Here is a 144179-nt window from a genome sequence, read left to right on the forward strand (position 1 = left end):
TCAATCCCTTATACTCTCTCCCACAGTCTTCTCTAGAATAGACTTGATCTCTCTATTTGAAATTTCAGCTTGGTCATTAGATTGTAGATGATAAGCTAATGCTACCTTGTGTTTCACCCTATATTTCTTCAATAGAACTTGAAATTGATTGTTGCAAAAATGAGTTCTTCCACTACTCACAATAGCTCTCGGGGCTCTAAATCATGAAAATTTATTTCTTTAAGAATTTCAACATGATTTGGGCATTATTTTTCATGCAAGCAGCAGCTTTCACCCACTTAGAAACATAATCAACAGCCACCAAGATATATTCATTGCTAAATGACTAAGGAAATGATCCCATGAAGTCTTTCCCCACACATCAAAGAGTTTTACCTCTATTATGTTGTTGAAAGGCATCTCATTCCTCCTAGAAATGTTACCAATTTTTTGACAGCGGTTACATTAGAGCACAAAAGCATAAGCATCCTTAAACAAGGTTGGCCAATAAAAACCACTTTAAAGGATCTTGTGTGCAGTCTTCTCTCCTTCAAAATGTCCTCCATACTCAAAAGAATGGCAACTATGAAGTATATCATGTTGCTCACACTCTAGCACACATCGCCTTATCAACTGATCACAATATTGCCAGAATAAATGAGGCTTATCCCACACATAATGCCTCACTTCATATAGGAATTTCTTCTTTTGATGGGGTTTGAGATCATGAAGAAGAGCATGGCACACCAAGTAATTTACAAAATCAACATACCAAGGTGCCTCATTGCACTTCACCATAAAAAGTTGCTCATCTAGAAATTCTTCATTGATTCCTCCGTTAGCTTCTTATTGAGCATTAGTATTCAACCGTGATAAATGATCTGCCACTTGATTTTCAGTTCCCTTCCGATCAACAATCTCTAAATTAAATTCTTGTAGCAATAACACCCAACGAATTAGACGAGCCTTTGAGTCCTTCTTACCAAAAAGATACTTTAAAACTGAATGATCCACATAAATAGTTACCTTAGTGCGCACAATATACACCCAAAATTTATCACATGCAAAACCACTGCAAGCAACTCCTTTTTTATAGTGGTATAATTGAGTTGAGCACCATCAAGCACTTGACTAGCATAGTAGATGGGATGCAGTACCTTATCTTTCCTTTGCCCAAGCACTGCACCAACTGCATAGTCACTTGCATTACACATGATGATAAAAGGTAAACTTCAACCTGGAGCTACAAGAATCGGTGCATAGATAAGCCTCTTTTTTAGCTCTTCAAAGGCTTTCAGGAATTTCTCATCAAACTTGAACTCAACTTCCTTCTCCAATAAATTACACGACAGCTTGGCTATTTTTGAGAAATACTTAATGAACCGACGATAGAATCCCGCATGTCTAAGAAAACTTCTAATTCCCTTGACATTTGATGGCAGAGGTAGTTGCTCAATCATTGATAACTCAGCTTTATCTACTTCAAGACCCTTCTTTGACACCCAGTGGTCAAGAACAATGCCTTCTTGCACTATAAAGTGGCATTTTTCCCAATTCAAGATCAAATTGGTCTCCTTACATCTTTGCAAGACCGCTTTCAAATTGTCCAAACACACATCAAATGAAGAACCAAAGACAGAAAAATCATCCATGAATACCTCAATGGTCCTCTCAATCATGTTAGAGAAAATGGACATCATACAATATTGAAATGTCGTTGGAGCGTTACACAAGCCAAAGAGCATGCACTTAAATGTAAAGGTCCCATATGGGCAAGTAAAGGTGGTCTTCTCTTGATCCTCCAGAGCAATGATAATTTGATTATAGCCAGGATATCCATCTAAGAACTAGAAGAATTCTTGACCAACTACCTTATCTAACATTTGATCAATGAAAGGTAGAGGAAAATGGTCTTTTCGCATGCTTGCAATCAATTTTCGATAATCCATGCACACCCTCCACCTTATTACAGTGCTCGCAGGGATCAATTTATTATGGATGTTAGCCACTATAGTCATTCCACCTTTTTTAGGGACACACTGGACTGGGCTCACCCAAGAACTATCAAAAATGGGATATGCGATCCCAGCAAAAAGCCACTTCAAGATTTCCTTTTTCACTACTTCTTTCATCACCGGATTTAATCATCTTTGATACTTTATCAAAGTCTTGTACTTATCATCCAAAAAAAATCTTATGCATACATAGAGATGGGCTTATACCTTTAATGTCGGCTATGGTCCATCCAATAGCCCTTTTGTACTCTCTTATAACTTTCAACAATTTTCCCTCTTGCAAATCAGTCAGGGTAGATGACACAATTACTGATAATGAATTCTCCTCCCCGAGATACACATACTTGAGATGTGGAGGAAATGGCTTCAATTCAAGTATTGAAGGCTCCTCAATGGAAGGTTTGAGTGGAGATGCCAAAGTAGTCGATACATGAAAAGGCTCTACTGGGCTAAACCGCTTGGGTAGAAAAGAATCCATGCCAAATATCCCCATGTACACTTTTTCCTCCATCTCTACAATGTTCTTCTGTCCCAATATTAGAGCTTCCAAAGGGTCTTCAACCAAGCAACCATTGAAGTCTTCATGTATAACCTCAGTAAGAATTCCCATGTAATAGCATTGAGGAGATTTATTCAGAAACTTCATTGCCTTGCTCACGTTAAACACCACTTGTTCTTTATTTAATCTCAATGTAATCTCATCCTTTTCAACATCAATGATGGTTCGGGAGGTAGCTAGGAATGATCTCCCCAAAATGATAGGAATTTCCTAATCAATATCACAATCTAGGACAATGAAGTCTGCTAGAAAGATAAACTGATCTACTTTCACTAACACATCTTCAATAATCCCTCTAGGATGAGAAATGCTTCGGTCAGCGAGAAAGAGTGTCTATGTTGTCGATCTTGCCTCTCCTAAGCCCAACTTGTTGAAAATGGCTAAGGGCATCAAATTTACACTTGCACCCAAGTCGCACAAGGCCTTCCTGTCAAAGTATTTCCTAATATTGCATGGGAACTAAAAACTACCATGATCTTTTAGCTTGGGTGGAAGCTTTCTTTGTATGATGGCACTGTAATCTTCAGTCAATGCTACAGTTTTAAATTCACTGAAATGCCTCTTCTTAGATAAGACATCTTTCAAGAACTTAGCATATTTAGGCATCTGTTAAATGGCTTCAGCAAAAGGAATATTAATATGAAGCTGCTTAAATATTGTTAGAAACTTCTTGAATTGAGCATCTTCCTCCTTGGCCTTGAATCTTTGAGGGAACGGAAGTGGGGGTGTTGTAGTAGGAGAGGCAATTGATTTTCTCTTCTTTTCTTCCTTCTTCAATTCAACCTCTACATGTTCTCTTTCTTCTTTATCATGAGGAGCTAAAACTCCTTCTTCCCCTTTTTTCTTCTCATCCCTTCTTCATTTCTTGTTGTCATCATCTTCACATAATATTTCTTCATCCACCTCCTCACTATCATCAAAATTAGGCCCACTGTGATGAGTCACTCTTGGGTCTATCACATTAGGTAGAGTCTTGCCACTTCTTAAGTGTGTAGCATTGCATTCTTCTTTACCTTCCCTTTTTGGATTAGGGATGGTGTCACTTGATAAGCCTCTCCTATTCAAGGCATTCAGTTGTGTAGCAACTTGGCCCATTTACACTTTAAGGCCCTTAATGGTTGTATCATGCAAAGCAAGGGTAGCTTTATTCTCAGCTCGATCCACCTCTTGATTCTTCAAAATCTGAGCCAACATTTGCCCCATCTTAGAATCACCTTCTCTTGGTTTTTATGGTGCATCAATACCAAGAGGAATAATCAGTCTAGGCCTAGAGGATGAGGTTGGATTTAAACTCTGTCCTTGACTCCATGAGATGTTTGGGTGATTTCTCCACCCTGGGTTGTAGGTCTGTGAGTATAGATTATGTTAAGGAGGTCTCCCTACATTATTCATGTAGCTTACTGTTTTAAGAGTATAGGGGCAATGATCCGACACATGTCCTTCACCACAATGTTCACAAGCTTGAGATGAAGCTTGTAATGTATTTACCCTGAAGAAGTCCCTCTTTTCATTTGAATCTCAAGACTATCAAAATCTCTAATTTATCACTTCTAACTGAAAAGTAAGCTCCTTAGAGGAGTTAGATTCTTGTGAACCTCCTTTAGCATGTCTTCTCTTATGGGATTGTTGCATGGTACTAGAAGTAATGTCTTCATATAAGTTGTACAACTCATTAACCTTTATCTTGCCAATGCCATCATCAAAAACATTATTCAACATAGTCACTGTTGCATCATCTAACCCATTCTGAAAAGCTTCCATGAGGACATACTTCTTTTGTTCATGATTAGGACAACTTCTTACCAACTCCTTGAATCATTCCTAAGCTTCATAGAAAAGTTTCCCTACTTGTTGTTCAAAATTGAGAAGCCCACCTCTCGTTGTTGCTCTTCTACCCCTTGGAATGAACCTTGCCTTAAACTTAGCTATCAAGTCATCCCATGTTTTAATGGAATGCTCAGGAAGAGAATTCAACTAAGCTCTTGCTTTTTTTTCAAAGATATTTGGGAATAACCACAATCTTAGTGCATCCTTAGAGACATCGTTTTGGTTAAAATTCTCACATACCTCCATGACTCTTGCGAGATGATCATTAAGGTCTTCATCAGTATTATCCCTAAACTGTCCATACATTAATATCATTTGGATCATGACTTGCTTAACCTCAAAGTTTCTAGCTTGAATTTTCAGTAACTGGATGCTAGAATGATAAGATTGTACTTCTCGATTAAGAAAGTCATCCAAAGTAAAGATGTCGTTCTCATCTTGATCAGCTCCCTCATATGTTTCCAAGAGGAGGAATGTCTTCTCCAAATTCAAGAGTGGCTTCCTCACTTGTTTCACCTTCTTCTTCAACCACTCCTTCAAAAACAACTTCAAGTTCACCAGGAAAGAGTCATTGCATGTGTCAAGAAGGTACCTAGAAGGTGAAACCAAAGGAACAAGTATCAAACTTATCAATAAAATTTAAAACTATAAAATCTAACTAAACTACCTATACCTATGAAAATGTTAAACAAAAAGCTCAAGCGTAACCTACTAACATAATAGAAAAAATTAACCAACGCAAAACAATTGCTGCTTTCCTTGGCAATAGCGCCAAGAACTCATTCGCCATCAAGCGTTCCACAAGCATACGGGTCATCACAAGTATAGAATATTCCAGAGTTATCATTCCCATGAGGACTTAGGCAAATGAGAGTTAAAATTCACTATTGAACTTTAAGATAGGTTGAGCAAAATTAAGAGTATTTTTGTGTGAAAGTAATGAAAATCTAATTAAAATAGTTTTAAAGCATTAAAAACTTGTTGAAACTTTAACTTTTAGAGGTGAGGAACTAGGATTATCTTTCCCCTTTATATTTCATAAAACATAAATTAATTCCTCTCTAATATATTTTTAATGAAAATAAGTATTAGTCTAAGATTCTAATTCACTTGAAGAAGCTTTCTCAAGTCAAAATCAAGTCTATTTGAAAACACTAAAAATTTTACAGTCTCTTGAAAATAATTAGTGAAAACAAATTTTAAGTACCAATCTTAATATGACTATAAAGAATTAATAAAATATCTCTATTTTACCAACAAAACCATCCATTTATCTTTATAAATTTCAAGTCCAATACTATTTTATCCAAGTTCTACATCTAAATTAGCTCTCTTAAGCACAACTCAAGTGAACAAAACAATATAAATGGATATCAAGCACTTAAAAGCATTAAGCATAGGATAAAATAAACATATATATATATATATATATCATTAACAATCAAAAGAGAGGAATATTCAAGAATTAATTCGTACAAAGGTTCAAAATAATCCTAGAATAAGAGAACTAGCTACTCATGTTCAGAAAAGAGCCATAAATGTTACAATATATAGCTTCCATATCAGAAATAAAGAGAGAAAAGGGAAGAGAAGAAGAAAAACTGAAGGAAATCCACTTAAATCTCTTTAAATCTTCAATCCTTGGTCAAATCTCCTTCAAGAACCCTAAACTCTAGCAGAGCAAGCCTCAAAGAATCTCTAAAAATCATGGTCTGGGGTCTAGAGGTGTGTTTATGGTTTTTCTACCCTAATTTTTCTGTTCTACAACTCAAAAGGCACAGCAAAATTTAGGTCACGTGCCGCAGCATATTGTCAGTGCACTGCAATGCATGTGCATCTTCAGGACTCCTCGTCTCTGTGCCATATACCGCAGCGCACTATGCATGTGACACAGCACAAACACAAAGCTTTTAATCTTCTGTTTTGGCTCCCATTTTTCTACTGTTATGTTTCCATATGCATCTTCAATCATCATTTGGCTCTATATCTTTGAAAATATCTAAAATAAACCACCTAAAATAGTAGATACAGCTATGAGATCTTTTAAAATTTAAAATCAAAGTAAGAATCTTTGTAAAATTCTCAATAAATTTTATTTTCTATGTCAATTTGGAATAACGTTCATTTTCCTATATTTAAACCCAAAATATTCACAATTGATCAAATTTAGCACATAAAGTCTAGGAAAATGCACTGAATTGACATTAATTTTAATAGGTTGTCAATCATCCTCCTCATATTAAGGTGCATACATGGGCTAACGTAGGATACTATTTTTTGAGAAATTTCTTCGTTCTTCCAAATTATCTAGCATGAGAAAAGATATCATTAGTATGGTACAAGGGTTTGATGAATCTTTTTATGAGTATTATGGTAGATTTCAAGGATTGCTAGCAATGTGTCCTCATCACCAAGTACCTAGCGAGCTTCTTGTGCAATATTTCTATAATAGAGATAAGGTCATGATAAATGCCACTTCACATGGTGCTTTGTTTGACTTATTATCTGAGAGCTTGGGATTTGATAAAGAAAATAGCTCGCTCAAAGTGTGTGCCTAATTTGGGATAAGAGAGTCTAGGGTAACTTTGACTCCTACTAGCCCTCTCATTATTAGCCCTTCTCAAGTTGATGAAATAGCCTATAAGGCTGGCAGAATGCTTGTTCCTATATTCAATGCTAATGTAGCTAATGTGTCAAATGTAAATGTGCCTCCCAATACTTGCAATGCCCTTGTACCCTTGTCTTACAACATTTACAATTCTTCCATACATGTAAAGGCTTGTTGCCTTATGCAAGACAATTATGCTTGTGATGTGAATGCTCTTTATAGGGGAAACCAATGCAATCAAGGAGGACAATATGGCAAACTTATAATCTAAATTGGAGGACTCATCCTAATCTCTCTTATAGGGATCCATATAGAGCTTTACAAGAGACAAATCAAGGAGGAAGGTATAACACTAACCAAGGTTGAAATACTCATTATGGTCAAGGTAGTAATTCTTCATACTATCAAGGCAAAAGTACTACTTCTAACTCTCCAAACTTGAATAGGCAACTTCTACCAATTGATGGTTCATCTTCTTCTTCATAATTGTCTACTAATTTTAAATTAGTTATTATTATTAATAAGATGAAGAATGATAAGAAAAATTTCAATGCACAATTTACACAACAACAAGAGTTTAATGGTCCTACCTCTATTAGGTTTAATAAATTGGATGAAGTGCTTGATGCTCTTTATACTAATTTTAAATTGGTTATTACTATTAATAAGATGAAGAATGATGAGAAAAATTTCAATGCACAATTTACACAACAACAAGAGTTTAATGCCACAACTTCTATTATAAGTTGAATGAAGTGTTTGATGCTCTTTATAAGCATGCTAGTTCTTCTACTAATCAAGTTGCTTCTTCTAATGCCCAATCCCCTTTACTCCCTAGATTTATTATGGTTAATCCAAAAGCCCCTATAAATGTAATTGAACGTAGAAGTGGTAAAAGGGTTGGTAATGATAAAGGTGATGTTGTTTTGTATGATGTTGTTGATGCTAGAAAATCTAAAAAATGATAAAAATGTGATAATTAATTATCCCTCTAGATCTAATATCAGTAAAGATGGTTGTGATGATAGTTATAATGATGTGGAGCAAGTCTATAAGGAACTAATGCCCAAACATGGCCAAGTTAGTGGAAGGTGCTAAAAAAATTCCAATACCACTATCCATGCTAAAAATCATTCAGCCAATGCTCAAAAAGGGGAAGAAAAGGCTTAAGAGGAGATACAAAGCATGGAGATAGTGAGGAAGTTTCCATTTCCTCAAGCCCAAGTGTCTCGGTCTTTAAATTCCAAGAATGTGCATGATAAGAAGGTAATAGATTTCTTCAAGTAAATGTGCCTTTGTTGGATGTTGTGAAAAAGTTCCCTAAATATGCTAAGTTCCTTAAAGATTGTTGTATTAATAAGAGGAAGTTTATTCTTAATGCTGGAGTTTAATTGCCTCATTCTATTAGTGCAATCATGAAGCCATAACTACCTGTTAAGTATGAAGACCCCAAATCCTTTACTATTCCTTGCATGATTGGTAACTTTAGATTTTTACATGTTCTTGTTTGATTTAAGTGCTACAATTAATGCCATGCCATATTCCATATATGCATCTCTTAAACTTGATTGCATGTATTCTACTAACATGATTTGCCAATTTGTGAATAGGACTTTTAGAAAGCCATATAGAATTGTGGAAGATTTGATTGTGAGTGTTAAGAATTTATTATTTCCTATAGACTTTTATGTGTTGGATATGAATGATAAGGGGTGTGGGGAAGATAACTTGATCTTGGGTAGAGGATTCATGTGCATTACTAGAACTATCATTGACATAGAAAATGGTTCCCTTGTTTTGAAATGTGATAATGAATTTGTGAGGTTTAATATTTATGATGCCACAAAACATCCATATGAGGATTACTCATTGCTTGATGTGAATACTATTGAATGTGTGATGGATGACATTGTTGATGAACATGATCTTGCCTTGACTAGTTCTTCTATTACACCATCTTTTGCATCATGTATTTCTTGTGACTTGTATGAATGGTTCATTTTATGATATTTGCAAAGAGATTGCTAGTTACTTGCTAGATGATAAATCTCCTTTGAATCTCTCTCTTGTTGATGACTTTCATTTGTCTAAATTGATTATTATGCTTGATCAAGAGATTTCTAGTTCATTTTATGATATTTCTGAAGAGATTGCTAGTGTCTTTTCTTGTTTTGTAAGTGGTAAGGGCGAGCTTACCTCTTCTTGGCTTGATATTCCAATGATTCCCAAGTTCAAGGAAGGTAGCTTTTTATAAAAACAATTAGAAGCCTTGTAAACTACTCAACAAAATAGAGATTTGTGCCAAATGAAGGAGATGACTGAAAGGTGCCTTGTGAGCTGTAACATCCTAAAAATTTTAAAACTCGGATTATTTTAAAAATAAAATAAAATATTTATAATTAAATTAAAATTTAGAATAATTTGATAAAGGCCTAGAGTTTAAATTTTACTAAGCAAAAGTTTGGTTTTATTTGATTTTTAACTATGGGAAAAATTACCAAAGTTGACCTGAGCTTTTATGCTATAATAAAAAATGTTTGGCCCTTTCTTGTAATTTTTCTCAAACTTTTAGATCAGCTTTTATAAGGGGAAAATAGATGCAGAAACACAGAGAAAGGAAAGGAAAGGAAACGCTTGAGAGGGAGAGAGGAAGAAGAGAAGAGAAAGGGAGGGAGTTAGGCTTGGATCTAGGAGTCTTTGCGACCGTTACGAGCTCAACTACACAATAGGTAAACTCCGTACTTTAATCCTCTTACCTTTCTCTTGATTTTCTTCAATTTATGGAAGAGGAAATTTTTTGATTTTGATTCCAAAGACTTTATTCTTATAAGCTTTTGTTTCTTTGGATCCTAGGGAGAATGTTTTGAGTTTCTATATAGTGATCTAATATTTTGAGTAGATAATTAGATGAAAAGAGGTGTTTTGAGCACAAATTAAATCTTCAGAGATTGGGTTTTACTCCTTAATGGTTTAAGCCTATTGATTTAGTTATAATTTTGCTATTTGAGCCCAATAAAATTTAAATTAAGGTTTGGTTTTCATTATAAGGGCTAATGGTGAAAGTTGGTGACACTAAGTGAAGGTTTTTAATTAATTAAAAATTATATAAATTGGAAATTAGCCTAGTGATGGCTAATAAATGGTTTTAGTGGTTAAGCGATACTATATGAATGGTTGGTTTAATATATGGACCATTGGGATGGACTATGGCTCATAGACCTAAGTTGTGTGGTATGAGTTATATTCTTCATTAATGCTATTTGTCATGATAAGTGATGTGGATTACTTATATGTTGTAGGGATTGTTGGTGGAATTTGTTTGGAAGTTAAGGAACAAGCCAAGTTCTATTTTGTACAAAAGAAACCCTTTTGGTACCAAAGGGTTGAGGTAACAAGGAAAATTTATATTTCTTATTATTCTATTTTAGCTATTTTTGAATAAATATTACTAGCTATCATGCATTATATGTTTTAAAAGATTAAATGTGCTTTATAAGGGGTTATGAGGTACTAATTTGATTATAGTGCAAATATGTTTTCTAATTATTTAACAATAATATTTTTATGGAAACGAGATTTGTTTACATGTATTTTAATCATAAGGAATAGAAGTTGCACTTAAGGAAGTGTAACTAAGTAAGGTACCTTAGATAGGTTAAGGAACCATTTAAGGGAGATTTATAAATGTTGTACTATCTTAGAGTGTTAAAGTGGTCAATACTCGGGAAAGGTAGACATGAATAAAAGGCATGATCTCAGTGGGAGTTCACCAATGAGAAGGTGTGTACTTTTGATATTCTATGGCACACTGCCAGTACTCAGTGTTGCCTTACGTATTATGGGCTCAGTGCACTAAAGTAGTTAGTGTATTGAGTGTTCGACACCTCTCAGTGGGGGAGGAAATCCGACATATGAAGTGTGAGGTTGAGTGCCTAGGCCAAGGTAGCCCTCACATGGAGAGTAAGTCAGGCTGGCTCTGGGAGGGAGTTAGCTTTGACTACTCAGGATTCACGTCGAAGGGGCATAGGCAGTTCGGTGGATTAGATCATGCCTTAAATTATGTTTTGTGCCTGTGGAGATACAAATAGGTATAAGGTTTACCTGCGAGTTAAAAAGTGCCAGGGGGCATTCTACTAGTCATAAAAGGTCATACTGGCCTAGGTCATGCATTCATGCATTTTAAATGGCTAAATTATACTATGTTGAATTTTATTATTCGTTTGTTCGATTATGGCTTACTTCGTAATAATCAATGTAGATTTCTCTGTTACTGAGACTGTGGTTGTCTCACCCCTTTCTTTTCAATATTCTAGGTCCAGGCGAAGGATCCAGTGGTAGACGGGGAAAGGAGCAAAGCTAGAGGTTTGCTTGTGATTTGTAAAGAACTGCAACCCCTTTCTTTTGAGCAAATATATTGTAATGTATTTAGGATTAGGGTGCCAGTAGGATATGATTATGTATGTGTGTGTGAATATGTGTGGATTGTGTGCTTGTGTATGAATTTTTGTCTGTTTGTAGACTTGTGGCTAGGAAACTTGGTTATAGTGTGTGATTTTGATAGATTTACTTAGTAGACCAAGTTTCTATTACAAGTAGATATTTATTTTGATATATATATATATATATATATGTGATTCTATAAGCAAATGCAAAGTGATTGCATTGCAAATGGTGTGCTATGGGCAAGCATACACCTTGGATAGAAAGAGTGGGTGCGTGGGCCCCATAAGGAGCTCTGAGCCAAGTGAAAATGTTTAGCATATTTTTACCCTTCTTTCATCTAACTTGCTTCCGTGTGCTATAGGTAGAACTTATAAATTTTTTTTAAAGGCTTTAAATGTTTAATTTGCAATTGTGTATTTGCTTAGTGATTTAAATGATTTGTTTCTTAAGTTGGTTTTAGGATTAATTCCTTGACCACACTTAATTTATTTGAATTGTGTGATTTTTGGATAACTCTCAGGGTAAGTGTTACATAAGCCAAGTAAAGCAAATTTTATGCATTACTGAGGAAATACCAGCAACTGTAAGTAGCATTAACTTCAGCCAAGAGGGAGAAAGTGAAGAAAAGAAAGCCAAAGTGAAGAGGTATAGAGATTCGGAGCTAAAAGAGCTCATTTCTTCCATTATTGAGCCACCCATTCTGGATTTAAAGCCTTTACCATGTAATTTAAAACATGTTTTCCTTCTTGAGAGTGAGAAATTACTTGTAATTATTTCTAACTCTCTTGCTACTGATGAGGAAGCTGCTTTGTTGTCTGTGCTAAGAAAGGACATTCAGGCTATTAGGTGGACTTTAGGAGATACATATGGGATGGATCCATTAGTGTGTACTCATATGATTTTGCTTGAGGAAGGTGCCAAACTTATTAAGAAGCCCCAAAGGAGGTTGAATCCTCTACTCCTAGAAGTGGTTAAAAAGGAAGTAATTAAGCTTTTGAGTGTAAGAATAATATACCCCATTAGTGATAGTAATGGGTCTCTCTCACTTAAGTTATGCCAAAGAAAGGGGTGTGACTATTGTGAAAAATGAGAGCGGTGAGTTAGTGCCAACTAAGGTGCAAAACTCTTAAAGGATATATGTTGATTATAGGAAGTTGAATAATGTCACTAAGAAAGACCACTTCCCTCTCCCTTTCATAGAAACGATTTCCCTGCTCATCTCTTAGATGAGCACGTGGTTGAACCATCCAAATTTTAATCTAGATGGTTTAGATTTAAAATATTATTTTATATTAATTTATTAAAATTAAAATTTAAAAAATTTAAAAAAAAATTGTAATAAATTTTTTATTTTTAATCTGATCTAGATTTAATTTAAAGGGTCTAACTTAATATTAAAATTTCTATAATTGAATATTTTAAATTTTTTAGATGTACTCTATACATTTCAGATATTATATTTGAACTTCTGGACTGTGTAAAGTTCATATGGATAATCAATATACATCAATTGTAAAAATTTTAATATTAAATTAGATCCTCTAAATTAAATCTAGATCAAATAAAAATAAAAAATTTATTACAATTATTTTATAATTTTTTATTTTAATAAATTAATATAAAATAATATTTTAAATCTGGACAGTCCAAATCTCATCTCTTGGATGAGCACGCATCTTGGATGAGCACTGCATGCTCATCTCGATGAGCAAGAAAACTGTTTCACCCTCAAGAGATAAGCAAGGAAACTGTTCCCTCCTTTCATTGTTCAAATGCTTGTGAGGCTTTCTTGCAAGTCTTACTACTACTTTCTAGATAGATTTAGTGGATACTTCTAGATTCCTATAGATCCTATAGACCAAGAAAAAACCACCTTTACTTGCCCTTTTGGGACCTTTTGCCTATAGGAGAATGCCATTTGAGTTATGCAATGCACCTGACACATTTTAGAGATGCATCATGAGTCTATTCTCTAATTTTATTGAAAAATGCATGTAAGTATTCATGGATGATTTTACTATATATGGTGACTCATTTGCTTCTTGCTTGACTGCTTTAGATAATGTTTTGAAAAGGTGCATAGAAAAGAAATTGGTTTTAAATTTTGAAAAATGCCACTTTATGGTAAATCAAGGGATTGTTTTAGGGTATCTTGTCTCTTCTAAAGGCATTGAGGTGGATAAGGCTAAGGTTGAGGTGATTTCTTTCCTTCCCTTTCTAACCTGCTTGAAAAAGTTGAGATCTTTTTTTTTACAGGAGGTTTATTAAGGGTTTTAGTCAAATTGTCTTAACTATGACTAAGTTACTTCAAAAAGATACACCATTTGTATTTGATGATAATTGCAAAAGGGCTTTTTGATACTTTGAAAAAATTACTTTACACACCTCTCATTTAAAATCCCCAAATTGGTCTCTTGATTTTAAATTATCTTATGATGCTTCTCACTATGCCGTGGGTGCTATGCTTGGTTAGAAAGATGGTAAACTTTCACATGTGATTGCATATGCATCTAAGATACTTGATAGCTCACAAATTAATTACACCACCACAAAAAAAGATTTGTTTGCTATCATCTTTGCATTAGATAAATTTTGATCTTACTTGATCTGTTCCATGGTGGTTGTGTATTATATTAATCATGCAATTTTGAGATACTTGATGAAGAAGGCCAAGTCTAAGCCTAAACTCATTAGATAGGTAATCTTAATGCAAGAGTTCAATATAGAGATTAAGGATAGGAGTGGTTCTACAAACCATGTGGCTGACCATTTGTTTAGATTGCCTAACCTTAAGGAAGCTATGGTAAACTCTAACCCTCACTCTCTTATGTGTGACTCTTTCCCTGATGAGACCTTATATGTTATTTCCACTCATGCTCTATGGTAGGCTCATCTTGAAAACTTCATTGAAAGTGGTGTACTACTGATGCAGAATTAGTTACTTACCCTCAAAATTAAACTAAAGCTAACCATAATGCAATATAAGACCAACCTTAAGTCATCTTCCAAGGAATGGTCTTAATCTACTATAAGGTTACCTAATGCAATAAATCACCCAAGTTGGAAATTTGATTGCCTATTTATCTAAACTAGTTACCTAATTAACAAAAGATCAAAATGCTAACTAAATTGAGTGGAATGAACTTTCCTTTTTCACAAGAGTGAAACCTTAGAGATTAGTTGTTTTGGATTCTCATGATTAGGCTAAGTTAAGCTTCCCTTTCCTCTTGAATAAAGCTGTAATGACTTAAGAAAATTATGCTAAACCAATTATCCTAATTAATTAACTTCCTTAGGTCTTAGATTAAAATTCCTAGTTCAATTAACCAATTGGTTAAAAATTAGTCAAGTAAATCACTCAAAATTCTTCCCCAAGAGCTATTGCCAAACCAAGGAATTAAACTATAAAATTATATCAAGCTACTCAACAACTCAAGCATTAACATCACAAAATTATGCAACATTAACAGATGTAATTCACTAATTGAAAAATATAATATCATGTTCTAAAGTCAAAGTGGCCAAAACACCATGGCTATCCAAAGAAAGAATTTAAATGAAACAATCCTCTCTTGTTACATTAACATCAAATTCAAATTAGAATTTACAAGCTAAAAAAATTTAAATTAGAATTTACAAGCTAAAATAATCAAACCCTAGAGTAAGGAATCTAACCATCTAATAAAAAAAGAAGATGATAGGAAACAAAAGAACTTAGCCAATTTGAAGCTCAAAACTCATCCTCCATCTTCATCTCTCTAGGATTCCACCAAAGAACTTAGGCAATCTTTATCACTTTCAAGAACCCTAGAACTTGCTTGTGAAGGCCGAATCTTATAGCTCTTGGATGAAAAAAATGTGCTTCAATCCTTATGAAAGTGAAACGGGTGGGATGAGATTGAGGAGAGAAGAAGAATAGTGAGAATTTTGTAGAGGTTCAATGGCTAAAAATGGGAGATATGATGCTGAAAAATGAAGAACAAAAGAGAGAAAATGAAGAACATTATGAACAAGAGAGAGAGAATGTGGAAGATGAAATGAATGAGGTGGATGATCTGAAGTAGGGGCTGTTTGGCATGACTCAAGTATTTCCCTTCAGCTGAATGCTCAATTAAAAACAAGAAAAGGAAATAAAAAGGAAATGGGGGCCTTGTCACACTTGCAAGGTGCAATTCTTCTATTGGTTTGTAGATTATTCCAATGTGTACCTAATTTTTCATGTGTCATCCACATTTTCTAGTCTAATTTAATCCCTCAAATTCAGCATAAATTATGTCCTAAATCATTAGCTTTGACCTCAAAGACTGTTGACTTCAATTTCCTAATTGATGCACAAGTTATATGCCACCTATGTCACATAAATAACATAATTCAATTAAATAACATGTAACATAATTAAATCTAATTAAAGTCCAAAATTAAATTCATAATTAGAAGGGAGAATTTATTAAAATAACCAAGTTTCAAGATGCACAAAATTATATGAAAATTTTCACAAAAAGACAAACCAAAAATTAGGTCAAACTAAGACACTTGAGAAAGTGTTAACTTTTTATTTAGTTATTATCAAACTAAAATAAATTTCAAAAAATAATTTGACCACTTATCAACTAGATATAAAATGTAATTTATCAATTTTTCTTGTACATTTCCTCAAAATTTTATTTTTTGGACTAAAATACCCCTAATGCATTAAACCTAGACATTTAGGAAAATTTTCAATTCTAATGCAATGTGTGCACTTTGAGATGATAAAAAATTAATAAAAGGGTCTTAATTGACAAATAAAATTGTGTAACAAATGTGTTTTATCAACTACCTCTTGATGAATCTATGTTTAAAATTGAAAAGCTGAAAAGGGAGGCAAAATATTACTTATGGGAACCTCCTTTTTTGTTTCGAATTTGTAGTGATGGCATTATTGGGATATGTGTAGATGATGTTGATTTTGATTTTATTCTTGACTTTTTCCATTCACATGCTTGTGCTGGATATGTTAGTGCCAATAGGACTGCTAGAAAAGTTTTAAATTGTGGATTGTATTAGCCTACTTTGTTCAAAAATTCATATGAGTTTTGTAAAAGATGTTTGAAATGCCAAAAGTTTTCCTATTGGGGAAAGAGACATGAGATGTCTCAAAACCCTATTATGTTTTATGAGATATTTGACGTGTAGAGCATTGATTTCATGGGACCATTTCCCTCTTCCTTTAATTATAACTATATATTGCTTTATGTGAATTATATGTCCAAAAGGATTGAGGCTGTGCCTACTAGAGTTTATGATGCTAAGGTTGTAATTAAGTTTCTCAAATCTAATATTTTTTATAGGTAGGGGGTTCCAAGATCATTAATTAGTGAACAAGGCGCCCACTTTTGTAACAAGCTTATGAGCAAGCTTTTGGCTAAGTATGGGATTAAGCATAAAGTGTCTATACCTTACTATGTCCAAACAAATGGTCAACTTGAGGTATCTAACGAAGAGATCAAATCTATTTTGTCCAAGGTTGACAATACCAATAGAAAGGATTGGAGTCTTCATTTGGATGATGCCTTATGGGCATATAGGACCACCTATAAAACCCCTATTGGGATGTCTCCCTTTAGGTTAGTTTGTGGAAAGGCGTGTCACTTGCTTGTTGAGGCAGAGCATAAAGCATATTGGGCTATAAAAAAGCTCATTTTTAATGAGGAAGCCACAGCTAAAGAAAGATTTTTTTTTTTAACTTTAAGAGCTAAAGGAACTAAGGCTAGACTCCTATTAAAAATCAAGGATTTATAAAGAGAAGAACAAGATCCTACATGATAAGATGACATTGAGGAAGGAGTTCAAAGAAGGTGACTTGGTTTTATTGTACCAAACAAGATACATACACAAACAAGTCAAGTTCCTTTCTAGATGGGAAGGCCTAATTGTGGGTATCAAAGTCTATCTATATGGTGTCCTACAGCTCTTACGTGAGCCTTTATTTAAAACTTTCTAAGTTAATGGGCACCTATACAAGCTCTATAAGAGGGGATCATAAGAAGATGTGGAGGGAAATCACTTCAAACCTTCATGATTAACTTTAAGGTTGTATCTCTAACTTACACTCTTTATTTACTTTGGCGGTTCACTTAGCACACTTGTTGAGCACTTTTTGGTATATGCTTACTGACACTTGTGTACACATATAGATCACTTGATTCTTGTTTGTGATATCTATTTTGAGGTTTGAGTGTGCGGGAGGTATGACCCTTTTCATTAGGTTTAGAATTAGGTTTGTTTTCTTTGTTTTTTTTTTCAACATAAAATGGTTTTTATTTTAGAATTAGGTGTTTGGTTTCGGTCTAGTGTTTCAAAAAAAATTTCTATTGTATTTTTCATGCATTCTTTTGTGAAAACATTATCTAAAGACATATATGTGTATACATTAAGGACAATGCATGATTTAAATGTTGGGGAGACAAAAGTATTTGATTTTTGCTTTTTGTATGTTTTAAAAAAATTTAGAAAATTATAAAAATTTGTTTTGTTTTGTCTACGGTTATTTGAGAAACTTGTTTTGGATTTTTAGAACTTAAACTCTCAAAATGATGTTGCCTTAGTTGTTTTACCTTTTTAAACAAGCTTTCTTTTATATTGTGTGCAATTGATTAGAAAGACCAAAAAACCTAGTTGGAAGGAGTCTAAACACTTTTGTGCAGTTTATCTTTAGCATTTGTGTCCTCTTGAACTTATTTTTCCTCTTAATCAAGGCTGCATCATTGCATTTTTTATAGGAAAAATGATAATGACGTTCATTTAAAATAGTCAAGAGACTTAAAAGGTCAACCCTAATGGATTGATCACCCTATTTGTTAGCCCTTTAAGCCTATTTTATTTATTTTATTCATTTCTTAAACACTATCTATTTTATACCATGGACTGCATGTATTGTTGTCAAACTATATTTCAACATTCTCATCTTTATTTGATTTAACTTAGTAGATATGACAAATTTTCCCATTTTTATTCTTCCATTGTTCCATTTCATTCAAGAACAAGTGCATTATCCTCCAATTTCTTGATACTCAAGATGACTAGAAAGTGTTAAAAAAATAAGAAGAAGAATATGAAAAAAAAGAATGAGAAAACCAAAAAGTGAAAAAAAAGAAAAGAAAAGAAAAAGTTTGAATAAAAGGATTAATACTTGGGTTACAAGCACATATTTTGTTCTTTGCTTTTCACATATATTCTACTTACATTTCCATCTATTTTTCACTTTATATCCACTTATGTGAAGTCCTAGAAAGATTTGAATGTTATTGCATATTTACATTGTGTCTAAGACTTAATTCCTTAAGCCAAATCCTAGCTTTCACATACAAATACAAGAGCATCCATTTCATAGCCCATTATATCCCATTGAAGTCCATTTGACTCTTGAAAATATTTGCATGTTAGTAGTGGAGAGGTAGATAGATTACAAGCTTATGGTAGGGCATTTTTGTTAAAGAATTTGAGTGAAATTGTGAATCTTAAATGCTTGAGTGCATACACTATCATTGTGAGGTTCTATTTATGAAATTGCATCTTTTTAATCATTTGCTTGTGGTTGATGAGATATTTTAACTAAGACAGCAACATCTCTTGTGTTTTTGTGAAAAATTTCCTTGACTTTTAACTTGATTACCTTTGACAAGTTGTTTTAGTTTACTTTGTTCTTGTTTTGGGATAATGAGAGAGTTTGTTTTTTTATTTTGAATTTTGCTCGAAGTGCAAAAAGGTAAGTGTAGGGGAATTGATGAGTTACATTTATTACACACTTTGTCTTGTTATTATTGACCAAAAATCATGTTATATTTTTTTTAAATTGCACACTTATTGCATTGATTGTGAAAAATCGACTAAGTATAGGATTTTGTGCATTAGGGGCATTTTGGTCATAAAATTAGACTTTTGAGAAAATTAGTCAAGATGCATTGTTAGTCCAAAAGAAAAATGTTCCAATTAGATTTCTCAAATTCATCTTATATTGAGAATAATTAATTTCACAAGTTGATTGTTTTGGAAAGTCAAAATTCCAGGTTGACTTGTTTTCTAGCACTTAGGCTAGGTCATTTTTGTGCATATGTGGGCTTACAATTTTTATGTTATTTGGCACATCTCAAAGCCTCTTTTATGATATCATAATTAGTTTTTATTATTTAATTACATTATGTCACATATTTAGGAATTAATTTTAATTGAAAATGCAATTTATTATCCATATGTTTGAACTTTGATCTTGTGTGTCACATTTGTTTGTATAAGGTTATACATCTTGGATTTGGCATATGAGGACCATTGGATTGAAATACTAGATGAGTCAAGAGGCAAAATGCTTGAGTTTTAGAGTGAAAGTACAAGCCTTGCACAGTCTTGCACCTTTTGTATCGCACTTTGATTCTATTCACTCTCTCTCTTAATTTCTCATTGTCTTTAACTTTATTTAATTCAATTTTCAAATCATGTTCATCTATATTTTCATCCATTTTATCCTAGTAAAAAATAAAATTACACTAGTTCATTTTTTTACTCATTTACTTAATACTAGAGTTGGACCCTTTTATCCTAAACTTGAGTCAAACTATCCTAATTTTATTTTCAGCATTCATTCCACCTCCATTCAACATTTTTCCAACCTCCACTCCCATTCTCTCTCAATTGTTCTTCATGTTCTTCATCTCCATCTCACATTCTCTCCTTCATAACTCATGATCCAACCATGAAAATCCTAATCCAACTCCACCATTCTTCTTCTCTCATCTCACATATCAAACCCTAGTATTTTGTTTATTGGTTTGGCTTCAAAATCCTCAAGGTATTCACGAGTATGGTTCAGTCATGATGGAAGAATTGTGCTCAAGTGGATTTCAAGGTGACTAAAGGCTAAATCTACAAGGAGTGCTAGGAGTGAAGGATACTAGAGGAGTTTTGAAGTGTCTTAAGGAAGGTGAAAGGTCATGGTTGATGTAATCTTTTTCTTAAAATTAGGAACATTGTTATATCTTGTTTTTATTGACCATAATTGGTATTTAACTTGTTAGTTTAGTGTTTTTTCCACTGTGTTTCATTTTGTATAGTTACTGAAAATTTTCTCTAATATATTGTAATTCATATAAATATATGTTTTATATGTGTTGAATGTGTCTTACATTAGCTATGTAGAAATATGTTTGCTTGGTGTTTGATAAATTATCTTGTGTGCAAAATTGTGCATTTGACATACCATAAGCCAATCTACACTTAAGGGAAACTAAGGGAGATTTTGATCACTTTACATCTAGCTAAGGAATTAATTAAGGACTTGTATAAAATTATGCAAGAACTTAGTTATTTGATTTGGTTAGGAAAGCACACTTATGCAAAATTGTGTAAGGGGTTTAATTTGGTTAAGAGAGTGAAAATTAACCTAAGCCTAATTAAAAAGAATAGACAAGGAATCTAGTATCCCATAACTCTTAGGACTTCACTTTAGATAGGGTTAAAATACTCCCATTTTCATTCCTCTAACAAATTATGAAGAAGGCATTTTAGATAGGCCCACACCCAAGTTATCTTGTACTATGTTGTTATAGATCCTGAAGAATGAAAAAGCATCATGATTCATGAGCAGCAGCTGATGTTTCTATACTTTTTGTGCTGTGGATCGATAATGACTGTATATGTTATAACTTTGATGCATGTAGGTGTTCATGTGTGAACAATAAATACTAGATATGCTAGAGATGCTGAGTCTCAATTGATAATAAAAGGGTCCCAAGCTTCCTTACCACAATTTACTCGAATGTAAAAGACACGTAAGACTTAGTAAAGCAAGCATTTTTTATTTTTATTGAAATGTGAAAGATTACAAGTCTAACTTGAAGGTAAAAACTAACTACTAAAACTAAAAAGCTATGAGTGCAGAACACGAGTCTTTATTGAGTGTTGACTGTCTTGCTTTTGTATTTTTGTATCCTATTTATTATGTCAGAGTGATGGTAGCTTCTCCCTTAAGACCTAAAATGTTCCATCGAAGAATCAGGGATCCCACAAGACTCATGGTATAGTCTTTACTCAGTGTTCTCCATTTTTGGCAATCAGCCCATCTCATCGAGATACTTACAATCTAATGTTTGCAACTTGCGAGATTTCAGCATGTTCATTCTATCGTGGCCTTCTATTGAGCTTGGGGCCAACCCTTTTGTTCAGATTAAGCCTGACTCTTCAATTACTTAGCTTAAATAGCTTTATGACTTATTGAGCAACATTTTATATTTTAGCCCAAACAATGCCCCCCACATACTAGTGGCTAATAATGTAAGCCACGTGGCACGTTTAAAAAAACTGAAAGTTGCTTTGTCTCTAAGCGCCCTTTGTTGATATAAACTTATTTCTTTTTCTGGTCACTTCTCTTACCTTTCTTGTTGTTTCTTGTCATTTAAGCTTTTGCATCCCTTACTCCAATCTCCCCCTTACTCACAAATGACTTCCTCTACTGTTGTTATTGCCTCTACTATTGCTCCATCTACCACTTCCACCAGAAGTCTGCCTAATTCCCTAGTCACCATATGGGATCCTGTCACTTCACTGTGAGGATTGACAATGGTACATATCTAATTGCTAAAACCTGTATCTCCCTTAGATTAAGTTTTCATTCTAATATTTCTCTATTTTCATTACAGGAGGATTCCTTATTCCATGATTCTGTCACCTTCTGGTAAGCTCTTCACTTTTTATTTAGCCTTTCTGTTTTATTAGGGATAAAAATACTAACTGTTCATTGTTTTTTCAGTACTTCTCCCTAGAGTTTCCAAATCTCCAACAAGAGTAATGTCGAGTATTTGACCATATCTCCTGACCTGTCCAAAGTGACTGCTCCCACCCAGCTAAATCCATGACTACTGACCTCAATCCTCAACCTAATTCTAGCCTAGACGACCTCGCCCTTTCCCGAGTTGTCTTGCCGAAAGCTTCAGAATTGGCCCCGGTCTCCTCGTACTTGGACCAACTAGGTGAAACGTTTGAAGTAAACCCACATGTAACAGTGGAAAGAGATGGGTCTCTATGACCTTATCTAGCTTTCTTTAGTTGATATCGACATTTCGGTCAACCTACTGATGGCCTCCTTTTGAGCTTCTAGGCATAAGGCTACAACACCTTTATTTTTGAGCTAAATCCTATGTCAATCACATTGTGGGACGTCTTAATGTACCTAAGGTTGCCAATCATATTGGGGAGGAGAACTTCTATGCTATCCTCAAGAAGCACGACTTCTACGTCAACCTTTTTCCCTACCTAGAGAGCAAAATTAAGGGTGCTGGCTCCTACACAAAAATCATGGAGCTATTCTTTGAGAAACCAGCTGATAAGCCCATTACCCCTATGGAACACTTAGTTTTTATCTGGATCCTGCTAAGCTAATAGATCTTGGCCTCAGGGGTAGGAAAGCTCATGCAACTCCACGTACAGATTACTCAGTCCTTTCTTTACAGCAATCAAGTGGCCTTAGGGATGATTTTTTTATGCCATCTGTATGAAAAAGCCCTTCAATAACTTCCATGGGCCCGTCTGGTCTCTGAAGCTGTGGATGACTACTTACTTCCCTCTACTTCGTCAAGAACCTTTCCCTGAGGATTCCCATGCCAACCACCCCTTCACTTGCTTATTAGGTAGTCATCTTTTAACCAAGTCGAAGAACTTTTTCAAGTTCTTCAGTCAACAGAGCTGGTCCTTACAAAGGACCCTGAAGGCCTTTAATATTTCAAACCACCACCTTCCCACCCTGTACAGACATTTGGTAGATTGGAAGAATAAGTCCACCTCGCTATTAAGGGATGAGGTCTTCCTCTCAACCATCACTCTCAAAAAGATGTAGCTGCCATACACTGGCTCCTCCTTCAAATCTCTAAAGGTTTATTTGGAGTCATATCATCTCCAACTGGTGACCGGCTAGTTTAGGTTGAGCCAATATATCTCTCAGGGGCTATCCCCTCAAATTAGCATGGAGCTACTAGACCGAGAAGCCATCGACCAAATAGTCATTCCATACACTACCCAAAAGCAGTGCAAGGTGAAACTTGTAGATAGGGATGCCTGCCTCCATTTTAACAAGTAGTGGCCCCAGCGTTTTAGACGTATAATAAAGAGCCATACCAGTAAATATTATTTTCTATATTCGCTCTTTTTAAACTTTTTGACGTAATTTGACCTATTTAGAGTCTTTTGTAGGCTGTCATTGGATGCAACTGCATGTGTTGATGAACTTCTTGAGGGAAAACATCAACACCCCTGCTGCTTTAGAGATCCAAACAGCCCTTTCATTGAGGATTGTCATTTAAGGGATTGAGAGGGATGACGCATCCTCTCATGTTTCAATCCTGAAGAAGCCTGAGGCTAAGAAGAGTCACCTTCAAGCCGCTCAGACAAAGGAGATGGACCTGATAAGAGGAAGCGAGCTCTGTCTCCTTCACCTGATTTTAAGAGGAGAAAGAAGATGAGACCTCCTCTTACTGATCAACCTTCCTTCATGCCTTCTCGGGTCGAACCCACTCCCTAGAAGGGAAAGTGTACTCATAAGCGCTAGCAGACCATGATTCTGTCTGCTAACTCTAACAACAGCAAGATAGGTTCCCTTCATTATGGAAGGGTAGAAGCTTAGATTCCAGGCCCTCAGGTAGTTACTTCCATTGCCACACCTGAGTCGATGTCAAATCCTTAAGCAATCATCTCTTCTTCTGCCATTCCTGTGACAACTCTGGATTCCTAAGGGGTCACCACTGCTGCAATTCTTGAGGCAATCCCTGAAGACCACATAGAGATTTCTTACGAGTTGTCCCGCGAGGTGGTGGAGAATATAAGAGATCCCATGGTTGCTGCTGAAGTATGCTTGCCATGTGATAGAACACATTTGTTACCTACTTTTATTTGTCAATTAGGACCCTTTTATTAATAATTTATCACCTTAAAGTGAACACATTATATTAGATTTGGAATTTTGCCTAAGTTTCTAGGTTCAATGCACTAAGGGCACTTTGGTCCAAAAGATGAACTTTTGAGAAAATGTACAAAAAAAAAATTGACAAAGTGAATTTTATGTCTAGTTGATGAGTGGTGAAATTAGATTTTTAAAATTCATTTTAGTTTAGGAATAATTAAATAAAAAAGTCAACACTTTCTTAAGTGTCTTAGTTTGACCTAGTTTTCGGTTTGCCTTTGTGTGAAAATTTTTATATAATTTTATGCAACCTAAAACTTGGTTAATTTAATAAATTCTCCCTTATAATTATGAATTTAATTCTGAACATTAATTAGATTTTATTATATCACATGCTATTTAATTGAATTATGTGATTTATGTGATATAGGTGGCATATGACTAATGCATCAATTGGGCAATTGAGGTCAACACTCCTTGAGGTCAAAGCTGATGCTTTGTACATGAATTAGGCTTTATTTGGGGATTAAATTAGCTTAAAAATGTGGATGACACGTGAAAAATTACACACATATTGGAATCATCTACCAACCAATAGGAGGTTACCACCTTACAAGTATGACAAGGCTCCCATTTCCATTTTAATTTTTTTTCCTTTTTTTAATTAAGCTTTAGCTGATGGGAAACACTTAGGAGCATGTCCATACACCTCATTTTTAGATCCAACACTCATCTCATTCATTTTCTACAATTTCTCTCTCTAGTTCATCTTGTTCTTTATTTTCTCCACCTTCTCTCTACTTTCTTCATTTTTCTAGCACCCATAACTCCACATTCAGCCATCAAACCTCCACAAAACCGCCACCATTCCATTCCTATTCCTTGGATGAACCTATCCCTACCACTTGCAAGGAGATTTAAAGCTTGATTCTACCATTTCCATGGAGCTCTACTTGGCTATGTCTAGTTCTTAGAGGAGTAAGATGGTTTTGATGTTTTCTAGCTAAATTCTCCATGGAATCTTAGGGAGGAGTTGATGGAAGAGGAGTTTTGAAGTCTTCATTTGGCTAAGTTCAATTATTTCTTCATCTTGTTTCAATTTCACTAGAACACTATGACCATGGTTAATTGTAGTTCAATTTGACTTTAGTTCCATAGTTGGTTGTAATTTTTAGTATTGAAACAAGATTGTTGACTTGAATTTCATTTCCTTTTGTTGTTGGAAAATTCTGGCACTTAGTGATTTTGCATTGTAATATGTGATTTCATCTGGTAAATGTCTTGTATTAACCTAGCATGTAATTGTGTGGTGAATACTTGATGAGTTGCTTGAGTTTTCATAGTTTTGAATTTAGGTACAGCTTTGGCTAGTGGCAATTGGAAATGAATTTTAACTAAACATTTGGTTAATTCTTAATCTAAGCTAGTGAGGTTACCTAAGGAGCTTGTAATAGCACTTAAGGAATTGAATTAGTGTGGCTAGGTTGCTTGAGATAGTTGTCTTAAGTAAATGCATTTTTCAGCCAAGGAAGAGAAGTTGAGTGAGCTGCCATAATTAATTAGAAGCTAGGATTCTTCCATAGCAACACCCTAAGGTTCCTATTTAAATTGAGAAGCCACTTCTTTCGAAATTAAGATTAGTTTTCTAGCTTAATTCACTAGATAATTAGGTTAGCAATTAGTTAATCAACTTCAAACTTTGGGTGATTTATGTTACTAGATAACTTTTAAATTAGACTTAAAATCATTCCTTAAGAGATGACCTAAGGTTGTCCCTATATTGCATTAGGGTTAGCTTTAGTTTAATTTTGAGGACAAGCAATAATTCCTATCACCACGGCCATGGATGGTGCTAGTGACCTAGAAGGTCTCGAGGCTTCTACTGATTAGGAGAGCATTTCCACTGTAGCCCTGGATGGTGACTCAAGGCTTAGGGCCTATGAAGTTTGAGAGACTATCACTATTGAAGCCCTAAAGGTGGTTCCCCCCATCAGCTCAGCAGCAGCTATCGAGACCAGGGGATCTAAAAGGCCCTTGATGGGGTCTCAAGCAACGACTATCACCAGTCTTACAACTACTGGCACTCACATCCTGGAGAACGTGATAGTCGATTTAGCCTCCACCTAAGGTGCCTTAGCTCAGGGCCAACCTTAGCCTACCACACCTATAGGCCGTGTGGAGAAGGCCTTGCAATTTGTTGCGTAGTTTGCTCATACTCCCTCGTTTACAGGTAGAGACAAAGCATTCACGGACTTGAGTCAGGTATCAACCTATTGTGCTCTTTTCTCTTGTCCATTTTCCTTTTATTATTGTTACTAACTTGCTTTTTTCTTTTTTTAGCTTTCTTCAATGGAAGTGGTCCCTACTGACACCTTCCTAGCCCATATTCATGTCCGTAAAATGGATGTGGTGTTTGATGCTTAGAAGGTCATTCAGTTTCAACTCAACCGCAATCTGCTCTTGATTCTTGAGTAGAACTACGAGGAGATGATTCAGGCTATTAAGGCTGTGGAGAAAGCAGTCCTTATGCCTGAGCTAGCATTCCTCCATGCCTAAGTCCCAGCATGCTACGACATCATCAACCGCTGCCGCACGGAGCCCTTACTCCTTTTAGACTACCTAATAAATAACTAGTCTATCAGGGATGAGTACCTCACTGCCAAGGCCCGAATGACTGCTACCAATGATCAGGTCCAGGAGATTGCTCCTCGTGTAGATCATCTCCATGCACTACAAGCTAAGGTGGCTAACTTGAGGCATTAGCTAATAGCTGTCGAAGAAGAGCTCGCACGGTTTGAAGAGGGTATTATAGAGTCCGAGCTGGAAGTGGCCAATAAGGCCTTAGACGATGCACAGGCCATCTTGGATAAGAAGCTTCATTCAATGCTAGAATTCGAGACGACCCTTAGTCAACATCAATCCCTATCTGCTAAGCTGGACGTAGCTTTAGCTACGTGGGAGGTCCTTCAGGCCTATTGTAAATAATGAACATATATAATTTTTTATTCTTTTATTATTTGATTTGTATTATTTGTCCCTTGTACTATAATTCTTTATAAATAAAGGACAATCTTTTTCCTTTTTATTATCTATTTTATTTCATCCTGGGCTATTCTAGGCCTCGAGTCTTTTACTTCTTCGTGTTCCAGATCCTGATAGTTTGTTATTATGATGGCCAATATTTCTTTAAGTATTTCCCATTTATAACCCCTTTGTGCGGAGTCCCATCAAGGCTCCATAACCAATGCGCATTTTCTTTAATACTTCACTAACTTTGAATGGTACTTTCTAATTAGGCGAAAATTTATCAAGCATTCAGTCTTTAGAACTAGGTGGCAACACAAGTTTCTATACGAGCTCGCCTGTATAAAATTGTTTCTTTTTTATTCTTTTGTTATATATTCTTGAAACCTCTTTCTTCTAAGCGATTATGTGATCCAACGCTTATAAACATATTTCATCCAACAGAATTAACTTATTCATCATAGCTTCATTATAATCCTCAGAAGATCTTTCCAAACTGTTCGCAACATGTAAAGAAGGGACTGCTATTTTCCTAGGTAATATGGCCTTGTGCTCGTATGTCAACACATACAAGCTCGTGCCCATGGCCTCTCTCTTTGATGTCTGATGCACCCATAAAGTCTCATGAAGTTGCACGTGCCATTCCCTAGGGTTTTCCTCGATTGTCTTTTTAGAATTCCAAGGATTATTTTATTAGAAGCTTTAACTTACCCATTTGCCTGAAGGTAATATGGTGAGGATGTTAACAATTTGTTAGAGTTTATCTCCACCATATTTATTGTGGGAAATGGTGAAAACAGATTGTCATCCACAACCAAGGACTCCTCCTTAGGGAACTTGCGAACTTCCTTATTGATTCAGTTTTAGATAACATTCTTGAAGCCCTAACAAGATTTAGTATTGTGACTCCATGAGTGATGGTATTTACAGTACTCATTCCCTCTCTGCTCCTCTTTTGAAGGAATTTTGTGATCAACGAGCAACGAGATGAAGTTCTTATTGATGGTATCAAAGGTGTACTGAACATCTCCTCTCTTTTGATGGTATCAAAGGTGTACTGTATTGCGTTCGCCCTTTTGGGAGTCTCCCCGGTCTTCTTTATCAGGATCGGGCACATGTAGTCACCTGCATTTTTTAATTTTGCCACTGCCACATCAAGGTTGCTGAAGTAGGTTCTTGCTGTAGTCTATGGGCGATGGTCCTTTTCTTTTAGCAACTCCTCGTATCCCTTGGCTTTGTCATATTTTGTCATATTAATAATTAAAAATAAAATAAAATATATGTATATCTTTTTAATAATAAATTATTTGATATATGTATATGCAATTGTATAACATATATTTAATTTTACATATGATAGCCGCATGTGCATTTTCAGTTTAACTAGCAAAGAAGGAAGGCTTGAGACTTAAAGGTGGGAGAGGTTAAAGGTTCAAATGTTGGCTTCGTCATATTTTGCAACAAATATGTGATGTCGCATGTGAGGTGGCTTGAGGAGGCACACACGTGGGGGGTGATGTGGCATGAAATGGTGGAGTAGCACATGAGGTGGCTCAAGAAGGTGCACACATGATATGTGACATGACATGAGATGGCGGGGTAATGTGGCATCATCTGTCGAACATGTGGCCTGTGACGTGGCACAAGATGGCAAGTGACATGGTATTATCTGTCGCATATATGACAAATGATGTAGCATCATGTAACGCACGGTGGTAGAGTGATATGGCATAAAATAAATTATTATTTCTTAAAAAAAAGTTTTGGTTTAGCGATGACTTTTGGACATTTAGCAGCAATACAAAAATCTATTTTTTTTTGTAGTGTAAGTAGTAATAAATGATCATTCCAACTCAACGTTCATCGATTAATTTGATTTTGCAACATTTAATAAGTTAGTGTTTACTTCTTGTACATTATATTGATCTACCTCAGCAGTGATTGTTGTACAATGTAATCTAATTGACCAACCTAGAATACTCACTGGTACAAGCTGAAAACCAACCTTTGAAATATATAGACCCCAACAAATGATCCCCACTCATATCATTGATTTGATGACAGGAAACAATATTTTCTAAAGATTTTGTTCAATTTTAAAAAGAATGTGAATTGCTTCTTCTTATTTATATATATATTTATTTATTTTCTCTTAGTCTTAATTAGATTGGTGTGTATATCGCACGAGACGTGAAAAAAAGATGAGTATTACTTATAATTTATAAATAAGGCAATTTATCATATATTTTATTAATATTAATAAATATTATTTACTGTATCTTCAACGAAGGCTTTATTTAACCCCAATCAATTGCAAAGAATAGATCAAAAAATTTAAGTATCTTCACCAAAGGCTTTATTTAACCTAATAATTTTAAAAAACAATTCTAATAAATAAGGCTTTGTTTAGATTTCTTTGATTAGCATACTTTTTAAAGAACATTTGTAAAACATACTTTTATGATCATTTGATTCTGGCCATACGAAGACGTTATTTTGCCAATAATAATATAAATATATAAATAATGCTTACATTTTTTTTTTTAAATTAGGAAACAATTAAATGGTGCCACTATCACTAAGTATTACGTAAGTGTTGTCCCATCTATATGACATGTGTGTTGGTAGCAGGATGGGATACAATAATAAAATTGATGCTCTGCTGACCTCTCTCACTCATTCCGGACGATAAAATTATCAATCCAAAACAAACCCTTGCCTCTTTTTTGGGTTGACTGCCCTTACTCATTTCGCTTCAATGCTTCCTCCTTTTGCTTCAACTTTCTTGCTAGACCTTCAAAATCAGTTTCAATTACCTATCTCCGACAACTCATGACCTTTCAAGTTGCCTCCATCCCTTTTAAAAATTCCCAACTCTCAGCAGCCAACATCCAACAAGTTCCATTTTTTCCCCTTAATCTCCCATACTCACCAGCCTTTCTAATGTTTTTTGATTCCTCTGCAACTCGCCATACGAGGATCTTATCTCCAGCGCTCCTTTAAAATTTAGTTTGAGCCACCCTCTACCAACACTCTCCAACTTTCAGCTCACGTGTTCTCTCTGATAGTGATACTGATGCACAGTTAGTGTGATAATGGAACTCCAAACAAGACACACCAATGTACCCCTCTAACTCTTGAAATATTTGGGAGGTCTATTTTGAGCCATCTCTAGAGAGTTTCTTTCAAATCAATTGATTGAGCTAACAAGTGTATTATATTTTATGTTGGTTTGTCATGATTGTTAGTTCTGAAAATATGCCGTCCCCTTTCTTTCTTTGTTTTTTTTTTAAATAAAGTATGCTGTTTGTTAAGCTCATATATATTTAAAAAAATTATTTTTTTAAAATATAATTCTTATAAATTAAAATATCATGTTGAACTCATAAAAAATAGGTGTGGGACCCATAATAAAAATATTTATCAATATAAGATTCATAATACAAAAATAATATAAGACCTAATATTTTTGGTAAGGGTAGCAACTCCACTTATCATTTGTTGCTTGTATTTTGTATATATATAAAAATAATTAATTGTATTATAAAATATAAATTTAAATAATGAATCATAAAATAGAATGTTTTATTGCAATGAAATTACAAACTTAATTTATATAAATTATAAAAAATGTGAGTATAATTTGATGAATAATTTTTATTATTTTAAATCTTAACTCACATGAAATAACAAATTTTGTATAAAATGCTTTTTAATTTTATTTTTTAAACATACAAGATAATAAATTATAAAATAAAATAAATTTATGTGGGATCAACAGTGGCTTATTTTTTAAAACAAATTGCACATTGAATGATTATGTGTGGCTTATAATAAAAATGATAGGTAAAAAACCTATCATGAGCTGATTATATTTTTTGTATGTATAAGATAATGTCATAATAATTGTTCAATTCCACTCCTAATAATATCAAAATTAACATGTATGGTGAAAAAATTAAAAGCATGTTATTTATAAATTTAAATTTAAATGCAATAATGCAAAAGTTTAAAAATTTATCTTATAAAATATAAGTTATTTCAAAATAAAAAATATAAAGTAAAATATATTTTTTATTTAAATTTTAATTTATGTGAGAATAACACATCATAGGATATATAACAAATTGTTTATTACACAGGAGTAATTTATATTTTTTATTATACAATTAATTATAATGATAAAATAGGAGTAACAAATTATAAAATAGTATACAAAAATAAAATAAATTATTGTGAATATTTTTTATATGCATGAGGTAACAAATTTATTATTAATATATACACCTATACCACAATTTAAAAATCTAATGAAACCATTGTAATCATATACTTTTAATTTAATCATATGAAGTTGATAAATTTATTTTTCATTGCATACCTCCTGATCATAAACTTTTCTTAATCATTTTTTTTATCTTTATAGACATATACATGATTAATAAATAGTAGAATAATATTTGTTATACTTGCTTAATTTAAAATCGTTATTCATATTTATTTTTACTTTTGAATATAATTATGATTTATAAATATTATTATGACATAAATTCTAGTGCGTGATTCATTATGATACATATTTTATTTATCTCATGATGCATTGACGAACAAATTCTTAAAAAAAAAAGCTAATTTTATTTTGCATGATATGCTTAGACATTTAGGTAGGGCATATACAAATCGAATAATATTTGTTGAAGAATAAATTTTCTTTTTCAATTAATTTTGACGTAGAATTTAACAAAAAATGTATTCTTTAACATAATTTCAGAGTTTTCCCTCACATCAATTGAAGGAAAAGCACAAATGTATCTGTTGCATTCTTAAATTCATTATGGGAGCAACATATTTTAAAATAAAAATAAATTATTATTTATATCTTTAATATATTTGAGTAAAATTTTTTTAAAATTGAATAAATTTTTATTAGCATAAAGTAACATATCATGAGTATACAAAAATAAATTATTTTAAAATTTTTATTTTTTATTTTATGCTTACCCTTCAAATGATAAAAGATTCTTATAGATATTCTTTTTAAAAAAAAAATCTCAAACAAGTTTTTACAATGCTTATAAACAAGTAAAAAAAATTTCCGTCCATTGCAGAAAAAGAGCATATGGAGGGTAAAAATATTCTAAGTATCTATTTTTAACTTGAGGGTAAAAATTGAGAGTATAAAAAAGATGCATGAGATGGGAAAATATTTGCCTTTCGGCCATCCATTTGTATTATTCATAGATGCATTTCTTTTTCTTTTCTATCCAGTAAAAAACTTTTTGGTTAATCAAGTATATGTTCTTTGCGTTTTTCTCTATGCACTTTCATTTGTGCTGTGTGTGAGTGTGACATTAATTTAAAATTGTTCACGAGCCACACTAGCGTTTTTTTATGTGCAAATGCTTCCCTCCCCATCATTTCTCTTTTATTCTTATTTATAGAAGTACATACAAGTTAACATGACTTTTTATAAGGAAAAATAAATCAATTGATACTATATTTTATTTAATATCTATTTAATAATGTTTGCATGTCAAACCGATTTGTTATTCAAGCTAGCATGATATGCAATTGTTTGGAATGGGTTTGGCCTAATCTATCTTTTTAAAAGAATAAAAAACCTTTTATATTAATTACAAAAATATAATTCATTCAAAATATATTTTATAAAAAATTCACGAATAAAAAATAAAATTTTTCAAAATTATATCTACTTAAAAATAATTTAAAAAATATTAAAATTTGTTTGCTCCTTATTTAACATCCATGCATTGCACGGGGTAACAAACTAGTGTTCATATGGTTTGTTGTTATTTTTTATAAGCAAAAAAATAATTTTTCAAAAGTGTTTATGATATCTTTTCCTAATTACTCTTCATTAAAAATGTTAATTCAATTATATCTTAATCCAAACTTTTTAATTTTAGACATAATTATTAGGATTAACTAATTTTTTAAACTGTGTAAATTGATTAAATTTTTTTATATATAAAAGTGAATGGGAATAAGTTGATTAATTTAAATTATAAAATATTTTATTTTATATTTATTATTTAAATTTGTATGTTATATATAATTAATTATCTTATTTATATACAAAATACAAGTAGCAAATGATAAATGTCCTAAATTTATCAAAAATAATAGATTTCATACATATTTTTTTTTTTTATGAGTCTCATATTTACAAGCATTTTTAATTATAGTTCCTGCAACTTTTTTTTTTAATTTTTATTATAAGTTCAGTATAAACTTTTATTATATGAAAATCAAATTAAAAAAGGGTTAATGAGCAAAATAGATCCTGAATTTTTAAGTGCTTTAGACTTTAAATTTTTAAAATGTGCAAAATAAACTTTAAATTTTTAAATTCATAGCAAATTAAACTTTATCATTATTTTTTTAACGTTGTTATTGTTCATCATTACTATTCATCATGGATCTCAATTAATTAGCGCCATAAACTTTAAACTATAATGCGAATAGCGTCTTAAACTTTGAACTTTGAAATTTTAAGCAAATTACCTTGCTATTTATATATAAAACATTGATTATTATGCAGATTAAATTAATCTCAATATGATTCGTCATGATGAATATATCATTATTATTTATTTAATAATGAAAACTTAATATTTCATTTAATTATAGACAAAGGGTACTATGATATCCTTGACATATGTTATAAATAGATCACAACCGAAAAATATTGAAAAAAATATATTCATGCTAAATTAGACATTTCGCCCCTTGAAAAATAAGAAGATATTCTTGTGTTTGTGGGGTGTATTTTCATTTTCATTTTCGTTGTTTTTCCCCAATTGAAATGCTTAGCTGAAGCGGCAAAAGCGAGCGAACAGAGTGTGTGACTCTTCCGTTCTGTGTTGCATTTCCGAAGTTGAAATTGCTTTGGAATACCAGTTTGTGTCCACAATTCTCAGAAGCAGTAACTATTTCATCCGGCTTTCGCTTTCCTCCATCATCTTCCGCTAAGGTCGAAGACCGAGACTCTGGTGAGTGCGGGCCTTCTCCGTCAATTCCTCCTAGCTTCAATCCGTATTTGCAAACTCTCTCCGATTTCACGCTTTGCGCCGAAAAAGCTTTAATTTCTCAAGGGCAATGCTTTCTGTTGAGTTTTAATGTAATATTTACATGTTCGAGTATTTCTGTTTCTTAACATTGCTCCGATTCTTTGTTTTTTTTTCCTTTGATGAAATCGTCATTATCTGAATAGGTACTGCTTTTTACACTTAAATTTCGGATTCGTAGTTTCTTCTTGGATTCTGGAAACTTCAATGCGTATGTTTTGATGTTGGCAGTAAACGTCATTGCAATCAGAATTAACAACTAAGAATGACGCAAACTCGTTGAATTTTCATTGTAACTGAAACAATGTTTATTATCGAGTTTACTTTTCGTGATTCTTTGATTTTTTGGTGTGAAGCTGCAGATTGTAATCTTCACGATGTTGCAATGGATGGGAGGTTCAAGGCGGAAAGTGACGACAGTGAGTTGGATTGTGGTTTTGGTTTTCATGTTAATTCACAGAAAATTTAATATGATGCGTTAGAATTGAAACTATCCGAATTGCTTTTTATTTTATAACACTAATGATATCCCATTGGACAATCCATTAAATGCTGGGGATAAAAAAACGCAGTCTACTTGCCTATGGCTATTTGTTTCTTGGAATGCCCCAAAATTTGGGAAGTCTTCTGAACCTTGATTTTCTGATAGCTTCCATCATGTCCTTGTGCTCTAGTCTGGTGAGATGTTATATCATGCTGCAGAAACTATGTGCTTAAAACTTAATCTCAAGTTAACAATACCATATTATTATCCCCTTCTTGTTTTTGGTGGATAAATTAGTGGCTTGTTAGTGGTCATGCATGGGCTGATTTACCAACATTTAATTTTCCATTCTAAACAGAGAGAAAGAGACGTTGCATAAGAATGCTAGTATGTCGTGTATTTTTGACATGCCATCAAAATATGCAAATCATTTGAACCAAGAAACTTGATACTGATTGGGATTTTGTTCTGATGTCCAAACATTTTATTTGGTGCATGATATCTCTTATGCTGAAACGGGAAATATTAGTCAAGGAAGTCTACGCAAAAAAGGTAAAAGAATAAATCTGCTGCTCTAAAATGATTTCCTCAAAGATGACCTCTATTGAATTTCTAGTTACTCCCTTGGGTTTGGTGAAATGAAACTGGGGAGAAGGTTTTGCTGAAATTTGGAGAATTAACACTGTAATTTAAGTATACTTCTTGTTTCATCTAGGCAAAAGCAATATTTTGAACAGAGGAAACGCCAACAACAAAATCTGCAGATCATGGGGTCAGAGAGCAGTTCTGATGTGTTAGGTATAAGTGGGCAGTACCTGAAGGAACATCGGTCTCTGGACATTCTCAATTTGCTAAACTTGTCCACAAATGCTCAGGAATGTTATTCTCCCTGTGTGAAAGGTAAGTGGCTGATATTCTTTCCGTATAACAGTCATGACTTATAGTGCTTCTCCCAAAAGGACCACTGACTCATTGTTGAAAACCTTACATTTAATTTGAACTAACTCTATTCTGCTCTGGTGGTCCCCAACAAAGAGAATAAGTTTTGAATTGTAAGTTTGAAGCAAACGAGATTACTTATATCAGTCAAGGTTTTCACTTCATCTATACTCTTCCCAAAGTTATATCCCCTAAAATAATACGCACTATTTGACTTTTGTTGTTTTTTTTTTTGATTATGTTTGAAGAATTGATACTTCTACTGTGCTCAAGTGCATGCTTGCTTTGTTAAATAGGTCATTATACTTGTTGAGAAAATAGGGAAAACAGAAGTTTGGGAGAAAGGTAAGGGACTGACAAAGATAAATGAATGAAAGGCTCAACTGTAGTCTGAACAGTATTGACCCCTTATCCTATGTTTGTACCGATATTATACACAACAACACTGATGCCCTTTACTTTTGTTGCACCACAAGCAAGTTTTTGAATTCTTAATACCTCTTGGAAATGCTCAAATCTAGTTCATATTTTGATAGTCTTCATAGAGGAAAGCTGTGCCAAACTGGTTGGGAAATTCCTTTATTAGCGCTTAGGAAGCCTTGCAAAACAATGTAATTATCATTACCTCTTGTTGCTTTTAGTTTGAAGGCTGTGTTCTTATAAGTTTGTTTTCTTTCTAATCTTTATTTACCGAGATTTAATCTTTTACTTCTTTTCTATTTTGCTTGTACAATTATAAGGGAATGCAGATGCAGAGGTCAATGTTTCTACAATGCCAAGCAATATCTTGAAAAATCAGCCAACAGTATTTACCAGCATGGATACTCATTTAGAATCTTCTAGAATTGAAGAAGCAAGTATGCTCTTTAATGGATACTCACATAATTTTTCATTTAAAGGTGATGTGTGATTGATATTTGTAATGTATGGCAAATGTAGTTGTCGGAGAACCACTGGGCTGCCAGATAGATGCATCTCAAGAGAAGTGAGCAAATGCATGATTTAAATTGATGTGAATTTTATTGTGCATAGTGCATATTACCTTATTACTCTTCACTGAGTATTATATATATGCTAAAGCAGTTAAATAGGCAGAATAGGTCATAAAGGTAGCTGCATTGTGGATATATATATATATATATATGACAAATTTGGTGAAAAAATACTTTTCATTATTTCACTCACACATTTTACAAGAGCTGGCTATGATATTTAGAAGAGTATATCAATAGAGAGTAATAAATGCTATCTTAACTTCTAACCACCAACTAATATCTAATCTATTAAAGAAATAAAATAAATTTACACAATTTAACTATATATTTTAACACTCCCCGTCAAGCTGGAGAGTGGATGTCATCCATTCCCAGCTTGCATGCTAACGTATGAAAATGTTCTTTTGTTAATCCCTTTGTGAGTATATTTGCCAATTGATCACTAGAGGGTATGTAGGGGGTACAGATTAGACCACTTTCCAACTTCTCTTTGATAAAATGTCGATCAATTTCAACATGCTTGGTCCTATCATGTTGTGTAGGATTATGACTAATGTTGATAGCTGACTTCTTGTCACAATAAAGTCTCATTGGACCTTCCCATTTGATTCTCAAATCTGATAAAATTATCTTTGCTCACAACAACTCACAAATTCCAAGTGCCATATCTCTAAGCTCAGCTTTAGCACTAGATCTGGATACTACATGTCTACATCCTGCTTCTTACTCCTACAAGTAATGAGATTTGAGCCAAGAAACATACAATAACTTGATGTAGACCTTCTATGATCCATATCCCCTCTATGATCTGGATCCGTGTATGCTTTAATAGTTAATCATTTCCCTCTCTTGAACAAAATGCCTTTTCTTGGAGTGCCCTTCAAATACTTAGGTATTTAATAAACTGCTTGTAGATGAGGTTCTTTAGGATCATGCATAAATTGACTTACCACGCTCACTGCGTAGGCATTGTCTGGCCTAGTATGAGCTAGGTAAATCAATTTCCCAACAAATCTTTGATAGAATTCCTTATTGACAGAAGGCTCTAGAGGAGGAGGTTTGTTGGGCTTATGATTTTTCTTCAGCTTGCCAGGATGTTTTCCTTCCTTACAAAGTCTATGATTCTATTCAATTGGAGTGTCCATAGGTTTACACCCCAGTTTTCCTGTTTCAGTGAGAAGGTCAAGAATATATTTATATTGGGATATGAAGATGCCATGCTTAGAATGAGCCACTTCAATGCCCAAGAAATATTTCAACTTTCCTAAATCTTTCATTTGAAATTCTTTCATCAGTTGACTTCGCAGAGATTGAATCCCTTCTAAATCACTCTCTATTACCATGATGTCATCAACATAAATAAGTAAAATTGTCACTCCCCCTAAGGAAGAATGTTTGATGAACAAAGTGTGATCACTTTGACTCTGTTTGAACCCCATGCCAACCATGGCCTTTGAAAACCTGTCAAACCATGCCTTGGGTGATTGTTTCAAATTGTACAAAGCCTTTTCAAGCTTGCAAACAGTATGAGGAGGAAAATGAGAATCAAACCCAGAGGGAATCTCCATATAAAATCTTTTCCTTTAAGTCACCATGTAAGAATGCATTCTTCACATCAAACTGCAGCAATTTGCAATCATAGAGAGCTGCTAAAGATAATAAAATATAGAAAGTATTCATTTTCGCAACACGCAAAAGTTTCTTCATAGTTAACCCCATACATTTGAGTATATCCTTTGGTAACAAGCCGGGCCTTATATTTGTCTAAAGAACCATCAAAATTGTATTTAGGAGTGAAGACCCATTTACACTTAACAAGCTTCTTTCCCTCTGGTGATGGAACAAGATCCCATGTATTGTTATTCTCAAGTGCGTCCATCTCAACCTTCATTGCCTTAACTTAATTTTCATTTGCTAATGCCTCAGATACAGACTGTGGTATTGAAATGGGATGAAGACTAGCAAGGAAAGCTTTGTGATTGCAAGACAATTTCTCATAGGAAAGAATAAAAGACATTGGGTATAAGCATTGTTTTAGTACAACTGTGGGTCCCCTTTCTCAAAGCAATAGGTAAATCAGAATCAAGTCGTTGATAATTATTTTCAGATACATCCTAACTATTAGAAACCTTATGAGAACTTGAAGAAACTTTAGTGTTTTCAAGAAGATTAGGAGTTACCTCGCAATTTTCATGCACGTGTTTAGGAGTTTGAGCAAGAGCTGTTTCAGATGATTGAACTTGTGTGAGTTGAGACATTCTCTTCTTCTCTCGATTGTAAACCTGTAGTGGACAAGTAGATTTAGGAGTTGATGGTGCTTCCAAGGTCTCACTAGGTAAGGAACTAGGAAGTTCGTTGACAAGAGGATCATGACCTTGGTCCTCACTAAGAGGGCTCTCTCTTTCAAGGAGGGTATTGAAATAAGAATTATATTCAAAAAAAGTAACATCAGCAGACACAAAAAACTTCATAGAAGGCGGATGATAATACTTGTACCTCTTTTGAGTAGAGGAATACCCAACAAACACACATTTGAGAATGCACATGATTAAAGACAACACATCTGAATATTCTAGTTATAAGACCACTTGATGCATTAAAATTAGGGAAAAATTGATTAAGAACATTAATAGGACTTTTTGAACTAAGGACAAGGGTTGGAAGTTTGTTAATCATGTGTGTAGCAATTAAATAGCTTCTCCCCAATATTGCTTAGGCACATTAGTTTGAAATAATGAGGCTCTAGTAACATTAAGAAGATGATTATTTTTCCTCTTAGCCACCCCATTTTTTTGGGGAGTATTAACACAGGATGATTCATGTAGAATTCCATGTGTCTCAAAAAAATATGGACAATGATTGATTAAAAAAATCTTTTGCATTGTCAGACCTAACCCTTAATATCCCAACTACAAATTGAGTTTTAATTATGCTATAAAAGGTGGGAAAAATGCTATTAACATCAAATTTTTGTTTTAGCAAACAAATCTATTACACAGGTACAATCATCAATAAATGACACAAACCATCGAGACCCGATAATATTAGGGACACTAGAGGGACCCTAAATGTCACTATGAATCAGGCTAAAAGGAGCCGAAGTTCTTTTATTACTCGTAGGATTTGAAGATCGTTTATGTTTTGCAAGCTCACAAACATCACAATGAAAGGACTCAACAGGTACATCTTTAAACTAAGAAGGAAACATAGCTTTCAAAACATTAAACAAAGGGTGACCCAAACGACGATGATAAAGCCAAATCTGGTCTTTTTTAGACTTGACTCTTTTTGACTGAGAAGAGTAGAGCTGGTAAAAAGGGCCGGCCCGGCCCTGTAGGGCCAGCCCTTGAAGGGCTCGGGCCTTAAAAGGGCCAGCCTTTTAAGCCCGACTTTCCTCTAGGACCCTGATTTTCGAAGCCCGGCCCTTGACATGACTGGCTTAGGGCCGGCCCTGCGGGCTTTAGGCCCTTTTAACCATTTTTATTTTTTTTAAATTTTTTAATCAAACAAAAAATTACTTCATTCTAATATAATACTCAATCAAAAAAGATATAAAAAAACTAACTAAATAACATCTAAGTGAACTAAAAACACATAAAATAATAACAATGCAATAAGTAATAGATCGGTTAAGCCGACAAACACCCAATCAAAATTAGAAGAGTAAATGTTGAACTGAATGAATCATTATCATGGATTTAGATGAATTAGGGGATTTAAGGTTGTATTTTTTTTAGAAAATAGCAGCCAAGGATTTCTGTATGAAATTTATATCAATTAAGAATCAATTATTGTTAAAACCTGAATGAAAAACAAGATACAATGAACTATTGTTAATTTAAAATGAGTTGTTATTAAAATCTAAATGAATATTTATTGATAAAGGCTAACTCGAATTCACAAGTATCTACTCGAATTTTGACAACAAGTGATCTTTGACTGGTATAATTTTTGATCAGTGATTCTTCATTGCTATTTTTCCTTCTTCTTTTTTACCTTCCATCCTCAATAAATATAGGCTAACATGTGATGTGGAGTAACATTTAGTTTAATTTTTTTTTTCAAATGTAAAAAGAGTAAAAATTATGAGAATTAATTAAAAAAATACATATGTGGGCTTAAACGGGCTGGCCCTCGGCCCTGTAGGGCCAACCCTTTTAAGCCCTAGATTAAACGGGCTTAAACGGGCCAGCTCGTTTAAGCCCGATTTATTATTTTGGAGTCCTATTTACAAGTCCGGCCCTACTCTTATACGGGCTTAAACGGGCTAGCCGACGGGCTCGGCCCATTTTTCCAGCTCTAGAGAAGAGAAGGAAGCCATCAAGCTTTGAATCCTACTACATTCACTAGGCTCATAAAAAAAAAGTCCATCTCTTTCTTCAGCAAGTCCAGTTATCTGATTTGTCTCTTGCTCCTGAAAAAGACAAGAGAGAGAAGAGAATGGGAGATAACAATTAGAATTATTAGCAAGTTTTTTCACAGAGATAAGGTTTGTGCATAGTTTAGGAACATGCAAGTCATTTTTTAGGATAAGACTATCACGCAATCTGACATCCCCTTGACTAGCCATAGTAGCTACAGACCCATGATCCCACTTGATTTTCCTAGTACTAGGACATGAATTATAAGATATGAAATTCTTGGAGGAATTTGTCAAATGGCTTGAGGCTCTAGAATCCACAATCCAAGAATGAAGAAAATCTTGTTTTGAGGTAATAAATGCAGACGAAAATAAGACAAATAAAGGCTGAAAGGAGATACCTGAGAACCCCAAAGAACATATATCTGTACTAGAACTAGAAGAAGTCGCCTTGTCAAGTGACTCTAGCATAGATCTTAGTTTCTCAATCTCCCCCTTAAGATCAGTCTTATTAGAATTCTCCTTAGTAAAATCAGTGGCCACATGAGATTGCCCCTTTTTCATATTTGGAGGCTTACCATGCAGCTTCTAGCACTTCTCCTTGGCGCGCCACAGCTTCTTGTAATGAGAGCACCAAATAGGTTCTTTCTTGGAAGAGTCCCCTTGTTTTTCATTTTTCACAAAATGAGAAGCATATTCCTTGAAACCAGGGCAGAGCTTTTCACAGGTGGAGTTTCCATCATCACTCCTCGACGGTTTTCTTCTGCTAATACAATGGCAATGGTCTCATTGAGAGGGAAAACTTCTTCCTGACCAAGAATTTGAACTCTTACAGGATTACATTCTGAATTAAGTCTAACAAGATACTCAAAAATTCTCTGCTTCTCAATGAAGCGTTTAAAGGTAGTTGTATCATCAGGACCTTTCAAAGTAATACACTGATAGTGGTTTAGTTCTTGCCACAAGCTCTTGATAAGGGTAAAGTATTCAGTGACAAATTTACTGCCCTATTTGGCATTGGAAATCTTGGTCCGTATCTCATAAATTTGGGCAGCATCCTTTACCTTCAAGTAAGTTTGGTGCACCGTATCCTAAAACTCCTTAGCCGAGGACAGAAACAAATACATGCGACTAACTTCAGGTGCTATAGATTGCCCCAGCCAATAGATTACCATTGAGTTAGCTTCATCTCAAGCGTTGAACTTGGGTTCTCCTGGCTTAGGACCAGTCCCAAGTAAATGACTAAGCTTCCCTCGGCCCCTTAAAAAGGTACAAACATACTAAGACCAAGCTAGAAAGTTAGCTCTAATCAATCGATAAGCAACTGGAATACTTGGCAATTCCCCAGAAACCCCAAATAAGGAAGACACAGTATTGCAGACGTGTTTTTTTTTGTTGGACATGACTAAAACAAGGAGAGAAGGAGATTTCGAGTAGAACGGAGGTGATTGGAGACCAAATGAAGCCTAGACGTGCTCTCGTGCCAAAAAAGCAGCATAGGGCCGATTCGATCAAGCGGTGCGTGGTGGTAGACGGTAGTTGGACTTCTGGGTTTGGCCGGTCTCAGTCAGCTGTAGGCGGAGGTGATGGTCTGGGCTAAATGGTTTTCGGCAATAGTGGGTCTGATTGTTCAGAACCCTAATGCACAGGTTGAATCCTAACACAAAAATGAACCCAATCTAAAAAACTCTAACCCTCAGATAGGCTCTAATACCAAGACAAATTTGGTGAAAAAATACTCTTCATTATTTCACTCACACAATTTACAAGAGCTGGTTGTGATATTTATAAGAGTATATCCACAGAGTAATAAATGCTATCTTAACCTCTAACCACTAACTAATATTTATCTATTAAAGAAATAAAATAAATTTACACAATTTAACTACACATTTTAACAATATATATTTATATATATGCTGTGATTGATTCTATAAATTATTGCTTCAAACGCATCTTGAAGTGAGTATATAGAGAAAGGTTTCTTGATGAGGTTATGAGTGTATATTAAACATAACATAGATTGTATTGTTGCTGTTGAGACTGACTTACTAACCTTTTGACTACCTTCTTCTCTCTCTCTCCCTCTCCCTCTTTGTGATTTTGTTAATATTTTGGGAGATGAGTAAAAAGATAGGACCATGTAGGGGAAGAATTATTGTAGACTTTGTGCATATTCTGGAAAGAAAAGGTTGAAATACAAATTTTTAGGCCATTGAACCTCAACAATAACTTAATTGAGTTTTTTTTTTTGCCCCAAGTTGCATGCTATCCATTTGAAGCATTAATTTATATATTGCTTTTCAGGGTTTTAGTATGTGCTCCTAATTATCAGAATGGTGGTCTCAATAGGATACCTTGTACATCAACCAACTCAAAGACGATGAATGATGAATGTAAGTAGCAGATTACTCTGCCAAAATGAAAAAAAATAAATAAAATGTAAGTATCAGATTGCAGTTGTTCATCACCCTTATTTTGTTGACTTCATTTTGCCTAGGATTTTACTTTTATTTCTTTTCATAACTTTTCAATTAAAGATGGATATTATTTGTTAGTACTTTTGGTTTTGGGACAATGGCCCTTAATTTCCCCCTTTTATTTTAATTGTCATCAGACTGAATACCTTCTAACTACTTAGATTTTGACCTCTTGATCCATGTTGTCAGATGTGGGATTATCTGTTATTGATTTGCTTTATGATGATGGACCAAAAATCATTGTGGAAGAGCACCCTACCTTTGAAGACCATGTTGCCTTTTCACTTGAAGGTTTTGTACTCGAATTAAACCTCCTCCCATTTTAGATTGCTTAGTAGGGTCATTTATCAATAGCTTGTAAGCATATTGTTCTTTTGCATTTGGGGGAAATCAGAGATGCTATTCTCCATATTTTATTAATGGATGCTATATTGGAAAGTAAAGAAATGCTGAAATTTGTTATGAAATGAAATTCAAATGCAAGAATAAAACCAAAAGTTAATCCAAGACTTTTTTTGTTTTTTTGGGGACTCTACATCTTGATGATTCTAATTTTGCCTTCAATAGCTCAAATAAACTTGCAGTTTTGATAATCATGTCTTGAACATTTCTAGCCTCATGGGTGTTTTTCTTAAGAGATTTGTGGAGATATTATATTTATTGTAAATGTTCTTAGCTGATTGTTAGGAGTTATAGGATTTATTAGAAGTTATTAGTTTTTATTCCCTTGTCTCTTAGCTTAGTGCATAAATACTCTCTTGTATCATACTATCATTATCATGAATGAAAATCATATTTTTCCTCTCAAAATCGCACATGGCATCAGAGCTAGTTAGATTAAAACCCTAATTAGGGTTTTTCTGTCGCATAGAACAGTGTCTATCTTGGAATACTCGTATGGCTGAAACCTTAATGGAGGACGAGAGGTGTTGTTGGACCTCACTGCTGGCCAATGAAGGACTAGAGACCTGGTCCTTTAGTGCAACCCAAAAGTCTGGTGCCCGTCAATGGCGTGTGGCTGTCACACGTGCCAATCATCCATTCTGCGTCAGAGAGAGAGAGAGAGAGAGAGAGAGATCGAGTGCGTGGTGGCGCGTGGTGGGTGTTTTTCAACAACAACGACATTTTCTGGCAATGAAGGACCATTTCCGGCTCAGTCCCAGTGTTTTTCAGTTGTGGGTACTTCGAGTCTTCATCTTGTTTGTTGATTGTGTTTCTTGTCAAAACAAACCAGACCTAGAGAATGCAAATACCCCGAAGTTCTTAAAGGAAATAGGGCTTCTAATACTAGAAGTAGTGTGTCTTGGCCTTATTGATTTGACTTGTACTCGTTTTCCTGAGTTTTCGACAATGGGTGATGAGGCATGCATAACTGCCATCTAAAATTGTTGAATCTGATGCAGTATGGGTAAATCAGATTTCAAAGTCAGTCTCTGTTTTCCTGGCACAAAGGGGTAATTTTCTTCAAGCCTTGAAAACATCAAGAGTTGAAACTTTGTGGATCATTGACTCTGGAGCATCGGATCACATGACCGATAACCACCGATTATTCTCTACATATACTCCATTTGCTGGAAATTTGAAAGTCAAAATTGTAGATGGGTCTCTTACTCCTATCACTCTAGAATCGGTTCTTCATGTGCTGAAATTAGCATGCAATTTGTTGTCTGTTAGCCAATTGACAAAGCAATCTAAATGTTGAGCTAATTTTCTTCCAACCCATTGTGTCTTTTAGGATCTATCATTGGGGGTGGTGATTGGACGTGCTAATGAATGTGAGGGACTCTACTTTCTTGAAAGTGCTAGAGTGAGTCACCATCAAGCTACTAGTATATGTAACTCTACGTTGACCTCTAAAAATGCAGATATTCTGTGCGGATATTTTGTGATGACACAAGAGAATGAGTCATCCTAATTTCTATTACTTATCTCGTTTATTCCCAAACCTTTGACTTACTAACCGTAATGTCAAATGTGAAGTGTGTGAACTAGAAAAGCACTATCGAACATCGTTTCCTAGAGCACCGTATACACCCACCAAACCGTTTGTTACCATACATAGTGATTTGTGTGGTCTATCTTGTATCCCAAACCACACCAAATCAAAGTGGTTCATTACCTTCATTGATGATCATTCTTGTGTTTGCTGGGTATATCTCTTAAAAGACAAGTCTGAGAGTGCATCCATGTTTATCAATTTCTTTACCATGACAAAAACCCAGTTCAACACAAACATCCAAGTTCTTCACACCAACAATGGTACTAAATATTTCAACCAAGTCTTGAGTACCTTCCTCCATGAGCATGAGATTGTCCATCGAAGCAATTGTGCTTATACACCCTAACTAAATGCGATTGCAGAAAGAAATAATTGACATATTCTTGAAGTTTTTAGGGTCCTCTTGTTCACCCATAATGTTCAAGTTTTATTGGGGGGATGCCATCCTAACTGTCACCTACCTTATTAATCGAATGCCCAGTCGTATTTTGTCCTTTGACACCCCTCTTCAAAGATTGCAAAGTGTTTTTTCTACATCTCATATTGAAACCAACATTCCTCTTTATGTGTTTAGGTGCATAGCCTTTGTCCACATCTACCAAACCAATAAACTTGGACCTCATGCTGCAAAATGCATATTTCTTAGTTATTCCCCTATTCAAAAGGGATATAAATGTTTTGATCCTATTTCCAAACACATGTTTGTGAGTCTTGGTGTTACTTTTCATGAAGACATGCCTTTTTATCCCAATTCTTCAATTCAAGGGGAGAGTATAGGTAAATCTCAGACTTGGGAACAAGAGATTAACAAAGAACATGTGCTCCTTTATTCTTGGTATATACCAGCAGAGTCACCATCACCATAATTACCAGAACCATCAAAACCCTTATCAGAACCATTAGAACCCTCATCACCATCCCCTGTGCCAGTCATAAAGGAAAAATCATCATCAGGGGGAGATGTAGAAAAGCAAAAAGACAAAGACTTGTTGGTTTATTCACGAGAGCATAAATCCAAGGAAGGAGAGTACTTTGTGTCTGAAGCACCAAAGGAGTCAGAACTAGTGATAGCTCTTGAACTGCTCAGTAAAGTCCTGAACAGGTGAGTGATCAATTTGATGTTGATTTACCTATTGCTTTCAAAAAACAACCTCGCTCTTGTACCTTACATCAATACAGAAGCACATGTCCTACAAGGCTCTTTCTCCAAGTTATCAGCCTTTTGTCACCAGTTTGGATAAAATTGTAGTTCCCAACATGATCAAAGAGGCATTGAAAATACCAGAATGGAGAAATGCAATCATGGAAGAAATGGGAGCCCTAAAGAAGAATGGAACATGGGAGATTGTTTCAAGGCCGAGTGGCAAGAAGCTTGTAAGCTGCAAGTGGGTTTTTACCCCAAAGTACAAGGCCAATGGCACTCTTGACAAGTTAAAAGCACGTCTAGTGGCGAGAGGGTTTACTCAGGCATATGGTATTGACTACAAAGAGACTTTTGCACCAGTGGCAAAATTAAATACCATCAAAGTTCTATTATCTATGACAGCTAACTTAGAATGGCCACTTCATCAACTTGACATCAAGAATGCCTTCATAAATGGAGAACTAAAAGAAGTTTATATGACTCTACCACCAGGATTTGATAGAGGCAGAGGTGATCAAGTATGTAGGTTGAAGAAATCTTTGTATGGCTTAAAGCAGTCTCCTACGGCATGTTTTGATAGATTCTCAAAGGTTCTCAAGCTAGAAGGATGCAAGTAGGGCTTGTCAGACCATACAATATTTGTTATAATTGAGGGAGATAAAAGGTGCATCCTTATTGTATATGTTGATGACATTATTCTCACAGGGGGACTATCGTGAGGAAATCACAAGACTAAACGTTGCTTTGGGAAAAGAATTCAAGGTAAAAGACCTCAAACATTGCTCTGGGAAAAGAATTCGAGGTAAAAGACCTCAGTGTCTTGAAATACTTCCTTGGGATGGAAGTTGCAAGGTCAAGGAAAAGTATTTATGTATCTCAAAGGAAGTATATACTTGATCTTTTGGAAGAAATAGGTATGTTGGGCTGTAGGCACGTGAAACTCCTATTGTGGTTTTGAAGAAAAAGAAGCCTAAGAAGAATAAGAGTCAAAAGAAGATGGCGATTCTGATGATGAGGGTGAAGAAGACAATAAAAAAGAAGAGGCCACTGATAAAGAAAGATATCAGAGATTTGTTAGGAAGTTGATTTACCTTTCCCATACAAAATCGAATATTGCCTTTGCAGTAAGTGTGGCTAGCCAATACATGTCTGAACCAAAGAAGAAGCATTATGAAGCAGCTTACAGGATTTTGAAGCATCTAAAAAGTATTGCTGGTAAAGGGTTGTTCTTCTTGAAAGAAGAACAGAGAATCATAGAGGTCTACATAAATGCAGATTGGGGAGGAACTCATCTTGATAGGAGATCAACCTTTGAGTATTGTTCCTTTGTTTGGGGGAATTTGGTTACCTGGAAGAGTCAAAAATAGAGTTGTTTCTAAGAGCAGTGCTAAGTCCGAATTAAGAGCGTTGGCTTAAGAAATAATGGAAGAATTATGGCTGAAACGAATCCTGGAAGAGATACATGTTGAAGTGGACTCACCCTTAAAACTCTACTGTGACAATAAGGTAGCCATAAGCGTGGCCCTAAATCCTGTTCAACATGAGAAATCAAAACATGTGGAAGTGGATAAGCATTTCATTAGAGAAAAAGTGGAAGATGAAATCATATGTTTGATCTATTTGCCTACGAACCTTCAAGCTACAGATGTTTTGACTAAGCAGTTACATAAGGCCGCATGTGAAAGTTGCATAAGCAAGTTGGACATGATTAACATTTATGATCAAACTTGAGGGGGAGTGTGGAGATATTGTATTTATTGTAAATATTCTTATCTGATTTTTAGGAGTTATAGGATTTATTAGAATTTATTAGTCTTTATTCTCTTGTTTCCTAGCTTAGTGTATAACTACTTTCTTGTATCATACTATCATTATCATGAATGAACATCATATTTTTCCTATCAAAATCCCACAAGACTGCTGGCATATTTATTTATATATGAATGCAGTGTTATTTTCCTAACGTTTATCAAATGTTTCTCATATTATCTGTTACTTTGACAAGTTTTTATTCAATATTAATTGATGGCTTTTAGGTTTGGGTAAAGTTGGAGCAGAAACACCCCCTCATTCACCTCAACAACCAAACAGGTCCCTATTGTTACTAATTGGTTCTTCATTTTTTCTCCTTTCGACACAAATTACTAGTGTTGCTGCTGTTTTAATCATTAACATAATGCAAGAATTCACGATAAGTTCTAGGTGCTTGAATTTCATGTTAAATGACTCATTATTTTATAAAAGTGGAATTTAGATTTAACTTACCAAGATATCACTCACTTTGATGAAGTTTTTGGCTCATAATAATACTTGTGTCAAGAAAACTACAAGTTAAGGGTTATAGAGTTCCATAGGATTGAGATTATAAAACTATTCCTATTCTTTGTCTAGAAATTTTGATAATCTTGCTTATCTTCTTTATTTCAAACAACATTGAAAAATGAGAGAAACCTTATAATAAAAAGAACATATATTGGTGATTGTACCTTTCACATATATGCATTTTATCGAGCTTTTTAGCTTGTATGATAGATGACAAAATGCATAACTCAACTCAACTCTCAATGTTGTGACTACTAAGGGTACAATGTTAAGGCTCTTTCTCATCAAATATTTAGCATATTTCGTATATTTATCCTAAATTTTTAAGCTTTACTTTTGTGATCTTTTGAAGAATAGAACATGTGGAATTATATGTGTGTGTTTACACATGTATTTTATATTGTCATGTTCCAAATAAGATGTTAAACTATGTGTTGTCTTCAAGTAGCCTCAAGTAAGTCTTGTGGTACTTAGTTGGAATAGTTTTTTTCCTCTAGCATGTTGGTTTTTAAGGTTAGGTTCCCCATACTTTGTTAGATGTATATTAATTGGTATTAATAGTTAGACCAAACTTTAGAGGAAGGGCTACCTGCAAGGGTTTTGACCTAGTGGTTAGAGTGAGTCTTGCAAATTTGTTGCCATCAGGATGTCATATAATTTGTTGCAAATTTGACCTAGTCTCACACTAGGTTGCCACTAGTTGTTCTTCTGCTACTTCAATGACATGAATGTTTATAATCACAAGCCAATTTTTAACGGTGTGCTCTTGCTTATATCTTCATCAATACCCACCAAATAATTCAAAGTATAGTGAAATAACATAAGAACTCTTATTATTACATCAAGATGAGGCTTCTAGTTTGTCATATCAAAATTGGGAAAAAATTAGGGGAGAGTAATTTTTAAAACTGACATTATTTTCCATGTTATGCATGAAATCCAAGATAAGCCAATTATTGTTAATAAGCCAAATGGCTCTTACTAGATTATATGTAATGTTAAATTGTGAGAACGGTCAACCAACTTATTTTAGGGAATATTACTCCTAATTTGTAGGGATAGAATTAGAGGAGATTAAGGAAATTAATAGGTGATATTATTTGATTTTTATTTCTGATTTTTATTTCCCTGTATAAGTCGTTGAAGTCTATATATATTTTACATAGTATTGTGAATAATACACAAAAATTTTGATCCAAAAGTACTAAATTCTATCAGAGCAAGTCAAATCTGACCTAGAAAATTCAAACAGAGATGATCAATTGAAGTGGGAGCCACAATCTAGCAGCCCACGAACTTCACCTAAAGGTTTTGGCACTAATGACTCCCAAACGCACCCAGATGGTATAGGTTGAGTTTTGTTGAAGGGTGTTGTATGCCTCTCGTCTTTGACAAGTTTAACGGCAGCAATTATTGTGAGTGGGCTCAAGCCATAAGGCTAGCCATTAGAGGTTGAGGTAAGCTGGGCTTTATCATCGACACTTCTAAAGTTCTCGATGGTTTAGATACTAAGGCTATGATGAAGTGGGAAGTTGAGAACTTGATGGTAGCTTTATGGTTGGTCAATGCCATGACTTTGCAAATTTGGTGCTCCTTCATGTTCCTCCTAGCGACGAAAGATATCTGGGATGCTTTTACAGAATCTTACTTGGATGGTGAAGATGCTTTTTGAATCTATGATCTAAAAACAAGGTGATGGCAGATTAAACAAGGTGAGCGAGAGCTTAACGAATTCTGGTTGGAGTTGGTTGTAGTATGGCAGGAGAATGACCTGAATGCAGAAAAGGAGTGGTCCTGTGCTTGTGATGCAATGAGGTGTAAAAGACGTATTTAGGATGAACGGGTGTTTCAGTTCTTGGCGGGGATTGATAATTCATTAGATGATGTTCATAGCAGAATCTTGGCTTGCTCTCTATTACCTTTAGCCCGTGATGCATTTGTAGAAGTTTGTAAGGAGGCTTCTCCCCAAAAGGTGATGCTAATTGAACCCATCTCAGTCTCTTCTTCATTTGAATCTTCTACTTTGGCAAGCAGGAGCTTTGATCAAGGGCCAAAGGAGACAAAAGGGAAAATCTTTTGTGACTATTGTAAAAAGACTGGCCACTTTAAGGACAAGTGTTTGGACTTACATGGTAAGCTTGCTGATTGGAAAATACATAAAGGGAAGGTTCGTGGGTATCAAGCTACTATTGAAACTACCTAAGAAAATTCAGGTTCTGTGCCCACACTTGACAAGGAGTAGTTAACTAAGCTCTTGGAGATGCTTAACGCCCTACAGTAATCTAGATAGTTATCCCAAGTGCCCTACACTGCTTTTGTGTCTAAGCAAGGTAATAATTACTATGCTTTAAATACCAGTTTCCATAAATCCAAACGGATTGTTGACTTTAGATCCTTAGATCACATGACTGCGGATTCCACATTATTCACATCTTACTTTTTTGTATGGTGGACATGAGAAAATTGATACTACAAATGGTACCTCTTTTACTATTGTTGGCAAGGGAAGCATCACTATTTATGAGTTTTTATGATTGGATTTTTGTGCTTCATGTTGCCTATCTAGCTTGTAATTTACTGTTTACTAGCAAGTTGACTAAACAATTTCATTGTAATGCTCATTTTTTTTCCCACTCACTGTATTTTTTAGGATTTCTCATTAGGGAAGATGATTAGCAATGCTAAGTAGTGTGATGGGCTTTACTACCTTGACAAGTCAACCATGGGTAATCTTTGGTCTCGAGTCTAGTGTAATCTTGTGTCCACCCCTGAGAATAATGATATTTTGTTATGGCATAAAAGAATGAGTCATCTCAAAATTTAGTACTTGAGTCATTTGTTTCCTCATTTCTCATCAAATAAATTTTCTAGTTTTCATAGTGGTACTGGTGAATTGGCTAAACACGATTGTTCTCCTTTTCCGTGCTCTGAGTACAAGGTTTCTAAGCCATTTTCTATCATTCATAGTGATGATGTGTGGGGTCCTTTGCAAGTTCCAAATTGAATCACACAAAGTGGTTTGTTACCTTCATAGATGATCATACTCTTGTATGTTGGGTATACTTGATAAAAGATATATCTGACATGGCCTCGATATTCATTGAATTTTTCACCCTGATTCTTAACCAATTCAACACCTAAATAAGTCTCTGAGTGTGTTTATGAAATCTTGAGGCATAGTTCATAAAACCTCTTGTGCAAATAGCCGTTAACAAAATGGGATTGTCGAACGTAGAAACACACTCTTACTTGATGTTGCTCATGCCCTTATGTTTACTATCCACATGCCAAAATTCTTTCAGGGTGATGCCATCCTCATTGCCACTTACCTCATAAATCGTATGCCAAGCAAGATTTTATCTTATACTACTCCACTAGATCATCTTTGTGAAACATTGTGTGTTTTTGAATTAGACAAGACTTACATTTTATTCACAGATGCACACTACATACATACAGTTTACAAATAAAATCTATGTGGGGAATAAAATCAAATCAATAATAAAAATATTAACTCCCATGATTCCATCTAATAATATCCCTATATTTAAGGAATAAATCTCTAATAAAATGCATTAAATATTAATTTTAACCATTCTCACAAACATACTCACTCAAAAATCTTGAAATGAATCTCTCTCGTTGAAAGTTTTTGGCTGTGTAGCCTTTGTTCATCTGTGTTTCTCTACGAACTTGAACCCTAGGTCGTTAAGTGTGTGTTCATTGGTTATTCTACCTCTCCAAAGGTTTTACAAATGCTTCGATCCTTCCTCTAAGAATCTATTTGTTAGTCATGATGTTACTTTCTCCAAACATGAACCCTTTTATCCTCTTTCAATTTAGGGGGAGAGTTGGAGTGAATTATAGTTGTTGTTTCCTCTTATTGCTACTCTTAATCCCACTCCTCTTGAACCAGTGTTTGTCTCTTTTATGCTAGAAGCAAAAGAAAATGCAGGTGTTAGGGGAGATAGGGACATTAGTACCATAGGAAAGGAGACCATAGTATACACGTGGAAGATGAATTATGGTACAAAAGCTCTCAAGCTTGAGGCAGTATCTGAATTAGAACCGGTGAAAGATTCAGTGGAAGAAAGGTTTGAAGAAGAACATGGAGCCAACATAGAGACGGTTAATGAAACCTCTTGTATAGGGAAGGTCCTAGAGGAACCAAAGAATGATTTGAATTTGCCAATTTCCCTTAGGAAAAAACCTTGGTCTTGTATACAACTCCCAATTTAGAAATATTTGTCCTCTGAAGCCTTATCTCCATCCTACCAAGCTTTCATTACTAATATAGATGGTGTAAGCATTCCTAATAGCATCCAAGAAGCTCTACGATCACCAAGATGTGAAGAAGCTATCTTGCAAGAAATGAGAGCATTGGAGGAAAATGGAACTTGAGAAATTGTGAAGAAGCTGAGGAACAAGAAGATTGTGAGTTGCAACTGGGTGTTTACCCAAAAATACAAGGTTAATGGAAATCTTGATAAGCTAAAGGCTAAGTTGGTGGCAAGAGGACAAACTTATGGAATCGACTATAAAGAAACTTTTCCACCAGTGGCCAAGTTAACCACTATTAGAGTATTGTTATCTATAGTAGCAAATCTTGGTTGGTTGTTGCACTAGCTGGACATAAAAAATGTTTTTTTGAATAAAGACTTGAAAGAGGAAGTCTATATGGCTTTACCCCTTGATTTTGATAAAAGAAAAAATGATTAGGTGTGCAAATTGAAGAAATCCTTGTATGCATTGAAGTAATCACCAAAGGTGTGGTTTGATAGATTCTCATGAGTCCTAAAGTCACAAGGCTACAAGCAAGGACTATTGGATTACACCATGTTCATCAAAGTGGAGGGAGGTAAGAGATGTATTCTCATTGTGTATGTTGATGATATAATTATCTCTGGTGACCATAGTGAAGAGATAATGAGAATAAAGGCTGCGTTGGGGCAAGAGTTTAAGGTGAAGGACCTTGGAAATTTGAATTACTTCTTGGGGATGGAAGTTGCAAGATCAAAGTAGGGAATTTATGTAACTCAATGAAATTGTATACTTGTTCTCTTAAAGAAGACAGGTATGATAGGGTGTAAACCTATTGAAACACCTATTGCTTTTCCAAAGAAGAAACAGAACTCCAAGAAAAAAGAGGAAAATTTTGATGGAGAAATCGAACCAGTTAAGGATGAAGAGGATAGGGAGAAAGAAGAACCAGCTAATAAAGAAAGATATGAGAGACTTATTGGGAATGGCATCTCCCTCTCTTACACCAGACCTGACATAGCCTTTGCAGTGAGTATGGCTAGTTAGTATATGTTTGAGCCAAAGGAAAAATGCATGGAAGTAGCCTACAGGACTCTTAGATACTTCAAGGGTACTCTTGGAAGGGGCTCGTTTTTTCAAAAGCATGAACGAAGAACCAAGGGTCTACATTGATGTAGATTGGGGTGGACACCACCCAGATAGGAGATTTTCTTCTGGCTGTTGTTCATTTGTGTTAGGCAATCTGGTCACTTGGAAGAAAATGATAGGACCAGCACTAATAACAGCTATTTAAAGAAATTAATGACAGAAAAATGATGAATAATTCACTGGTATCCTTTATTACGAAGGGATAATGTAGAGAATACACTCACTAATCAACCTTACTTTAGTTCCTATTCCACACATCAAATAAGAACAGAAAACAAGAGAGAGACCCTCAAACAACCTGGTTTTCGAGAGACCAAGCCCTCTCTCCAAAGACGATACTACTCCCCCCCGCTTCTCTGTGACTCCCCCACCCTTTTTTTACTCTTCCACTACCTAATAGTGTCAGGTTTCATTATGCATTATGTTTTTCCCACTCTGTCCTTGTTCCTGGGTATTTCTATTGGGCCTTCGCTTGTATACGTGGCCCCACATGTTGGGAGGCCCAACAGAAGAGTTAGATGCAAAGGGTTGTCTCCAAAAGTAGTGCTGAATCAGAACTAAGAGCACTAGCTCAAGGTATGCTAGAAGAAATTTGGCTGAAATGGGTATTGGAAGAAATTCATGTTAGATTAGATTTACCACTAAAATTGTACTATGATAACAAGGCCGTTATAAGCATGGCCTTGAACTCGGTTCAACATGAGAAATCAAAGCATGTGAAAATTGACAGGCATTTTATCAAAGAGAAGGTGGAAGTTGGGATCGTTTGTTTGACCTTTGTACTGAAAAATCTTCAAGCAGTAGATGTATTGACCAAGGGGTTACATAAACTTGTATTTGAGAATTATATGAGCAAGTTGGACATGATCAACATCCATGATCTAACTTGAGAGGGAGTGCTAGAATAGTCAACTAAATTGTTTTAGGGAATATTACTCCTGATTTATAGGGATAGGATTAGAGGAGATTAAGGAAATTAATAGGTGGTATTATTTAGTTTTTATTTCCCTGTATAAGTTGCTGAAGTTTGTATATATTTTACAAAGTATTGTTAATAATACTCAATGATTCTGATCCAAAAGTCCTACACAGTCATTTCTGATCCAAAAGTCCTCATCTTACCAAATAATTCATGTCCATATGAATGATAGACACATGCCCACGTGTGAGGAGAATGTTAGTGTTTGACACACAGTCATTCTTGTAGTGTCTTTTCTTTGTTGTCTCCACTTAAATTTTTGTTTCAGTCGTGCATAACATGGTTAGTTTTTGGTTCTAAAATTGATTTCCTTGAGGCTGACCATTTCTATATTAACATGATTAATATCTTATACTTGCCTACCTCATCATTACTATGGACGATGGTGAGTAGTATACATGATATTTTATTGTCTGAACATATTTTGGAATTTTGGTTTCCAGAATCTCTTATGGTTTCTCTCAATTGCTGAAGGATGAAAAGAAAAAGAAGTGGTCAAAGGCCATTAACCATGAACTGGAAGACCTTGAACTTGAAGTGGTAAGGACATCATTGAAAATCATCTTTCTTTTCTTAAATGGACTAATCCAATGTGCATCTTCTAATGCTATAAGTAGTCAAAGTGCAAGTTCCCTACAAGCATTTTTTAATTATTATATTTGAGTTAGTTTACAACCTGTTCCATTTCTGAGAGTTAAACTATGCTTTTGATTTTTGTTTGTTTAAAAAGCCTTTGTTTAGGATATTGGTATGTTGTTGGATATAATACGTTGTCAAACCCATTTTCCACTACCTGCTGCTGAGGATAGTTGGGTAATGTAAGATAATTTGCACAATAACTCGACTTCCTCACTGCTCTATTCCTCTACTACTCATGCACAAATGCTTACTGTTCCCTGAAAGTGGGGCTTCCCCCATTTTTAATGCATACAATGGTTTCAGTATGTCCCACTGATACTGATTGAGCCAATAGTCTGATTGAGTATGTAAATTATGGGGGAAAAACATATTATGTTTTGGATAGCCTTTCATATATGTTTTTGCTGAGATGCAATAACAGAAAAACTATATCGAATCTATTTATGTGAGTCAAATTTGTATCTTTCATAAAAATATGGTTTGACCTGGCAAGTAATGACTTGTGAGGAGCATTTTGGGAGATATTGTTATTCGTAGATTTTCAAAACAAATGACCTGCCGCTTTTATAAAAAGAGAAGGCCGACTTAGACTTACAAAAAAAAAAAAAGGCTGGCTAAGTTTGTCTAATGGTTCTCTGGATTCCTAGGATTCCTTTTTGTAATCCTTGCCACTATTACAAATAGTCCCTTTGTTATGCATTTTGCATGATGTTTCATCTTTATGATTCATATTGACTGACTTCATGTCTTGCACTAAATGGGATTTTAAATTCAGTTTGATGCATTATTTTTAGGACCTGATGATGAAAGATATCAATGGTGCCTCTATCAGCAATTTTTCAAACCTTCCATATAACAAGGGAAAGCAGGGCTTAGTTGCTTCTCAGGACTATAACCATTTTAATGACCAAGCTAATAAAAATGGTTCTTTCATCAGCCAAGAATTCTTCTGCACCAGTGAGATTAAAGATGACATTTGGAATGGTAATGATACTTTAGACCTTGCTAATATATTAACTATTTTGAAAGATTGGATAATAATGTACCTTGCAATCTGAATTATTTGAAAATGTGTAGATTTTATATTAAGTATGGAAGCTTAGTTCACATGCTGAACACACGAAATGTTATTTACTCAGAGAAAACATGATAAGCAATAGTGGAGTAAAATAGATAATGCCATGGTCTTGCTTAAGTTCCTTGCTTCTATAAGAGTTTGCAACATAATGCATGGATTGTCCCATTTCTGAATTTTGATAACATATTTTTTCATCACGTAAAGTATGTCTATCATAAGTATCTAATTTAGCAATCTAATGCATGTACAAATTAGTTAAAATTACAATTATTTTGAAAGGACTGCGTGGATCTCCATATAAGTTTCAACAAATTTACAAGTCTTTAAATTTGGGAAAATGACTTGTTGATAGTTGTCCAATCCATGTAGTTGATCTCACCTAGTAGGGTAAGGTTTTTTGTTGTTGACAGTCATCCTACTAGTACTAGTGACTGAGTTAAATTTCTGTTTCATTTCAGGTGTATGAGAAATAGAAAGAAAAATTTTAGCAAGAAGTTAGTATTTATACCTTTACGGTGATCGAGTATTCTTTTTTATCGATGGAAAAACTTGGAGCATGTGATCTTTTATATGTTAGACTAAATAAATCCCAATTATTTGATATAGTGATATAAAACGAGTCGGGAAAGGGGAGGGGGGAGGAGGAGGAAGAAATATAGAGACAAAAGGAGAAAGGAAAGAAAGGGGTAGAAATAGAAAGAAAGGATGGAGAAAAGAAATTGGGGAAGAGAGTGAGAGAAAAATACTTAATATTATTCAATTCATTAAAATGGTCCAACAAAACCCTAGGATTATTGACAAATCCCTAAGTGCGACAACGACGACAAGAAGAAGAAGCCTCATCCCACTTGGTGGAGTCGGCTATAGATACACTTATTTAAAATAATAATAATCGGTTGCCAACTGGATTAGTCCGGGTTAAAGACTTGGGATACTAGAGCTCATGCCAAAAAAAAAAAAAAATCCAAACTAATCCTAATAGGATAAGAGACAAATTCTAAGAGATAAGATTAGATAAACCCTAATTAAATCTGAATGTCAATATAGATATCCTAACAAAAATTAACTTTATTTGAAAAGCTTAATTAAAATGAAGATAAAATAACTCTAATAGCATTTCCTATCATATAGATTCAACCAGGTTTGACAGGTCGGTGATTCATTGGAAACCTAACTGGGTCATCTATGTTTGGCTGAGTTCTCACTGCACCTAAACTGCTGAAAATCTTGATGTGGCCTAGGTTCATGGTCTCATGTTCTTTCGAAAATATTACATGGTGATTTTCTTTGTTATAATCTCTAACAAATATTTAATCCCATGGTTAAAGCACCTAGTTCTAGCTTCTCTGATGAGAAGTTTGACAATGAGAGGGAGTACGATACGTCATGGAAGAAAAAGACATTTCAAAGGGGTACTAGTTCCCCTGCTTCATTGAAAAGTGGGGTCTGCAAGGCAAGATATGCATTCGACAGTCACCTCCCAAAGAAAAGGTTATTTACTTTATTTTCAAGAGCTTTTCCTTTATATGGCCAAAAAAAGAGCTTTCCCTGTTTCCAACTTCATTAATAATTTTGATGACTTAAAGCATGTTGTTCTTGCTGTATAGGTCTTTGGCAGCAGCGTTTGATGGATTTGATACAATAGGTATTGCTTGTATTTCTGAATTCTTATATAATCATTATTCAGTTTTTTCAATTTTTTTGGAAATACAATGAAACAAAAATTCATCAATTTCCACAAATTTCTGCGTGCGCAGGTGAGATCCTGTTGAGATCCTGTTATAGTCTGATGGAACTGTCTAATCTAGTAAGGTTTAAACAAGCACAAAAAACAGAAAATACAGTACAAATGGGGACTGACAATACTACAGCTGGATAATAAAGTTGAATTACGGGGAAAATAATGATTCAAGCCAATCTCATCTCACTGTCACTCATACACTTAAACTACAGTTTCCGAGTACAAGAACAACACAAAATACACCCAGAACAGCAACCCAGACATTAGCTACATACAAACAAATGATGAAGAAATATGATCTTTGTCTACCCCCTGCCTGGCATTTGAGAGGCCAGAGCTCTTATCACTTCTCTCCACTTTCAAAAGACTCTGCACCCTTCTCTCTAGCCAAAGGGACCCCTAGCTGCACCTAATCCCTATTCATACACCACTTTTTCCCCTTTAGCCAGGAACCTTTGTGTAATTCTCTTATCCACTGGAAGATATTCCCTCCGATCCTATTTATAAGACACCTTCTAGAAGTGATTTTTGGTTCAAAATATAAGACACTTTGTAAAAATTAAATCACTTTTTCCAATTTTACCCCTTCTTGATTAGCATGAAAGTATTTAATATAGTTATATTATTGTTTAAAGTCTAGGGTAAAAATGAAAGTACTTCACACTTTTTTATGATATAAAAAAAAAAAACTAACTTTTCTTAATATGCGTAAAATGGTTGAAAGTATCCTATAATAAGGACTGAAGGGAGTAATTCTTTAGTCTCTTTCCTACACCATTTCCCCTCCCTTAGATTGTGCTATAGGCCGTAGGAAATGATATATAAATCTATTCTAATTCTTCAGCTCTATCATTACCCTTCCTTTAAAGTTTCATCTTGTCCTTAAGGTGTAAAAAGAAATGGAATTTGGTGGCTTCTTGCAAATTTTGAATTCTCCACACTAGTTTCTTATTCCTAAGAACCTGAGGTCTTCAACTTTTTGAATCATCTCTAGACCCCAACCTCTTGTAAACACATCTTGCAATTTTACTCCCTTGTAGGATGGGGAAAAGCCTCCCCTATATTCACGTTGAACTTCATCCTTTTCAAAGTACCCCATGAGAAGGAAAACTAATGCCAATTGTGTAACTTTTCTGCAAACTAGGGCAATTATAATCTTCATATCATGCTAGATATGCAACTGCATCCAATTATTAAGAGAATCCTCACCCCAGTATTTAAGTAATCTAGATATTGCTCTACCCCTTCTTGTGCAATCATAAGCCTTCGTAACCCTGTTGTAACAATGCAATTGGTAGGAGTAATATGTTCGCTAGCCCAAACAAACCACAATAGTCAAAAGGGAACATGAAATCTTGCTATGTGCAGATATGATTTCATAAGTTACCAACAGAAATAACTTGAACACGACATCTAAGAGGCTAACACAAAACCTTCCAAATGACAAAGTAATGTCCCCAATTACATTGAAATGCCTCATTTGAAGGATTTTATGAATTATCAAATCCGTGGTGATAAATAAAGCCCTAAGATAATTGTGCAAAGATAAAAAATGCATCCTTTCATATGCCATTGTGCAATGCATCACTGGATTTCTGCTGTAAGATAATGAATCCAAGCAAAACCTTGGCTTTTTCATCAAATGATGTACTTAAAGAACCTATAACTATGGACCCCAAGCTGCAACATAGAAACCTCTTAATGAAGAAAAATACTTGGGTGAGTGGAATTCCAAAAGTTGTTTTCTTACCAACCCAATAATAGGTAACAACAATTCTAGCAGTAATAGATGATAAGAATGGTATGAAGAATGGTGTAGCTTGGTAACCGTCGGATAATTGAAATAGGATGGTAGCCTTGAATTGTATATTGTACTCATACTTGACACTTGTATTGTCACTTATGCCCAACTTTGTGTTAGCCTTTTGGGTCAACTGAATATCATATTTCTTCTTGATAGCTATGGAAATTTGTGAAGCTCCCACTTCCAGCATATCACCTCTTGTAATAGTTGGAGCCACATACAGTATCCTTTGGTACCAACAAGCACAAAGAGCATCTGGAATGGTGTTGCTTCCCAACTTTTTTGCATGTTTGTGGGACAATTTCTGCTCCTCTTTTGTCTTTTGAGTGTTTAGATTGTGACCAACAGCAAGGGTTTGGCGCAAAGCTTTGATATTGTGGAAATATCTAAATAATATTTATTGTAAATATTTTTTTGTTATTAGATTTTATACGGTAGAATTAAATAGGATCAAATATATTAGGGGATTATTCTGTTTTTATTTCTTTTCTTTGTAAATCGTAGAATCTCGGCCTAGATGGAGGTTATCCTCATGTATATAGTCTGTTGACTTCCAGAAATAAAATATAATTTAGTTTTGCACATTCCTATCCATGGTATCAGAACACAAGGAAGAAGGAAGAACTGAATCATCGCAGATAGAGAGGGACTTGAACTCTCAGCCTGAAACTTACAACAAATTTGAGTCGACTAGCTTAGAGGGTTCGTCCAGTATGGGCTCGCGTTGGTTTGGGTCCTTCATGATTGGGCAAGAGAGCTCACTCGTCTCCCTTGTCTCAGACAGACTCACTGGGATCAACTATTGAGAATGGGCCCAGTCTGTTTGACTTGCAATAAAGGGTCATGGCAAGCGGGGGCATGTTTTAGACAAGTCCCAATGTCCAGAATCAACGAACATCAAGGCTTGCAAATTTTGGAAAGCGAGAACTCCACAGTATGTTCATGGTTAGTGAACTCGATGTTACCAGCTGTGAAGAAAAGCTTTTTATTTCTGCCAATAGCTCGAGAAATATGGGAAGCTGTGAAGGAGGCTTACTCCAATGGTGAAAACGCTTCTCAAGTATTTGAGATTAAATCAAAGTTGTGGCTCGTTCAGCAAGGTAATCGTGACCTAAGTGAATATTACCTTGACAAAACCTCTTTATGGCAAGAGCTGGATTTAATTACCACTGAGGAATGGACCAGCTCTAAAGATGTTGCTAGGTTCTGGATGCGGATTGAGAAAGAACATCTCTATGAATTGTTAGTAGGATTCAATTCTAACCTAGATGATGTCCATGGCAGAATTTTGAGCCTAAAACCTTTGCCATCTATTCGTGAGGCTTTTGCAATGATTCAAAGGGAGTATTCACGAAGAAAGGTAATGTTAAAAGATGAACCTATCTCTTAAGCTAGTACTCTTGAAGCTTCAACATCTGCTCTTGCTACCAAGTCTAATGATCCTAGAAACACTAAAGGGCATCCTATATGTGAACATTATGAGAAGGTTGGTCACACAAAGGACAAGTGTTGGGATTTCCATGGTAAACCCTTGAATGGAAGCCAAGGAAAGGTAAAAGCCGTGGCTATGTTGCTGAAAGTTCTATGAGAGGTGATAATAGTTCTCCCTTCTCGGTACAGCCCTCAAATGATCAACTAAATAGAATCCTTGAGATGCTCTTGGCTTTACAAACTAACAATAAGTAGTCTGTTGCCATTGTGGTTTAAAGAGGTAATTTTTATAAAGCCTTAGTCACTATTAAACGAGTATGCATTGGAATTTGTTGGATAGTAGGCTTAGGTGCTTTAGACTGTATACAACAACAACAACAACAAGCTTTATCCCACTAGGTGGGGTCGGTTACATGAATTATATGATGCCATTATGCTTTATCATTTATTAAGCTTTTAGAAATTCAACAAAGTTTTACATTGGATGTTAAGGGCCTAGTACAACCCTTCTCTTTTACCTATGCTTAGGACCGACTATAAAACACAGACCTTATGATTGATAATATTAAATTGTTTACAAGATATGTACCTTGCAAAAGGAAAGTTATAGTCAAGATTGCAGATGCATTTGAATCAGTTATTACTAGTATTGGGAGTGCATGAATTTCATCTACTCTCACCTTACAACATGTTCTTCATGTTCCAAATTTAAAGTGTAGTTTACTTTCTGTGGGTGAATTAGCTAAAGACGAAGGGTGCCATGCTGACTTCTTTGCTACTTATTGTCTTTTCCAAGATTTAGGGATGATGATTGGCAGTGCTAAAGAGTTTGACGGTCTCTTTTACCTGGATGAAAGTGATGTCAGTAGAGTTAGGTCATGCAATAAGGTGTCTCTCCCTAGGACTAGTGAGTTGGAGTTATGGCACAAACATTTAGGTCACCTTAATTTCAATTAGATGTCAAAAATGTTTCCTTCAATTTGCAATAAAAATGATTGTTCTCAATTTTATTGTGATTCTTGTGAGAAAGCAAAACATCACCACATTTCTTTTCCTCTTCTACCATACATTGTATCCAAACCTTTTACAACAATTCATAGTGATCTGTGGGGGTCCTCATGAACTCCTAATAGAACCCACTCAAAGTGGTTTATCACCTTTATTGATGATCATTCTTGTGTCAGTTGGGTGTTTCTTTTAAAAGACAAATCTAATGTGTCACAGGTGTTCATTGATTTCTATCATATGATTAAAACCCAATTTCACACATCTATTCAAACTTTCCATATTGACAATGGCATGGAATATTTCAATAAACACCTCTACGTTTATGACTTCCAATGGAATTGTGCATAAAAGTACTTGCCCATGTAGTCCTCAACAAAATGGTATTGCTGAGAGAAAAAATAGGCACATCCTTGAAACAGCCCATGCACTTCTCTTCAATAGTAATGTTCCCAAATATCACTGGGCTGATGCTGTCCTAACTGCAACTTTTCTCATTAGTCGTCTTCCAAACCGCACCCTATCTTATCAAACTCCTCTTGATGTTCTACACCAAACATACTTGCCCTACTTGGAAAACAAAGTTCCCTTAAGAGTGTTTGCGTGTACTACTGTACTACCTATGTCCATCTTTATCATACAAATAAATTGGATCCCAAAGCTTTCCGCTGTATTTTCTTGAGTTATTTTGCCACTAAAAAGGGGTACAAGTGTTTTGTCCTATCACCAGACATGTATTTACCACTTTTGATTTCACGTTTCATGAAATTGAACCCTTTCACTCCCAATCTACAATTCAAGGGGAGAATTGGAATGAATTGCAGGTTAGAATGAGTGATAACATGAGTGAACCACCTTTGCCAAATCCCATACCTTACCATTTGGCCCTTGACCTCATAGATCTTGACAACCCAGGCCTAAAAATTGAGACCCGCAACACCAAGGCCACCACCCTATCTGAAAACATGAGTAATGTGTCAAATCCTAGTCCCAAAGAGAAGGAGAAGTCTAACAGGGGTAGATACCAAATTTGCACCGATGACAAGTAAAGAGATCTATGCCCTAAGCGCTGATCAAGAGTCAAAACTGGATGTAGGTCCAAAAGAAGATAATGGTGGTATTGTGCAAGAATCAAGGTATGATGATAATCTCGATTTTCCTATAGCTGTGAGGAAGAAGCTAAGAGCCTGTACTAAGCATCTTGTGGAGAAATTTGTATCCTATCAAGCATTGTCGACCAAATTTTGTGGATTTATTGCCCACCTAGATAATGTCATAGTACCAAAGAATATTGAAGAAGCCTTGGCTGTACTTGAATGGAGGAAATGGAGGCGTTGACAAAGAATGATACTTGGGACGTTCTAGAGTTACCTCCAAGTAAGAAAGTAGTTGGATGTAAGTGGGTTTTTACACCCAAATATAACATTGAGGGAAGTCTAAGCAAACATAGGGAAAGACTTGTTGCTTAGGGCTTTTCCCAAGTATATGGTATAGACTACATTTAGACTTTTGCACCAATAGCCAAGTTAAATATTGTCAAAACGTACATAGCTGTTCCAGCTGAAATACTTAGAATAAGTCTACCACTTCTACTAGAAGTAGCCTTTTTAGTGCTAGCTGAACGTAAAGTAATGGCTTTTGTTCAATGTCAAAAGGGTCTTGATGTAGTGGGATTGTTTGGATTGTTACAACCTCTAGCAGATGGTTTGAAATTGATTCTAAAAGAACCTATTTCACCAAGTAGTGCTAATTTCTCCCTTTTAGAATGGCTCTAGTGGCTGTATTTATGTTAAGTCTGGTCGCTTAAGCCGTTGTACCTTTTGATTATGGTATGGTATTGTCAGATTCAAACATAAGGCTACTTTATTTGTTTGCCATATCTTTGTTAGGTGTTTATGGCATTATTTCAGCAAGTTGGTCTAGTAATTAGGGGGCGGCCGTTCGGTTGCCTATGATACTAGACTAACAAGTCAAAACTTTGTTTGTGCCGCAAGTGTTAAACGACCTATTACTCAAGTGTGGGCTTACAAAGCTTGGTCTCATATAAACCCTTTCTTTCATTCAAAAATAGGGCCCTAGTCGATCACTTTTTTGGGTCGAGATCAATAAGTGGAAGTCATAAAAAATAGATCTTTCTCTTTGCACCTTAGATCAAGAGGAAGGGTAGATCTTTTCTCAAGCTTGATTCGCAATAGCTATCAGTTCAAGCAGGAAAGCTCGTGTATTCTTATTCTAACGTCCATTGGAGCATTTTCTTGAGAATTATCTTTGTCACTATTGGCTTGAAACCAAGACCCTTTCGCTTTAATAGTCCTGTCTATAGGTTTGATAGTGTGTTGCTATGTCTCTATATCTCGACCGTTGACTATGACCTGGACACTTTGGTCTTGCTTTGATGGTTATTGGTTGTTTGAATCTCTCCTCTTCTTTTATTTCAAGTGTTTGAGTCAATCATTTACTCTAAAGAGAGTGAGCGACCTGCTAGTAGGCAGGAGTAGGAATGAGGAATAGAATAGGTTCTTCTATCTTACCACTATGCCCCCCCTTGTATAGTAAGGCAATAGGGTTACCTGAAATAATTCTCTCACTAGTAGCCAACCTTGATTGGCTGTTACATCAATTAGATCTGAAGAATGCTTTCCTAAATGGTGAGTTGAAAGATGAAGCATATATAATGTTACCTCCTAGGTTTCTAGGGAATAAACCAAATCAAGTATGCAAGTTGAAAGAAGTCTTTATATGGGCTAAAGCAGTCTCCTAGGGCTTGGTTTGAAAGACTTACATAGGTACTCAAAAAGGCAAGGTTCACACAAGGTCAAAGCGATGACACTATGTTCTTCAAACACCGTGGTAGTAAAACTATTGTATTGTTGGTGTATGTGGATATATGGTCCTTATAGGTGATGATCTTGAAGAGATCAAAAACCTTAAAAATGTACTAGCCCAAGAATTCCAGATAAAAGGACTTGGAGAAATGAAGTACTTCCTAGGTTTGGAGGTGGCAAGATCCAAGAAGGGAATCTCTGTTTCCTAGAGAAAATATGGGCTAGATCTCTTAAAGGAGACTAACATGCTGGGATGCAGACCTAGTAATACTCCTATTTGGATTGACAAGATAAGCAATGAAGAGGACGTTGGCAAGTTTGTTGACATGGGTGGGTATCAACATATGGTGGGAAAACTGATTTACTTGTTACATACAGGCTGGATTTTACCTTTGCAGTTGGAATGGTAAGTCAAAACTCAAACAACCCTAACAGAAACACTTGAATGAGGTCTATAGAATTCTCAGGGATTTGAAAGGTACTCCTGGAAAAGGTTTGTGGTTTAAGAAATCTGAAAAACAGAATATTGAAATTTTCACAGATGCAAATTGGGCATGTGATCAAGAAGATAGAAAGTCTACATCTGGATACTGTATATTTGTTTGGGGAAACTTGGTTACTAGGAGAAGCAAGAAGTAGAGTGTGGTTGCTTGTAGTAGTGCAGAAGCAGAATTTCGAGCCATTGCTTGAGAAATTTGTGAAGGTATATGGCTCAAGAGAGTTCTTGAGGAACTAACAAAAAATGTGAACTTGCCTATTACTCCATACTCTAACAACATGGCGGCAATTAGCATCTCACACAATCCTGTCCAACATGATAGGACTTAGCACGTTGAGATGGACAGACATTTTATCAGAGAGAAGATTGATAGTAGCATCATCAAGATGAGGCACATACCAATAAGGGAGCAAACAACTGATGTTCTCACCAAAGGATTGACTAGAGATAAGTTTGATTATTTCATTAGCAAGTTGGACATGATTAACATCTATGTTCTAACTTGAAGGAAAGTGTGGAAATATAGAAATAATATTTTTCTGTTACTAGAGTTTATACAGTAGACTCAAATAGGATCAGATATATTAGAGGATTATTCTGTTTTTATTTCTTTTCTCTGTAAAAACCTAGAATCTTGGCCTAGATGGAGGCTATCCTCATGTATATAGTCAGTCGACTCCCAAAAATAAAATATAATTCAGTTCTGCGCATTCCTCTTCAGATATAGAATGAAAACCCCTTCTCTAATGCAGAATGCAGCTAGCTTCTTGAAGGATTAGGTTTCTTTTTTTCACTTCAAGGCCCAAGCCCATTAGTTGCTTCGTAAATGAGAAATTGAATGCTGTATGTGACTGCCTCCTTTCATAAATTAAAAGACTATTGGGCCAAAGAAAATTTTTCCTGTCATTTAGTTTTGGGTTTCTACCCCAACTAATTTCATTGACCTGATCCATGACCCAGTAACTCCTCAACTTTGCTGCTTTGCTCTTTTTCAGTCATTGACAAAACCCTAGCTTGCTAATTTCCGTTCTTTGGCTTCACTCTATTGCTCTGTCCAGTAACAATAGGCTCTTTCTCTTCCCCTTCTACTTCAACCTTTGATTTCTTCTTAGCTTCAGCATGCATCTTCTTTTTGTTCTCTTTTCTTAACTCTTCCCTTTCATCTCTGATAGCTTCTTTCATTCCATCCATTATACAACTTTTTGTATAAAATCCTTGTGCACTTCTCCAATTTCTTCAGCATTTCCTCCATTCTTTCTGTCATACCTATCAGCATTTCTTTCATCTTGGCTGCTGCTGTTGCCATTTCTGTTTGTAAATTTGCTATACTACTTTTCATGCTCCCACTAATCGATCGCTCTAATACCAAATGATGGACCCCTCTAATCTATAAGGTTACAGAAAATACAGTACAAATGGGGACTGAAAATACTACAGCTGGATAATAAAGTTGAATTACAGGGAAAATAATGATTCAAGCCAATCTCATCTCACACAGTCACGCTCATATACTTAAACAAATGATGAAGAAAGATTATTTTCCTCTGCCCCCAACCTAGCATTCGAGAGGCTAGATCTCTCCTCACTGCTCTTCAATTCGAAAAGATTCCACACACTTCTCTCCAGTTAAAGGGAAAGATTTGAAGACATGAAAAGTTACAAAAGGCTGAACATACTCGTAGCTACACCTAATCCCTATTCATACACCACTTCTTCCCATATGGCCAAGAACCTATGGGTGATTCTCTTATCCACCAGAAGATAATGCTTTAGTCTCTTTCCTACACCATTTCCCCTCCCATAGATTATGCTATAAACCCTAGGAAATGATATATATATCTATTCTAATTCTTCAGCTCTATCATAGTCACACGTAAAATGTTCTGCATGAAATGGCCAGAATTTGATGGAATATCTGGTAGAAATTATTTTGACCTCTTAAAACATGTTAAAAGATGAAAATATGACAGGTAAGAGAGAAACCATGGACATTCATGCCACTTTTTTATATGCATGGATATCCATGATTTCTCTTCCTTACTGCTCCTGCTTACAACTTTAAACATGTTATAGGAGGTCAAAAGTGTAATTTCGATATTGATTTTGCACAGCAAGGGATTTGAGTTATGTTTTTATTTTCTTTTATTCCATTTTCTGGAACAATCCTTGGCTTTCTTCTCTCTATTTTTTTTTTTTTTGGCTTTCCTGCCATTTGTATTACAAGCTAGAGTCATTTTACTTTTGATGATTTTCTGTCAGCAGTGCATGGGAATTAGATTGTTACAATTCTAATATTCATTTCACATGAGGAATATTACTGCTTGCTATTGCGCTTTGAATTTACCAATGAACAATGAAAACCTGACATCCATGACTTCAGGCATGAGTCATGACCAATATGTATTCATTTAACAATGGCATTTGATATGTGTTGCTTATTTTCCTTATTTTCTTTTCAGAGTTGCCTGCTACATATTCAAAATGCCAATCAGAAAATGATTATGACTTTTTTGTTGCTAGTGGGGCAAGGTAAGAGAACTTCTCTGAGGTGTGTGGCGAGTTTGGAGTATGCTTTCTGAAGTTGTTTTGTATTGTAGCAGATGTTGTAGATCTGATGCGAACTTCCATGTACAAAGTTTAGTGCCGGAAGATGTAAGGGACAATTCAAGCTTGCTTAGGTAACATAAAAATGATCTCTTCTTTGAAGTTAACTTTATCCCCTTCCTTATAACTAGTGCTTTGACTAAGATTTTTTAACTTTGTCAGTGAAGAATCATGCTCATCCACTGCAGGTAATATAATATTCCTCTTTCTTGCAAAATGGTTAGATATATAATTTTAGGATATTTCCATTTGATGCATAAAAAGGGTAAAGGTTATTTGTTTGTTGGATACTTGTCTTTTCATGTCAGTGAGAAGTGAGGCAATCACTTATTCACCATCAAGATTAGCGACTGGGGAGACTAGTGAAGAACACAAATATACTTTTGGGAGCGCTGGAAATGAGCGTAGATCCAATGAAGGCAAATGCAGAAGCACGTCAAACTTATCAAAGCAAAGGCCATCTCATTATTCAAATTCTATTCTTGAGGAAGACATATGTGTTCATAGTGGTTGGCAGTTTGAGAAAAGATATTCTCCAGTTAATATGAATTCAGGTGACTCTTCATTCTGTCAAAATTTAGGGGCAAAGTTTGCAGCCCTTGGTTCGAATAATGGGAATGAAGATCCTTTTGGCATTTTTTCTATCCCTGAATCACGTAAAAAGGCCAGTTCTTCCTTTAGTGGATTAAAGAGTGGTGCACATGCTTGTGATTCTCCTCCTTGCTGTTTTACCTCTGCAAAGTTTGCGTTCGGTGAATCACATGTATTCTCAGATGTTCCATCATGGTCAGCTGGCCCTGATTTTCCCCCAAAATATCAATTAAAAGGCAATCTAAAAAATGTTTTTAGCTTCCATTGCGGGACTCCATCTCCTGATTTACATGAAAATTCTGTCAGAGATGAGGATGTTGAACTGAAAATGCAACAAGATTGCCATGGAAATTCTGAAATAAAAAAGGAAATTTTCTTGGGGAAGAATAGATATTTCTCAGAAAAGGAAAGAGCAGGAGTTACTTCAACTTCCAATAACCATACTCAAGATTGTGGAGTTGAGAAGGACCCAAACCTGCTGATAACACAGAGTCTGGAGACAACAAAATCACTTGGCCATGTGGAGGAGATGTCATCTTCATTGATCAAGAAACCGGACAAAATTGAAACAGAAGTAGATAATACAAAGTATGTTTGGTCTCAATTCACATTTCTTTTCCTCATATGAAATGTGTACTAAAAAACTGTCAATTTCATCAGGCACAACTGTGATGCTGAAACCCCTCTCAAATATAAAATTGCAAATGAAGGTATGCAATTTATTGGCTCTCTAATCTCCCTCATACCTTCTTGCTATTGTACCGTTTTGGAAATAGGACTTTGATAGAAATCCGTTTTTAGTATATAAAAGGTGCAAGAAAGATTCCAGTCAATATGCAACAATGGGATTAGTTGATGAGGAAATAATTCATATGGAATAACTACCTTTTTATGTGCCGTCTGAATTTAATCATTGCAGTTTATGTTTCTTATCTTAAATGTGCTGTGTTGTCAAGTTGTTAGGATATTAGTATGATGTGCTGTCAATTTACTGTTATAACTGTTGTTTATGGTTTTTTATAATTGCAAGACGTATTATGGAATGGCATGGATATTTTTTGACTCATAATTTGGAGATTCTCCTTCTTTGGCTTTATCTAGTTTGTATGAGATTCTTGTTCATACTTAGAGATTTATTTCCCTACCCTGTTTCTTAGGTTCTAACTATTTGTTCTTCGAGCCTGATTATCCCTAGGATGGTGAGTACTAGAAATAGTTGTAATCACCCCATTGCTCCTACTGTGAATTCAAATTTTCTAGAATTTATAGTTCAGCAATTAAACCAACTTTCTTCTCATCCGAATGCTGTGGACGAGATTTCAACGGAATTAGCAGCCCTGAAATTGCAGCAGCAACATCTCTTAGATGACACAGGGCAATCCTCACGAAAGAAAGGCAAAGATCATGAGAATCCTTATGCCACAATAGAAGGGGAGGACGAAAGAAACATGCCTTGGTGGCTTTGAAACCCATCAAGAAGACCTCATACCAAAGTTGATTTCCAAAGTTTGAAGGTGGAGACCCCAAAGGCTGGATATTAAAGGCTAAAAATATTTTTGATATTATCAAACTCCTGAAGATATGAAAGTCAATGTAGCAACCATATACCTTGAGGGTGACAAACTAGATCTCTTTTCTTGGGCAAACTCAGAACATTCGATCCTTTATTGGGATGACCTCATGTGCATGTGACAAGATCCAAGATAGGTAGAGAAAAATTAAAAAAAGAAAATAAATCTTTATGTAAATATGAAATTTATTGGGATGGCTTCATAAATTAACAATGATGATGGAAAATCTTTAATAGAAGATGGGCAAAAATTTTAAACTTATACAACTAATAAAGTAAAAGGAGAATCTCCACTGATAAAAATCATGATTTAATTCCAGATGCCCGTTGCATGATATGTGCCTTATTATTTATATATAGAAAAATAACTGATAATTCCTAAAAATGCTCCCATTAATCCATGACTCATAATGGGGTATAACTACCTAAAAATAAATAAATAAATAAATACTAACTTAATCTCAAAGTACCATAACCCACTACTCCTAAAGTTAAGGGCCACTCAACAAAATAGACAATAACCAAAACAGTATATTAAATAGGAAATATCTAAAATAACTTAAAACTAATATTTATTTCTAATATTTCTCTAACTTTCCAAATTATCCATTATCCCACCATAATCAGTATCCTATCGACGCTCCCCCCTTGAAAATTCATGTTGTCCTCAAGGTGAGACATATGCAGTAGCTTTGTCGTATATCTGGGGAAGGTTTAGAAGGGAGTAATAGGTAAATAGTAACATCCCTAATTTGGGTTCCAAAGGATCGAAGAATAGCCTGCATTGAAACGTCAAGGATGAAGTTGCAGTTAGACCCACTATCCACCAAGTTCAATACGTGGTATTCAAAGAAGTTCTCTTGAAGCTTTATTGCAGATATTTTGTTGCTAGCTAGAATAGCATTAAGAGAAATTTCAGCACTTTCAGGTTCAAGTTCTTTGATTTCAGCATCTTTAAGAGGTAGAACAACTTCCTCCCCTTCTTCTGTAATTTCCAGCGACAAAAAGGACCCTCTGCAGTGATGTCCATGCCTAAAATTCTCACCATATCTAACACACAGATCCTTCTCCCTCCTGTGTTGCTGTTTGGACTTAAGTAAGGGAGTTCTGGTCAACGACATACATTGAGAACTGGGAGCAATTGAAGAGGTAGAAGATCCCTTGAGCAAGTTCACAGATGATGCTGTAATAATATATGAAATATCTAAAATAACTTAAAACTAATATTTATTCTTAATATTTCTTTAACTTCCCAAATTATCCATTATACCATAATTGATATTTTATTACCACGCTTGAGGAGAATTTTGGCCTTACAGAATTTCGAAACTCTTGATGAATAACTTTGTGGAGTCAAGTGGCGAGGTACGATGCAAGAGTGTTGATTAGTATTTACCTTAAGGTTCGTGAGAGTGAAAAATTGGCTAGGGCATTGTTAGGGGTTTTTCTAAATGGGTTTAAAGAACTTTGCAAAAGAACTTCAGGCTGATGTCAGGATTCAAAAGCCCAGAACAGTTTACATGGCTGAGTTTAGCCCTAGAATATGAGTCCAAATTATAATATTCTAAACTACCCAAAACTTATGGAACCCCTCAAGTGAATTGTATGAACGTAGCCTCTACTTGGCCTTCAAAAGACACTCATGCAATAGTTCAATGTCTACGCATACAACGGCCAACACGTCCACTCACAACGCACCAACACGTCTTGGGATGTAGAGAAATAGTTAAGGCGTGACAAAGGTTTTTGTTTTTGTTATGGAGAAAATTTTTTTCCAAGCCATTGCTATAGGTCTACCAATTTGACTCAGGGAATTCTCTAAAGAACTTGAGAACCAGAGCATCTTGAAGTATTGAACTCAGAAAGCAAACAGGAAATTCACGTAGAAATCTTGTTGCATGCTATTCTAGGACACCCTTTAAGTACTACTATGAAAATGGAAGGCCTATTGAAACAATGGAAAGAGCTTATTTTGATTGATAGTGGTTCTAGCCACAAGTTCATCTCTTCTATGTTGCTGCCAAATTTGCGGTTTCCAACTCAACCTGTCCCTCCTTTTGAAGTACAGATAGGTAATGGTCATATCATTTATTGTAATCAAATGTGTCCTCAAGTTGCAATTCGGGTTCAGTTGCTAGAAATCCTAATATTTCTTCCCCTTCTCAATAGGTGGTTTTGAATTAGTGTTGGGAATCAAGTGGTTGTCGTCTTTGAACACAATCCAAGCAAATTGGCAGTGCATGTTCATGGTTTTTTGGGCCAATGGCAAAAGATACAAACTACAAGGAGTCTAATCTGGATTCGATGTCTCAAAAGCCTCTTACAGAGTAGGAAAATTTTCAACACACTGCAAGGTTTATTTGATGAGTATGTTTCTGTTTTTGACACTCCATCCACTTTTTAATAGATTCCACTCCATTACTTTTCAACCTCAAGCTACACCACTAAATATCCGACCATATAGGTGTCCACATTAACAAAAAGATGAAATTGAATGACAAGTTGCAGAATTATTATCAAAGGGTTTTATACAATCAAGTGAAAGCCCATTTGCAAGTCTTGTGTTACTAGTAAAAAAAAAAAAAAGATAGTTCATAGAGATTCTGCATTGATTGCTAGGAATTGAATAAGATAACTGTTTTTGACAAATATCCCATTCTCAATATTGACGAGCTATATGGGGCCATAGTCTTCTCAAAGATTGATTTGCGTTCAAGGAACCACCAAATCAAAGTTAAACATGAAGATGTTCATAAAACTTCCTTCTGGACTCACTGAGGCCATTATGAATTTACAATCATGGCATTATGTCTCACAAATGCTCTAGCTACCTTTCAATCTGTTATGAATGACCTCTCCTCTCCTTATCTGAGGTGCATTGTCCTTGTCTTCTTTGACAACATGTTGGTCTATAGCTCTCTACTTTGGCTAACCATCTAGTGCATCTTCGAATAGTCCTTACAAGCTTACAACAGAGTGCTTATTTTGCTAATGGGAAGAAATGTTCTTTGGTTTTCCTCAGATTTATTTTTTGGGACATGTCATATCATCTAGCGAAGTTGTGAAGGACCCTGCTAGGATACAAGTTGTGATGGAATGGCCTAGACCAAGTAATGTAATTGAATTGTATAGGTTATTACTGATGATTTGTGCGTTACCACGGCCAACTTGCTTGACGACTCACTGGTCTCACCAAACATGGGGCATTTCAATGGTCCTCTTGGGCTGAGCAAACTTTTCAGAAACTCATATGCACTCATTAATGCCACTATTCTCCATTTGCAAAACTTCAACAAGCCTTTCATAGTGGAATGTGATGCTTCATCATTAGGAGTCCAAGAAATTTTTAGCCAAGAAGCTCATCCTATTGTTTACTTGAATAAAGGATTCTCATTCTGTAATTGTATCAAATCTACCCATGATAGGGAATTGCTGGCACTGGTGTTGTAACTCTTCAGAAATGGCATCATTACCTTTGGGTTGCCATTTTGGCATCTATATTGATCATTACAATCTTCAATATTTGATGAACCAATGAATGTTGACCCCAGAGCAGCAACGGGTTATAATGAAGTTATTACCTTTTGGTTTCACCTCAGACAGGAGTGGATGTACTAACAGTGGTGTCGATGCGTTGTCACAATGGCCTCAACATGCAGATTTTTTGGCTTTAGCCATTCCGCATGGTGAACACTTTGATGATCTTGAGACTTGGTTTGATTAGGACCCATACTAGTACAACATTAAAAATTCTATTTTACAAGATCCGGTTGTCACTGAACATTATGCATTGATTAATGGGAAGCTGTTTTATGATGGGCATTTAGTCATTCCAGACCATCCTACTATCAAATCAAAGTTAATGGCAAATGCTCATTCTTCCCTTACAAGTGGTCACAAAGGTTACCTACGAACTCTAAAAAGGTTACAAACCGATTTCTTTTGGCCACATATGAAACGAGATATCAAGTTGCATGTTCAAGATTGTAATGAGTGCCAAATCTCTAAATATCAAACTTTCTCCAGTAGCACTGCTCCAACCCATTCCTCCTCAACACCATGTTATGGGAAGATATTTCTGTGGACTTCATTATTGAATTACCCAAGTCAGGTGGGATTGACACCATTTTTGTGGTGGCCAACCGTTTCAGTAAATACATACATCTCGGCCTTTATCACCCTTTTACTGCCAAATCTGTAGCTGCTTTATTTAGTCAAGAAGTGGTTTGGCTTCATGGTATCCACGCTTCAATAATTTCTGATTGGGATACAGTCTTGCTTAGCATTTTTTAGTAGGAATCTTCCGTCTGAGTCATACACAACTTAGGATGAGTACACCATATCATTCACAGAGTGATGGACAAACAAAAGTGGTAAAGCAATATGTGGAGACATACTTATACTACCTTGCTCACAAGCAGCCCAAATTATGGAGTAAGTACCTTCCTTGGGCTGTGTACTCTTTCAATACGAGTTTCTGTACTGCTACAGGTTATACTCCCTTTGAGATTGTATATAGCTGTCTCCTTCCACTTGTCCTACCTTATGTGTCTGGTGAAGCCAAGGTTGCCGATTTAGAAACTCAACTAGAGGGAGATGCTCTATTACAACTAATTTGGAATAACCTCATCAAAGCTCAATCCAGAATGAATGCTTAGGTAGATACACACAGAAGGGATCTTAGTTTCAATGAAGGGGATTTTGTCTATTTACTTATCTAGCCTTATCGCCAATTCAGTTTAGCCCATACCAGATTGTTGTCACCATGCTTCTTTGGCCCTTACCAGATTGTTCGTAAAGGCGGGCCTGTTGCTTTTGAACATCTCCCTTCAGATGCCAAGATTCATCCTATTTTTCTTGTTTCTATGTTGCATCCTGCTCATGGTGCTCCTTCTCCTTCCACGCCTCCTACACTTCCCACTTTTGGACACTTGGGAGCTTCATTTACGGCTACATGTTCTTGCTTATCGTTGGACTACCACCATATTGGAAATACTTATCTCTTGGCTTGGACGTCCTCAACAGGAAGCAACTTGGGAGGAATGTGACCTCTTTCATGATCACTTTCCTCATACTGATAGGAATCCCAGCCAATATGCAACAATGGGATTAGTTGATGAGGAAGTTATTCATGGCGAATAAGTACCTTTTTATGTGCTGTCAGAATTTTATTATTGCAGTTTATGTTTCTTAAGTGTGCTGTGTTGTCAAGTAGTTAGGATATTAGTATGATATGCTGTCAATTTACGGTTATAACTGTTGTTTTATGGTTTTATATAATTGTAAGACATTATGGAATGGCATGGATATTTTCTGCCTCATAATTCGGTGATTCTCCTTGGCTTTATCCAGTTTGTGTGACATCTTGTTCAGACTTAGATGAAGATTTATTTCCCTACTCTGTTTCTTAGGTTCTAACAGACTTCGTTCATGTTCATTATTCTCTGGATATATATCTTTTTACAGAAAAGGAAAATTGGCAGCCTCATGAAAGAAGCCTGGTAGCTAGAAAATATAATAAGAAAGGGAATAACTTTTCCGGACAGGTAACGTTTGAGAGCTTTGTTTTTCAGCTTGTGTGTGTTCAGAAGGTGTTGAAAGGAGGCAGCCTTACTTACACCTAATTGCTATAGGGGTTCTTGTTAAACACAACAAAGGAACTATATAGAACATTATTTAATATATGGACTGTTGTCCCAAACTGATAATATGCTAATTTCTGCTCCATATACGCCTGCGGATCATTTCCGTTTACGGAGTGAATGTGAAGAATGAATTTGGAGAGTGTGGTTGTGTATGATTCCCGCATCTTATAATTCGGTATAAGGCTCACTAATCAGCTTTTCTCCATCTCTCTTCAAATGTACTATTTTCAGTCGTTGTGTCTATAGAGTATTCGAGCGGGTTTGATGCTTCTATAACCGTGCTTGTGATTCAGGTGAAGCTTTTATATGTATTCCTTTAGTTTAATATTATAAGGTATTTTTAATTAAATTATACTTCCAATAAGTTAGTTAATAAGTTAGTTAATTGTTTTTAAAATTACACATTTTAATGTGATGCCTCAATTAAATAATCTTATAAATTACACTCCTTAATTGAGAATATTTTTGGAAAAACCTTATTAATTATGAAAATTTAAAATACTTTGTATTTTTTAACATCTTATATGAAAAAAAATGCCTTATATTTTTAAATTGAGGACGACAACACACAGTCAGGCATATTCATGAAACTCTTGGAAATTTTTTCCTTTGCGTACTGCTACTTTGCTAGCTAAATTTTATGTAGCAAATAATTGTTAGAGGAGTAATTACAATATATTCTCAAAGTGTCATGTTCTCAATTATAATCACTTTAATAAAATAATCCCAATATGAGTGTACCAAAAAGAAGTCGAGAAGGGTGCTTAAATAAGAAAAGACGCGCCCATAAATGCCATAACACACCAAGAGGATCTAATAACGGTTCATATCCTTTGTTTCCCATGGTAAGCTTTTCTAGCAAAATTTCATCTCATGTGATATATGACGTTCACGCCACTTCCTCTTATTGACGAATGAGACATTTAGCTAAGGGGGAAACAAAAAAGAATGGACTTTTGTTAAAATAGGTAATTGTGTGAGATGTGTTAGGAGAATAGTCTTTGACAATGAAGGGGCCATTGCTAACCATAATCTGTCTTACTTTCTCTAATTTTATTTTTAAATTACTTTCAATATATTTTGTTGGAACAAAGGAAAATTTTAAATCTTATAAACTCTGTTTTAAAATTCATTGAGTTTTCACTTTTAGCTCCTAACATGGACAAAAAGAATTATGTTTTAATAATTGTTCTTAGTATTTAATAAGGGTAGAAATGTAAAGATGAATATAAAAAAAATAGTGAAGTGTTATATACATATGATCAAAATTAATTTTTTTTTTCTATCATAGAAATAGGACCAGAGATCATGGGAGTATATTGTAAATGTAGAACACAACCGACCACTTTTAAGAACTTTTTTACCTTTTTTTTAATTATTTATTTATTATATATCTGAAGATGGTGAAAAATGTGGGGCTTAGAGTGAAAAAAAAGGTGAGATGGGACTCATTGTGAAAAAATAAAAAGATGTCAAGATAGCATCAAATGTATAGTGCGTATGCATATTACGTGTGATAAATTTTCGAAGTAGTTAACTTTTTAAACATACATGGAAGCAATAAATTATAAAATAAGAAAAATTGTTATTTAGATTTTAAATTTTGCGGATGAAAAATTATGGAATAAAATAAATTGATTTATTTTTAAAATGCTCATTGATAATAAATTATAAAATAAAACTAAATGCTTTTAATATTTCAAGATGATACAAGGGTGAAAGTGGAATCATGGTAGTTCAAAATGGAACCTAAAGCACAAACAACAAACAAAATGAAACAAAGAGAAGAACAAATATAAATGATCAAGGAAAGGATAAGGAAAGGATCTTTAAAGCATTTGCCTTTGACAACCTTGGTTTTCGAGACACTACAAGAGTTGATCAGACTCTTGATAGTAAGATCATGCAACCACACCTAAGAGAAGAGGTCAAATTGGATGTTTAACAAATTTTCAAATTAAATAAAAACTTTCGCAAAGTTTAACACAATCATAAAAGAGAATAAAAGCAAGAATTTTGGTTGCAAAGTTTTAACAAAAACACTTGAAGGAAGATACGCACAAGTGAATAAACAAATAGAAATTAGGAAGAGCTTCAAATGTTGATTTAGAAGATAAGTAAAAACAAGTTTGTGCAACTTCTTTTGAAAATAAGAACTAAATTAGTTTAGTTTAAATAAAGATCTTGAAGAAAATAAATCTTTTAAATACAATAAATGAGAGGTAGGGGGAGGGAGGGGGAGAGAGAGAGAGGAGCTTCAAATGCTGATTTAGAAGATAAGAAGTAAAAACAAGTTTGCACAACTTCTTTTGAAAATAAGAACTAAATCAGTTTAGTTTTAAATAAAGTTCTTGAAGAAAATAAATCTTTTAAATACAATAACAGAGAGAGAGAGAGAGATAAATGGAAAGAGTTAAGGGACAGTGATATGTACGAGTCGCTTAAGCACCTAAATTAAACTAAGAAACACCCAAATGTATATAGGGAGAAACCTAAGTTGAATCTCTGGCAAAGTTGATTAAAAATTAAATCCTTGTCTATTTAAATCTACCAAGAATAGTAACAAATCAATTGGATTTAATTGATTAAGAATTAAAACAAGTGAAGATTAAATGTAAACTATTTTTTTTTTGGTATTTTCACAATTTTGGAAAAATCTGAAAAATGGTTGAAATGTGTTATGAAAATGCAAAATGATGGTCTTCCTAGGCAAATGTGTGACTTTTGACTAGATCAAAGTTCAACGGTTCTCATGTAGGAATTCATGATGACCTCAGGTCAAAGGGTATAGTGATATGTTTACATATGAGATAAGCTTATGACTTGTACCATACAGCTTTTTCATAACAGGTCAGTCCGGCACCTCAAACCCTTTCAAATATCTATGAATTTGATTTATATCTCTATAATTAATCAAAGTAATACTAGTCTTGTCATCTATGATCCCTCATAGATGACCGATTAAGAACATTTATGAAAATCAACATAGTTTATCTAAGGATACAATTATCATAGTGAACATGCAATTAGTATGATAATAAGAGAAATTCTATAAATAATAATATTTATAGTACAATGATCAGCCCTATGGCACAATTTCCAACAATTAGCATCCCCATAGCCTCTCCTTGTTGATTGACTTTGGAAACCACTATAGATGAAGAGCTTGAGATTTGGCCAAGATGGAAATGAAGTGGATGATGAATTTTTTTAGCGGGTTATAGTAAGGACTATTAGGGGAGTTGAGTGTTGGGTTTGGATAGTGAAATGGAGGGTTTTAAGTTTGAAAAATGGTGGAAGAGGTTCTAAGATAAGGGTGTTATTAAGAGAAAAGATGAAGATGAACAGAGGTGGAAAATGGGTGAAAAATGTGAGTGAGGGGGCTATGAATGTGCTGCACGAAATTATGATATTTTGGGGGTGTTTGAGACTTATTTAGATTAGTCTAATGGCTAGAAATTATGCCCACCAAGTGCCCTAAATTAATGTGAGCTTTGTGTGCATCTAAGGGTCTTTTCACATGGTATTTCATGTATGACCATGAATTTTGGCAATGAATTATTTAAATAGAAACAAATGGAAATAAAAGGCAACTAATAATCTAAAAATGGAAGGAGAATTTTGAAAATAATATGATGGGAATGATGAAAAAATATATAACAAAAATAAGGAAAGAGGAAATTGAAATTGGAAGATAGAATTATCATGACTATCCTTGTGTTTTCTTGAGATTTTATCAACTATTTTTGACCTTTTGATCATCAAAATAGCTCATGCAAGGAATCTAATTTCGTGCAAGGGACTACTATCATCATCCAAGAGCTTCTCATGCCCTAAAACATACAATGAACTCATTAAATAGCTAGTTGTGCACAAATAATTTTGTGTCTTATAAATTTATCCAACTTAGGTGTAAATTATGAAAACATGATGAAGTGAATTAAAGTGACTAAATAGAATATTAGAAGATGAATTTAGTTATGTGAATTTTTCTAGGAGTTCTTGATTTCAAAAACTAAACTTAATACACTTCCAAACTTAATGAAAAATATAATTAAAGGACGTTTTAGTGAATAACTCACAATCTAAGTTGAATTAAATCAAATTAAACTCATGAGATTAATGAATAATTAAAAATTATCAAATGATGAATTTTTATTTTTCAGAAATTATTTTCAAAAATTATAGTTTTGCCCCTAAAATTTCAAAAATTTGTACTTTTGCCCCAAAAGTTTTGAAAATTAAAAAAGTAGCCCAAATAATCTTAAATGTTTCTAATATGCACAAAATACCTCTGAAATGTTTCAAAAGATATGGAAAATAATATGAAAATGATATGAATAAATGATAGTAATTAGATAGAAATACTGTATAAAAGATTTATTTTAGTTTAGCTCAACCACATGGCCTACATCTAGTCATCATAAGAATTTTCCTCTATGAACACAAGATTTAATGGGTGCTTGTCACCACTACAAATTACAAGTTTACTTTGAGTACTTGTGAACCACTACAAATCACTTATGACACCAGTGAATATCTTACATAAGAGAATAATTTCTCTTGACTATAAGAAACTCTCTTCCTTACAGCTTCACAAAGAAAATCATTCTCTATCTAAAGACAAGGTAATGCTACCCTTAATTCTCTTAAGAATAAGTATAAGGTGTTTTCCTAGTTTAATTCTCTTAAGAATATGTATAAGGTGTTTTCCTAGTGTATTCTCACTCAATGAGAAGATAGGAACAATTTAGGCCCTCTTAGAAAACTCTCTTTAAGTGTAGATAATACAATTTATGCCTATAAACTGAATGAGAGCAAGTTTCCACATGAATTGAATGTTAGAAGGTATAATTGCAATGATTAGGCACTTAATACATGTTCAATCATTCAAGAAGATTACCCACTCACTAAGTGAGGTCTTATTTATAGTTTGGCACTAAAAGAGACGTTAGGAATACTCAGGGTAATGATTATAGCCATTAAAGATGTTAAAAGAAAAGAATACTACAAAAGCACTTTTTTTATGAAATATATTAAATGCTTGTCAGAAGGTCATTCTTGAGTAGATGAGTAATGAGTAATGCGTGGATTAGCTTAAGGCTCAATGGTCTAGTTCTCTTCAGTCTTGTTCAAGTGAGAGGCTATAGTGGAACAAGTAGGTATTAGAGGTTAGAAGCTCTTTGCCTTCTCTATTAGCTCAAACATGTATGCGTATAGGCTGAATCAAGTATGGATTGGAAAGGTACTATCTAGAAGATAAATCACACTTGAGTTACTTCTAAAGCATGGACAGCTTGCTCAAGCCTAAGGCTCTCTAAGTCAGACTTGAAAGTCTCCAAGTGTTGGAACTCATTTAAGTATGGATAATAAAAGAGTCACGTGTGGATTACTCTTAAGGCACATTTCAAGCTACCATTAAGGGACAATTCAAGTATTGGCTTATTCTAACTTAAGCGAGAATTAGATCATAGAAACATCTCTAAGACAACGTGTACATTGACAGCTACAACATGCGTGATTTCAAACTAAAACATGTGTGGATTGCATCACAGTGTTGAGCAATGCTCCTAGTATCTAATTCAAGCAAGTTTTAGTTTAAACTCAAGTTTGAATTGGATTTACTAAGTCCTATAATACACATAGTGTAACATCTTGAATTTTTAATTTAGGATTTAACTAATATAAATGGGGTTAAATTACTAAATTTACGAACTAATTGGGTTTATGAGGTTTGTGAGTTACTAATGTACCTAATAAATCATTTGGACAGCTTCTGGATTGGACTAGGATGGCTATTAAGCTAATTGGGCCTTAAGAGAAAGCCCAAATTGTATAGGGCCATATTAGACCATGTCTCAATGGACGTCACCTTGCACCATGGCAGATGGTGATCTACTCATCATAGAAGAGGAGGAAAAGAAAGAAAGAAAGAAAGGGCAATGGAGAAGAGCTTTGTCTTTGCTTGGGCTTGAGTTCCATGCCTACTTTGAAAGCATTTTGAGCTTGATTCAAGTTAGGTAAGATCTTTCAACATTTCTTCTACTCCTTTGTGCATTTTTTTAGTTTGAGCTTGGATTCTGGGAGGTTTGATTTCTAACATAAGGGTATTTTGGACAAATCTATTGGCTTAGATGGAGCCATTAGGAGTTAATTTAAGCTATTATACTTATGGTTGGTGAGTTTATGTTGAGTTAGAAGTGGGCACTATGTTTTGGATGAACCTTATCCTTAAATTTGTATATTAGGAGTAATATGGATTCTAAATTAGTATTATTTAGTTTCATGGAAGCTAAATGGTGATTAGAGTTAATGAAATATTATGAGGGTGTTGGTTTGCCCAACGATAATGGTTAAAGGTTGAGGGTATCTTGTTTAAGCTAAGAAATGATTATAGTAGGACTAATAATTAATGACTAGCATTTAATCTTGTAGATTATAATTGCTCAATGTTGCTTAAGTTTGTGGTCCTAGTGTTCAGTTATATCTGTTTAGAAGTCATTGCTCACCTATGTAGTGGCAGTTAGGCATGCAACACCTTGATTATTTAAAAGGAGGAAAACCTTAGTTTGGAAAAGGAATGGAACCTTGGCTAGGTTACTTTTCCTATCCAGTGAGCTCATGTTTGTCTAATCACATAGACTTAGCCCAATTGTGTTATTAGCCCATAGGTTCAATCACTATTGTTCAAGAGGTTTAGTTGGAACTTGTGGCTTATGCATCATGAATTGTGAATTGGCTATTATAATGTGTTATACCATAATTATATTACTTATTTAATATCCCACTTGCATGCTCATTTATTTTTTAATTAGTTAGTAGGTAGTATAGCATATTTGGTTATTAGAACTCTGTCTAACCCTATGGTTATATTTTTTTATAGGTAACAATATTGCTAGAGGTAAAGGGAAGGCTACTTAGGGCAAGGAGTAGACAATCCTGCTTAATTGTATTTCCCTTAGACTTTTGATTTATACTTATGTGTAATTGAATATACATATGTATGTACTTATATTACCAATTAGGAACATCATTCTTTTGGGTGTACTTACATGACTTGTATGATCAATATATTAGTAATTTGGCCTACATTGTGTACCTCTTGAAGAGATTGTGTTGTATGATGAAATTACTCTTACAAAAGCATGATTAAATATGATAGAATTGATATTTTGATATTTGAATGTTATTGTTTAGCCAAATACTATAATTGTATATTCCCCCCTTTTTGTGAGTTAAAATAGGGATTTAATGGCCAATCTTCAATTGAATGATGCAATTGTATGAATAATTGTCTAGGTGTTTGTTAGTCCATTGGATTTGTTTTAAGCCTCGGTTGAGCTAGTGGCACTTGGTTTGGTTTGGGGCACCTAAATGTGTTTTAAGTTTTGAAAATGTGACATTTTTGCATTCAACTTTCAAACGTGTTATTATCATGGTGTGAAACTAGTATCATTAGCTAGTAGACAGTTAAACAGCATATGCAGGAAGATTTTCTCTAGGTTGATAGCAAGTGTGTTGTCATGATAGGTTGTGTGTGTTGCAATGTAATGTGTTGTGGCTGTTGGCTGTTGGCTATGGCTAATGTGTGCTTGGGCTGTAGTTTACTCAAACTATGGCGGATGACAGGTTGGCTATGGTGGATGTGCTCATTTAGGGTAAACTCGACAAACAGTTGTTTCTATTTTGGTCTTTATACTTTTCTGTGTTATTACATTTTGATTTTTATTCATGTTGAGTTCAACTATCTACTTTTAGAAAGTCTATATTAGGATCCCAGTTTTAAAAATGTTTTATATTTAAAATTTTCTCTAATGATTGGGTTCATTATTGTGGTGTTGTCTTGGTAATGTTAAGGAGGACATTATGCAAAGGATGAATAATTCACATGTGTGTTCATACTAGAACATGTGTGGATTAGACAAGTAAACAAAGGTAAATTCTGAGAGTTTGATAATGAGATTATAAGAATTTATGAGCCTAAAACATGATCTAATGGATGCATTCTTACCATTTAAGTTATGTGATTAGATCTCATTATTTTCACATTGAATTTTAGAAAAGAAAAAAAAAAGATAAATCCTATAAATTTAAGTCTTCTCTTGATCTTCACGCTCTTTGAGGTTTTGCCACTTCATGATATATGATTGATATGTAAAAGTAACAAACCTCTTTCTCTTAGTTTAGTGATAATCAAAACATATGATTTAACATTCTCTCCCTTTTTAATGATGACAAAACCTTGTATTAAGGATTAGTTTCATTTAAGATACTCCTCCTTAATCATGCATAGGAGTTCAAAAATATACAGTAACTAACTTGGTCATAGTAAACTGCAAATAACAGTAATTGCAACACAAAATTACTAAATAACACATTAATGAAAAATTAAAAACGTACAATCAAGCATTGACAAATATATAACATAATTTAAAATATAAAAATCTTGAAAGTCTTTCATTTCTCTCCCTTTCTCTCCATTCTCTCCTTCTTTGGCATAAAAAGATGCTAACTATGAATTTTCTATTTTCATCCCTTAAGTAAGTCTCTAAGACTTCACGCTTATTGAAGAGAGGAAGAGTAGAAGAGCTAGTTCAAGAGGGCTAGGATCAAATGGTAGGCTAACAAGGACTATAGTCCAAGTTTGAATGTTGTTGGGATCCATGACATGAATAGACTCTAAATCTTCAATTTGATATGCTCCCCCTTTCTTTTGTAATTCAATTGCTCCTCTTTTTCCTTTTCCTTTTCCTCTTTTTCTTTTTGCTTCTCACAACCTAGATTGCCTTCAGTGGCCATATGCTTCTTAGAAGCTTAAGTCTCTACATTTTCCATAGGCTCAACCTTTTCTTCATTGATAGTCTCCTTAACCTCTATGGTTTTAGGTTGCTTGTTAGTCTTGTGAGTCTTCGATTTGAAGTTTTCTAGATTTGTTCGAAAAGCTTGGGCCCAAAATTTATTTCACAAAATAATGAAAAATCATAATTCATAAGCGAAATACACAATGGAAGCAAATCATATGTTTTTTTTAATGTGTAGTGGACACATCTCATGAACACCCTCATCTCAATTGCATGCATTTTCATCACACGGCATGTGGCATAGAACTACATGCTCAACTTGTTATGTGTCATGTGCCACGGCATGTGTCACCAAGCGCCGCAGTGCGCTTGTTCGAAATTCTGCAGTCATTTTGATAGAAAAAATGACGAACTCTGACATGCATCATTTTCACATACGACATCTGATCGGAGTGATTCAAGTGTCCATACGAAGCTTAGCTTGTAATCTAGCTAATGAGATAGATTGGAACATGATCTAATAGTTTGATCAAAATTTGAACACCCGGGTGCAAAAAGTTATTTTTTAAAAAAATTTACGCAAGCGTCAAATCAATTCCTTTCTCTCATTAGACCACACAAGGCCTTAAATCAAGTCAAAAAGAACCTAATACACTTGATTGTTCACAATGTATCACAATCATACACATATATCAAAATTTGACCCTTTTACGACCAAGTTTCACATTTCACATGTTTACATACTTTGCTATCTCTTGGCATAACTTGGCCCACTTGGCCTTTTTCTCATCATAAACACAAATATTAACGTTTACAATACAATTTTAGCCCTAAATTACTCATTTCATCATAATTTCTCACTTGGACTTAAGATTCACCAACAATCAACAATAATTCAACACAAATATAACTAAATCATAGCCCCTAATTCATTTCATCATAAATATAAACAATTGGGCTATAATTTCACAAATCCACTACTCAAAACACGCATACAACCCTATGGCAACTTATATACATATATATATATATATATATACATAATTCTCAGTTAAGTTCATTACACAGACTCAGAGTATACACGGCTTCACAACTCAAGCTTGTCCAAACTCTCTTCCCTTACCCTGATCACTTCTCAATCCTATAAATATGTAACCATGAGGATGAGATAAAAATCTGAGTAACAAAATAACTCACTCTTATTGACTATCACATACAACAATAAGGAAGTAAAGCATAGTATATCATTAAAATCTCATTAAAATAACACTTATATATCACATATCTCATTTTCATTCCTTTTCACCACTTTCACATAACATTCATAATATCTCATAGTATATCACAATATCATATAATATCATAGCATGATCACTACTGACTGAACCTCCAAATCACCCCGACACAAAACTATAAGCTCATCTTAGACTAATGTACACTCTTATTGGCCTTGAGCTCACCTGCAATGGTAGAATCATCTGACTAAAGATGTCCTAATGCACATACGAACTATGGTTTCCCCTAATACACATAATAGGGTATTGTTGACTCCAACACCATATCACAAAGACACTAAGGAGTCTCTCATCTCCAATACCACACCTCAATAGGTACTACGGAGATGTTTTCCAATACCGCACGTTACAAGGCACTAAGGAGAATTGTTTCTAACACCGCACCCTATCGGGTACGAAGGAAACATTTCCATATAGTCTTTATCATCTCCTCTACTCATGTGAATTCCCATCCCTACTATCATGCTTTCCAAACAATTTAAGGATCCCATTTACTCTTTTACTCATTTTCTCATACATAGTATATATATTAACATACCATTTGAAAACACCCATTTCCATGCTTTTATTTAATCAAAAGCTATTTCACGCAATATTCACACAATGTTATAAATTATGTTTAATCCAAAACAAGTTCATGCACTAACTAGCATACTAGCTCATAATTACAATACACAGTCAAACAAAGGAAGTTATTTAGTTACCTCAACCCTTTTGTTACTAGAAATGTTACTCGTGGATTTCAACTATCACTCTAGCTTATCTCAAGCTTTTTTTCTCAACTTACTTGTCCAGTATGCCAATCTGAATACATTTTAGTCATTTGGTCCATTTGACTAAAAACTCATTTTTACTACTTAGGGTTACATTCAACCGTAAAATCTTTTTCATTTATCCATTCTAGGTCTATTACTATCCAATTACTACTTTACATCACCTCAACCGGTCTTATTTCACTCAAAGCAGATTTTTGCCCTAAACTTTCTCTCTCTCTCTCTAAGTGTCAAATTGAGCCTGAGTTTAAAGCTATACTATTCAGTTTTAAACCAGTTAGAAAGCTCTAATTTAACTCCTCAGAACCTTTTTATTACTATTGGGCAAGAATCCAACCCCTTAAATTTCACTGATTCAATTTTCTTATAACTCATTTTTAGAGAAATTTGTGTAGAATGGAAAGTAAAAATTATACATAGCTCACCTAACAAGTTATTGATCAAAAGTACCTTCCAATAACTCAAAATAGCTTGCTATAGCTTCTCGGCCCTTCTCCTCACCCTCTCTCGTGTGTTTCTCAATTTCACTCTTTTGAAATTTCACGACTTGTAAAGGCAATTTTTGGTCCATATGTCACAGAGCATACAGCACAAGCCGCGGCACGTGGTACAGTGAGATTCATTCTCACCGTGCATACTTGCTTCTACTCAAAATGCTCTCCTATCACTTGTATCTATCCATACAACACACTAACAAATCAAATCAATAAGTAATCATCCAAATCTCTAATCCCACACTAATTACTACTTCATCCTCAGTTAACAACTAATTACGGGATTAAGAAATTTAGGATGTTACACTAAGTGACAAATTATATAATAGGAAGATTGGTAGGTGTAGGTGAGGTAAAAAGGTTAGGAAAAGATAAAGGTGTCTTAGGTTCACTAACATTAGCTATGAGGTTTGCAACTAGTCTATTAAGACTAGATTCATCTACATTCTCATCAATATGGAATTCATGTTTGGTATTTCATTTGACTTTGGTAGAGAGGGCAGTTTATGCTTTGGCACACCATTAAAAGGATGAATTTCCTTGTCTTGGTTAAGATGGCTTTGGTTTTAAGGATTAGGTTGTTAGTCAGTTTAGTGTTGGGTTTGTGCCTCTGGTTGACCTCCTAGTTGGTTTAGTGTTTGGTTTTCAACTTCTTGCTTAGGTGAGGTAAAACTAGTAGGGTAGGTATTTTGAAATGGAAATGATTGGAATGGGAAGAGGATGGGGAACCAAGGCTTAAGTGAGTTTTTGCTTCAGGTGGTCTAGTAGAGGTAGAGGTAGGGGATGTTATTACTTAGACTGAGCTGGCTTTTCATGGTTGATTATGAGATGCAACAACTTCATGTTCTTCTTCATCCAACCCTAGATGTTGCAAGATCCTTACTACTTTCCTGTTGAGCTGGTCTTGCTTCTAACTTAGTGATACCATCATGTTTTCTAGCCTAGTAATATCAATTTTCATGTGATATATCCCTTCATCAATCATGCATTAAAGGTTGTTGAGAATTATTGCTAGAAACTCATTGGATATTGGCCTTGTTAGATCTGGAACAGGCACAGAAGACCTTGCTTCTCGTTCTCTAACTTTCTTTGTTTGCACAAAATCCTTGCCAACAATTTTGAACTTCATCTTATGGAGGACTATGTCTTGGAACTCCTTTGGATACTTGACCACCCTTTCAAGGTACTTAATGTTATACCTCTTCAAGATTGTTGAGAAGAGTGTGGGGTGTAAGTTAAAGCAACAACACCCAAGAGGGGGGTGAATTGGGTGTTTCGAAAATTTTTGATTAAACTTTTCACAACTTTAGCATAGTTCAAGATGTAATTTGAAGTTTCAACACAATAAATCAAATTAAAACTTAAATATTTCAGTTACAGATTTATCAAAACACTTGATTAATAATATAATTGATGAATACAAGCATTAAAGCCAATACAAATAAGTAAAAACAGTTTTAGACATATTAGAACAACTTTGATAGAATAAAACAAATTTTCCAAAATACTTTCAAAGTTAAGGATGAATTCTTTTATAAAGATTTTAAAACTTTTGTGAAATATAAACTTTTTAATACTTTCAAACTTTTTAAGAGAGTTTGCAAAGTATGATTTAGCTATATTTAAAGAGAGTAGAGTTAGAAATACTACATAGTCAATTTATCCTACTTCAGTCAACCACTTGGCTTGCATCCAGTCCCTAAGCTCACATTTGAGATTTTCTACTATGACATAATTCCACTACAACACAAGCTTCAATGGGTGCTTACCACCACAATATAGTCCACAAGCTTTCACAAACATTTGTAGGCTATTACAAGGTCTCTTACTACACTAATAAGTCTCCTTAACCCCTTACTTTAAAGATAGTGAGCACCCTCTCAATACACCCAGGAAATCCTTTCTCAAATCTCTTTAATAACAAACATTGTTTCTTAATATCAAATCCTCTCACAAAGAGATGACTAAGGACACTCTTTAGGCACACTAAAAAACTCTCTCAAAGAGTGAATATAACAACGTATACTTGAAAAATAGCTTAAGAGCCTTTCACATGAACACAATGTAAAATGATGGTTTGATGCAATTTCTATATGCCCACTAACTCAAGTGAGGTCTTATTTATAGATTTTCATGGTCCAGGATTGTTGGAACATATAAGATACAAAATATAGTTGTTATACACATGTGAAAGTAATTTATGACACAAAAAGCACTTTTCTACAAAAACCATTAAATGCCTTGGATGATCTATATTCATGATTAGCTTAATTATTAGTTCACTTGATCCAAGCATGGACCAGTTTAGGTTCAAGCGTGTTTGATAAAGGTTGAAGCACCAAAGCTTCACTAAAAGCCTAAACACTCATTGGCATATTATGTACCAAGTGTGAATGAATGATACACACTTCAAGCTATGAAACATGCTTGGACAACTACTAAACCAAGCTTGAATAGCTTGTTCAATGACAAGGCTCACTCTAAGTCAGACTTGAAGACTAACAAGTGTTTATCCATTCAAGCGTGGACTCTAAAGAATCCAAGCATGGATTGCTACTTAGGCACACTTCAAGCTGACACTTAGAATCAATCAAATGTGGATAAAAATAACATCTAAGTGTAAATTATATTACAGAAGCATGACCAAGGCATATAGTGAATAAAGCATGGACACATAAATGTCCAATCGTGAATCAAGCATATAGTGCTATATCTCACTTCAGATTTTCTAATTCAAGCAAGGTCCATTTATGGTTTAAGCTTGAATAAGATCTACTAACTCTTATATGCATAAAGAATGGCCAAACATATGTGGGACACTCATAGTCTAAGTATGAATAGAACAGTGAGAATCATGAGTACATGCAAACATATTTTAAACATGCATGGATATATCTTCTCCTTGTGTGGATGAGATTTTTAGCCTCAAGGACATATGAGCTAATGACTTTCTATATGGTGCATTTTTACTTCAAATCATGTTTTTGCTCTCAATTAATTTTCCCAAATTTATCTAAAAGAAAAGTAAATTAAATACAATCTATGAATGCTCTCTTTCTTCTCTTGATTTTTATTTCTCTTGAGTGCAGCATGCTCATGTTGATTCCATTATTTCTTTCCTCATGCTCACTTGGTTGTGTCACTTGTCTTATGATATTATGATATGCACAAGTAATAAATACCTTTCTCTTGGTTTTATTATCATCAAAATACTTAGTTCAACAAGGGGTAATGATGATTTCTCTCTATCTTTTTTTTCTTCTTGTCTATATCAGCAACCCACAGCACTTTGTGAGGATGTGAGCATCTCTTGCTCAATCTCATTGCAAGTCTTGAAAGTGGTTCTTTTGTTGACAAAAGAACCTAGCCACTACACATGCCAACATCTTATGCTTGAATGGAAAGGAAGTGGGCACTACTTCAAAAAAGAATATTTACATCACTATTTTATGTCAGTTAATTCAAAAGCCGATGTAAAAAAAATGACAATGGCATTTTTGCAATTACGAGTGAGAGTTATAACATCAATTTTTTGAAAACTGACGTAAATTTTTTTTCCACGTTGGTGTATTAAAATTGACATGGAAAGTTTATTTAAAAAATTTAAAAAAAAAGTCAGTTTGCACGTCAATTCTTGAATAATTGACATGAAACTAGATATCACATTGGTTAAGTAAAAATTAGATGTGGTATCGCTTACATCAGAAAGTGAAAAGATGCTCCCCCACTGATTTTTTGAATCAGCTTTCATCTCTAGTACTCTACTCTCTCTCTCTCTTTCAAACTTTTGAGTGTTGTACCATTTGAAAGCCATCGTCATCCACCCTTTTGCTTGCCATCACCGCCATTTGCATCTACCATTATTGATGTTTGGGTTTGCCATCACTATGTTACTGCATTTTGCATTTGCCATCATTAAACTCTTCTTGTTGGTGGGTTTTCTTTCTTTTAATGGGTTTTCTTTATCATTGTTGGTGGGCCTCCTCCTTCTCAATTTTTCTAGTAGGTACTTTCTTCTTCTACCTTCTCCCTTGTCGATTATTGGGTGTTGCTATTCAATGGGACTTTCAGGGTTGCAATTTCTTCCTGAGTGGATTTTAGGTGAGTCACATTGTTGTTTTTCTATGTTTTAATTGCACTATCATAGAATAGGCTAAATATAACACCATATATTTGAAATTTATAAGCTAAAAATGACAAATAAAAAAGGTGCTAAATATTTGACGGTTTTTCAAAAAAAAAAAACATCATGTATTGAAACAAATAATTGATGGTTTCATGATAAATAACCATTAAATGTATATTTTATCTGAAATTATGTTATATAAATATATTTGAAGACAACCATCAAGTATATAAATTATATACTTGACAGTTGTACCTTAACAAGTGTTAAATATATAATTTTAAAAAGAAATTAAAAAAGGAAATATTTACTTGACACTTTTTGTGAAACAACTATCAATTTTGTTTGGCTAATACTTGACAATTGTTCTAAAGAAAGCATCAAGTAAGTAATACTTGACAGTTATTATGACATAACCATCAAGTATTGCCTTTTAAATTTACACTCTAGAACCTTTCCTCTTCACATTTCAACAACTTGAACGTTCTCAAAAACATGCCCAGACTCCTCGAAATCCATTTTTCCTCACAAAAACTGCCTAAAAACACAAATTCACACTTGATTCATGGTGGGTTTTTCTTGTGGGTTCCTTTTTCTCAACTTCGTGCATGGTTTGTTCATCTGAGATTCTATTTTGTGCATTTTGTTTTCATTCTCCAACCCTTAATCTTGAGTTTCTCTCTTGTCTTCTTAATTCTTTTTTGAGTTTAGTGTTTAGTGTAAATCCCATTTAAAATTCCTCATCTTGCTTTCAATAGTGAAAATCATGGTCTTCTCTCAAGTAAGTTGAAAATCGTGCTCTTCAATCAAGGAGGACCTCCTCTGCTTCTTCATCCTCATTCATTGTCTTCATCCTCATGTACTTCTCTTATGTAAGTTGACCTATCCTTATTCTACCCTTTAATTTCTTCCTTGTGGTATTGTTATCTATTGATTGTAAGTAGGGTGTTAATTAAAATTAGTGATTGGAATATGAAATTTTTGTTCATCTATTCTTGTGACTGAATATATATATATATATATATATTGCTTTTTGGTTTTAGGTTCTTTGTTAATAATTTTGGTTTCAGGTTCTTTGTTAATAATGAGGTTAAATATAGGATTATATAAAAATTATTTTACTATTAGGCATTATGATTTTGTAAAAATTTGCTTCCCTTATTATGGCGGTGGTGATAATTTTGTCATTGGATAGCTTGATTAGGTGTAGTTGAATTATATCATGGGTTTTTAGGATGAAATTTGTGTATCAATTGTTGTTAGGTAACTTCATTGAGTATAATTTAATTATATAAGTACTTGCAAGTTGAAATTTTTTATAAAGAGAGGGCATAAAGCTCAAAAAATAATCTTTTCTAAGTTGTTATGCTGCTGAATTTTTTACTATTGGGTGAAATTATATCACTTGTTGTTGGGTAACTTGATTGAGTACTTGCAAGATGAATTTTTTTAATAAAGAGAGGACATAAAGCTCAAGAAACTCTCCTTTTAAGCCATTATACTACCGAAATTATTTCAATGGATAGCAATAAAATATAGCTATTAGTTTTAAATAAGATTAAAGAAGGAATGTGCAAATACATGGTTAACAAATTATTGACTGATTGATCCTTGTATCTAACTCTTCCACTATGTAGAAGTAGTCAAAGTCACTAATAATATTTCCCTCTTAATTTTTCTAGGAATTATGGATAAGGAATGAATGTCTGCCAATCATCTATCTAAAAATTATTAGGGGGTTGTAAACTTTGTTAAGGTTGCAGTTAAGCATGCAAAGGACCTTGCTAGAATTGTTTGCCCATGTTTAAAGTGTGGGCTTATGAAGTGGGTTAGTTCAGATACTTATGAAGAACACTTAGTATTTAATGGGATGGATCAAACTTATAAGTGTAGTGAAAGCTGTGCATCATCTCCTAATAATTTTGACACATATACACTTGAGAAAGATTGTCTCGAACAAATGGCCAAAGCGATCAAAAAGGGCCAGTGCCTATTATAGACAATAAATTTAGTGGTGGCTTTGTTAAGACTTATGCTTTGGCTATGAGGATGAGTTGCTAAGTGCCAATTGTGGATATTATTAATTTTGACGATGGGCTATTCGGTAGAGAGTCATTTGAAGTCGTCCGAGATGAAATATTAAATGAAATCTTCAACTAGGATATGGTAATCACTAGTTTGTTGAGCTTTTATTAGAGGTAATTACTATTACAGGATAGGCTTTTAACAACGAGTAAAAAATACTTTTAACAGCAGTTATAGAATTGTTATTGTTTCAAAAGATGTTAAAAGTTTATACTTTTAACATCAGTTGGACAACCACTGTTAAAAGTAAACTTTCAATAGCAGTTCTAAAGTCCACTGTTAAAAGTTTCATGTAAAATTAATTTTTGAAAAAAAAAGGGGACTTTTAATAGTGGTTATGACTTTAACCACTGTTAAAAGTGAAATTTTAACAGCAAATAACAATGTTCTATACAATTTATTACCAAGCAGCCAATTCTAGTATATATAAATAATTAAAATTTCAATACAAAATTTTATAGAAATTACGCAAAACTCAAACGGTCTATACAATTTCCTAAAAAATTATCTAAACCTTACATACCATTGTAACATCCTGAATTTCAATCTAAGGAACTAGTTACTAAATAGGGATAAATTAGTAATTAGTGGATTGATTGTGGTTTGAGATGTCGAGTTGATATTTTGTGTTGTTTGGTTAATAGGATTGAAGGGTAGAATGGCAATTCATGTTGAAAAGCATGTGCACAAGTGAGATTGGCCTCATTGTGCCATGTACCACGATGGAAGCTATATGCACCACTGTGCATGAAATAAAACTTTTACTTAAAGGCTAAGTTAGATCATGAATATTGAAAGAGAACAAAGGGAAAAATGAGTGAGAGGCTGAGGAGAAGGCTTGAGTGCTAAGGCAACCATTATCCAACTATTAAGAGTCTGTTTTGACTAGTGACTTGCCGGGTAAGTATCGTATAGCCCTAGGCTTCATTTCTACCCATTTTCATTGAATTTCATTGGTTAAGAAATTGAACCAGGAAGTTTTAAGGTGATATAATGTAAAAAAAGGTTTAAAATAGGCTATCAAATATGGAACTAAGGTTTTGTGACTAATTAGGAGTTAAATGGTTAAGTTTTGAGAATTTGGACTCAAATACCTAGTTAATTAGGTTAAAATGGTGAAATTGGGTGAACAAATGTGTTAAGAGGTTGTTATGATCATTTGAATAGCCTATAAAGCCAATGACTATAAATCTTAGATTTATAAATTCAAAAGGTATTAATTTAACCATTTGGTGTGTTAGGGGATTTGGTTTCTCCAAATCAATGCCTATGTTAAGTGTTGAGAATCAACATGAGGACATCGTGTTGTGTAGATTGAGCATTTAAGAAGTTGCTCATGAGAATCTATACCTTGTTAGTCTTCTGTGATTGGTAACCTATAGTAGAAAGGGTAAAAAGTAACTGAAGTAAACCTTTTTACTTGTTCATTTGTGAAATTGTATAGAAGTATGTTATATAACTATATGCATTGTAATTTATGAACTGATAGAGTAGCAGAATTACAAAAGTATATGCATGCGAGTGCGTGAGTAATGTATGAAATAAATTTAAAGGGACATATGCAAACATGTGCATTGCATCGGTGAGTATACCCTAGACTAGGGTAGGGGGTTACGGCTCTCCTCTGTATAAGTCTAGGAAGTCCTGATAATTTAGAGCGTAGAGTTTGACTCTGCTATAACGGACCTAGGAGATCTCGATGATCTTGAGTGCAAAGCTTAACTCCAGCACAATGGACTTAGGATATGGAATGATCCATAAGTATACCCTAAACTAGGGTAGGGGATCATGGTTCGACCTTATGTAAGGCTAAGAAGTCCTAATAATCCTGAGCGTAGAGCTTGACTCCACCATAACAGACTTAAGGGACCACCTATACACGAAGAGGATACCAAGTCTAAACAAAGGTATGGTGGGTCCTGTTCCATACTATTGGAAGTCTTAGTCCGATATAGAGATTACTCCACCAGGTGGAACTAAGAATGCATGAATATGAGCATGAGCATGATGAGATTAATGAGAATGAATTCTTGTATGTGAATACTATACGTTTTTATTGAAATACATGCTGCTTTATCTCTTGTTTATGATTTTGCTTACTAACTGATAATTGGAGTTACCTTTGATTTACTAGGACGTATGTCTTACTCTGTTACTTTTGTACACAGGTAAAGAGAGCACGAGAAGGTTGGGAAAGAAAATGAGGAAAGAGTAGCCTCAATTAGTAGTGGTATGATTGCTACTTGTGTAAATGAATGTATAATTAGTTGTTATAATTCAATTGCCAACTAGAATGCATATATATATGAGAATATGAAATGTGTGTGTGAATTGTTGATGAAAACTTGCTTGTATATATATATATATATATGATGTTGAAGCTCGCCAGGGGTGCCCCAGTGATGGGTATATGGGTAGGCTTAGATGCGATCCAAGCAAGTATATTGTAACTTGTTCCACTAGTGTATATGTGTGTGTGTATGTGTGTGTGTGCATGTGTGTGAATTGATGTGATGATTTGTGAAATTACATATGTGTCTATAAGAACTTGACACAAATGGTAAGGCCAAACTCCATTTGGAAAAGTTGAGTATATTATGCTTCCTGACCATATGGTAAGGCAGAGTCCTAAATGTAAGGGTCAGATGATTGAATGTGGAACAAGTCTATGTGTTTATATGATTGTTTGTGTATTCTTCATATAAGCCCATAATTGTGTAATGTGGCATTGAGAGGCCAAAATGGGCAATTGATATGATATGTGTTTAGAAGTGTTAATTAGGTGTATATGATTTTTTTGGACTTGGTTCAAGGCCTAGAGTGGTCTAATGGGACAAGGAATAAGAATTGAGTACTTAAGGTGCAAGTTTTTGAAAGAAAGGTTACTTTTTGCACCTAAGTGTCTAATTTTAAATTGGACCGTCAGATCAAGTCCAACCTTATCTCATTAGATAGATTATGTTGTAAGCTTTGTATGGGGTGCTTGAATCATTTAAATCAAACATCAAATGTGAAAATGAAACATAGTGAAATTTTGCCATCTAAACTACCATCTGATAGCAGAATTTACTATCATATGCACCATGACGCATTGTATGCCACACCGTGGCATATAGCATAGAAAAGAATAGAGTCATTGCTTTGTACCATACGCTGTAGTGCATGGAGGTGTGAGCTATAGTGCATGGCACTTTTCTAAGAGAAAGATGTTGTGCTTCTTTAAGTCGTAGTATTGTATTTATACTTTTATTAGCCTTCTTATTTGAATATATATTTTAAGAAGTCGAGATCTTGTATATTGAAAATAAATAAAGGGCTATTACTCTATTATGATATGACTATTGTTGTTCATTGTGTATGGATGTTAATGGTATAGTTTGGATTGAGTATGGACTTTACAACTATCCATAAAATATTATGCCCAAAGTGTGAGGATGTCGTCAATCTCTTCCTCAAAAAATGGATCCGTAATGTCAAATATAAATTAAAGTATAAAATTGTAATTAAAACATTAACTAATTCAAATAACAATAAAATTAGCTTTTAAAAAAATATAGTTAGCTTATTTGTAAATTCAATCATTCCTAATGTGATGATGTTGAACATATGCCTCATCACATATATGCCACACAAGCTAGTCTTCTATGGTTGCCTATGACTTTATATAAAAACATATATATAAGCAATTGGGAATTGATAATAAATATTGATAACTGAATAAGTTAATAAAGTGTTAGTTTAACTTACCTTTGGCTTAATCCATGTAGGATGCTTTAGCTCATGTGCGTGCTTTTTTTAGAGCCATTGTTTGATATGTTTTCATTGCCCTATGATAAATATCACAAGATTTGTAAATAATATGTCCATAAAAATTGATATTTTTTGTACAAGTACACTTACAACTCTATCGTCATCTTTATATCCTTATTTGGTTTGTAATGAATGGAGTATAAGAAGAGGACTGTGTTACACTTCAGTGAAAGAACAATCAGCTACCAGTGGTCTTTACAAAATAGGATGAGTTATTAGTAAAAAGCTATATATAACAAAAAATTATTATAAATTGGTCCTTATGAATGTACATATGGAGCCACGAAATCATCCTTTTTGACTTCACATATTAGTTGCTGGAGTTACCAAGATCTGATTTCTAAAGTATTTCCTTTCTCTGTCATGTGATGAGGGCAAAGAAATATGAAATTATCACCTTTGCCCGATGTAGTGCACAAACGATGAAGGTACCTGTGATAATGCAATCATAACATAAATAGCTCAATTGACATTATGTTCAGTTGACTTTTCGAGAGGAGCCAATTCAAATCTTCTCGTTCAATCATCAATGGATTCTCCATACCTGCAATATCCTTTTCCTTTGCAAAATTTTTTACTTGTAATGATTTATCATAGGCCAATAAAATTATTTGTTAGAGAGGAGTCAACTTTGGTGGTTGCAGTTACAACAAGGGTTGTGGAAGCTTCGATAGGGGATCATTTGGCAAGGGAAGCTGAAAAGGCAAGATATATTTAACTAAAAAATAATATAAGAAAGAAATATTTAATAAAATGTATGAAACATTTAATAAAATGTACCTCAGCTTGAACCATACTCACAAGTCTCTTGGGCCATATGATAAAAGTACTAATAACTTTAGACACAGCCTTGACCTCATCAATAGAGAATGAGATGAGTGCCTTCGCTACTTTTATATCTTTTACTACTACTCTAACTTGATCTTGTTGCATTTTCTTGTGGTAGACAGTTTGTCCCAAAGTATAAATCTACCAAGAGCGACCAAGCATCTATCAGGATCCTCTAGATATAGCTCACACGGTTCATAGGTGCTTCCTACTGAAGGACCCTCTGACACGCATCCAAGAACATTACTCTCTTTTGTGCTATGAAATTTAGGAGATTGTGTGTGAGGTACATCGTGTAACATCCTGAATTTTTGATTTCTACATTAACATTGATTAGGAATTGAATTAGTGATTTAATATGGGATTAAGATTCTGGATAGTGAAATGTTGAATTGACTTTTTGGGATGTTATAGGAATAGATATAAGCAAAAGAAAGAAGTCCCAAAGCAAAGTGTGTGGGTACAACAAGGATTTTCCTCATTGTGCCATGTATTACGATGAAGGATGGATGTGTTGCAGTGTATGGTGTAGAATTTTGATAAGTGCCTTCATGTGTAGCTTGTGAAAAACAAAAAGGGAAACAAAGAAAAAGGGGTCAGGTGTGGAAAAGGTGCCAACCTCTGCTAGGACAAGTGATTTAGAGAGCAAGGATGACATTTCTGACCTGTTAGTTATTGGGTAAATCTCTTATTGACTTGACCTTTAATTCTACCCTACTTTTTATTAGTTTTAGCTAGTGAGAAATTAAATTCAAAAGTTTTAAGTAGATGATTTCTTACCCTATAGTAATAGAAAGGTTCTTCGGAACTAAATTAGTACTTTGTGACTGGTTTAAGTTGGAACAATAAAGCTTTAAATCTATAGGCACAATTTGCCCTAATCTAGAGAGAGAGTAGTTAGAGAAAGTCTGATTGTGAGGGAGTTAATGCATGATGTGAATGGTAATTGGTCATAGTGCGTGTGAATGAATGCGAATAAAGGAAGTGATGGTGATTTGATGTTTAGTTATGGTAAATGGCACTTTTTGTCAATAGAGTTATTGACTCTGGGTGTCTAAATTGTGTAGATCCTAGCGTGTGACATGTGAATTATAAAAAGGAAGCTTGAATAGGGTTGTTGGAACACGGGTAACCCTTTGTCACGAATAGAAGGGGTTAAGGTGAATTTGTTTTATGGTGAATAAAACAAATGGTGAATTTGTTTTATGTTTAGTAACTATTATAAAACTATATCTATATAGTTTTTTATGTTTAGTAACTATTAAATGGTGAATTTGTTTGATGAGTTTTATGCATGATTTGACATTGTAAATGATTTTAGCATGACAATCGAATTGTGAAATGAAATTTGAAAGGTTATTAGTTTTGATTGATATATATATATATATATATATATTTGATTGATATATATATGTTATATATAAAAGTATATGATGTGGAAATGCTAATGAGCAGTGAAACTTATGTGAAAAAGAATGATTATAAGGGGTGGGAGCTCACCCAAGATATATGGAGTTGTGTGTGTGTGTGTGGAGATAGGAGTGAAAAATTCATATGGTCGAGCTGGCACTATAGGACATTCAGTGCGACATTACACGAGCTGCTACCATAGGTGATCTAGTACAGCATATTATAAGACTGTTACTATGGGACATCCAAATTCGGTGGCTAGATGATCATGCTAGTGTGTATTTATATGGAAATGCTTTGAAAAGAGGAAATTCCTACTTACTTTGAAATAAAATTGTTATTATTCTAGTTTTATTACTTTGGCATTGTTATCTATGATAATAGACATTAAATGAACTATATTGGTTACTGAGATTTTGATCTCACCCATGATTATTTATATTTTTTAGGTTCTCATAATGGTGATGCAAAGGGAAAAGACATAGGCTAAGTTGACACCACCTACTAAAGCCTTTTTGTAAGAATTGGTGTAATGAATTTGAGTATAATAGTAGTGGTTTGTATATAAGTTGCCACAGGAACCACACTTGTGCATAAACATGTGAATTGTGTGTATATGTATGACTTTGAGTTCTAGCCCACTAAATTTGAGTATATGTGTGTATATAGTGAAATTTTGTTATGGGCTAGTGGATATGTTCATGAATATGTTTTGTGCGTGTATTGAGGAGTTTGGCCTTGTATGGAAATGAGTGTGAAGAAAATGTGAATTTTGCCTAAAAGTGAGTACTGGGCAGTTTACAGGCCAAAAGTGTGTATATGTGATATATTGTGTAAATAATTAGTTAATTAGGTGTATAATATCCATTTGGACATGGCCAAGGCCCTATAAGTGGCTAATAACATATGGTTTCAAATGGTGACATTCAAGTGGCAAATTTTGACTTAAAATGGTCAAAAATGCACTTGGATGTTCAACTTTTGAAAAAAATATTGAATTGAAACGAAACTGGTGTCATTAGTTGAATTTTGAAACAAGCTTCGTGTGGGCATTTAAACTACCCCAATCGAATATCGGATGCGGAAAAAGCTGCTATATGACACTAGAATTAGGCGTGTGTGCCGCGACGCATGTATCCACATGCCACGTCGCATGGCACAAAGCGGGCAGTTGTGGTTGCTGTGCCCCATACCGCAGTGCATGATCCCAGTTTTGACTTGATTGGGGTTAAATTGCACATGTTTTCTTGTGAATTTGGAGATGCTTTCGCTATGTATTATTTTACAATTTGAATATGTTATTAAATGATTTTGGAAATGTTTTCTTTGAGATCCCAAAACTTTCAAATTAAATTACTTTGAATTGATTAGTAATATGAGTAGAGGATTGTATGGTAATATCAGTGAGGGCATTATACATTGGCAGTCATCTCTTGTCATGAGGACATAAAGATCATCATCTCTTTTTTCATTTTTGTGAGCCGGGCTTCCAAGCAAGCTTCCAAATGTAAGATCTAGAATTTCAATCTAAGAAACTAGTTGCTAATCAGGGGTAAATTAATAATTAATGGATTGATTGTGGTTTGGATATTGAGTTCATATTTTGTGTTGGTTAATTGTTATAGTAGTAGGATTGAAGGGTAGAATGAAAATTCGTGATGAAACTTGCTTGTATTATGTGTGATACTGCATCTTGTCAAGGGTACCACAGTGATAGGTACGTAAGTAGGCTTATATACTAGTCATGCAAGTGTATGTTATTGTATAATTTGTTTCACTTGTATTGAATGTGAATTGAATGTGATATTATATGTGTTAGATAGGAAGGCGTAACAAAAGATTAAAAATTTTAAATCTCTATCCTGATGTGGATCAAATGAACTTGTTTAAGTCAAAGTCGATAGAACAAGTACCTTTTTAAGTATGAGCTCTTCATGTGTTGTCTTCAAGAAATTAGATTTTAAAAGATGACAACGTAGATCTGCTCCCTCTACTGATATCCACAAGAATAGCTTTCAACTCAAATGGCCTGTTAGCTCTCGAACGACACCTTTCTTTAGGATGTTTTTATGGCTCTCACTGCATTTTGCTGTCATGACTTTTTTAACTCTCTCACACACATGAAACACATTCATATTACTTATAATAGAGGTATTGTTGACTCCTAATTACACCCTAACTCTCGAAAGTTGCTAGACTGCCCGGATGTCTTATGGTAATAGTCCCACTATAATGCTATACCAGATTACCCAAGATACCAGCCCGTAAAATGTTGCACCCAATGCCCTATGATGCCAACCCAACCATGTACATTTGTTTCTACCATCTCCACACATACACACATTCACATGCCCTGGGTAAACTCCCACCCCATATAATCATGCTTTTCACACACATTTCACTGCTTTTCCATGTTTACATGCTTTACATACGTAAATGCATATATACATACATACATACATACATATTCCTTTCATTCAAAAATGGTAGTCATACAATAACCTTATTAATTTCACTTTTCATGCCAAACCATACACAAAAGTTTACAAAACAATAAATTTACAAGTATATGTTTAGTTCTACACAGTTATAATAGCTACTAAACATAACAAACTATATGATTACCTAAACCTATTTGTTCACAAGAAAGGGTTTCCCATGTTCCAAAACCTTAGTCAAACTCCTTCTCGCAATTTCAACACATCTGACACGAGAATCTACACAATTAAGGCACCTAAAGTCAATTACCTTATTGACAAATAATGTTAATTATAGCAATCTAGCACCTAATCATTATCATTTCCTTTACTCGTGTCCATTTCCACGTTTTACAACCCTACTATGAAATTTTTGCCATTACTCTCTCTCTAAATTAGGTTAATTTAAGGCTACAACTTTAAAACTTTATCATTTCAACTTAAACCAGTCATAAAGGTCTAGTTTAGTCTCAGAGAACCTTTATATTACTATAGGGTTAAAAATAGCTTAAACTTCAATTTCTCAATAGCTTAAACTAAGAGAAAATAGAGTAGAATCTGAGATTAAGGCAATTCAAGGCTTACTCAATAAGTAACAGGTTGGACACGTCGTCCTTACTCCCAAAATTGATTGCCCTAGCAGAGCTCCCCCTTCTCCTCACTCTACTATACTCTTTTCTCTATTTCTTTTATGTTTCTCATGAGCAGGACACATTTTTATTCACCAAGTTTCTACACGATGCACCATGACACATCTATCTTTAGCCAAGCGTGTGGCATAGTAAGGGAATTACTCACCACGCTCACACGCTCTACTTCGTCACACCATTCTCCTACTCAAATATATTCATATAACATTTCAAGGAGTTAAAATAACATTTCACCATCCATAATCCTAATCTCACATTAAGTTACTAATTCACCTCTTAATTAACATTAATGCAAGAGTGAGAAATTGAGGGTGTTACACATTCCATCCTTCATTTGACATGCATTCTTATCCATTTTCAGCACCTAACATTGATCATACATCCCATTTGCATAATCAATTTCAAGCATATAACTTTGATTATCTACCCCAAATCATGATCATCTCCATCCAATTCACAATTTTGAATTTTTCAATCCCATGAGTTTTGAATCCCATCTAAGAACTCATGTTGAGTATACACCACCCATTAACATTGAGCATCTAGAAAAATCATGTTTGCAAAGGGGAAAATTTTATTGTGTGCATTGTGAGGCTACCTTCTACTTCTATTATGATTGTCTTATTCTAAAAGTATATTATGAACCACATAGAGTAGCTAAGGCCCACAAGAGAGCAATTACATGTTTGAAGTTGAAGATATGCAAAAAGTTGCTCACGAAGCTATACGAACATAAATACATCTTAACCCACTAAATCTGCAAAAGAGAAGGAGTCAATCCAACCTTTGCTTCAAGAGGTAATTTCTCCTATTCCTATTGAAATTCTTCTTCACATTTGACTTTGTCTAATGATGAGCATAAGGATTTGAATGATGATGACATAGATGAAGAAATTATAATTGAATTACCTTGGATGTTTGGTCATGAACCATATTATGAAAAAAAATATCCTTGGGAGAAAAATACTTGGAGTTCACATGATAACTTTCTTGATTTAAATTTAAATATCATTGAAAGTGTTGACTCTTCACTTAGCTTAAACAAAGAAGATGAGATGGATGATGATGGTCGGGATGATGTATCTTCTGTGCTTAAAACTCTAATTTCTTCTTTTGATGTTGTTAATAGTGCACATGCACTTATTTTTTCTAACCATGATGTGCTTGAAAAAGGTTGTTTACCTTCTTTTATAGGTGAACAAAATAAAGTGGCCGAATCGCCTCTTGATTTCAATGAGGAACTTGCTTAACTTGAAGAGGCCATGGACTTGAATCAAAATTCTGCATCTATTCCTCTTGAAACCTTGCCAATTATGGAATAAGAGCATGAGAATTTTAAGTCCAATCATGAGGTAGAAGAGGCTAATGTTCAAGGCTTATATGAAATTGAGGACAAGTCACAAGAAGAAGGGAGTTTGGAGGACTTAATGCGTGAGGAAATTGAAGTTCAAGGAAATAACTTTGCAAAGCCTAATGGTAAATTGAGTGATGTTGATCTCATGATTGAAGAATTTAGTGATGATATTTCCTTATTGTCTAGTATTGATTCACATTCTCATATTTTCATATCTCTTTGTACTTGTTTGAATGATTATAGATGCCAAAATTGTTTGGAAATTGATGAGTACTTAGATAATGGTGATACATCTTCTCATGAATTACTTGATGATAATAAAATATCTACTATACTTGAGCTTTATGGGCATGAGAAGGGTATTTTGTCTTATGATATAGGTACAAACACTAAAGGAGCCAATTTTAAAGAATTTTCTCCACTTAGGCTTGATGTCCATAAGGTTCCCAAGCTATTGGAGGAAAATTTTACACTTAGAGTACCTTTGTGCATTGAGATAATTGAAGAGATTGATGCTCTGTTTGGTTGGGAAGAAAATATGGGTGAAAAGAAAACATGGAGAGAAAATAGATTTTCCCTTGTTTGAATAGGGAAGAAAAAATGAGAGGAAAGAAAAAGCAAGAGGAAAATAGGGTATGGGACCCACTATTTTTTCCTTCCAACTTTTCTCTCCAAAAGTGAAGGGATTTTGGGAGTTAAACTTTTTTCCACTATCTATCCTCTCTCTCATTTATTTCATGCTCTGACTCTCAAGGGACTACTTAATTACATTAATTTAATTTTAATTAAACAGTTTGGTTTATAATTTTTAACTTTTATAGTTATGAATTACATTAATTTAATTATTTAATTAAATAATTTAGCCATTGGCTAGATCAAGTAATAAACAAGCATTAAAATAAGTAACATAATCACATCATATAAGATCACCACAAATTGCATGCATGATCCCTAACCATCCGGTCCTCCAATACTCCCGCCAAACCAGTAGGCTATTTCACATAACCAAATCACATGTATGGTCCCCAAGCTCACCATCCATAGTAGGACTAGGTCTTTACCATTTTAACACCGTATCCATTTTATGCAGATTCACCGCAATCCCTTCTGCCGACACAATATGTCCTAAAAATCGGACCTCTCGTAGCGAGAACTCACACTTACTAAGCTTGGCATAGAGCTTGTTGTCCTTCAAAATTTGTAGCACAATCCTCATATGCTTCGCATAATACTCCTCATTTTCAGAATATATCAAAATGTCGTCAATAAATATCACTGCAAACTAGTCCAGGTAAGGCCTAAATATGCAGTTCATGTAGTCCATGAAAATCGCAAGTGCATTTGTTAACCTAAATGGCATGACCAGGAACTCATAATGCCCATATCTAGTACAGAATGCCGTCTTGAGCACATCCTCCAAGTGCACTCTCAATTGATGGTATCCTGACCTCAGGTCAATTTTTGAGAACACCGAAGCTCCCACCAATTGATCTAACAAATCATCAATCCTTGGTAAAGAATATTTGTTCTTCACCGTCACCTTATTCAACTGTCTATAATCAATACAGAGCTGTAAGCTACCATCCTTCTTCTTAACAAATAGCACAGGTGATCCTCAAGGTGACACACTAAGTCTAATAAATCCTTTTTCAAGTAACTCCTCTATCTACTTTTTCAACTCAGCTAACTCCATTGGTGACATTCGGTATCGTTCCTTTGAGATTGGTTCAGTTCCTGGCACTAGGTCTATGGTGAATTCCACTTCCCTTTCTAGAGGCAAACCGGACATATCATCCTTAAATACCTCAGGGAATTCATTTACCACCCCAATCTTATCAATATTTCCATCATAGACCCCATGCATTGAGAAGAAAACCATATAAGCCATACACCCTTGTAGCATCAGTTTCTCTGCTTGCACCACAGATAAGAACTTAGACTCACTAGGAATATTAGCCGGTATAGTAAGTACCGATAAGAAAACTGTCTTCTTAGCACAGTCCAAGGTGGCATTATTTGCCATCAACCAATCCATACTGATAATCATGTCCAAACCCTTCATAGGAATTCAAATCAAATCTAAAGTAGTCGAATGATTTTCAAACCTCACTTCTACATTCAAACATGCTTTACTAGTCATATCAGATGACCCAAATGGCATAGATACTTTAATCACATAGGGGCAATTCATGCAAAGGAAGTCCCAACCTTTCTATACATTCATATGAAATAAACAAATGTGTAGCATCAGAATCAAACAATGTTTCAATTTTCTGCTCGCAGATAGAAATAATACTTTTTATCAAATTCGGCGACGCTCTTGCCTCCTCCTGAGATAGTGTGTAGACTCGTCCTAGAATGGTAGATCTCTGCTCTGCCATCTTCACTCTTCCCTCAAGGCATTGTCTTGCTAGATGGCTAGGTTTCCCACATTTAAAACATGCCCAGCACCTCCTAGGATGTGACCGCCCACACTTAGCACATGATGGTGGTTGAGCTGTACTCAAGGTTAGGACAGGCATATTAGAAGCTTGTTGGGATGGTTGTGGAACACTAGAACTCCTAAATCCACCCTCTAAAATGTTCCTTGAGTCTATAATCTTCCAACAAAACTCTTCTTGCTCAGTGCTACAGAACTACTCGAGCCATAACCCATCTTCTTAGAGACTCCTCCGGAAGGGCCTAAAGAGGATAAGAACCTCCCATGACTATCTTGTCTCTTTCCTGCTTCTCCTTCTCGACCCCTTCTTGCTGCAATTTAGAGCCGATTACACATGTCATCATATGTGGTTACTCCTAGCAAAGTAATTTGTTGTCTATATTTAGGCCTCATCTTTTCTAAAAGCCTCTTAGCCTTCCACTCACTATCATTAGTCTCATTCAGATAAGTAGAAAATTTTGATAGCTGATTAAACTTTTGGATAAATGCTTCCTCATCAAGATCTCCCTACCGAAATGCATGAAACTCGACCTCTTTCTCATCTTTAAATGCTGGAGGAAAATGATAATCAAAGAACATTTCCTTGAATTGTTCCCATGTTAGCTGGCATCTATCTATTGGTCTTGCAGAATTCCACTAGTGTTTAGCATCTTCAACAAGATATACTGTGGCTATAATCACCTTCTGTTTCGTAAAGCACGATACCACCTCGAAGATTCTCAACTCTCTCTATCCATTTCTCCGCTTCTCCTTCCTTCATAGTTCTATTAAAGGTTGGAGGATTAAATCGAGAAATAGCCATCCGTTGAGCATCTCCATCCGCTCTCATCCTAGACGATCTAGGTCTACTACCAGAACCATGAGATGGTTTCAATCTGCTCTCATGAGCTTCCTCTTGTCTCCTTTATTCCTCCTCATGACCTCTATTACGGAGCAGAGTGTTGTGGTCTTGTACAGTTCTATGAATATTCCTCATCATATCTCGTAATTCTTCTAGAATTGCATCATTACCCTAGGGCCTTTGTTGTTCTACTCGTATCTCTGGCTGTACCTCTGGTATAGGCCCATCACTCTCCGGTAAATTACCAGCATTTTAAGTACTTCTTTTAACCATTTTAATCCCCTCCTAAGGAAGAAATCAAGTAGAAAAGGGGAATTAGTGGGAAATAAAGGAAATGAGACAAAGGGAAAGAGAGTTGTGTACATAAAGTTGCCAACTAATAAGAATGAATGGAATAGACACATCACCATAACCAGATCTCCGAACCCAAGAAACTGATACCAAACTGTAATGTCTACCTTGACATTACCAAAATTCAGTACACTATCACAACAAACAATCATAATTAGGAGCAAGAATTGCTTCTAAACTCACATTATCCATATAAGGGTTAAAACTAATAATCTTTTAAAAATAATTGTGGAATAATTGAGATCCCATAAAAACCCTTTAAATTGACAATTTAAGTTCAAACTTAATGATTTATAAAGGTATTGAAAGAATGCAAAAGTTTTGGGAAGCAAACCACTTTAAAATAGGGCCAAAAATGTCATTTTTGAGTGTTTTGGTCCATGCACCGCGGCTCGTGGTCCAGCACCATGACATGTGGCACAGAAAGCCAAGTTCACTCACTGTACCGTGTGCCACGGCTTGCACAAAATACGCCACAATGCACGTGTCCATGACAGCAATGCTATCATGACAGCTTTTCTGGACGAACTTTGAACGTACGCCATTTTCACATTCGATGTCCGATTGGAGTGATTCAAGCACCCTCGTGAAACTTATTCAATAAGCTAACTAATGATATAAGTTTCTTTATGATCCAACACCATATGGGAATTTTAAATGCTCGAATGCAAAAGTCAATTTTTAAAGCAATTTTCAAGCATTCAAGTACCCAAAACTCATAGCTCATACCATTTATCCATTGTAAGGCTTGAACTAAGTCCAATGGATCAAAATACACTTGAGTGACTAATCAAACATACAAAAACATACCAAACACAAAATTTGGCCACTCAATGGCCATTTTGCCCAATATGGCCAAAATACCAAATCAACATCATCTATGCTATTTGGCCTCTATTGCCATATAATACATTATATATACCTTATCATCATATAGATAAAATATTCATTGTACTTGTATTAGTATTTTAGCCCATCACTACAAAAATTCCCACATATTCACATCATATACAATATAGGGCTAAAATACGTAACAACATAGTATGAAACAAGTACAACCAAACAAAATGATATGCATTCCTAGTTGGCAACATAAAATATCATATAACAAGTTTATGTACACCACTCAAACCAAAATCAGGCTTTACAAAGAGTGTAGCAGATATGCTAGCCCCTGCCCAATTCCCTCCCTGGCTCAGTCTCACTGGTAGCACCTGTAAAATGATAATCCACAGGATGAGATAAAAATCTCAGTAACTAAGATAATCTACATTATTGATTAACAAGCCAAGTTATAAACAATCATTAAAATAAGTAACATAATCACATCAAATAAGATCACCACAAATTGCATGCATGATCCCTAACCATCCGGTCCTCTAATACTTTTGACCGAACCAGCAAGCTATTTCACAGAACCAAACTACATGTATGATTCCCAAGCTCACCATACATGGTAGGACTACCCGGCCAAGGTGTCCTAAACCACTTTTGGACTACTGTTTCCCCCTATTACAAGTAATTGGGGTGTTGTTACTCCAACTTCGCACCCTTTTGGGTACTAAAGAGAGTAAATCTCTAACACCGCACCCATTTTCGGGCACTAAGGAGAGTAAATGCTGCACCTGGCGTCCCAAGGTGCTATCAATGCCATATAGACTTAATCTTCACTATCTCTACTAGGGTGACCTCCCACCCTCTAATATGCCACATTTCACCACATATCTCCACTTGACCATGCATAAACAACTTTCCAAACAAATATAACAAATTTTACCATTTACTTCATAAATATAGAATTTCACAAACTAATACTCCACTCATTTTCTAAGATAGTTAACCCTTAAAGAATTTATACATATATATATACTCAACAAATCATAGAAAAGCAACTTGAGAATAACTTATACAAGATAATAAACAATGCAAATTATCTAGTTACCTCAACCTTTTTGTTATTAAAAGGGTTACCCGTGGTACTAAATTTCTTCTTGTGTCAAGGTAAATCTTCCCACACCATAATCTACAATAACAAGTACTATATGTTAATTTTCCCACACCCTTAAAGAATTTATACATATATATATATACTCAATAAATCATAAGCATTATTAGCTAATAATAACCTCCCAATTCTCATATTATTAACAAATAGACTTGTCAAAATTAGAATTTGTTCACATTATCCCTTCAAGTCTCCTTCTAACTCTATCACAACATAAAACTCAATATCTCAACTTATCATACTTCAAAATCCCATGATCAAGTTAGGGCTTGATCCAACTTCCACTAAACAACAAAGTAGCTTCATATTACCACATATCCAAGATTAATAAACCTAAATTAAACCTTTAGAGTCAATAGAAACCTTCAAAATATTGACTCATGGCTTAATTCAATCAGACCAAATTCTCACTCTTCTAAATCCCATAGAAAATGAGATGAAAAGGTTGAGGAAAAGGGTAGAAAAGTTACTCAAGAGTTTGAAGGCTCAAAACATCTTCAAAATCCTCCCAAATTGATGCCCTATCAGTGCCCAAACTTGCCCCTTCGTGTTCTAGGTTTTTTACCCCAAAATCTATCAATTTCTGATGATTTGTAAAATTTTAAGTTGCCTGCTATGCCATGTGTCGCAGTGCATGCCATGATTCACGACGTAGCGAGCAACAAATTGATTTTACTCCCCCCGATGCCTCCCAACTTGATCCAACTTTCATCCTATCTCAATTTAGAGCCAAATATGACCCAAAAATCTAATTAGCAACCTAAAAATATAATTAAATAAATTAATCATATTTTTAACAAACTTTGGCTAGGTGATTCTACAACTAAAGATGAGCTCAAGGCTAATGAGAGCATATATTGGTCTAAGGCAAGCCTACAATTTCAAGTTGGGGTGATTTGGAGGTTCAATTGATAGTGATCATGCTAGATGTAAAAAAGTGATAAAAAGTGGTGAACGAGTGGTGAAACAGGTGAAATGATTTATATATGTAAAATTTGAAGTGAAAATATGATATATGTTATGTTTAGCTATATATATATTTGCTATACTTTCATATAGTTACATGTGATATTGTTAGTAGTGAGTTATTCTATTACTGAGATTTTTATCTCACCCCCATGATTACATTTTTACTTAGAGTATTATGTAATGAACTAAATCTTTTGTGATTAAGGTGTGAATGACTTGCCATAGGGATTGCATGCATGTTTAAGTGGTAATTGGTAGAGAATAGTAGTGATTTTTGTGAATCTTAGCCCATATGTGTGAATATATGATGAAATGATAACCTGAGGCTAAAATATAGTTGTAATTATGTTGTAAATGTTATAGTGGTGAGAAGGAATCGAATTTATGGTGATAATATGGTGAAAAATGCCGAGTGAGCCATTTTGGGCTAAGTTATGAAGAGTTGTGTTTTGTGGAAGTAAGCCATTAAATGGCCAAATTGTGATATACATGTGTATATGCTTTATAACTTGGTTAATCAGGTGTAATAGGTCTTTTTAGACTTGATTTAAAGCTTAAAATTATTTAATAAGATTAAGGGATCGATTTGAGTGCTTGGGTGTGTAAAATTTTTTAAAAAAGTGACTTTTTGCACCTAAATGTCTAAATTTTGATTGGACAATTAAATTGATCTCATTAGTTAGCTTATGAGTTAAACTATGTGTGAGCACTTAAATCACTCCGATTGAATGTCATATGTGAAAATGGTGCATGCCGAAAGTTCATCATTTATGCTGTCAAATGACAGTAGCGAAATTGAATAGTGCGCCGCGGTGCATGGTGTGTCATGCCATGGCACATGACATAGAGAAGGTCTGGGCTTGTGGTTTTGTGCCATATGTCATAGCAAAAGTGTTGTCCGTTGCGGCGTATAGCCCAAAATCAGACCTTATTTCTTTATTTTGAGTGTATGCAATGAGTGTTATGAATACATATGATTGTTTTCCACTGCATAATACTCTGAAGTCTTATAATAATAGATGATTTTGCAAAATGAATCTTAGGCCAAGTTTTTCAAACAAAGTATTTGATTTCAATCTGAGGTTTTAATACAGATTAAGTTAATCTTCTCCTTTATCTGGTGGATATTGGAGAAGGTTACATAAATTAGGTTGTATCTTCTTTCACCCTTTCTTTTTACTTTACTTTGTTTTATGCTTTGATTTGTTGATTGAGTAAATTGCAAGTTTGGGAGAGATGAATCTAGTAGAAAAGGTAGCATTTCATTCTTTTTGGTTATTTATTTTGTTTGAAAAAAAATATGCACTTGCATTTTTGTCATGCAAGCATTCATATTGAGTTTACCTTGTTTCATCATTAGTCTATGCATACATTGAGGACAATTCATGATTTAAGTATGGAAGAGAGACATAATTATTTTGTTTTGTTTGGTTTTGAAATTTTTTTGAAAAATTGAAAAAAAATGATTTGTTTTGTTTTGTTTTGTTTAAGATTACTTAATGACCTATCTCTTTGAATGGATACTTTGATACTTAAGATGTGGTAATTTTTAAGATTGAATAGAAGTGAAGTGAACATTCTTTTACCTTAAATCGAAGGATAAGAGTGGCACGTTACATTTGATGGAAGAAGCCAAACACTCATGTGTGACTAGTTCTTTAGTGATGATATCTTCTAGAATTTGTTTCACTTCTTATTTAAGACCACAATTCTTGCAGTTGCTTGATGGAAAATGAAAGATAGCATTCATAAAAGGATAGCCAAGGTGCTAATCTATTATTATTGATTATCCTTTGTTAGCCACTTGAGGTTTTGGTTTGATTCTCAAAAATAAATATTCACCCTATTTTTCCTAAGGGATGCATGTTACACTTTTATATATTTTTAATATGCATTGCATGTCCTAGATCAAGTGAGTGAATATTTATTGTCATTTTTTTATCCATTACTTTTTATCCCCTATTCTCACACCATTATATCCATTATTTTTATTGTTTTCATAAAGAGTTAGGGGCAACAACAAAAAAAGAAAAGTGAAGAAAGATTTATATATATATATATATATATGAAAATAAAAGAAATAAAGTTGCTAGGAAAAGAAACAAAAGAAGAAGAAAAGAAGGTGAAAAAGAAAGAAAAATAATAAATAAAGAAGTTGCCTAACTCATTTACTTTCATTTATTTCATTGTTTCTTGTTATTTTTCTCCATTCTCATTATGTTAAGATGTTCACTCAATTGAATGTGGTTATACTTTGCATATTAGGGGATCTACCTTAACCATAGCATTATTTTGATGCTCGTCCTATTTTCTCATATGTCTTACTTATATATATTCTTTTATAACCCACATTATAACCTAATAAAGTCCAATTAATTCTTGATTGCAAATGCTAATTTAGTGGTAGAGATGTAGAAAGGTAACTAGCTTATAGTAGGGTTTGTCCTAAGGAATCTCGAGTGAAATTCAATACCTTATACAATTTGAGTGATGAGAGCAAATGTAACATCTTGAATTTCTTAATCCTGAGGTTAGTAGATAATCAAGGGAAAGTAGTAATTAGTATGGGATTAAAGATTTGGATAATTACTTGATGATTTGACTTGTTGGTATGTTGTATGACCAGATACAAGTGAGAAGAGTGCATTCTGAGTCGAAGAAAATGTGTGTGGTGAGAATTATTCTCACTGTGCCATGCGTCGTTGCTTCTGCTGTATCCACCGCAATGCATGGACCAAAAACTGCATTCTTAAGTTATGAAATCTAGTGATTTTCAAAGGTAAAAATTGAGAAACACACGATAGGAGTAGAGGAAAAGGGTTGAGGAGCTAGAGCAAGGTATTTGTAATTGGAAGGTGATTGGATCAATAACTTATTAGATAAGCTATGTATAACTCTTACCTTTCAATCTATACAAATTTCTCTGGAAATGAGTTATAGAAAAATTGAATCAGTTAGAATTTGAGGGGTTTGATTCTTGCCCAATAATAATAAAAAGATTCTCAAGAGTTAAATTAGAGCTTTGTAACTGGTTTAAAGCTGAACAGTAGAGCTTTGAACCCATAAGCTTAATTTTGGCTCTAGAGAGAGAGAGAGATTAAGGCAGAAAGTTGGTTTGAGTGAAATAAGATCGGTTGAAGTGATGTAAAGCAGTAATTGAGTGGTAATGAACCTAGAATAGATAAGTAGAAAAGATTTTATGGTTAAATATAGCCCTAAGTATATTAGTCTAAGGCAAGCCTATGATTTTGTGTCAGGGTGATTTGGAGGTTTGATCAGTAGTAATCATGCTATATGATGCTGTGATATGCTATGAGATGACATAGAATCCTATATGAATAATAAAAAGTTGAAAATGAGATATGAGATATAAATGTTATTTTAATGAGATCTCAATGATATACTATACTTTACTTACATATTATTGCATGTGATAGTTAATAGGAGTGAGTTATTCTATTACTGAGATTTTTATCTCACCCCCATAGTTACATGTTTACATGATCGGGCAATGCTTAAGGCAGGGGAAGAGAGTCTGGACCAACTTGAGTTGCGAAGCCGTGTACTCTGAGTTTGTGTAATAAACTGAACTAAGAATTGTGCATATATATGTATATATGAGTTGCTATAAGGTTGCATGCATGACTTGAGTAATGATTTTTGTGGAATCATAGCCCAATTATATGTATTTTTGATGAAACAAATTAGGGCTATGATTTCATTATATTTGTGTTGAATTATTATTGATTAGTGGTGAATCTTAAGCTCAAATGAGAAATTATGATGAAATGAGTAATTTTTTAGAAATTGTACCCTAGGGCCAATCACTGTACTATGCACATTGTTATCTAATGAATTTCTCTTTTGTTATCATAATAGTTGCATGTTCAATATGATAACTGTATCCCTGGATAAACTATAATGATTGACCTAAATGTCCCTGGTTGGTTATCTTTAAGGGATCATAGATGAAACAAGAGTGGTATGACTTTGATTAATTATAGAGATACAAATTAAAGTCATAGGCACTTGAAAGAGAAATTATGATGAATTGTTATTAATTAGTGGTGAATCTTAAGCTCAAATGAGAAATTATGATGAAATGAGTAATTTTTGAAAATTGTACCCTAGGGCCCATCATTGTACTATGCACATTGTTTTCTAATAAATTTCTCTTTTGTTATCATAATAGTTGCATGTTCAATATGATAACTGTATCCCTGGATAAACTATAATGATTGACCTAAATGTCCCTGGTTGGTTATCTTTAAGGGATCATAGATGAAACAAGATTGGTATGACTTTGATTAATTATAGAGATACAAATTAAAGTCATAGGCACTTGAAAAAGTACAAGGTGCTCTGGACTGACCTGCTATGAGAAACTGCATGGTACAAGTCATAAGCTTATCTCATATGCAACTATATCACTAAACCCTTTGACCTGAGATCATCATAGATTCCTACATGATGACTACTGAACTTTGACCTAGTCAAAAGTCACCTTTGATCGAGTGATCATAAAGGCTATGATTGAGTTTAGTGATATTCATGCAGAGGAATTTGAGTGGTCAAGATGGAATTTGTCCCTCACATTAAGTGAGAGATATTACTGGGTCCCTTGATGAGTAAAACTGAGAAAATGTATGGCCATACTACAATGGAAAGGGTTTATCCATTGCTACTGTCAGTCTACTCAGAGATCGAGAAAGTAATGGTCGGATAAAGGAGAATGACAATTCCATGTCTTATACTTGACCGAAATATCGTGTGACAAAAGGGATGTGATATGGTTGCATGATAGGTTACATTAGATCATCGATCCCCATATGAATTGGATAGTTGCAATTTCTTGCTAGAGGCCACTTGTAACTTATGGGCTAATAGCATAATTAGCCCACTGCTAATTTAATATGGGCCTACAGGGTCGCACACAAAAACGGCCCAACTCGAGCAATAATGTCCAAGTTCGTTGAATCTGGAATATGTCTAGATTCAATGAATGTAATATAGGATGAATGAATTATATATATATATATATGAATATTTATTTGATAAATATTTATATATATTTATATAAAATATAAAATTCAAAATATAATTATATATATATTTTTTTGAAATATATATATATAATATAATATGTATATGTGATATATATTATATTATATTATGTTAGTTTTAAATTTAATTTTATATGATAGATTAAATTTAATAACTAACATAATAAGAGATAATATCATGTCAGTTTTATAATTAAATTTTCATGAGTTTTTAAGTGAAAGACAAAAACCCTTATCTATATACTATATATAGGTAGGGACATCCTTATGAAGGAAGAGAAAGAGAGTTAGAAAAGTTTTGACAGCAAAAATACTCTGAGAGCCACGAAACACCCTATAGAAAGGAAAATTAACGTTCAAAAAAGAACAGACGCTGAGAGTACTAGAACGATGTTCAAGTTAGAGAGCTGTTCGTGTGGATACCAGTAGAATTGAAAAGGTAACTCTTCTATCCACCTTGACTTAAACGAGTTCATTCGGTCCATATCAGGATAGGAACTTTAAAATTTTAATCTTCCGCTGCGCCTCCCTATCCAACATAATTTAGGGCTAAGATTGTATTGTGAATGTGTTATGAATATGGATATATATGAATGTGTTGAGAAAAAGGGCCAAGTGGGCCAATTTATGTCAAGAAATGACAAAGTGTGTGAAAATGTGAAATGTGAAAATTGGCCATAGGAGGGTCAAATTTCAATATATATATATGGTTGAGATAGATTGTGGTCAATCAGGTGTATTAGCTCCTTTTAAACTTGATTCAAGGCCTTATGTGGTCTAATGAGAGTAAGGGTTTGATTTGAGCGCTTGGGTGCACACATTTTTTAGAAAAAGTGGTTTTTTGCACCCAGGTGTCTAAATTTTGATCGAATCATTAGATTGTGTCCAAACCTATCTCATTAGCTAATATATATATATATATATATATATAATATAAGAGAGAACATATTAGCTAAGATAATTAACTAATACATATATAAATATATATATATATATATATAAGAGAATAACTAATGCATATAGTCAACTATTCTATATTCTCAAACATATTAGCTAAGATAATACAACTATATTTGTCATTATCAAAACTTAAACTTATCATATAACATCAAATATCATTTTGTTAGAGATATGATAGCTAAGAAGCAAGTCAATGTTTTGTACTTGTCTACTCATAAGATGTTCGTTATAACATCCTAGAAATTTAAACCTAATTAACTAAGCTTAATTAAGATAATTAAGTGAATTAATGTGGTGTGTGGCCAGAGAGGTCAAATGAGTGTATTTGATTATGATTTCAGCCCTAAATTTGGGTCTAAAGCAAAGTTGGGTCACTCAGGTATCCAAATGTGAGAAAATCTAAAGGAGTTTTTGTGCCACATGCTGAGACAGGTACCACCTTTACTGCAGTTCACGTGTGGCAAGCTGTGAAGAATGGGCCTCTCTGTGCCATGCACTATAGTGCATAGTCAATTTTTGATAGTAAAAAGAGTAAAAATCAGTTTTAAGAAACAAAGAAAAAGGGGAGTTTGAGTAGGAGAAAAGGAAGAGAATGCTTTTAGCTGAGCTAGGGCTTAATTCTTGAAGGATTGGAAGCAAATTGGAACTAGATAACACTCAAGGTAAGTGTACTAAGCTTCACCCTCCCTTTCTCTACCATTTTATTTGAGATGTGAGTTTGAGTTTGAGTTGGGAAAGTGCTTCTAGATCCATAAAGGCTATAGGTCTGAATCTATTGACTTAAATAGAGTTAATAAGAGTTGTTTAAGTTATTTAAATCTAATATTAATAGTTTAGTTTCTGGTTGATGAATTCCATTAATATCCAACATTTGTATTAAAGATGGTAGTTGTAGGGGTTAAATGTCAATTATGGTGGCTCAATGGTTTATTAATGATAATGAGTCAAAGAAAGCTAGTAAACCTAATGGGTATGTCTGTGGTTGTGATTTTAGGTGAGTTGGGAAAGTTGAGTTAGTATTGAAATTTATTGTAATGAGGATATTAATGATTACCCTTGTGATTAAGTTGTAGACTCACAAAGATTGGCACCATTTAAACCTATTGAGAAGCTTTAAAAGTGTGTGTTTTGAGAAATAAACCTTTGACCTCTCAAAAGTTCAAGGTAATAAGGGGAATTTAGTTTGTATATTTGTTTGTCAACTAATTGTACATTGAACTAACTTGTTTATAAATTGTGAGATAGTTATTAACTTGATTTTTATGCAATTTGGCAATGTGAGAAAATATGTTATGTGTAAGTATATGTATGAATTGATGATAATTACGTGAGTACATATATGAATATACTCAAAAAGGAAAAATTGGGAATTGATGTATATGTTGGGTATGATGAAAATAAATTGTGATGAGCATCATATGATATGGTAAATTATGAGTGCATAGCATGATCATTTATGACAGGAGTTTGTCTAGGGAGAAGAGTAGATGTCATAAATCCACATAGTATTGGCAGCTTATCATTTGAATCAGAAGCTAGCTAGATTGTTAACCATTAGGATCGAAAGGTACTCATTGTTCCATGATTGTTAAGAGACTATCTCACTTGTTCTTTAAGGGACTAGAACCTAATTAGTCTCCACCAGTTTATGAGTAAGCTAGCTTAGGGTTATGACACCCTATGGTTGTTAGTATTGGAAAAAATCGTGTCTCACAAGTGAGTGTAGTAGTATTAGCCAGGCAGCTCCTCACAAGTAAAAGGCTTGGACAGTTTGTGTTTATAAGATGTAGCCTACTAAATAGCCACTGATTTCATGTTGAAGGTATCAAAAGGGTATAAGGATGGCAATGATCATGCATCACATATTTCGGCCACATTGTTATTATTATTGTGGTCCAGCGTGATTTGTAAGAGGCACATGGTTGTTAGTATTGCGATCCCATATGTGTTTTATCATTTGTATATGTTGTGAGATTATATGAATTTATGCCTCATGATAAGATACATTTTTGACACACTTTATCTATTCATTTAGGACCTATTTTACATGTTATATTCCTCATTTTGGTGCATTTATAGTCCTAATTGAGATAAAATCACCTAATTGGCAAAGTTGTGCACTAAAGGCATTTTGGTCCAAAAATGTATTTTTTATGAAAATTTAGGTTAATGTTGGATTCAATGTGTTTTTTTCTCAGGAGAATGAATATGAAATTAAATTTTTAATATTCAATTTATTTTGAGAGATATTAATTAAAAATCACAAATTAGGGTTGTTGACTTTGTTGACCTAATTAGGGTTTTGTGCATGTGTATTTTCACATGGGGCAACCCTTGAATTACAATTTATTATTTTTTTCCCATCTAAATTAATTCCATGTGTCAAAATATAAATCATTATGTCACATACATTTTTTTTAATTTAATTTTGTTCAATATGTGACACAGGTGACACAAGTGTACGTGGACTTATATCAATTGGTCAAGGAAGTGCAAGAGGATGCTATAGACTATGAGGTGGCATGAAAATGGTTGAACGGATGGGATAGATCAAATTTCCTAAGTACAAATATGGGATTATTCATATAAGCGTAGGAATTATCACCCAATCAATGAGAAGGTGCCACTTAAGGGTATGTGCACATAGTATGAAGTGCTCTTATGATTTTAATTTCTTTTTGAATTATTTTTAGAGCCTATTAAAACTTGAAAACATGTCCTCCTCAGCCCTTTTTATCATAATTTGTATTCAAACACATTACAATTCACCATCTTCATTTCATCTTTCACTTTCTCTCTCTTATTCATTTTGTTCTTCATTTTCTCTCATTTCTCTCTCTAAAACCCTAACCCTATCTCTTCATCTAACTATTAGATCCTCATTAAACAACCACTATTATTCTCCTCTCATCACTATCTTCTCATCCCTCCCATTTAGTCATCCATCCAAGGCCTTAAACTTCACTCAAAAGCATGCAAAGATTCAATCAACTCAATAACTTAAAGGAGTCTTCCATGGAGCTTGAAGGCTAAGGCATTCTTAGTTTCTAGAATGAGAATGAAGGAAGAGGAGCCATGGTTTTGCACTTACATCTTTATCTAAGGATTGATTTGACCTAGCTCTTCCATTTTACTTCACTATGTAATTCTAGATTTAGGTTACATTGTGATTGACTTGGCCTTTAATTTGAGTATACTATCATTGTAATGGAAGATGACTTGTTTGAACTTTTTCCTATAGTTTTGAATCTCTTCTCAATGCTACCATATTGATGAGTTGGCATAATTTTGTGGTTTATTAATGTGAATTTGCTTGGAATTAGTCTTGCATAATCTTAGGGATTGATTTCTAGCCTTACTCTTGTGTTACATAATCTTGTAGTGCTTGAATGCCTTGAGAGAGAGAGAATCGTGCCTTGGTGAGATAAAAACACACTAGGAGTCTTCATATATGTGATGGCCATGACTAAGTTTAGGACTAAGTTTAAGTCATTAGCTAAAGCCAACTAGATTTAATTGAATTTAGTTGCACTTTTGACTAGTAAGGGCATAATTTTTGGTTAATGACTTAAGTGGCGAGGAATTCTTAGTAATTCAAGCTCTAGGAATCTACCCATTCATTCTTAAACACTTTAATTATACCCCTAACTTTTTTTTGTTCATTAGCTTTAGTGATCAAATTGAACTATAAACAATTGGAAATTTAACCTAATTTACTTAGACAATTTCCATAATTAATCTAGTGGATACTCCTATTAGGAGATGACCTAAGTGGGCCCTTTGCTACATTAGGGTTAGCTTAGCATTATTTTGAGACCTGAGTGATCATTCTTGTCACCTAGCTATATGGTTGTTAGTATTATGGTCGTGGTAACCTTTTAAAAAAACATGCAAATTTGTGGAAAATTGTATAGTTTCCATTGGCATCTATAATTAATGGCCATGCATGTGTATAGGCTCAATTAACCTTGTTTATAGAGTGGTTGTACTTGTAATGTCCACCTAGACATTTCCAATATTGACCACACAATCACAACAAAGAATGGTAATTAGGAGCTTTAGATCTCTCTTACGCTCACTTTAGACATAGTAGGGTTAAATTTAAAAACATTAAAAAATAATTTAGAATATTTAGGATCCCAAGAAACCCTTAAAATAAGTAGTTTGAGCTCAAAATTAATGATTTTTAAATATATGAGAAGCATAGAAAAGTTTGGAACGCAAAACACTTAAAACTAGGGCCAAAAATATCATTCTCACACATTCTGCCAAAAATGTCATTTTCGCACATTCTAGCATTTATGCTATGGCATATGGTCTATATGCCGTGCATATGACACAGAGGGCTCAATTTCACTATATCATATGCCGTAACATACTCAATTTATGCTGCGACGCATGTGCCAGTTCATGACAACATTTAGCTATCATGACAGCTTTTAAGGGCAAACTTCTGACATGCACCATCTTCGCATCCAATGTCCGATTAAAGTAATTCAAGTGCCCTCACGAAGCTTGTTCAATAATCTAACTAATGGTATAAGTTTCATACAATCTAACACCATATGTGAAATTTGGACACCTAGATGGAAAAGTCATATTTTAAAATGATTTTCAAGCATCCAAGTATCTAAAACTCAAAACGCGTACCATTACCTCATTTTGAGGCTTGAACCAAGTTCAATGGATCAAAATACACCTAGTTGACCATTTAAACAACTAATAACATTTGAAAACTAAGATTTGGCCACTCTATGCCCCATTATCACCTAATAGGGCCAGTCACCACATTTTCACATATAATTGCTATTTGGCCAAGTCATCACCACAATTCACATCTATTTATCTATACACTTGTAATAGTATTTTAACATAATCTCACAATACTTCACCAAACATTCCCTCTTGAGCTAAAATATTACAAATTCATATAATGCATACAAAGCACCACATCTTGCACTTATTTACCACAAGTGATATTATTTACAATCACTCTAAGCCAATTTATCATCGTACACATCACTATAAGTGCAATATTCAAACCTAGCACATTCATATATACGTCATGCTTATACTAATATATTAACCTTTCACACTTAAACATCAACACCCATACTAAAGTTAACATATCAAAATATCATACAAGGGCATATCAAAATACCATACCAAAATACACAATCACCTAAATTGGCAACTCAACTTATATACATCATTATTTCAACAAAAACATAGGGCATTACAAAGAAAGTAGACAAGCTACTCCGAGCCCAGCTCTTTCCCTTATCTCCTCTCAACCTTAGAACTTGTAAAAATATAAATCCATAAGGTGAGACAATGTTTCAATAACCAAATATTCTACACTATTGATTAACAGGTAAAGTAATAACAAGTAATGATATAATAGCTATCACCATGCATAAACAATATATTATAATTCACTACAAACATATGGCATGCATAACTAAGAAATTCCATTTGATCCTCTATTGCACCCCAACTGAATTCATAGGCATTTATATTAGACCAACCCCAAAAGGATTAGTCCCTGCTCACCTTACATGGGAATAACTACTTGGCCAAGTATTATCCCTTGTTCAGACTATGAATTTTCCCTTACTACAAATAGCTAGGGTGTCCTTGACTCCAACATCCACACCTTAATAGGTACTAAGGAATGCTTGAGATGACTGCTTGGATTACTTATGGTAAAAGTCTTGAATATGTGCCACACCCGATGTCCCAAGGTGTTTGCACTATCATATGAATTTTTCACCACTATTTCACCACTTTTCTCCTTAATGACTCCCCCTTATACTGTAAATCACCATATATGCATAAACAATTCACCACAATGCCATACATGCACATTACCACATAAAAGGATATTAATAACCACTTTCTTTCATACACATGTACTTTGCAAACATCTACTAATGTAAAACTATGTCTTATCTCAATTATGCTTATTGTTTTATAAGACATGTTTATATGAATATAATGCATATTGTTCACATGCAACCACTTGTACATGCTTAAACCAATGAATAAATAATATAGACTATTCAGTTACCTTAACCCCTTTTATTAATAAAAGGGTTACCTATAGTCCACATATGCTCTTATCGCTTCCTTAACCTCAGGAGGTCTTAACTACCAAAATCTACAACATACGCACCATATGTTAGCTTTCAAGCCCCAACATAAGTATTCTTTAGCTAAGTTTAGTTAAATTTAGCTACTCAAAAATTCCTAATTTCTATTGTTGAGCTATCCAAAGCTACAACTACTCATAACATCTTCATTTAACAACAACAAGCTAATTTGTATTATTACATCTCCCACAACTTCAAAACTCTCAATTTATGGCTAGGGTTCATTCAACCCTTTAAATCCACCACCCAAATCTTCATGTTAACACTTATTCAACTCAATAAAGCTTAAATCAAACTCCCATAATCACATAAAAGACCTAGAGTTCAAGTATAATACCCCTCCAACTCAAAACCCAACCTTCCCTTCTTAAAAATCCAAGAAAACCAAGCTAAATAGGTAGAGAAATTGTTAGGAAGCTTACCTATATGATCAGAGGCCCAAGAACTTTGGCTAAATCAAAGTCCTAGCAGAGCCTTCACCCTTCTCCTTCATGCCCTAGCTTTTTCCCAAGTTTTTATCTATTTTCTACTGAATTTCAGAACTTAAATTCACAAGTGTGCATTATGATGTGGCATAATGTGCTTATGCTGCAACATAAAACACAATGAGCTCAATCTCACTTGTATCATGCCATCCCGTCCCAATCTGACCCAACCTAACTTTGACTCCAGCTTCCTTGGAGCTATCTAATGATCCAAAATGTCAATTAGCAATTCAAAAATGTGGTTAACTTAATTACTCTATTAATTTACAAATTTACCCTTAATTAACCATTAATTTTTAGATTTAAAGCTTAGGATGTTACATTACTCACCTCTCTTTGTCCAATATTATATGGACTAGCTCGTTGGATTAGCATTAGGGAAAAATGACTTGAGATATAGGATTCCGAGCAATCCTAACTTTAGGCCTCTTGTAGTATTTTAGTTATGTGTATTTCACTACTATAAAAATGTAAATTAGCGAGGAAATTTAGTAAGAGATCATCTATTCTCTCTAAAATATCAATTAGTAAGGGATGTTGATTTGTAGCTTGACTTAAAATTAGTTAGGAAAATAGAAAGGGACTATCAATATATTTTTAAAATAACATAATTAGCGAGGGTTCTATCCTTAGCTAATCATTGCAAAAAAAAAAGACTTTTAGCAACGACTTTTAATTATATATTTAATTATTTTCATTTAAAAATAAAATAAAATTTAAAAATTAACTAAAATATTCATAATAAAATTATTTAATATTTAATATTTTCTTTATTTTAAGTTATTTTCATAAATAAAATAATATTTTATTAAAAATATAATATAAAAAATAATTTAAATAAAATATAAATATTTTAACATATTAATAATTGAAAATAAAGTTTAATATATGTGTGTATTTTTATAATATATTATTTAATATATTTATGTAGATAAATAATATAAATTTAATTTCTCATATAATGACTGTAGGTGCTTTTCAGTTCAATTGATAAAAAAGAAGAGCATAAGGCTTTGAAGGTAAGAGGTCAAGCGTTTAAATCTTGGCCTTAGTATAAACATAATGAATATGTGACATGGCAAGAAGCAAGTAACATGGCATGAGGTGGACGATGACAAGGCGTGAGTTGTCGCACGAGATAGTAGCTAACATGGCAGTTGACGATATAACATTCCAGATTTTAACCCTTGGATTATTAAGAAATAAATCAAGTTTGATTATAGTAGTTGAGTGATTTGATGTGGTATGTGTCTATAGAGGTTTAATATATATAATTGATTGTGATTTCATCTATAATTATGGGTTCAAAGTGAAATTAGGCCACCTAGGTATCGAAAGAAGGAGAAAGCATGGAGGAAGTGTCTCTACACCACATGCCGTGGTATGTAGCACGTCACTGTGCATAGATGATCATTAAAGCAACAAAGCCTCTCTATACCATGCGCTATAGTACTTGATGAGTACGCAGCGGCTCATGGCCCCTTTTCTGCAGAATTTAGTAGCGAACAGACAAAAAATAAAAGAAGAGAAAAGGGAGAAAATGAAGAGTAAGCAAAGAGCTCTGCTAGGGTTTGCCACACTGGTGGTTTGAAAGTATTTTGGTGATAGAAAACATCTAAGGTAAGTGTCCTAGACCCTAATCTTCCATTCTCTTCCATTTTCTCTAAGTTTTTTATTAGGATTTGCTAATAAGAGATGATTTTTAATTCATATAGGTTATAGGTCTGTACCTATTGACTCAAATAGAAATAATGGAAGTTGTTTATAGTATTTAAACCTAGTATTAATGATTTTAAAAGTTGTTAGTAGGTGAGTTCCATAAATACTCAAAAATGGCATTAATAAGGGTTGTTTGAGGAGTTGCAATGTCATTAATGGAGGTTAAATGGCTCATTAATGATATTAGGAGCCAAACATATTTAATAAACCTAATAGGTAAGCCCAAAGGTGAGAAGTAAGGTATTAGGGGTTGTGGAAGTGAAAGTATGAGAGTTGAAAATGTGTGTTTAACATTGTTAATGAAGTTTACAATTGATTAATTGTCGATTGAGCATTTGAACACCATTTTGGCTTAGAAAATCAATCTTGGAAGCTAAATATTAAGGGGTGAACCTTTAATTTTTCAAAAGTTTGAGGTAATCGGGGGAACTCTATTTTAGGTAGTTGTTTGTTGATTGAATGTAAATTATGGAATGTGTATGTCTGCATCTATACTTTGACTTTGAATGTGTAAGCATGCTATGAATTTGTGAGATTGTATAATTTCTTTAATTCAAACTAAAATGTAAAAAATGATTTTGAAATGAATTTCAAATTACAATGTGGCACTAAAATGATTAGTTGAGGATGAGTATGATAAAGATGATTATGTTAAGGTTGAAAATGATATACATATGCAATAAATGTGAAAATAATAATTGATGCTCACTTGGGTAGCGCATGGTCATGGACACAATGTGTTGATGTTGATTTTGAGAAGGAAATTGTGTAAAATGAGTGGGCATCGTACCATGCATGACCAGTTGGTGGGAGTTCATCTAGAGAGAGGAGTAGTTAAAAATTCATATGGTATTTTTGGCTACCTTTGGGTGCATGAGGGTGTAGCCTTATCCTATAAAACTGTCAAGGAACTGTCCTATAGTTTGTCGAGAGACTAATGTAACCTCTCCCAATATCCACCAGACATTAGGAAGGGTTAACTAAATTATCACACTCACAAACCAAATTGTATTCCAAAATCTTTGTTTGAAAGGCTTGGGACCTAAGACTTGTTTTTCAAAATCAACAAAATCCTTAACATATCAGGGCAATACACAGCGAAAATCCAACATATGCTTTCATCATACTCATTGCATGCTTGAACACAGAAGAAATAAGGTCAGATTATGGGGCATGCATTGTGGCATACTCCACAAACGCCATGGCATGTAGCAGCCATGAGCACCATATCTCTACCATGCACTGTGGCATGACACACATGTACTGTGGTGCACATGACATCAATTTTCTATTATCATATGACAGCTCGCATAATTAATTAAAGTCATACTAGTCTTCTTTCATCTATAGTCCCTCATAGATGATCGACTAGAGACATTTAGGATAATCAATATAACTTATCTAAGGATACAGTTATCATAATGAACATGCAATTAATATGATAGCAAAAGAGAAAGTCTATAAATAACAACGTTCATAGTATAATGATTGGCTTTAAGGCACAATTTCCAACAAGAGAAGTGTTCATTACACAAAACTCTAGAATTCTTCGACAATAGGACAATTATGCCAATCCTGACTTTCTCTTTACCCGGATCACTACTTTGACTTGTAAAAATATAACTACGGGGTGAGATAATAATATCAACAACAAAATAATTCTATACTATCAATTATGACATGCAACTATAAGCAAATATTACATGATATATAGATGAACATAACATGTAACATGGTTTTCACTTCAAATTGCTATATAGATATAACATTTCACCACTCTCATAAGCAGTTTCTCGTTAGTTCACCACTAATATAGCATATAGCATATGGCATATAACATGATCACTACCATTTAAACCTATAAATCACCTTGACTTAAAACCATAGGCTCGCCTTAGACTAACGCACATGCTCATTCACCTTGAGCTCACTTTCAATGGTAGAATCACCTAGCTAAAGGTGTTCTATCATACTTTTGGACTATGATTTCTCCTATTACATAATAGCGTGTTGTTGGCTCTAATGTTGCATCACAGATGTTAAGGGGCCCATATCTCCAACACTGAACCTTAATAGGTAGTAAGAAGATAATCTCCAATGTAGCACCTCAATAGGTATTGAGGAGATCCAATTCTCTAATACCGCACCTCGTCGGGTACTAAAGAAAATAATGCCATATGGTCTCTATAGGTAAATTCTCACCCCTATGATCATGCTTTAACACAAACCACATTTCCACATATATAAAATCATATACAGATATATATATATATATATATATAACGGGATCTTCTTGATTCACATCTAACATATATTAAATGCAATACTTCCTTTTTAAAGAGGGCATGTGAAGAGTGCTAAATAGAACCATAAAAATACCAATAGATTCTTAATGTTAGAGGTTTTAAATTTTAAAGCTGAATATATACATTGAACTAGCATTGCTTTTGCATTATTCATTTGGAAGCGTTCATGAAAGTCTTATGATGGTGTTTGTCTCTACTCTTTCCCGGCACTATTTCACACATAAAGTAAAAAAAAGTGCAAATAAAGAGTAATTAAACGAACATAAACCTGTTTCCCACCCTGACAATTGAGGGTGGATTCAAGGATAGGAGACCTAATATTTAAGGAAATGAGCAATATGAAGAATATTTGATTTTGAGAGAATCAAGAAGATGTGAACCACTATCTAGTTGTTCTTAACCTCGTCCAACCAAATCCTCACTCACATCACCGATTGCTCCTCGGTGATGCCATACATCACGGCTATTCAACCATTGATTTTTCTCTCTAGTTCTTCAATCATCTAGTTCTCCAATGGGGTTGTCTTTCTCAAAACTCATCACTCACAACTCGCTCATACCTTAGATAACCGTTGCTGCACCGTCAAATCTATCCCATATTGTCAACCATCGCATAGCATTCTAGACTCTTATGTATCTCTGAATTGTGCGATGAAAGGAAGAAGAAAGGGTGGTTTTCTTTTTCAAATTTCTTTGTTTAAGATTGGGGCATTTTGGTCAAATGAAAATATTGTTAAATGAATAAAAGATTCAGCTTGGTTATTCAAGTATATTTGGTCCATAGGGCTAATTTTGGTTCTAACAAGGTCCTCTTGACCAATTTTCCCTTGTAATTTTAGCAAAAAGGAAAAAAAAAACAAATGGAGGTCACTTTATTTTACTCATAAAGTAATGCATGCGTACGATAAAATGTTGGCAAAAACGTAAAATATATATATATATATATATATATAATATTTAGATTAGATTGTGAAGATCAAATTAAGAATTGAATGGGATCATACGAACAAAACAAATTTCGTTAATGAATGAATAAATTTATCTATGTTTTTTTTTTTTTTTTGGGTTCCCATATCACTTTAAAAAAATTTATCTATGAATAAATTTAAGTGGTTTTTAAATTGGAGGGGAGGGATTATAATTATTTCATTTTAAAAAATAACAGAGAAGTTGAGTTAAAAAATTTTAATTAATTTTTCTTTCTCTTATAATTTACATATTTTTTAACTAAAATTTCACAACTTGCCTCTTGTTTGGTTGAAAAGAAAAGTTAAAAGAAAAATAAAAAGAGAGAAGCGGGGAAAAAAGAAAACTGAAAGAAAATGTTATTATTTATTAAACTCTCCCCTCTTCTCCTTTTCAAAAATCTTTCAACCAAAAAAGGGGTCAAATACATAACATTGGTCTCTCTATGAATTAAAAAGCAGTGACATATCTCAGAATTTAATTTTTGGCTAATTAAACATCCAGTATAAACATATATGTTAGCTGGCTGAAAAGGGATAGAACACATATGCTTTCATTAGGGTTTAGCGTTTGGTATGGTTGGGGAAAAAAATTGTAAAGAAAGAAATCGTAGAATGAGGTAAAATCATGTTATTTGAAGTCACACTTGATATGAAATTAGAAAACACAAAAATACCTTCTTTTTCTTACTTGAATGTTTAGCAGATTGTAAGTAGCGCAAAAATAAAAATGAGTAAATAACAACACGCTTAAATTGGTTAACGCGGAAGAAAGAAAATGGTCAATTACCTCTTCTTCTCCTCGTTTTTTTTTTGAGAAAATTATTTTTTAATCATTTAAATTTTAACTCATTTATAGTTTCTCATCTGTAACATGCTACGACTCAATCCCTCAATTTTTGACTCACTTATAACTCAGTCTTTATTTTTTAATTTTTTTTAAAAAAATTATCCTAATCAAATAAAAGAGATAAAAGAAAAATGCCCATATTTTATTCTAAAATACTCTTCTCTTACTCTTTGATGTGAGATTTAAGCTAACATGAAATAAGAGAACTAACAAAATTGAGGAATTAAGTCATTAGAAGATCAAAAATTAAGGGATTAAGTCATAAGCAAGTTAAAAGTTGAGGGACTGAGTCGTAACAAATTATAATTAAAAGATTGGGTTACAGATGAATTAAAAATTAAAGGACTAAAAGATTACAGGGCTTGTTTGGGAACCTGTTCTAGGAACAGTTTTCTATTCTGTAGAACAAAAAAATTAAAAAAATATGTTTAGTAACGTGTTTTCAAAAAGTGTTTTAAAGAAAAAATAAAATATTGTTCTAGAGAACAAAAAAATGAAAATAACTTTTAGGTATTCTGGGATTATTGTTCTAAAAAACAAGAAAAAATGAGAAAAACACTTATTTTCATTATTATTTTTTTATTTTCAGAACATGTTTTATAAAATATCAATTCTCAAAATAATAAAATAAAAATAGTTCAAACAACACCTACTTGTCCTTTTTTTTTTCCCTTAATGACGAACAACGTCCCCACTATTTAGTTTCTTGCTTATACACTGAAACATGGGACTATTTGAAAATTGTTTTTATTTTATTATTTTAAGAATTAGTATTTTGTAGAACATGTTCTGAGAATAAAAAAATAATAAAAATAGGTATTTTTTTCATTCTCGCTTATTCTTCAGAACAATAATCACAAAACACCTAAAAATTATTTTTATTTTTTTATTTTTCAGAATAATATTTTATTTTTTTGTTCTCCAAAACACTTTTTAAAAACACGTTGCTAAACAGATTTTTTTATTCTCTTGTTCTGAATAACAGAAAACTATTTTCAAGACAAATTTCCAAACAAACCCATGATTGTTTGTGTACTTGGTACTCATTCCTTCAATAAAAAACCTTTCACCAACTTGGCAATATTTTTTCACAAGGAATAATATGCTTTCAATTTTTTAATTTTATCTCAATTATTAATTTGATCATTTAAATTCATTTTTTATTAATTTGATCATTTATATTTTTCTAACTATACATACAACTCCACATATATATATAACTAAATAAAATAAATTAATTGTCAAATCAATTTAATTGAAATCAATCTAATCTTTTACATTAAATTTTGTTGTTTTTTTCTTCAAATTTGAGTGTCCTTTCCAACCTAAATAATTACTTCTTTTTATTTATCTGCATTACCATCAATATTTCACTATCTTTGTTAATAAATTTTAATAGTATTAACTCCTCATCAAACAATAAACATTAAATGGATAATTAAGACAAACTTAAAATATCAAATCAATAAAAATAACACTTGAAAACCACATAAACAAATCAATCAATTAAGAAAAACTTGAAGAACTAAAAATTTTATTTTTCTTTTTTATAAAAAGGATTAGAGTGTCATTTTTCCTAAGATTTGAAGAAAATAAAATGATTATACTTTTATATTGATGAATACAAATATCGGTGCATATTCAAAATTCTAATGGTTATCTTTTTTTTTTTCCTGACCGAAAAATTCATATTGTTATCTAATGAGAAAGTCTACATCACATATATTTGGAAATGTTTATAAATAAAGAATGAATCAATAATTAAAGCCAATCAAAATTTGGAACACTATGGATGTGCTTGCATTGAAAAGGCCCTAGTGATGTTTCCTCGCGGGGGATTTTATAGTCGCATGCCCTGTTTCTCCCAGATGTTTATGCAATTTATTCCTGTCAATCATACAATCAACATTTTATCAATCACAAATAAATTATATATATATATATATATATATCGATATAGCCAGTAGATTTACCATGAACAATAAATTCAAACACTAGAGACATGAGAGAGGTAGATTACCTTGACTCAAACTCCTCTCCACAAGCCTCACAGATATTGACCAGATTCTTTGACGTCCCCTTCATTGGGATACAAATTAAGAACAAAAAATCAGAGTAAAGAACAAAAGATCAACTTATTCACAAGATATGACATCACGAAAAAATAAATGTAATTCTGCTTCAGATAATTTATCTGCTTTAATGTCTTAATGTTCCATACTGTTAATTACACAAACCACATGAGAATAAACAACCACAAATATAGAAATACGAAGAATCATAGATGGCTGACATTATGTCAACTTAACAAGCTAATTTTACGGAAGCAAAAGTATAGTCAATAGACAGCAGAATTTCAATTTGAGGAAATCACAGAACAATAGAGACGGTTGGTATAGCAAAACTGATACAACCACATCAAACAAAAGGATTGGGAAACAAGCTTGCTGACAAATTGTTACCTTGGCTTTTCCTGTTTTGGATGAATTTTTTCCATGGGATATCTTATCCTTCGCAGCTCCTTTTTTATCAATGCGTGGATTTGAAGCCTTCTTGTCTATACTGACCTGTCCGTTTTCTTTACTATTACTCTCGTTTTCCACATTGTATGGAGAGAAATCTTCTGCCTGAGATGCATCAACGTCAATATTTTTTTCATTATGAAAATCACTATTACTAGTAGTTACCTTAAAATCTTCGCTAAGTTCTCTTCCTTTCTCTTTCTTGGCTTCACGTTTCTTTCTTGAATTTTTTCTGGTGTCATATTTCATAAAATCATTTGGAGATCTCACTGAAGCCTTGCACTCCTGCCTTGGGGCACCTGTATTTCTGCTCCTTTGCCCAGCCAGCATTGCTTCAAGGACACCCAATTCATCATCCTCTTCTTCATCAAAATCCATTGAGACACCAGCCTCCTCCCCTACTTGATGCTGCGCATCAAGAAATTCGTCTTCATCTTCCTCCTCCTCCTCCTCCTCTTCATTCAACTCAACCCCATTTCTTGTCACGCCCTCTGCAACATTAAGACCATCTTTAATTCTCCCCTCCAAATCATCAATCTCATTATCTGTGCTCCCAGATATATCATCATTCACCCCAATTCTGTCTTCATAACTTTCTGAGCTCATCTTTCCTCCTCTTTCTCCCACTTCTACTTCCACATCCTCTTCATCATCAAGTGAATCCCTAAATTCAGCAACTTTCTCCTTATGCTTCTTTGATTGCTCATGGTTCTTCCACTGCTTCTCACTCTTGAACTTCTTACCACAAAGTACACAATAAAACTCATTCTCAGCGTTCTTCTTCTTAGTCCCCTCCTCAAACCAGTCAGCCTCATCTTCTTCATCCTCCTCCACTTTGGCCCACTCTGGCTCTTCATATGCCATTGCTCTCTCCTTTTTCTCCTTCTCCAACTGTTTCTTCCTCTCCCTCTCCTCCTCTTTTTTCTTTTCCATCTCCATATTCTTCTTCACCTTCATATCAATCACCCTCTTATCCCTCTTCTTGACAAAATCAGCCAACTTCCGCACAGTGTCGTTGTACTCTTTCTTTGCCTTCTTTCTGATCTTGCTGTTCTCTTCCTCCATAAGGCGCCTTGACTTCCGATTAGGACCAGCCATAACATCAAACTCATCCACCCAACAAAAATCCATAACAGTTGAAAATCCCAACCAGTAATTGTAAAATGCTGTCACTTGAGCATAAGGGCTATCCGAATTGCCCATTACTGGGGCTTGTCGAACCACATCAATACCCAGTCCTAATTTCCTAGCAAAGTTAATTTCATTGGCATGAATTTTATCAAATACATCAGAATAGACCTTATAGAATCCCTTGCCAGAGTCTGAATATCCAGAATAAACACTCGTAGAGAAGAAGGAAAACAGATTCGGGATGAACGAGTTGGGGACCGAGTTTCCAACAGAGTTGGGATCAGAAAAGAGAATCTGAGACCGGTGGGAATCATACCATGCTCGCTCTTTAGGGTCAGAAAGAACTTCATAGGCATGTTGGAGCTCCTGGAATTGGGCTGTGGCTTCAGCTTGTGATAAGCCAGATTTGACAAGCTTGTCAGGGTGCCGCTGAAGGGCAAGACGCCTGTACGCTGACCGTATCTCATCAGGGGTACAGTCTCGCTGAAGGCCAAGGACTTCATAGTGGCATCGGTTTCCTGATGTCATGGTTCTCTGAAACTAGGGTTTTTTGGTCTATGGTTTTGAACTCAAGTGATGTATGACAGCAATGAATGGAATTGAATGATGATTGGTAACAAGAACTGAAAGAATTAATAGCTGCGAATCTGAGATTCTTAGTCTAAAATTTTGACATCTCAGGTTGAATGAATCCACAGAGCCACATGAACTACACCTCCTTTATATTCTGCAACAACGTGAAACACATCAATCACACAATATGGACGAAAATGGAGCATCAATTTTTCTTAAAAAAAAAATGCCAACTCTTTAACCTACCCCCAAAAACAAGGACCCCAACTGGCATCAGCGGACCTATATTACACTCAGAATGCCAATACACAACAAATCCAACATTGGATAACAAAACAATCCAAAGCAGATAAGTCGCTTCTCGCGAGTGATCAAAATGAAGAGGGTAAAAGTATAATAGTTCACACACCAATTGAAGCAAAAATTAGCAATAAGAGTTTAAAAAAAAACAAAAAGAAAAGAAAAAGACAATATTCAAACTATTACACAACCAGATTCAAAGCCAAATTAAAATGAAAAATTTAAAACAAAGTAAGAAACGGTGCGAGGGCGTCTGACACAGGATTGAGAGCAACGCAGAGAACGGATAATGGGCGAATAAATTCAAATCTAGATTCAGAGCCAGGTTGAACAAATCGATCTCACCGGATTGCGGGGGTAGACAAAGCCCTAGGGTTCGAACCTCCTTCAATACTTGCCCAAGAACAACCACGCAGGTCTGACGACTGACGACGGCTGATGGCTGATCGCTAACGGCTCACGACGGCGAACTTGATCGAGTGCGGAACAGGAGAACTTGTTCGTCGACGAAGAAAAATGGACATTTGGCAACACGATCCGCTACCCCAAATAATAAAATTTATTTTATTAATTTATGATACAGCAAATATATATATATATATATATATTGTATAAAATAATATTCCTTATCAAATAAAACGTTTACCATGCACATATCGTTATTTTTTATTTTTTAGGTAAAAAGCAACTTACTTTAAAATTTATTAAAAAAATTATTGACCTTTATAATTTTATTAAATTTTACTTTGAATTTTTATAATTTTTTAATGTTTTTTTATATAATTTCAATGAGTTTGGGTGTAAGAACTATATGCACTAAAAATAAATTTTAATAAAATTATAAAGATTAATTATTGTATTGTTCCTTAAAATTAAAAGGTAAATAAATAATTTTTTTTTTAAACTCTCCTCTTGTATTTCTTCAACTTTTTAAAATGTTACAATATAATTTTTGTAATTAATAAAAATTAATTTTAATTATTAATTAACTTGAAAAAAACTTAAAAATTATATAAAAAAGATTAAGAAATTACAAATAAAAATACAAAAATTACATAAAAAGGATTAAGAAAGTTTTATTGATCAATTAATGATCAAAATTAATGTTTGTTAATAATAGACATTGTATTATTATTTTTAAAAGTTGAATGAAAATATTATACAGAAGATAAATTTAAGATTCTAAAACATTTTTGGACATATAATTTCCTATAGTTTATAACTTAATTTGTTCATTTACCTAAATTATACATTTGCGAAGTACCAAAGTAAACATCTAATATCCATTTGTAGACAGTGCATCCTGAAATGAACCCTAAAACCAGAAGTCTGCAGGAATGATTGTGGAATATCAATCCATGTCGAATAGCTCCCCAACATGAGTTGAATCCTTCATTTTCCGAGGACTGTTCAGTGTTGCAACAGTTGATTCTTAAAGAAAATTAGCAACATGATTCCGTTTCATTTCCTACACTTGACCAGGAGATTGTCCATTTCAAAGAATTGAAGACCTTGGAATTTGATTATTCTCAATCCGATTATTAAACTGTGTATGTCCTTTGAAGTTATTGCACTGTATAAAGAAGAAGAAATTCCTTTGTGCCCGTTGGAATTTACGGATCTGCCTTTAATGGGAATTGGATCATTATGTTAAGTAATCAGTGGTTCTGACATTATTTCGGTAATCATAAGTTTTGACGAGAATCAAAAGTTAATGTGAGATTGATTTCTAATTGAACTTCAATTATAGAAATATTCATCCGCAATTATGATAATTATTCCAATCAGTTATTCTCTCTATTATACGGTGATTTAATGACGATTAAGTTTTGCTTTTCTAGGTTAGCCTATAAAATATCTCTCACTCATATGCTGAATTTATTTTATATTAAACAATAATATTAATATCAAAAACTCAAAATTAAAAAAAAACTACCATAATATTAGAAAGTGAAAGATAATTTTCTAAATACTACCATGATAATAAAAAGTTTTAGCATGGTAGAAAAGATAGAACCAACTTGCATTCAAGTTGGCAAGATTATGACAAGCAAGAAAATATGTTAAACTCATCAAGCTAACTAAGATTATGAATCAACTTGAAGAGGCCAAAATTTAGAGCTTAAAGTAACAAAACTCAAATAGTAACAAGCACCTCTTAATCATATGAATCATCACTTGAAATTACAAGATCAAAAAATCATACAAATTTGTAATTCTAGAGAGAGAAAAGTAGAGAGAAGAAATTTAAATCCAACTAGAAAATAATACAAACTCAAGGTTTCCTCCACCACATAGTAGCTCCATTAGGAGTGTTTTAGAGGCTACAAACACCTAAGGTAAGTATCACACTTATTAATCTCTCCTTTTCTTCCACATTTATGAGTTTATAGTTAGGGTTTGATATTGGAAGTGGATTTTCAATCCATATGAGTTATGGGTCTGAATTTATTGACTCAAATGGAGTTAATGGGAGTAGATTAGAGTATATAAACCTAGCATAATGAATTTTTAGTGTCTTGGATTGTTGTGCACCATTAAAATCCAAAAACTTCATTTATTATGGGTGGTTGGAAGGTTGTGATGCCATTAATGGAAATTTAATGGTTCATTAATGTTATTGGGGACTAGATATAGAAAATAAATCTAATGGATAGGCTCAAACTCTGGTAGAGTGGACTTTGGACAATTTAGAAATGGAGATTGAGGGTTTAATGCTTGAATTGGTAATGTTGATGGAATTCAACTTGGTTGATTGTAGTTTTGGCTTTTGGTCACCTATTGGATTGGAAATTCAAGCTTGAAAGATAGTAGATTGAGGGGTAAACTTTTGACCTCTTAAAGATTTGAAATAACTGAGAAAACCTTATTTTAGGTACTTGTATGTTAATTGTAATGTGTGAAATTTGGTATGCTGGTAATTGTGGGTTTATTATGAAAAATTATGATTTGTAAAATTGGATTACATGCATTGAAATTTGGTATGCTGGTAATTGTGTGATGTGTATCAAACATGTGAAAGTGGTTTCTAAATTAGTTTTAAAGTGGTAAATGTGGTGTTCAAAAAGCATTTCCCTTTCCAATGTATTGTGAATGAGTGATTGATGATGACTATGTTAAAGAGGATGTGTTATAATAGAAAAATGAGAATTTTGCTCACTTGGGTAGCATACGGTCGTGAGCCTAACATGTTGATTGATTTTAAGTAAATGAAAATAGGGAGACAAATGAGTATGTTTATGGCATGATTAGTGGATGGGAGTTCGCCTAGGGATTGGGAGCAGACAAAATCCATATGATATTTAGGCTGCCCTCTGGTGCAAGGGGCATAGCCTTGTCCCATAGTTTGTTGAGGGACTAGAACCTAGCTATCTCCACTAGTTCAATGAAGAGAATAGCTTAGGGTATGAGACACCCCAAAGATTTGAGAATGGGGAAAGCCGTAGTTTGAGAGTGAGTCGTATGATCTTTGGCCAGGTCACACCTCATGATTGGTGAGCTTAGGTAATCTAGTCACACAGACGGAGCCCTATTCAGTGTTATAACCTACGGTTTCAATCTGAGAAAATAAGGAGGATATAAGGTTGGTTGATCATTGCCTATGTAAATATATGATGTGTCACACGTGTTAAGTTGTGGCAAGTCACGTGAATAATAGGTCATGGTCACATATCTAAAAATATGGTGACAATACACCTAGTATATGTGAGATAAAGAAGTTATTAAATGATAAATGACAAGTTATGATATGTGCGAGCATGTTTTACATTCTTGGTTCCTTATGCATGTACTTAGTTTATAATTGATATATAACTGTATAGGATAGGTTTAACCTTAGTTATTGAGTGGTTAAACTCACCCCTTTCATTTAACACTTTTCAAGCCTTAGCTCTGGTGCAGAGGGAAAAGGCTTAAGAGGTTAGGAATTAGCATATTCCTTCTGTATGTCTCTAGTTTAGATTTATTTTGTATAATAGTATATAATTGCCAAATTTTAGGATGCATGCCATCATACTTGCACTATTTTGTTATTGCAAATGTTAGTGAGCCCTTAGTATTTGTGTATGTTGAGAGAGAGAGAGAGATATATATATATATATATATATATTTATAAGGCCAAAATACTAGTGCAAGTGTAAAAATGATGATTTGAACATGTTTGGATTGAATTGGATGCAAAATAATAACAATTTACCTCCTCCTCTGTTTTTTATAAAATAGACTTGCGGAGTAAAATTTTGTTATATTGTTGTTTTTGTACCTGTGATGTGTTGCATTGATAGTTCTAGGTCCAATTGACATGATCCAGGTGTTAGGAAAAGCTTTTGACACACGTTTGAGGGTTTTGGACACCCACTTTGTGTGAAAATTGTGAAAAGTGGTTAAAATGCATTTGGGAGTCCAACTTTCTAGTGTGATTTATTTTGAGAGTGAAACTCGTGCCATTAGCTAGCTCATGTAAAGAGATTTTTGTAGACGCCTATATCATGTCATTTGAACATCGGATAGAGAATTAGGGCACATCGAAAGTTTCCTAATTTTGCTGTCAAATGACAGCTGAATTTGCTAATTTTTCGTGCTACACACCACGGCACATGGTGCTTGAGTAGTAGGGTGTGCAATAAAGAGCAACATGCTGTGCTGCAGCGCAGCGTGCAAGAGCTGTGGTGCATTACACAATATCACAGCATATGTTTTGTTTTTCAGCTATCTTTAAATTCTTTCACTCTTTTGATATCCTAATATCACAAAAGATTCCATCAATCTATACTCCTTAACCAAAAGACTTGCCACATGCAAAGTCTTCTAACTCGATGTATTAGCAACCACATTAACTTTGCCTGGATGGTATTTCAATTCAAAGTTATAATCCTTAAGGAGCTCTATCCATCTCCTTTGCCTTATATTCAGCTCTTTTCAATCCACTAGGTATTTCAAACTCTTATGTTCACTAAACACCATGAATATTGCACCATACAAGTAATGGTGTAACATCTTTAATTTTTAATCCTGCGTTAATGACTGATTAGTTGACGAATGAGTGATTTAATGTAGGATTAGAATTATTTATAGTGGAGTGTTATTTTAACCCATTGGGATGTTATATGAATAGATGCAAGTAGAAGAGCGAAATCCTGAAATAGAACGTGTGAGCATAATGAGGATTTCCCTCACTGTGCCATGCGCTATGATGGGAGATAGATGTGCCGTGACACATGGTGTAGAACCCTGATAAGTGGGACATGTCTAGCTCATGAAAGATAGAAGGGAGAGTAAGCGAGAGTAGGTCAGGCATAGAAAAGAGTGGGAGATCTACTAAGGCAAGCATAACCAGGAGCAAGGACAGTGTTTTTAACCTATTACTTATCAGGTAAGTCACGTACTGCTTTAACCTTCGATTCTACTCTATTTTCTCTTAGTTTTAACTAGTGAGCAATTGAATTTTGGAGTTTTAAGGAGTTGATTTCTTACCCTATAGAAATAGAAAGGTTCTTCGGAACTAAACTAGCACTTTATGACTAGTTGGAGTCAAAACGATAAAACTTTGAAGTTATAAGCAAGATTTGCCCCAATCTAGAGAGAGTAGTAAGAGAAAATTGGCTAGAAAGGTTAAAGATTGAAATGAGGGGTAATTAGTGATAATGCATGTAATCGAGTGTGAAATGTAGATTTGATAACAATTGTGTTATGTGATAATTGGCACTTTTTGTCAATAATGGAATTGACTTTGGGTTGCCAATTCTCTGTAAATTCTAGTGTGGGTGTAACATCTAGAAAATTTTAACCCTAATTAATTAACTTAATTAGGGTAGTTAATGAGTTAATGAAGTATGTGGCCAGAGGGACTTAACTTGGCATAATTATTGTGATTTTAGCCCTAAAAGTGGGTCCGAATTGATAGCGAGCCACCCGAGCAAGGAAGAGGATGAAAAAATAAAGAGTTGTATTCTGTGCCACATGCCGTAGTGTGTGGTTTGTCCGTCATGGTGCACGGATACAATTTGAACGTAACAGGCTCCTTCGTGTCATGTGCCATGGCGAAGGGCAGCGTGCGTCGTGGCGTACGGCAAAAAATCAGATAAATTAGCTCATGAGCTACATGAAAACAGAAGAGAGGAAGAGGAGAAAAATAAAGAGCTTGGTTTTGGCTCTGCTAAGGCACTACTTTTGGTCTCATTGTTGATAGATTAGAGCTCCCAAACACCCAAGGTAAGATCATGGTGCTTTCTTCTTCCTTTCTCTCCCTTATTTATGATTATTTATGATAGGGTTTAAGTTAAGAGATGGATTTTTGGTCTATAAGAGTATAGGTTCGATTCCATTGGTTAAAATGAGATTAATAGGAGTGATTTAATATATTGGAACACCACATTTATGATTTTAGAAGTGGTTGGTCCATATGAGCATTTAATATCTGAAATTGGTATTTATGAGGTAGTTGGGAGAGGTTAATGTGTATTAATGGAATCTAATGAGCCCATTGGGTATGAATGGGTAGTGATTATTGTAATGTCCACCTTGACATTATCAAAATTCTCCACACAATCATAACAAATAATCATAATTAGGAGCGAGGAGCTCACATTATAAATATAAGGGTGGAATAATTGGGATCTCATAAAAACCTTTCAAATTCATAGTTTAGGCTCAAACTTAATGATTTATATAGATATTGGAAGCATGGAAAAATTTTTGAGAAGCAAAATACTTCAAAATAGGGTCAAAATTATTATTTTCGAGTGTTTTGGTCTATGCGCCATGGCATGTGGCATAGAAAGCCAAGTTTGCTCATTGTACCATGCGCTGCAGCTTGTGCAAAATGCGTCACGGTGCACGTTGTCCATGACAGTAATGCTGATGTCCGATTAGAGTGATTCAAATGCCCACGTAAGCTTATTCAATAAGCTAACTAATGGTATAAGTTTCATTATGATTCGATACCATATGAGAATTTTAGATGCTCGGATGTAAAAGTCAGTTTTTAAAGAGATTTTCAAGCATCCAACTACCCAAAACTCATAACTTATACCATTAACCAATTGTAAGGTTTGAACCAAGTCCAATGGACTAAAATACACTTGAGTGACCAATCAAACACACAAAAACATACCAAACACAAAATTTGACCACTCAATGGCCATTTTGCCCAATATGGTCAAAATACCAAAACAACACAATATAAACTATTTAGCCTCTATTGCCATATAATACACTACTTATACACTGTCACTATATAAATAAAATATTCCTTGCACTTGTATTAGCATTTTAGCCCATCACCACAAGAATTGCCACATATTCACATCATATATAATATTGGGCTAAAATACAAAACAACATAGTATGAAACAAGTGCAACTAATCAAAATGATATGCATTTCTAGTTGGCAACATATAATATCATATAATAAGTTTATGTACATGACTCAAATCGAAATCAGGCTTTACAATGAGAATGTAGCAAGTATGCTAGCCCTTGCCTGATTCCCTCCCTGGCTCAATCTCACTAGTAGAACTTGTAAAAATGATAACCACGAGGTGAGATAAAAATATCAATAACTAAGATAATCTATATTATTGATTAACATGCTAAGTTATAGACAAGCCTTAAATCAAGTAAGATAAGCACAATATATAAAATCACTATAAGTTACATGCATGATTCCTATCCATTCGGTCCTCCAATACTCCTGACAGAATCGATAGGCTATTTCATAGAACCAAACCACATGTATGGTCCCCAAGCTCACCATCCATAGTAGGATTACATGGCCAAGGTGTCCTAAACCATTTCTGAACTATTGGTTCCCCCTATTACAAGTAATTGGGGTGTCATTACTCTAACACCACATCTTACGGATGCTAAGGAGCATATTCTCCAACTCCGCACCCTTTTAAGTACTAAGGAGGGTAAGTCTCTAACACCGCACCCATTTTTGAGCACCAAAGAGAGTAAATGTTGCACTTGGTGTCCCAAGGTGCCAGCAGTGCCACATAGACTTAATTTTTACTAACTCCACTAGGGTGACCTCCCACCCTTTAATATGCCACAATTCACTACGTATCTTCACTTGACCATGCATAAATAACTTTTCAAACAAATATAACAAATCTTACCATTTACTTCAAAAATATAGAATTTCACAAACCAATACTCCACTTATTTTCTAAAATAGTTAACCTTTATAGAATTTATATATATATACTCAACAAATCATAGCAAAGTAACTTGAGAATAACTTATACAAGGTAATAAATAATGCAAATTATCTAGTTACCTTAACTCTTTTGTTACTAAAAGGGTTACCCGTGATACTAAATCTCTTCTTATGTCAAGGTAAGTCTTCCCATACCACAATCTACAATAACAAGTACTATATATTAATTTTCAATTAACACAAGCACTATTAGCTACCAATAACCTCTCAATTCTCCCACTTCTCACCCATATTCTCAACAAAGAAGCTTATTAAGATTAGAATTTGTTCACACAATCCCTTTAAGCCTCCTTCTACTCTATTACAATATAAAACTTAATATCTTAACTTATCACACTTCAAAACCCCATGATCAAGTTAGGGCTTGATCCAAAATTCACCAAACAAGAAGGTAGCTTTATATTACCATATATCCAAGGTTAATAAACCTAAATCAAACCTTTAGAGTCAATAGAAACCTTCAAAATATTGACTCATGACTTAATCCAATCAGATCAAATTCTCCCTCTTCCAAATCCCTTAGAAAATGAGATGAAAAGGTAAAGGAGAAGGGTAAGAAACTTACTCAAGAGTTTAAAGGCTCAATTTGTCTTCAAAATCTTCCCAAATTGATGCCCTAGCAGTGCCCAAAGTTTTCCCCTTCATGTTCTAGGTTTTCCACCCTAGAATCTGTCAATTTCTGATAATTTCCAAAATTTTAAGTTGTTTGTTGTGCCGTGCGCCACAGCGCATGCCACGCAAGCCATGGCTCATGATGTAGCAAGCAACAAGTTGATTTTGCTCCCCCCATGCCTCTCGAATTGATCTGACTTTCGTCCTAACTCAATTTAGAGAGCCAAATATGACCCAAAAATCCAATTAGCAACCCAAAAATATAATGAAATAAATTAATCATATTTTTAACTAATTTATCCCTTAATTAATCAACTTTTCTAGATTTGAAGTTTTCGGATGTTACAGTTATGAGTTGGTAAAATAGTGTATGAGGAGTTTTATATTGATAAAGCTTAAAGAGCTAGATGATGATGATATCCTTATGATTTGGTTGTAGAGAGGTTCGTCTTGGCACCTTTCGAGCTTGTTGAAGCTTTGGAAAGTTGATATAGTGAGGGGTAAACCTTTGACATCTCAAAGGTTTCAGGTAATCGGGAGAACTTAATTTTTATAGTTGAATGTTAATTGTTTGTGAAATGTGATTTATGAGTTTAAATTGATGA

General features: G+C 34.2%; 2 protein-coding genes, 1 long non-coding RNA gene and 1 pseudogene across 13 annotated transcripts; 3 read left to right on the forward strand and 1 right to left on the reverse strand.

The window, feature by feature from the left end:
- The first annotated feature begins 34177 nt into the window (after positions 1-34177).
- On the forward strand, positions 34178-77213 carry LOC129303320 (uncharacterized). 10 transcript variants are annotated; one of them, XM_054942553.1, is made up of 19 exons: positions 34178-34390; positions 34822-34884; positions 35479-35501; positions 35665-35849; positions 36629-36745; positions 36828-36873; positions 43551-43639; positions 43913-44014; positions 48903-48957; positions 56020-56116; positions 57010-57199; positions 58622-58784; positions 58901-58938; positions 69058-69127; positions 69196-69276; positions 69365-69390; positions 69511-70381; positions 70454-70503; positions 76830-77213. In XM_054942553.1, the coding sequence occupies exons 2-19, from the start codon at positions 34843-34845 to the stop codon at positions 76985-76987; spliced, it is 2403 nt and encodes an 800-aa protein (XP_054798528.1). In that variant the 5' UTR covers positions 34178-34390; positions 34822-34842; the 3' UTR covers positions 76988-77213. The 10 variants fall into 10 exon arrangements, with proteins under 10 accessions (XP_054798528.1, XP_054798530.1, XP_054798531.1 ...); XM_054942555.1 differs by having other exon boundaries at positions 69199-69276; XM_054942556.1 differs by having other exon boundaries at positions 36638-36745.
- On the forward strand, positions 64456-65663 carry LOC129303321 (NADH-ubiquinone oxidoreductase chain 1-like; annotated as a pseudogene).
- Positions 77214-93255: 16042 nt separating the features above from the next.
- On the forward strand, positions 93256-101412 carry LOC129302020 (uncharacterized). The gene is made up of 3 exons (XR_008591141.1): positions 93256-93369; positions 96751-96812; positions 101080-101412. It is a non-coding gene; the product is annotated as an uncharacterized LOC129302020 (long non-coding RNA).
- Positions 101413-131851: 30439 nt separating this feature from the next.
- On the reverse strand, positions 131852-135288 carry LOC129304151 (DNAJ protein JJJ1 homolog). 2 transcript variants are annotated; one of them, XM_054943824.1, is made up of 5 exons: positions 135089-135288; positions 132905-134597; positions 132680-132844; positions 132238-132296; positions 131852-132104 (listed from the first exon to the last, which is right to left on the reverse strand). In XM_054943824.1, exons 2-5 carry the CDS (start codon positions 134396-134398, stop codon positions 132032-132034), a joined length of 1791 nt encoding a protein of 596 aa, XP_054799799.1. In that variant the 5' UTR covers positions 134399-134597; positions 135089-135288; the 3' UTR covers positions 131852-132031. The 2 variants fall into 2 exon arrangements, with proteins under 2 accessions (XP_054799799.1, XP_054799798.1); XM_054943823.1 differs by having other exon boundaries at positions 132680-134597.
- Positions 135289-144179: the final 8891 nt, after the last annotated feature.

Source organism: Prosopis cineraria, unplaced genomic scaffold (genome assembly GCF_029017545.1).
Source record: "Prosopis cineraria cultivar Desert tree isolate PC_DT_omini unplaced genomic scaffold, ASM2901754v1 PC2, whole genome shotgun sequence".
Classification (NCBI taxonomy): Eukaryota; Viridiplantae; Streptophyta; class Magnoliopsida; order Fabales; family Fabaceae; genus Prosopis; species Prosopis cineraria.

What these genes read in the sequence shown, in the direction of transcription:
- LOC129303320 (XM_054942553.1), top strand. Translation starts at nt 34,843, where the DNA reads ATGTTGCAATGGATGGGAGGTTCAAGGCGGAAAGTGACGACA. An exon ending in TGATGGATTTGATACAATAG is followed by an intron (nt 58,939 to 69,057) that starts GTATTGCTTGTA and finishes TTTTCTTTTCAG; the next exon opens with AGTTGCCTGCTACATATTCA. An exon ending in ATCATGCTCATCCACTGCAG is followed by an intron (nt 69,391 to 69,510) that starts GTAATATAATAT and finishes TTTTCATGTCAG; the next exon opens with TGAGAAGTGAGGCAATCACT.
- LOC129304151 (XM_054943823.1), bottom strand. Translation starts at nt 134,398, where the DNA reads ATGACATCAGGAAACCGATGCCACTATGAAGTCCTTGGCCTTCAGCGA. An exon ending in CCAAAACAGGAAAAGCCAAG is followed by an intron (nt 132,297 to 132,679) that starts GTAACAATTTGT and finishes ATCCCAATGAAG; the next exon opens with GGGACGTCAAAGAATCTGGT. An exon ending in GGAGAGGAGTTTGAGTCAAG is followed by an intron (nt 132,105 to 132,237) that starts GTAATCTACCTC and finishes TATGATTGACAG; the next exon opens with GAATAAATTGCATAAACATC.